This window comes from Rutidosis leptorrhynchoides, chromosome 2 (genome assembly GCF_046630445.1).
Source record: "Rutidosis leptorrhynchoides isolate AG116_Rl617_1_P2 chromosome 2, CSIRO_AGI_Rlap_v1, whole genome shotgun sequence".
Lineage (NCBI taxonomy): Eukaryota > Viridiplantae > Streptophyta > Magnoliopsida > Asterales > Asteraceae > Rutidosis > Rutidosis leptorrhynchoides.
Window position 1 is genome coordinate 332,621,695 of NC_092334.1, and position 144,179 is coordinate 332,765,873.

General features: G+C 33.4%; 2 protein-coding genes across 2 annotated transcripts; both read left to right on the forward strand.

Annotated features, from left to right (window-relative positions):
- The first annotated feature begins 17,778 nt into the window (after positions 1-17,778).
- On the forward strand, positions 17,779-75,762 carry LOC139888833 (uncharacterized). The gene is made up of 4 exons (XM_071871819.1): positions 17,779-17,980; positions 18,088-18,471; positions 18,590-18,748; positions 75,656-75,762. Exons 1-4 carry the CDS (start codon positions 17,779-17,781, stop codon positions 75,760-75,762), a joined length of 852 nt encoding a protein of 283 aa, XP_071727920.1.
- Positions 75,763-75,988: 226 nt separating this feature from the next.
- LOC139888834 (uncharacterized) lies at positions 75,989-94,603 on the forward strand. Its single transcript, XM_071871820.1, has 9 exons — positions 75,989-76,642; positions 76,724-77,629; positions 77,726-77,816; positions 90,673-91,458; positions 91,623-91,628; positions 91,737-91,844; positions 91,983-92,197; positions 92,586-92,671; positions 94,453-94,603. The coding sequence occupies exons 1-9, from the start codon at positions 75,989-75,991 to the stop codon at positions 94,601-94,603; spliced, it is 3,003 nt and encodes a 1,000-aa protein (XP_071727921.1).
- The last annotated feature ends 49,576 nt before the right edge of the window (positions 94,604-144,179 follow it).

The following is a 144,179-nucleotide window of genomic DNA, read 5'->3' on the forward strand; positions in this document are numbered from 1 at the left end:
GGATAATTCATTTAATTTTCCATTCGACCATTTAAACTATTTCCATTTATTTAGGGAAGTTACAGTTTTAATAATTAGTTGAAAAAAATTAGTAGCTCAAAATCATTATCACCATTTATATAAAATGAGAACATTCTCATTTGAATACACCTCTATATTATATATAGGAGCATTCAAATGAGAACATTCTTATTATAAAGTTCGGCGAGAACACTTCTAAACCACATGTTTTATTTTCCATAATTTTGCATTAAAACAAATACTAAAGGTCATTATTGTAAATTACACCAAAATATCAGTTTTATGATTTCCAGTTACTCTCACGTTTTACGTTGATTCGTAATATCAAAGCACTTCTTCAAATAACATGAACTGATGAACGTCAAGACAACATGAACGTGAAGAACCAAATCATCTTGTGACGCATCCCTACCAGAGCCGGACTTGGGGTAGGGCCGCAGGTGCGGTCGCATGGGCATCAAGTTAGCAAAGGGCATCAAATATGGCATTGGTTTTTTTTTCCTTATAAAAAACCAAGTTGCGGAGAATGAGTAACGAGATGAATGAGAATAACGAAGAAGGGAAAGGTGTAGTGACCTAGATTGATAAAATAGTACAAATATGTAATGCTTTTACATGTACCTTTTGAAACTATATGAATATTTTATGTAACAATCAATTGGTAATTGTGAAATGATGGAGACATCTAGTGACTTTCAAAACTTCACATATTTAGCTAAGTAAAAATTATCTATCTTTATATTTCTTTTTATCCTTCTATTTTGCTTCTTTGTTATATTAAACGAGCTACACAATTTTTCTATACAAATTTGATGTTTCGAGATTCTGTTAAATACAAGAATTATACGAAGTAGTTTTTATTTAGATAATTCTTGATTAATAGTAGTATTTTACTTATTGATACAATAAGTTCCGGTTATTAAGCCCTCTTAAATAAATTCTACAGAGTATGTAATAATTTAGTAAAAAGTTATATTATATTTTTGAAATCTAATCTTTTTCTAGTATCAAGTTACACTATTCCGACTAGAAAAGAACTTAGTTTTGAAATTAGAATTAATTTTTGAATATATCGATCTCAGATTTGACTTATAATATGAATTACCATTATCATTATGATTTTTAAATGTAATTTATCTCCTCAAACTGTTATACTATATAATGTACGGAGTATTTGTTAAGATATTAATGTGTGAATGAGCAATATAAACTAACTTTTCATACACTTCATGAAGTAAGTTTATGAATCTTAATAGGGCCATCTTATTGGCATCTGGCACCGGGCAACAAAACCCTCAAGATCGGCCCTGATCCCTACCAAATCATCTAGTGACGTCAAGACAACATGAACTTGAAGAACCAAATCATGAACGTCAAGAAACAAATGCTTGTTGATTATCAAATCATCTGTCCAACTAATATCAAACCATCTCTCAAAATCATAAAATTATTTACATTTGAAGAACCGACGACACCAACTATAGCAACATGAAGGTCAAAAATTATTTTCTCTCAATTTATCCAGTGACGCATCCCTACCATTCAAGGTGTATCCTCACCGTCACCGTAGATTCGTGGGTTATACATTGTCGGTTAATCGGTTAATTTCGTTGCATCCCGTTTTATTAGATTGCATCCCATTGTACTTCATCGCATCTCGTAGTTATCGGATTGCTCCACGTTTATCCGATTGCATCCTTTAATTATCCGATTGCATCCCATAAATATTTAAGTGCATTGTATATAACTATTGTTCAAAGAATTTTTTGAATGATGCTTCGGAGTTTCTATTCATTTACTATATTTCACCAGTGAATAAAAGGATGCGACAGATCAAATTACAGAGGACATATGAGAAACTTAGAAAATCAAGTGTCAAAAAAAATTAATGGTTGTTCTTGCATCTACGTTTCGCTTAAAATTACACAAGAAATTGGTGGTTCACTAATTTCACTATAGTAAGAGGATGCATCAATTATGAGTGCTTACATTGAAGTATTGAAAGAGTGATTAAATGAAATCAAAATGGTGGAGTAATTAAAATCTAAACGTTTACAGTGGCACCGAATTTAGTGTCCAAAATATAGTGGTTAGAGCTGTGGGAGTCAAGTATGTTTCCCACCGTTAAATCGTTTAACGCCGGCGACGTCAACATTTTTCCACTCCGTCCCAACATTAATTCGATGTTAAATCCAGCCGTTATGCCTTCACCGTTACCACCGCAACGCTGTGGTTTCTTTTTTGTCTTTTCTTTCTTTATTTTGCTGTTTTTATAATATTAAAAGTATTTAAATAATGAATTTAGCACCGAAATTTAACACTGAACAATTTTCCCTGTTTTAGCCTCAGTGTTAGATCCAGTGTTAAATTTAACACCGAGATTTAACACTGAACGATTCCTAGTGCTCTCAGTGACTTTCCATTTTGCACCCTCCATCCTCATCAGTTTGATAATTAATTATTCCTTTTAATAATTAATATCATAATTAATTAGTGGTCTAGAAGTGTTCTCACCAAATATATAAAATAAGAACGTTTTTATATAATGCACATGCACCTACCATATGCACCTATAATTTGGAAAAAAAATCGAAATACTTTTCTCCCCCAAAATTTTTTTTTAGATTTTTTTCCCGAATTTTTTTAGATATTTTTTATGTGCAGATTGGGTTTTTTATTGTGCAAATTGACTTTTTTATTGTGCAGATTACCTTTTTATTGTGCAAATTGACTTTTTTTTTTGTGAAGATTGATTTTTTATTGTGAAGATTTACTTTTTAGTGCAGATTGAAAAGTTTTTTTTTTTTTTTTTTTTTTTTTTTTTTTTTTAAGATTGATTTTTTTCCCCTACAAACTGAAGCTCAATCTGCCCATAGATTGAAGCTCAATCTGCACATGGAGGTTTATTACCAACGGATGGTCGAAAACCCAGATTCGTACAGTTATACATATATGATACTTTAAATTAAACATATAATAGGAAAGAATCAATCAGGTAGGATTCGTCTAGTTCATATAGATTAACATCGAATAACCAATGTAGGAAATAAATAAATGAGAATATTAACATTGATATTTCTTATTTGTTCAATTTATAACAGTGGGAAAAACAAAACAAATGCTTCGTATTCACGCTATGAACTCGACAAGGATCTCATTCATCAAATAATGCTAGTTCTCGATGAACATAATCCTCTTTTCAAGATGTTTAGGGTGGCTCGTGACCGTTATAAAGAACAACCGGATATGCAGCTGAAAATTAAATTAATTGGTAGACGAACCAAAGATGGACGTAATTACAATCTGCCAATGGTAAACGAAGTTGCAGCACTTATTGTAGGTGATATCAATGTTTCTTCCTATGATGAAAGGGATATAATAATTGACAGTCGTATTGACGTCTTAAAAAGAATTTTTGAGCTTCACACCGAATATTTAGCTTTACAATATCCAATTCTGTTTATTTATGCGGAAGAAGGGTACATGACATAAATTCTTCATCGTGATGTCGATGAGCATTCCACAAGATTCAAAAAGAGGGTTAGTATGCGTGAATTCTTCGCATATAAAATTCAAGAACGTGTTTTACCCACACTTGTGCACTTGGGTCGTAAGTTGTATCAACAATTTGAAGTAGATGCTTACACTATGATTGAGGCCGAAAAAATCTCATACATAAGGAAAAATCAGGATATATTCTAAGAGCGGATACTTTCACCAACTTAATGAATGCATTGGCATTAGGTTCTGGGGAGAATAGTATGATGGGAAATAGGATAAAACTTCCTTCCTCATTCACGGGTAGTGCTAGATATATGATTGAGAATTATCGTGATGCTATGGCACTTTGTCGTGTATTTGGCTATCCCGACTTATTTTTAACTTTCACATGCAATCCAAAGTGGCCAAAAATCACAAGAGAATTGGAAGGCACTAGTTTTAAACTAGAAGACAAGCCATCTTTATGTGCAAGGATGTTTAAAATGAAGCTCGGCCAACTGATGAAAGATATAAGAAAAAAAAATATTTGGTATTGTTAAAGCAGGTGTGTCTGTTAGCTTTTAATTATTTTTCATATTTAAGATTTTGTTTAATGATTTTTTATAGGTAATGCGTACATACTATGTCAATAATGACTAATATACAAAAAACTTTAGATTATCACATAATATAAGACATGCTTATTAATAATTTGTTTCTTTATCTTTTAGAAGTCTATACCGTGGAATTTCAGAAACGTGGTTTGTCTCATGCCCATATATATTTGTTCCTTGATTGAAAGAAACAAAATGCCTCAACCAGAAGATGGATAAGTATATATGCGCTAAAATACCAGATGAAATCAACGAACCGGAACTTTATCAACTCGTGTCAGATTTAATGATACACGACCCTTGTGGTCAAATGAATCCATCGTACCTGTGCACTGATTGAGACAAAAAATGTACAAAAAGGTTTCCAAAACCTTTCTCAAATGTCACAAAATCTGGTGAAGAGGGTTATCCAATTTATAAAAGAAGGGATGATGGAAGAACGGTCAGAAAACAAGGTTACAATTTGGATAACAGAAGTGTGGTAGCATATAACTCTTACCTTCTAAAAAGGTACCAAGCTCATCTCAATGTTGAGTGGTTTAACCAAGTTACTTTAATTAGTTATCTGTTTAAATATATCAAAAAAAAGGTAATGATAGGATTACAGCGCAGCTCTGTGATCAAGAAACTGATGAAATTAAAGAATACTATGATTGTTGATATGTTTCATCTTGTGAGGCCATTTGGAGGATTTTAAAGTTCGATATCATCATTACCCCACAGTAATTGGACTACCTTTCCACTTGGAGGGACAACAGTAAATCATTTTTAATGAAGACGAAGTAATAGAAGACGTATTAGAAAAACCATCAGTCAATACGTCAATGTTTATCAAATGGATGAAGTGTAACATTTCCAACCAAGAAGCACGTGAGTTGACTTATGTTGAATTCCCGACAAAGTTCATTTGAAACAAAGATAATAGGATTTGGAGTAGGAGTAAAAATAACACCAGTGGAATTGGACGTATTGATCATTTGTCACCAGCGTCTGGAGATCTATTTTATCGTAGAATTCTACTCAACAAGGTTAAAGGTCCAACTTCCTATCAAGATATTTGGACGGTAAATGGTAACGTATTTGATAACTGCAGAGATGCTTGCTACGAATTAGGTTTTTTGGATGACGATAATGAGTATATAGACGGTATAAAAGAGGAATTTTTGGGGGGGGGGGTGTCATTTAATCAGAAATCTATTTGCATAATTACTGTTAGCTAACACTATGAGTCGACCAGAAGTTGTATTTGATAAAACATTTGAATTTTTGTCAATTGATCTCGTTCATACCCAAATAACAGGTAACGATATTTTAATTATATTATACTCAAATTGTCATATTTAGTGTATTAATAAATTAATTTTAATTAATTGCGGGAACACAAATTGGGATTGAACTTTTAAAAGATTTGACTTTACAAGAGATTGAAAAATTACTTCAACGCAATAGTAGTTCTGAAAGGACCCGTTCATATACCTTATAAATGATTCACAATAGTTGATTATATCGCGAGGTATTTGACCTCTATATGATACATTTTACAAACATTGCATTCGTTTTTAAAAGGCAAACTTTCATTACATCGAAAGTTGACGGCATGCATACCATTTCATAATATATTCAACTATAATTGACTTAATAATAATCTTGATAAACTCAACTACTCGAATGCAACGTCTTTTGAAATATGTCATGAATGACTCCAAGTAATATCTCTAATATGAGCAAATGCACAGCGGAAGATTTCTTTCATACCTGAGAATAAACATGCTTTAAAGTGTCAACCAAAAGGTTGGTGAGTTCATTAGTTTACCATAATCATTCATTTCCATAAATTTTAATAGACCACGAGATTTTTATTTCCATTTCTCATAAATATACATCTCATATCAGGCATTTCGCAAACTGCATAGAGATAAAAATTATTCATATGGTGAACACCTGTTAACCGACCTTAACAAGATGCATATAGAATATCCCCATCATTCCGGGACACCCATCGGACATGATAAAATTGAAGTACTAAAGCATTCCAAATTCCAGAATGGGGGTTGTTAGTTCCAGTAGATCTACCTTTAGGATTCGCGTCAATTAGGGGTCAGTTCCCTAATTCTTAGGCTACCAAGCTAAAAGGGGCATATTTGGTTTAATAATCCAGCCATAGAATGTAGTTTTAAGTACTTGTGTCTATTTCGTCAAACATTTATAATAGTAGCACATGTATTCTCAGTCCCAAAAATATATTGCAAAAGCATTTAAAAGGGGAGCAAATGAAACTCACCATACTGTATTTTGTAGTAAAAATACATATGACGACATTTAAAAAGTGTAGGGTTTGCCTTGGATTCACGAACCTATATCAATTGTATTTCTATTAAAACATATAATAGAAATATCTTAATTTCATTTATTAATATATACTACCTCCGTCTCATTCCAATAGGGCAGTATTCCATTTTGGGTTGTCCCATTCTGATAGTCCACTTCCATAAATAGAAAGGAAAGAAGATATTTCATTGGTAGATCTGGAGAGAGAAGATATTTATTTGGTGGAGAAATGAAGTTAGTAGGATTTCCTAAAACTGCGTGTTTTTTGTCTGTGGACTATTGGAATGAGACGGAGGGATTTATATAAAATTTGTAGTTATATAAGTTTATACTAGCTTCCATAAAAAAAACATATACTTTATTTTATATCTTAATTTATATGTTACATATATTTATTTTATATATGTATTTAAAGTGATTAATATTGTTATATTAATATCTATATATTTAGTATTACATAAAAAAATACTTAATTTGTTGTATATAAGTTTTTATATAAGTAATGTTAATATGATTTATATATAGTTATATGAAATATTAATATAATTATAGTATATGTAATAAGTATGTTTTATATACAAAATATTTCTTGGTTTAAAAATGATAGCTTTGATATTAATGATTTAGTACTAATAATAATAAAATAATAATAATAATAATAATAATAATAATAAATGATAATATTAATAATAATAATGATATTGTTAATAATGATACTTTTATTTAATAATAATAATAATAATAATAATAATAATATTAATGGCTACCAAAGTGATACTAATAGTAATAATACTTAATAAATATAATAATGTTAATAATAATAATAATAATAATAATAATAATAATAATAATAATAATAATAATAATAATAATAATAATATTTATAAAAATGATAGTAATAATAATATTAATGATAATAATAATGATACTTATAATAATAATAATAATAATAATAATAATAATAATAATAATAATAATAATAATAATAATAATAATAATAATAATAATAATAATAATAATAATAATAATAATAATAATAATAATAATAATAATGATTCTTATAATAATAATAGGAAAAGAAGACTACCTTTAAACAAACTAAAAAATAAATGCTTCAGTTTAGGTTCGAACTCGCGACCTCTTGCTCAACACCCACACCCTTAAACCACTCGTCCGTTCCATATTATCTGGTAAACTCTCAGACACAATTCATTTAAACCGAGATTCGAATTCTATGTCTAGTCCATCATCGGCCCAACATCATATTCAGCCCAACTGCACAAATTATTCATGGCCCAATCTGAAATGAAATCTCGGCCCACAACAATTAAAGGTATCCGGTCTTTTTCTTTCGTTTCTTTTAGCCGACACAAACACAAAAGCAAAAAAAAAATAAAAAATTACGCTTTCATCATAATCCTTTCACCGTAACACATCATCATCATATAATCATAATAATGCATCATCAATCATTCAGTCATCATCATTATCGAACCTATACATCACATAATCACCATCATCATCATTATCTTTATTCGTAACCATCATCTTCTTCACTTAGGTATTCGATTGAAACGGAAAAAGGAAAATTCTAAACGCAACAGCAGTTCAAGATGGGTTCAAGGGTGATGTTCGAATGGTGGTTGGACATGGTGATCTCCGACGGTTGCTATGTTGAAGATGGTGGTAGAAGAACAGAAAACGATGGGTTTAATGGTTGATTGGGTTAGATAAAATGATTGTTCTTGGACTGAAACAGAAACAGAAAGACTAAGTATAGTAGCACAAGTAATACGCAGGTGGTGTTGTGGTTGTTCCGGTTGTAATGGTGGTGATAGTTTGGAGTTCCGACCAGAAATAGAAAAACAGTGGGGGTGGCTTAAAATGGTTGTTTGAATTACAAAAAAAAAAAAAAAAAAATAAAGCAGCTGTGGTTTTGATGTTTGAATAGAAATAGAAATTTAGTAACAAGGTGGCAACTTGATGGTGGTTCAAACCCAGGAACAGTGATCGAAAAAAATTTGTTTCAATATGTATTTGGTTACAAGGTTGTGTCACCTAGTGGTGATGGTTTTAGAGTGATGGTGGGTGTGATTCAAAGGTGAGGTGGTGTTTGGATATCTTAAAACAGAAAAAACAATACTCGTTGCAGGTTGGTTCATCTTGGTGGCGGACGTTGGTGGTTGTGGGGTTGTAGCAGGGGGTTCAATCAAGGTGGAAGGAGATTTGCCGGCGGGTGTTTGAAAAGAAGAAGACCAAGGTGATTTACGATGGAGTGGTGCTCGATGGTGTTCGATTTCAAGAGAGAAGGTTGTGGTTGTTTGAAGATGAAAAGTGATGAGTATTCTTGATCAAAAATAGGAAATGGAAATTTGAGTTGCAGTTTTTGTGGTGTTATAGATTCAAGTAAACGGATATATATTATATTTATATGTATTATATATTCTAAATATTTTCTAGTGGATGTGAGGTCACAGAAGCAATAACATAATTAAATCATGCACACAGTATAGCCATCGGTTCAATTGTCATTTTATTACCGACAGTCTTCACGGACTGTGTATCGTGCGAAATCAGTGGCGGATAAAAGTGTTCAGAAAAATCCCATATTTTTAAATTAGCTATATTTATTTATTTTGGTCATTATGATATAAAATTCGATATTTAACTATTAAATAAAAATTACATTAATTATTCACCCCCCAATCCCAAGTAAAATATAAAAAAGTTTTAAAATTTAATAAATAGGCTAAATACATTTTTACTAAGCCTATAATTTATAAAACCCATTTTTGGATCACCGTTTTTTTTTAAAATCACATAAGTTCCTTTTTAACTCGTTTACTATCTATCGAATGACAATTGAGCGTTACCGTCGTTTATTAAATAACTTCAAAATCACAAAATATATATATATATATATATATATATATATATATATATATATATATATATATATATATATATATATATATATATATATATATATATATATACTCTTTAAATAATAATAATTATATATTATTATTATTTTTCAACAATTAAATCATATATTATTTCAAATAATATTTCAAATAAAATTATATATATCTATTTACGAATTAGTTGTTCGTGAATCGTTCGGGAGTAGTCAAAGGTCAAATGATATTATGAATACAGTTCAAACTTTTTGAGATTCAACCTTACAGACTTTGCTTATCGTGTCAGAATCATATAAAGATTAAGTTTAAATTTGGTCGGAAATTTTCGGGTCGTCACAGTACCTACCCGTTAAAGAAATTTCGTTCCGAAATTTGAGTGGAATCGTCATAGCTAACAATAAGAATGTTTTTATGACGAATATTAGTTGATAAATAGAATTTTATCAATATTGAGTAATATTGATAAAACGATTCGATTATATGAAGCGTACGAGTGAAGTTGTCACAAAAGATTGAGATAAAGATTTAACTTTTGACGTAGTCACTGTTGAATTCCGGAATTCAAGGGATTTAAAGAAAATCTTTGAAATCTAAAAGTGTTGATTCTGCGGCGAATAAGGAATATTAAGATCTCTATAATTAAATACGGTGATCTGTCTTGATTTCTTTATCAGATATTTTGCTATAAATTAACTTCTTCCATTTCATTACTTTTACCATTCCTATACTCAATTTCCAATTTCAAAAGATTGTGAAAATGCATAATCCAGTTCTGATCCTTGTCCTTATCCTAACTATCGCAATGATCGTTCTTCTTTTTCAACTCCCACCGGAAGAATATATTTATTTCTACTATGCTCTAGGGATTATTGTATTGATAATCCTCCCGTGTCTTTATATTGCTATACGCACTGATATCCACGGTTTGTAATTTCGGTGTTGTTGTTGGGCTTTGTATTTTCCCTTATCTTTCGGAGCTCTTTGCCTTTTTATTCTCTTCTTGACTCTAATTACAACAAGTAATGGTCCAGAATTCGTAGGTATGGAGTTTCGAATGAACTTAATGTTCTAAACAAGAAAGAACGTAATAGCATGATTTGATTTGTTAAATTATCAGAATCACTGAGAATAGAATTATCAAGAATATATTTTCTTGATATGTTCAGAAGTTAAGCAGAATGAAAGAGTTATGTAACATGGCACATGATGACGTTATGATCTGTGAATCGTCATGTCCCATTAGAAACTCAGCATGACTTACTGTAATATAATCACGTTGATCAAGTGTCATTATATTATACTAATTCATGCATCAATTTCTTTACATTTCTCCAGAATTCATTCATAAATTAAACTTAAATTTTACAGAAGTTTCCAATATAATGAAACACAGGAAGCACGAAGAGGTATATAATTTCGGACGAGAATATTTATGAAAATATCCTTAGAAATATCGAAGATATTTATGATGATATTTTGGAATTTCCAAGTTCGAAGGTTGATGAAGAAAAATTTTCCGCAAGATTTTAACATGACTTCGGAGCAAGATATTCTCTAAAGATTTCAACGGATCCAGAATTACCTGGATTCTTTAAATATAGGGTATGGTCCTTGTATTTGTCCTTGGTCTCCTTCATGGTCAGCTCAATCCGTTTTCCAGTTCCAACTTTTCTGAGCTTTTCCAACATACTATTCTTTATCATCAAACTTTCGACGATTAAGGTCGTTTACGGTTGCTTACAGTTTCTGCTGCTTCATTTAGCTTTTTCAAAATTCAATGTGTTAATTCGTAGGCTGAGTGCTTTTCAAAATTTCAGAATTGAAGATCGTAATTTTAGGAGATAAATGTTATATGTTTACATATAACTGTTGATGTAAAAATGCTACGAGATTCAAAATAATGATTGAAGCTTTTTGGTATGACAATTACCGTTAAAAGATGCAGATGAGTATATGATAAGGTTTTAATAAACAAGTATAATGGTTTTTCGAAGAGGTTTAAATCAAAGAGCAATGAAGTTGATAGTAAGTTTACTGCTAATGTGGTGGAATATAAACGGTTCTCCGGTAACGATGATGGAAGGTAAACTTATATATCAAGGTTATAATAATGGCTATTTCAAATGAAAGTCGAATATCTCTTGCTGAAGCTGTGACAAATTTGGCTACTTTGGAAAGGAATTGTACGGCTATGTTCGGTAATAACAACGCCAAAGGAGCTAACACAGATACGTGTTAAACGTTTACTCAGATTCCAAGTGTTTTTTTTCAGGTGCATAACTATATGCATCAATCTTTTCTTCCGTAGATGAAGTGCGGTTGGTTCATCCTCTCGATTGAGGTGTTTTCAAGAATCATGAAAGGTTTGAACGCAGATTGTAATCATCAAGATACAAATGAAGTTTAAGATGAAATCAAGTGGCAAACTTGAAGAAATGTTTAGTTTCATATGTTATAATCAATATTTTAATTCATTTTAATTGTCCAATATTGGTAGTCCACAGTTAGAAGTCCAATAATTCATATATAGTTTAATATATAATATTCGAATTAATTAATACGTATCGTGACCCGTGTACGTGACTCAGACTCGATCACAACTCAAAGTATATATATTATTATAGAATCAACTTCAACCCTGTATAGCTAACTCTATCATTATTGCATATAGAGTGTCTATGGTTATTACAAATAATATATATAGATGCGTCGATATGATATGTCAAAACCTTGTATACGTGTCCGGATATTTAAAGTGCGTAAAATAAATAACAGAAATTAAATGACGATAAATAAAATTGCGAGAATATAAATTGCGATAAATAAATTGCGATAAATTAAATTTAATCAGTTAGCTAGGAACAGTTAGCGTGGATTCTTAACAAAAATTTTCTCATAGTTAATTTGTTTGTTTCTAACAAATTTTATTTTGTCCAATGTTTTCTTCATTATGCCACTTGTTGGATTCTGATAAATAAAAATCCAAATATGAGATTTGGATGAAAATAGTTATTCTGCGGTGAACGAATACGTATATCGGTGGTTGTAAGTAGGATAGTAAATGACTATTGAATCAGATTCGAAGAATGTACAGTGTAACTTATTAATGTGAAATCTAAATATTTCTAGGGTATTACCTACCCGTTAAAATATTTTCATCATTAACGGTTTGTACAAAAGAATTTTAATTACAATCTTTAGGAAAATATACTTTCATATATATTTTCCTCAGATGTAATCATGGATTTAATGAGTTAATATGACATTAATCTCATTTGCTTTTCGGTTTGAGCTAGAATAAATAATCTCTAAGACTTTAGAGATTACATAATCGCCATGAAGAACGAAGATAATTGATGTAGAACGATACGTAGAACGATGATTATGCTCGAGGTATGTAATGAGACTTTAAGGCATGGATTATTGATGGTACTGGTGCTGTTATTGATGGTACTGTTGGTGTTGGTGATATTGCTGAAGCTGGTAATTTTTGCACCATATTCTCCAAATTTATTTCTCGAGCGCGAAGTTCGTTGACTTCTTCTATTACACCGGGATGATTGTCAGTTCAGACGAGCGGATGAATAAGATCTAGAATGGTGGATATTATGTAATCGTTGCGAGCCACTCTGGAAATAAGGGTGAAAATGGTGTTTCGAACAGGTTCGCCGGTAAGTGCTTCAGGTTCTTCACCAAGAGGTGAATTCGGTTGGTGGAAGGGATCGCCTTCTTCGCGTCTCCATTGATTAAGTCGACTATAAACCCATCAGATGAATTGGGGATGGCTGATTGGTTGATTCATTCTGGTGACGCTGCTTTCTTAGCTTAGGTGAATATCCAAGTCGGAATAGTTGTCGAAAGCCGAGGAGCTTGAACTAGTGACGAGTTCCATTTCGTATGAGTGAATAAAGGATTTTTCGATATGAAATGATTTTCGAATATTGGATGATATTATAACTACATAGAATATCTATATATATAGTACTAAAGATTTCGTAGATTACGGAGGAATTTACGGAATATGTCAGGCAAGTTTACCGTAACAGATGCGCTAAGATATGAATTATCATATATGCTAAAATATGAATCTTGTCTATACACTATTCATACAATCAATGCAGTAAGATGTGTCTAGACTAAGAATGATAAGCAAGTGATTTTCGACACAAAATGATAAGCAAAACTTTTGACATGCAGACACGGTCGAAGTCCAGACTCATTAATGCATCCTAACAACTACTAGTTAGACACACTAATGTAAGACCTGGTTCGCTAAGACCACCGCTCTGATACCAACTGAAAGGACCCGTTCATATACATTATAAACCATTCACAATAGTTGATTACATCGTGAGGTATTTGACCTCTATATGATACATTTTACAAACATTACATTCGTTTTTAAAAGGCAAACTTTCATTACATCAAAAGTTGACGGCATGCATACCATTTCATAATATATCCAACTATAATTGACTTAATAATAATCTTGATGAACTCAACGACTCGAATGCAACGTCTTTTGAAATATGTCATGAATGACTCCAAGTAATATCTCTAATATGAGCAAATGCATAGCGGAAGATTTCTTTCATACCAGAGAATAAACATGCTTTAAAGTGTTAACTAAAAGGTTGGTGAGTTCATTAGTTTATCATAATCATTCATTTCCATAAATTTTAATAGACCACAAGATTTTCATTTCCGTTTCTCATAAATATACATCTCATATCAAGCATTTCGCAAACTGCATAGAGATAAAAATAATTCATATGGTGAACACCTGGTAACCGACCTTAACAAGATGCATATAGAATATCCCCATCATTCCAGGACACCCATCGGACATGATAAAATCGAAGTACTAAAGCATTCCAAATTCCAGAATGGGGGTTGTTAGTTCCCGTAGATCTACCTTTAGGATTCGCGCCAATTAGGGGCCAGTTCCCTAATTCTTAGGCTACTAAGCTAAAAGGGGCATATTCGGTTTAATAATCTAGCCATAGAATGTAGTTTTAAGTACTTGTGTCTATTTTGTCAAACATTTATAAAAGTATCGCATGTATTCTCAGTCCCAAAAATATATTGCAAAAGCATTTAAAAAGGGAGCAAATGAAACTCACCATACTATATTTTGTAGTAAAAATACATATGACGACATTTAACAAGTGTAGGGTTTGCCTTGGATTCACGAACTTATATCAATTGTATTTCTATTAAAACATATAATAGAACTATCTTAATTTCATTTATTAATATATATCATTTATATAAAAATTGTAGTTATATAAGATTTATACTAGCTTCCATTTAAAAAACATATACTTTATTTTATATCTTAATTTATATGTTACATATATTTATTTTGTATATGTATTTAAAGTGATTAATATTGTTATATTAATATCTATATATTTAGTATTACATAAAAAAAATACTTAATTTGTTGTATATAAGTTTTTATATAAGTAATGTTAATATGATTTATATATAGTTATATGAAATATTAATATAATTATAGTATATGTAATAAGTATGTTTTATATACAAAATATTTCTTGGTTTAAAAATGATAGCTTTGATATTAATGATTTAGTAATAATAATAATAATAATAATAAAAAAAATGATAATATTAAAAATAATAATGATATTGTTAATAATGATAATTTTATTTAATAATAATAATAATAATAATAATAATAATAATAATAATAATAATAATAATAATAATAATAATACTAATGGTTACCAAAGTGATACTAATACTAATAATACTTAATAAATATAATAATGTTAATAATAAGAAGAAGAAGAAGAAGAATAATAATAATAATAATAATAATAATAATAATAATAATAATAATACTAAAAATGATAGTAATAATAATATTAATGATAATAATAATGATACTTATAATAATAATAATAATAATAATAATAATAATAATAATAATAATAATAATAATAATAATAATAATAATAATAATAATAATAATAATAATAATAATAATAATAATAATAATAATAATAATAATAATACTTATAATAATAATAGGAAAAGAAGACTACCTTTAAACAAACTAAAAAATAAATGCTTCATTCTAGGTTCGAACTCGCAACCTCTTGCTCAACACCCACACCCTTAAACCACTCGTCCGTTCCATATTATCTAGTAAATTCTCAGACACAATTCATTTAAAACGAGATTCGAATTCTATGTCTAGTCCATCATCGGCCCAACATCATATTCAGCCCAACTGCACAAATTATTCATGGCCCAATCTGAAATGAAATCTCGGCCCACAACAATTAAAGGTATCCGGTCTTTTTCTTCCGTTTCTTTTAGCCGACACAAACACAAAAGAAAAAAAAAAAATAAAAAATTACGCTTTTATCATAATCCTTTCACCGTAACACATCATCATCGTATAATCATCATAATGCATCATTAATCATTCAGTCATCATCATTATCGAACCTATACATCACATAATCACCATCATCATCATTATCTGTATTCGTAACCATCATCTTCTTCACTTAGGTATTCGATTGAAACTGAAAAAGGAAAAATCTAAACGCAGCAGCAGTTCAAGATGGGTTCAAGGGTGATGTTCGAATGGTGGTTGGACATGGTGATCTCCGACGGTTGCTATGATGAAGATGGTGGTAGAAGAACAGAAAACGATGGGTTTAATGGTTGATTGGGTTTGATAAAATGATTGTTCTTGGGCTGAAACAGAAACAGAAAGACTAAGTATAGTAGCACAAGTAATACGCAGGTGGTGTTGTGGTTGTTCCAATTGTAAGGGTGGTGATAGTTTGGAGTTCCGGCCAGAAATAGAAAAACAGTGGGGGTGGCTTAAAATGGTTGTTTGAATTACAAAAAAAAAAATAATAATAATAAAGCAGCTGTGGTTTTGATGTATGAATAGAAATAGAAATTTAGTAACAAGGTGGTAACTTGATGGTGGTTCAAACCCAGGAACAGTGATCAACAAAAATGGGTTTCAATATGTATTTGGTTACAAGGTGGTGTCGCCTAGTGGTGATGGTTTTAGAGTGATGGTGGGTGTGATTCAAAGGTGAGGTGGTGTTTGGATATCTTAAAACAGAAAAAAATACTCGTTGCAGGTTGGTTCATCTTGGTCGCAGACGTTGGTGGTTGTGGGGTTGTAGCAGGGGTTTCAATCAAGGTGGAAGGAGATTTACCGGTGGGTGTTTGAGAAGAAGAAGACCAAGGTGGTTTACGATGGAGTGGTGCTCGATGGTGTTCAATTTCAAAAGAGAAGGTTGTGGTTGTTTGAAGATGAAAGGTGATGAGTATTCTTGATCAAAAATAGGAAGTGGAAATTTGAGTTGCAGTTTTTGTGGTGTTATAGATTCAAGTAAACGGATATATATTATATTTATATGTATTATATATTCTAAATATTTGCTAGTGGATGTGAGGTCACAGAAGCAACAACATAATTAAATCATGCACACAGTATAGCCATCGGTTCAATTGTCATTTTATTACCGACAGTCTTCACGGACTGTGTATCGTGCGAAATCAGTGGCGGATAAAAGTGTTCAGAAAAATTCCATATTTTTAAATTAGCTATATTTATTTATTTTGGTCTTTATGATATAAAATTCGTTATTTAACTATTAAATAAAAATTACATTAATTATTCACTCCCAATCCCAAGTAAAATATAAAAAAGTTTTAAAATTTAATAAATAGCTCCTAAATACATTTTTACTAAGCCTATAATTTATAAAACCCATTTTTGGATCACCGTTTATTTTAAAATCACATAAGTTCTTTTTTAACTCGTTTACTATCTATCGAATGACAATTGAGCGTTACCGATGTTTATTAAATAACTTCGAAATCACAAAATATATATTCTATATACTTTATTTATATATATGTATATACTCTTTAAATAATAATTATTATATATTATTATTATTTTTCAACAATTAAATCATATATTATTTTAAATAATATTTCAAATAAAATTATATATATCTATTTACGAATTAGTTGTTTGTGAATCATTCGGGAGTAGTCAAAGGTCAAATGATATTATGAATACAGTTCAAACTTTTTGAGATTCAACCTTACAGACTTTTCTTATCGTGTTGGAATCATATAAAGATTAAGTTTAAATTTGGTCGGAAATTTCCGGGTCGTCACAAGTTCATTGAGAAGTTTTAGTTCAATGCCTTTCCCATCTTATAATACAAGGAATATTTCAGAAAACCATCTTATTATAGATGAGTTCTCCTACGACAAAAGTACACTTGCAAATGAACATTCAGATTTCATTACAAAGTTAACATCCAAACAAAAGGATGCATACTATCAAATAATAAAAGCAGTTGATCAGGGCAAATGAGCTGTGTCCGTTTTGTACGGTTATGGTGGTACTAGAAAAACCTTCCTTTTTGAAAACACTCTCAGCTGCATTACGCAGTAAAGGAGAAATCGTTTTAAATGTTGCGTCGAGTGGGATAGCAGTTTTGTTGTTATCTAGAGGTCGCATGGCTCATTCACGTTTTCACATACCCCTTCATCCTACAGATGAGTCATTTTGTACTATTACTCCAGACAGCAAATTGGGTGAGCTCATTAGGAGGGCAAAACTTATTATTTAGGATGAGGCCCCGATGGTTAACCGGATATACGTTGAAGCATTGATTGTTTTATGCGTGATATATGTCATCAAGGCAATCCTGATAGCATGGAAACTCCCTTTGGGGGTAAAATAGTTGTGTTTGGTGGTGATTTTAGACAAATATTACATGTTATTCAAAAAGGTAAAAGAGAAGATATAGTAGTTACATCTCTAAATTCTTCCTATTTGTGGGATCTTGTTATCGTTTTAAAACTTACAGTTAACATAAGATCATGTGGTATTCAAATGACTTTAACTTATGCCGATAATAGAAATTTCGCTCAATGGATACTAGACATAGGCAACGGTAATGTCGGTGAATCTGAAGACGGAGTTTTTGATATTGAAATTCCACAAGATCTTTTGATAACAGATGTGGATGATCCAACTGGTTCTATCATCTCAACTATTTATCCAGATTATCTTCTTAATCTTGGTAATCCATAATATTATCAGCAACGTGCAATTCTTGCTCCAACTCATGAAGTAGTTAATATCATTAATGATAGAATGATGCAATGTTTGGAAGGTGAAAAGGTCATATTTGAGCTCAGACAGTATATGTGCGTCACAGAGAGACGCTGACTTTAATATTGAACTATACACTACCGATTTCCTAAATAGTATTGAAGTTGGTGGCTTACCAAAGCACAATTTGAGGCTCAAAGTTGGTGTACCAGTTATGTTAATTCAAAATATTGATCAGGCAGGAGGTTTGTGTAATGGTACACGTTTACAAATTGTTCACTTAGGAAAAAAATCATCAAAGAAAAATTTTTAACTGGGTCAAACGTGGAGAAGATAGCAGATTTATCACCTATGTTTATCGTATCATCGGACAAGAGAATACCTTTCAGATTCCAAAGAAGACATTATCCATTATTGGTGTGCTTTGCAATGACAATCAATAAAAGTCAAGGACAATCACTATCACGTGTCGGTTTATTTCTTCCAAAATCGGTCTTTAGTCATAGAGAACTATACGTTGCACTATCCCGGGTTACTAATTGGAAAGGAATAAAGACATTAATCTTAGACAAGGATAACAAACTATCTAACACAACAAAAAATGTTGTATACAAAGAAGTCTTGCAATACTTATAGATTTAATTGAAGAAATGTTTTATGTAATTTTCATATGTAAGATATCTATGAACTATTCTATATGTTAAATGTTATTTTTTGTAAATATTTGAAGTATTTTTCATTTTTATGATATTCATCAAGTATAATATGTATTTTAAATATGTTTCATTCTTATCACATATAAGAAATGAAACATCCCAACCCGTATTTAACACGACATTTTTTTTTATAATAAACCAATAACGCGTCACTTCAATTGGTTATAAGAAGTCAACCATTTTATACGAGTGTTTAAAACATTCACAAGTTTAAGTTTACAACATAGGCACGGAGGCCCTTAATTAAAAGTGATACAGGTTCGACCTCAAAATGATAATTTTAAACCAAACGACACATGAGTATGGTTTGGGACTAAACTACCCAAAACAAAGGTAGTCTTCCAAAAGCTTCAACTAAGCAACCAACATGGGGACATCTAATGCCCGACAACCCCCTTCCCCTTCTCCATACTTGTACCTACAAAGTATACAACGAGAGGGGTAAGCATAACGCTTAGTGAATGCAATAATTATAAATATACATATATAACCTACTTACTTGCAATCACTTACATAAATTCCGCATGCATACTAGCAATATAATTAGTATACTGATATGGCCGAAACGGACGATTTTTATTCGCGCAGTGTCGTCAAGCCGCGGCTCGCCAGGATCAGCCACTCGTGGGAGGAAGGTACTGTTTTAAATTTATATTTAGCGGGGCCTAAATCTTACTACTCCTTATAAGTAAGGGAAGTATGACCTAGAGTCGTATTTTTGAGATATCAGTAGAATCGAACCTATATTTAAGCCTAAGATAGTTAGGGAGTAGTGAATATTTATTTTGGGGTTTTTCTAGTTTATAAGACAGATAAAGTAAATGCGATAAAATTTGTAATTCAGATAAGGTTAAAGTGAGTGCATGCTATGACTTCATCAGTTATTCTACTGAGATTATGGAATGCTAGCTCATGAATAGGCAGAGGCCTTGTATTCATTACACTGGTCCTAAACGCCCCTGTCATAAGACATGTTACTGGGTACTGCGTTAGGCTTGAAGATTCTGAATAGACAGCAACGTCCCTTACCCCCGACGCCCGTGCAGTCTGACCACAGGCATACACGTTCAGACAGCTCATCTAATTGAGCGACTCGGTTTGGTGACGTATTAACATTTTGAAATGGTCTAAACTTTCTTAAGCATAATAGAATAAATGGTTTACCATATCCGAGAGACGTGATGCATTTCAATGCTTTCGTTAATGATTGGTAAAAGATAGTTAGGCCCTTAAAAAGAGTTCAACCATAAAGAACACCATGGCCAAGTCAAGCTGACTTCCATGAACACGTTCGGTTATCCTAACGGTCCAATCCTTTATGTGTCTAAATAAACAGTTCCTTAATTAACTAAGAATCCCTCAAGCGGGGTGCAATGCTTGAGACCGCGTTATGGTGCAGTGTACTGGTCAACACTAATCGGGTTCCATGGCCTCACTTAGCAGAGGTACAGCTTACAACAACCGCTGTGCTTCAGCGTGCACGTACGAAGTTTATATGCTTGGTGACTACACTAGCATGGTCTAGGACCGACAATGTACTAAGGGTCTAGTCAGATGTTTCACTACGAAAGAGTCCTCATTCGGAATCCAGAGCTTGATAGACTTACTACAACCGGTGTGCCTCGGTCGATCTTACGTTGTATCTGATAGACTTCTCTTACCAAGGGGTGACACAGATAGTGTACTCTAAATCGGGGTTCACGACTTCCCAATAACGATGCCTATAACTACGTTCTATTAGTTGGAAAAGTGATTGAGTTTAAAGCATAATCGGAAAGCATTTCAACAGCATACACAGACCATAATATTATTTTGGCATTATAACTGCTTATATCATAGCATACACTAAAGATAACTACTCGCTAATCATGGCAACAATATCATAAAACATTATATAAGGTAAAGGATAGAAGTACCAGTAGATTAAACAAGTTCTGAATACAAAAATGACAACTTCAAGACTCCAGACCGCTCCTAATACAATCTTCAGCATTCTCCTTCGGGTACTAGGTTTCCCGCACGGAGTCGAAGGCCTTGAGAGTATGACTAATATTGTACAAGAGAGAGAAAGAAGTGAATTGAAGTGTGTGTTGGAATGAATGACAAAGAACCTTTAAAAAGACTAGGAATTTGCCAAAATACGGCTGGCAGGCCGTATGGCAGCCCGTTTGGTGGCCCGTATTTGGCAGGTCGTTTTCCTGGCAGCCCGTATAGCAGGCTGCTTGATGAGACGTATTTGGCAGGCAGTTTACATACTAGCAAGCTGTATGGTAGGCCGTTTGGCAGGCCGTTTTTGATGCTGGTCAGCCTTGATTCACTGGATCGTAACTTGATTTCTTGTCTTTCACCGTTTTCGCTCTAGAATCTTCGTTTTAGCTCCGATTCTCTTGATTCTTTTTGCACCGCCTTCGTAATTGCTTGTTCTTTAATTCTAACTGACAAAGTGGGTATTTTGCCGATAAAGTTCGAATCTTTGTTATTTTTGGGCCTTAATACCGGGGTGAAAACGTGACTTTTTAGCCGATATCAAATATCCCACACTTAGACTTTGCTTGTCCTCAAGCAAACTCTCATTCTCAAGAATCTTTTCGGCATTTCTTTTCTAATAGCCTAAGCGGTTTGCTTTTATTATAACAACAAAAGATAAGATGAGTCATCTATGTTAGGATTGAAATTATCTCTGTAAGCATGCGAGGAGGTTACATGACACATGCTAGCTTTCACGGGTCACTCGAATCACTCAAGTGTTTAGGGTTCCCTATAGATATAAGAAATGAATACACTCATAGCCAGTCATGCTGCACCCATCGTCATAGGCTTGATAAAGACTCAAATCTTTGCTGCTAATGCGAGAGCGGTAGTAATCTCAACTTTTATAGGTCATTTGTCAATGATGGGAAAGGAATTCTGAAATGGTAGTGAAGTTGGGGTGAGATAAAAGGGTAATGTGGTCTTTATACAAACTTTTATTTGGATAGATAGGAGTGCTGAAGTGTTTTGAGAAGCATTTTTGAACTTTTTCTTCATTTGATAATCATTTTCGGTCGAGTTCTCTTCGGCATTTCTTTTATTAAGTTCTGCTCCTTTTCTCAGAACTAATTTTTTTTTTTTTTTGGAGACTTCATCTCGAGAAACTTTTAGCCGGCAAACTTTTTCAAGACCTTTGCCATGATACTTGAGAGGTTTATAACATCGGTTTTTTGGAAGGAATCTCATTTTTGGGATTTTTCAAAGGTAATGTGGATGTGGTGGAGTAGAAGTAGTGGAGGAGCGGAAGGCTTATGTTTGACATATGGCTAGCTCTTTTGATTACAACCGAATCGCGTTTTGCTGCTTGGAGATGTAGATCTAAAGCAAGTTCTGATTCTGAGCACAGATATCGACACTCTCAACAGAAAATAGTGAAGAATTAAAGATGAATGTTGGTCGTTAATGGTGTATCCTATCGTATACACACATAAAAGGCATAATGGTTGCATAGAAGTAGCATCAGGAAGGCTGGAAACAACAGTTTTGTGAAGTTGTCCGTCTAGCGTTCTCCGCTGTACAGGCTGCTCCGTCATGCGTAAGCCCTGAAGGCCGCCTAGCGCGTAAGCCCTGGCCGGAGAATGCCACCTTCAGCGTAAATTTCGGATCACCAGTAACAGAACGTATCATCATCTGACACGTGTCCCCAAGCAATCTGGTGGATCTGACACTATAAATAGACCCCTTGGGTCGTCATTTTACACAGTTCAGATATTCTGATAACTTTGAGAGCTGAGACTTCACTTCTCTCTCTCTCTACTTTCTCTCACTAGAAGTCATTCGGCTAGCACTTTTATGCTCTACGGACGACAGATTGATTAAGCCACCCCACAAGTTTCTACACTTGTGAGCTGGGTCTGCAGGGATTATTTCCCGAGGGTAAAAATCAATCGGCAACACTCCGCCCTCCTAAAGCTAGATTACTTCTAGTATCTTGTTGGCACACTAAGCCTTACCTCATAAGGAATTAGGTGTTAACAGTCGTATTTGAGGTGCCTCACCATAATCAATTTAGGTCGATAATGCCTTAGTCATGCAATGCTCTATTAGAGATTTCAATCTAACAAGATTTCCACCTTACTTAAGCCTTATTTTTATTGATAAACGTTTCAGGTTTTCAAAAATACTCTTTCGAAAAGGGTTTCTTTTGCAAAAATTTTGAAATTTGGCTTAAGGACTTGGAATCTTCGTAATGGGTTATTATAATACAGCTGAAAGATTATACCAACATCCCACACTTAGACGAACATTGTCCTCAATGTTCCTAGTGTATCCCACACTTAGGAGTTTTGGGAGTATTTGTCTAGTGTTTTAATTGGGTGTTATCCCACACTTAGTGATAAGCTAGGATGTGGCATAGTTTGAATCTTGAGCTAGTAGCGAAAAGAAAGAAATATCCCTAGCAGATGCGGCTGGTTTCCAATCCTTGCGTCGTTATCGGCTCATTTGTCGTTCTTTATTCTTCTACTCTACTTTATTGCACAGGTTGCCTCCCAAGAAGCGCTTTTGTTTAAGGTCGTTGGCTCGATCGTAGTGATGCTTTAAAAAGCAAACATTCCTCGCTGATGGTTGTGATCTTGGTCTTCTCAAGGGAATGTGAGTCTTGGCGGAAAAATCCTAAGAAAGTGTCGGACCAATAGTGGTAGAAGATCCGGTACTTCTCTTGAAGATCTTCTGAACGATAAGTAGTGCGCAGTTTTGGCTCTTGATAAGTCTTGAAGTTCGATGAGGATATGATCCACAGCTCTGCTGGTTGACCCATGAATGTCAATCATAGAAGCAGTACTGGTGTTGATGATTTCTCTGATGGGGTGCTCATTTCGGAGGTCTTCAAACAATGTCAGAAACTGTATCTTTAGAATTTCGAAGTCTTCAGAATGGTGATCTCCACAGTAAGAGTCAGTAGCTTTGCACAGATTAGTTAATAGACAAAGCTGGAAAGAAGTGAACAGCAATCCTGATCCGAGTATTAATTTCACCGTCTTTGAGTATATCTCCCGACATCCAGCTTTAAATGTGAAACTAGGATCTGTGGATTCTTGGAAGATACGTGTTATCTGCTTAGTAACGTAGGTGGCAATGTTGACTCCATCTGGTTCAAGATGAGAGAACGGATTGTTTCTCCTTGCTTCTTTCATAACAACATCTCGTAGCTCTTTGATAATCAGATCGGCGTGGTGATCAATGGTTACGTAAATTACTAGCCTCTCTGGTGTGCTTTTGAAATTATCTCATTCCAAGAGAGCGAAAAAGCAGTGAATATCCTATATCATTTGCAAGTCGGAGTGATAAGTCGGGCATCCGGTGGAAAGATCCATATGCTTCTGGATGAGAGTCAGTAGTGCTCGTTGGTTTCGTGAGAACGGAAGTGCAGATCCGGCTAAGGTATTATAAACCATAGAGTAAATGATCTTCTGATCTCGACAGAATCTTGTCTCAAGAATAGTGCGAACCACTGAATTGTGCTCTCGTTGCCTTTCTTCGTGATAGATATGACTGTGAAGAGAATTAATAAAGTCTTGAATGCGTTCTTCTAGGATTTCAACATCATTGTCTTCTCGTCGAAGATAGATGTGGTGTTCTTCTCGGATAGCCATAATTCGTTCTGTTAAGCGTAGCGAAAAATCAATGGTTGATTTTCGGATGGCTTCGAGAATGTCTTCAAATTCATCGGTATCATTGATGAAGGTGATCATGTCTGCATGTGTGGATATAACCGAAATTCGATCTGAAGAAGTGTCTGGCTCCCCTTGATCTAGTTCGGTTGGAGAGTGTGAGTTATTCAGAATGTCTTCATGTTGGTCCCTTAATAACAACAGGAGTATTGTAGAGGGGGGGTGAATACAATTCATTTCTTAATTAACTAGTCAGTTAAACACGTTTAGTATTCTGTAGTAAATAAGATAGAGTCACAGGTAATTTTCAACGGTTATTCTTTATTGATTAAATCAGAAAGAATCACAACTATCCTTGGCGGAAATGATAGTTGGTTGATACAGATTACCTAGATTATAGCTAAGAGATAAACTAAAGCTATTACACGGTTTGGACTCTAACAGATAAACCCACACCACTAGTTTTTACAATAGTGGATACAACAATATATATAGTAGTTCTATTAACCGTGTAATTGATCTATTGTCCACTGGTACATAGGATGTCTGTACTTGAGGGGACAATTGTGTAAGGAGGCATGCTCCCTTTCTTTCCTCTTTAGTAGCTATTTGCAGGAACACCCCAATTAGGTTTGGCACCGCTATTTGATTAAACAAATAGAATGTTGTGTTCCCTAGGTGTTGACAACGGATAACTTATGTCTGCACATAAGTTAAACTTCTGCATTCCCATGCGGTCTTGTAAGGTCACTTGTCAGCCGCCGACGCGTGTCCTTCTCTATTCAACTTTGTCTTCGACTTCTGTTGAATAGTACATTTGATGTAGACCACTCAGGGAAACTTATCATGCTTGTAATGGATCATGGCTATCTTGTGTTGTATGCTGATATCCAGACTTACTGGTCCTTCATATGCTGAGTCACTTGATATTCTTGATTTGCTGGGTGCACATCCTGTGCTGATTCGAAGAATACATTTCTACCTTGTGCTGATAGACTAGGCAGCATACTAAACACTCGACACAGCTATATTAGATGACTATACATAAACAAACTTGTGCTGGCTGCACATAACACTTTAGTGCAAATAAATATTGTTTTGTCATAATTAAATCCTTAATTATTTTGGGGACTCAACAATCTCCCCCTATTTGATGATGACAAAACCTATGACTTGAAGAGAAAACACTAAAGCCAGCACTTAGGGACCTAGTGAGAGTAGACAGTAAATTCGTCCCTTTAAGTTTGTTTTGGGATCTTTTGCTGAGTTACATCAGATATATACAATAATTACAAGATAATTCGTAATGAAAAGTAAATTAGAAAAGATACAAGTTAAGCACATAGGAGACTATCTATCTTTATCCCTTTCTCTTTCTCTTTCTTCATCAGATAGCTCCTTTTGTTTAATCTTCCAGGCTTCAGGGAACAGGAGAGGTAATTCAGCAGGGTCATAAACAGGGATGAAAGGAGGTAGAACAATTCGGCTTCTCCCAGTTGGTCCTTCACCAGTAGGTTGCTTCCCTTTAGGCTTTTGAGCAAGAAATTCATCAACATCAACTACTGGTTCATTCCCAAACTTAGTTGCCTTCTTGAACAGCTGTTGGAGTTCAGTCTTAAGAGCACTCTTGATAGCACTCTCACCTTTACCAATGAAATACTCCAAGATTTCTATCCATTCACTGAATCCAAGAGTTCTTAAGTCATCAAAACTAATCCTTTCTTGAACATTGTTATCCCTGACAACATTGAAAGCCCTTTTTGTCCCTCTGTTTACCTTGATAATTCTGCAGGGATTAGATCTTCTATTCATCACATTACCATACCTGCTCTTATAATAAGTATCAGGAAACTCAATATTGTGATCAGGTACTACAGGAGCAGTGGTAGGTACTTTCTCAGCAGCTTCTATCTTATCAAAAACCTTATCCTGTTCTTTGACAATGGCTCTGGCTAGTTTGAGGGACTCAGCCTGTTGCTTTCTGTCAGTAGCCAATCTGTCTTTAATATCCTGAAGCCTTGATCGTTCAGCAAGTTCAGCATCAGCAGCTTCTCTGGCTTCCCTTTCAGCAGCTAAACCCAACAGATAATCATCATAAGAAATGTTCAGGGATCTTACTGCTTCAACCATCTTTCTACCCTCTTCAGTACTAAGGGTAGCACAATACTCCCTTATATCCATACCCAGCTGGAGAGCATCTTCAAAATGAATTCTTTCATCAGTAGTGGAGAGCCTGAGACCACTGTTATTCAAGTACACCCTAATGTCAATGCCATGGGTTAGTGCAGCAATATAGTGTGGCTGATCAAGAGGATGATGCAGCAGCCTGACTTGACGAATTCTTTCATTAAGCTCAATTTGTCTTTGTTCAAGCAGCTCTGGAACAGTGATCTGAAGTCTGTAGGCTTCTCTTTCATCTGGGTTCATTTTTCTGATGTTCGGCTCACCATGGGTTACTGAGTCACCTTCCCAAGTGATATGTTTGTCATGAACCCTTGGGGAAGATGGAGGATACATAGATGATTCATAGCTGCCAGATGAACTAACTGGATGCTGATTGACCCGGTTATCATGTGTTCTGTCAAAGTAAGCTTGAATCTGGGGAGGAAGAGGAGATAGAACAAATGTTTAGCCATCTCTTCCCCAGACTGTGAAGTCAGCAGGATCAACCGTTTCATCATCTACTTGTTTAGCACCCAGCTCAACCGACTTTGCTGGGTCTTCAACACTTGTACTACCCAGCAGCACACTTCTGGCTGGGTCTTCTATCATAGCACTCCTTGCTGTGTCTTCAATGCCAGCTGACTGATTAGTATCAGCTGGCTCAACCACTTCAGTACCTTCATCAGCTGCCTCGAATAGGGGGCTTTCCTCAGGGGCTGATTGTCCCTAGGAGCAGATTTCACCCTGTGTTTGTCAATAGGCCTGGGTTCAGCTGATGGTTCTTGTGTCGATACTGGTTGAATAGGAGGCAGGTAAGGAACAATAGCAAGATGCTCCCCCTGACTAATAACATCATCATCATCAAGGATGATTGTTTTTGTTGGCTGTGTTTGTTGTGTAGCTGGCTGAGCAGCAGATGCTGGTTGAGGAGTAGAGCTGGCTTCTAACATAGCATCAACCCATTTCATGAAAATATCAGCTCTAACTCCACCAGTTGACTCAGTAGAATCAAGGTAATCCTTCATCTCAGCAGGAGTCATGTTCCTGATTCTTTCTGCTCTCTGTGCATACAGCTTTGCCCTCTGTTTGTCGTATTTGACCATGAACTTGGCATTTCTTTTTCTTGCCTCTTTTCTGTGTTTATCAAAGGTAGTCAGGTCATCATCGATTGCCATTGCTTTTGGACTCAGCCATCTTCTGTGCATAATCTTACGACGTTTAAGTTCAGCAAAGGCCTCAAACTTGGCATTGAAGGCATCATCTAGTTCCTGATGTCGCTTTTGATGTCTCTCTAACTTCCTCTTCATTTTACGTTCAATAGATTGAGACAGCACAAAAGCTTCAGCTACAGCCATATCAGAAACATCACTGGGCTTACTGCCAGAACCAATATCATCCACTGGTGTGGCAGACACACTGGGTTGAGTACCACCAGTTGCCTGTGCACCACCAGCTTCAGTATGAGCGTTGCTGGGCTTAGGGCCAGTGTCTTGACCATCACCATCACCATCTCCATCTCTCCTGGGGTGTTTAGGAGCCTTTTTATGTTCATGCTCCCCCTCAGACTGTTTTCTCTTTTTAGATTTCTTTTTGGACTTTTTCTCCCCCTTTTTGTCATCAGCACGGGCAGTAGGGTGAATAGTAGGGGAGACAGTAGCATCAAGATCACTGTCTGACTGAGGAGCAGAGAAGGCAAAATTGTTCCACTCAGCAACCTCTGGAGTAAGATGGGCACCAGGATCCACACCAAATTGTCTTAGCAGAAGATTGGAGGATCTAACTTCATTCCTGGCTACACCCATAGCCATTTGTTCAACGATGGCTCGAACATCACCTTGCAAAGCAGCCATTCGTTGCATGTTTTCAACCATCTGAACATAGGCAGCAGCAGGAATCATGTTAGCCATTTGAGCTTCCTGCAATTCCAATCTCTCATGTAACACCCTGTTCTCCTCATTTAAGAAAGTATTTCTGCGGTTAGCATATATATATATATATATATATATATATATATATATATATATATATATATATATATATATATATATATATATATATATATATATATATATATATGCATCCAAATTAGCTTGGAGTCGGGTGATATTTTCACAGTACTCATTGTGAGAGATAATTCGCCTTTCAAGCTCCTCTTCATCTTCGTGGTGCTTTGTGATTGCTTCGACTGCCACATCAGCAAAAGCACACACCTACTGGAGTTTAAGATCAATAGGAGTTGTAACAGCCTCTCCAGCAGATCTGACAGCAGCAGAGACACTATCAACAATAGCTCTGCAAATAGTTTCCTCCAAATTTGGTATGATCCCTTGCAGTGTCTTATAGACAGCAAAGGTGGAAATATCAGCAACCTCATCTGCATTGAACTTTAAGTATGCAGAGGTTAAAGGTTGGTCAGCACCAGCTAACAGAGGAGTATCACCGTGGGGTGGTGGAGGTGGAAGGTCAGGAGCTGACTCATCACCATGATCACCATCGTTTTTACCTTCGCCCGAAGGCTTAGAACCACTGATATCCTTGTCAGCATTATTATCAGCATTGTCATCAATAAGATTCACTGGTTTGTCTTTGGAACCAGTCACGATATCATGAATGACTGGTTCGCCCTTACCAGTACCTTCATCAGTATCCCCATCAGAAGAAGATGATGAGGAAGAAGCTGAGGAAGAAGAAGGTACTGGCGAATCAGGGACATTTTGCATAACACACTTACCAGTAGTAGGATCGATGACAAACTTGAGAGGCCTCCATGTACCAGGAAATGGCGAAGCAGCTGGAGCCATACCAAAAACATGATAGTAAGGTTGTTCATTGATTTGCTCCAGCAGGGCTATCCTCTAATAAATTTCTTCTCTAGCTGGTCTATCAAGCTGAGATAATAGCTCAACCATCTCTTCACGAGGTAATCTACTGGCTGAGACTATTGCAGATTCAGGATCAATGGTCAGCTGATCGACCAGCATAGCAATCTTGGGAGAGATTGAAGCTCCCTTGAAAATGAAGTTAGGAACAACTTCATCTGGATCTGGTACCTGCACAACATATGGCTTTTTTTCCTCGGTAACAGGAGCCTTAGTCGAATCAGTAGTTATGTCAGCAAAGGTACCAGCATCCTTAACATCAGCAACCTGTGCACCAGTATCAGAAGGAAAAGTAGCACTAGTACCAGCATCCATAGCAGAATCAGATGGAAATTTAGCACTAGCACTAGCATCAGCTGTAACAATACCAGAATCAGAACCAGGAATTACAATAACATTAGCTGCATTCGGCTGAATGGTTTCAAACTCCATCTCAGCAGTTGGTTCAGTAGCAACCAAAATTGGACCAATAGGATGACGAACTGCAGATTCTGTAAGAACTTGACGTTCCATAGTAGAAGAATCAGAAGAATCAGCAGGCTCATCAGACATTAATGCAGAGTCCACTCTTGGCTCGGTGACAGGTTCATCAAGAAGAACATCCTTGACAATATTGTCAATAACCTTCTCAAGAACAGGAGGTTCTTCCATGATAACATCTTCCACATCATACTCAGTAGTGGAAGTAGTGGTACTGAGAGTTTGAGGAGGAACAGTAATAGCAGTAGTATCAGTATCCATCTCCTCAGTAACAACAGTTGGACCAGTACCAGCACCAGCATCAGCACCACCAGTAACAGAATCAGTGGCACCAACACCAGTAGCAGAGGCAGCAATATCACCAGTAGGAATAACAACATCTTTATTTTGCTCCCCCTCTTCCTGTTCATCTACCCTGCTAAGAACTGAAACAATAGAACAAGTTATGTTAGCAACTGTAGAACCAAATAAATTTGACTCAACAATTGCATCTGTTTTTGGTCTCTGGGGACAGACTTGTGATTTGGTCAGCCCTTCGAATGAGATAGAAGAAGGTGTCTGTAAGTACAGCGGTGACTCTGCTGACTCATTGGCAACACATGTTGACCCAGATAGTATAAGAGATCTGGCTGGTAATGATGTAGGAGTGTGACTCTTATCAGTATTCGAGTAACATACTGGCTGTGCAGTCACCTGAGCTGGTTCAACACGATGAAGACCCAGCTCAAGCCTGCTTTGGGGGTCAGTTATGTTCTCTGCTGGTTGTACTGTCAGCAGAGAGTATTGCATTAAGTTCATTTCAGAAAAATGTGGAAGTGCCTGGTTAGAAGAGTATGGGTTGCTACTCTTCTTGACACCTGTTTTAAAACCAGTCAGCTTGGGAGCCAGGGTTATACCTTTAACTCCCTCAACATTTTTCAAGTCAGCAGTTAAAAAATTTTCAATTAAGTTAGATTGTTCTGCTGTTTGGTCTAGAAACGCACCAGGTTCCATAGCTACATCCTTTGCAGGAGCAGCAGCTGAGACTGGTGCAATCTCCCCTGTGGTTTGCTTGGAGCCAGCTTTAGCACGCTTAGGTTTTCCTGTTACCAAGAAATAGATGAGCAACGGATTCCAACACTAGAATTGGGTAGTCAGTATATAAGACTAGGGCTGTTCTTTATGATCAGAGAGCACTAGATTCTAATACAACTACTGCTTTACCAGTATATGAGACGGTGGCTGTACTAGTTGAGGTAGCTGGCTGCTTCCTTCGCGTTGCTGGATTTCGCTGAGGACCCTCCCCCTCAGCTGGTGCAGAACCAGAGGCAGTCGATTAGGTGGCTCCACGACGAGCAGCAAGATACTCGTTCATTGCTGGTGTCAACTCAGCATATGGAGCAGCAGGTACATCCTTTGGCATGCCCCCTTGTTTTACTGGGACCTCAAATGATTGATCAGCAATTTGCTGATAAGCTTCACCCAGTTCACTTTCAAATACCAGGCTTAAGAATCGTGGAAATGGAATCAAGTTGGTTCTTACTCTAGCAGTCACCATTTCCCTTAGCCTCAAATAAATTTCAAGGGCGTAATCGATGTTCCTGTTGAACAACAACCCATGACCAAGCTTGAGCTCAAAATCTGAGCATTGGTCAAAGCTTCCTGACTTTTGACTCATGCACTGAGTCATCAACCCAAAGAAGTAGTACCACAGTGGTGGCATATGCTTTCTCAATGGTGTATGTGCCACTGGTCCAGCAAACCCAATGGTCTCCAACACCTCCCTTCTGAATTCATTACTAGTAGGTGAATCAACAAATGGTCCACCGGGCAATTGAAGAGCAAGTCTAATAGCTTCGACGGTGACAGAGCAATTTAGGGTTTCAGTCACCATGCCACGAATACATGGAACGTTGCCGGGAGTGGTGGCAACAGTGGCAGTATACCAAAATCGTGCCAAACAGGCAGCATAGAATCGGGAAGGTACACCGGTGATGGCTCTTGCCAGAGGTGATTGACGGATATATTCGATGAGGGCCTCATACCCTTTGTTAACCTTCGATTTGGGGATAGAGAGGGCATGTGCAGCATTGCCTCTAGATAGGCGAATCAGTGAGTGATTAGGTGCATTGGGAGCCCTAATCAGGTTGGGGTGGAGATTGAACAGTGGTCCTTGAACGACTTGTTCTTGAACCACCGGTTCCTCCAGTGCCGGTGCCGGTTGTGGGGCAGGTTGTGGTTGCTGTTGTGGTTCGACTGTTTGAGGTTGTTGTTGCTGTTGTTCCTCTTGCTGGCTTGCAGCACGTGGTGATTGTTGTTGTTGTTCTGCCATTGATGAATGTAGGATGAAGATTTGAAGATTGAAGATTGAAAAGATTTTGAGAGTAAAAGTGTGTGTGTTTTGAATAATGAATAACCGAAGGTTATTATGGAAGATGAAACACACTTTTATCCGTTGTGATTGGGTGAAAAAGTGCAGGAGAGAGAAAATTACTGTCATCTGCAGGCGCGTGGGCAGATGTGACAGACTGGCACGTTTTCAAGGGGACACAGACTGTTGACATGACATTTATACGGCTTAAACACTCATTCCTCCCATTCAGCATTAAATGCATCAGATTCCATTTCAAACAAATTGATTTAAAACCTCAAAAATAATTTTTGTATTAAATACAAAATACTTTTGTTACATTTAATATGTCATGAATTTAATTTAAATCATTGGAAGTAAATGAGTTTCCAGTTTTAAGGAATCATTAAATTTGGAGAGCTATTTATTATTTCATTAAAAACATTTAAGTAACCAAAATATAAAAGACCTTGCTGTGCTGGTTGTTTGACATGTAGGCAGTAAGTAAATAAATGTGACTTACTGGTTTGCCCTACACGTTGTAGAGCCAGCACACCAACAAAAGTTGTCTTTTATTTAAAGTTCAAGCATACCCAGCTCAGAGATGAGATAGTTAAAACGTTTCTCATCTAATGGCTTTGTAAATAGGTCTGCTAATTGCTGGTCTGTAGAAATAAAATGTAACTCAACATCACCCTTTTGAACATGATCCCTTATGAAATGATACCGAACATCGATGTGCTTAGTCCTTGAGTGCATCACAGGATTGTTGGTGATAGCAATTGCACTGGTGTTGTCACAGTAGATTGGAGTTTTTGTAACATGAACACCATAGTCCTTTAGCTGGCTTTGCATCCACAGTACTTGAGCAGTACAACTACCAGCAGAGACATATTCTGCCTCAGCAGTAGATGTGGACACAGTATTTTGCTTTTTGCTTGTCCAGCTGACTAGCCTACTACCCAGTAACTGGCAACCACCAGTAGTACTTTTCCTGTCTATTTTACACCCTGCAAAGTCAGCATCTGAATACCCAATTAGTTCAAAATCCTGGTCTTTGGGATACCAAAGACCACGTTTAGCAGTACCTTTTAGGTATCTGAATATTCTTTTTACTGCCAGCAAGTGTGACTCTTTAGGATCAGCTTGATATCTGGCACAGAGACATGTGGCGAACATAATATCTGGTCTGCTGGCTGTGAGATAAAGTAGGGATCCAATCATACCTCTATATTCAGTGATATTGACTGGTTCACCATTTGGATCAGCATCTATTTTAATGGATGCTGCCATTGGAGTCCCTATGTCTTTTAAACAGGTCAGACCAAATTTCTTTAACATATCTTTGATATATTTATCTTGACCTATAAATATTCCATCATCAAGTTGTTTGATCTGCAATCCTAAAAAGTATTGCAGATCTCTTTGTAAACTCATTTCATATGCCTTTGACATACGTTTTGAAAAATCTTGACAATGTTTTTCATTTTTAGAACCATAAATAATATCATCCACATATATCTGTACCAACAAGAGATCACCATCTATCTCTTTTGAGAATAGAGTGGTATCAATTGTTCCAACTTTAAAACCTATACCAGTGAGATACACATGAAGTGTCTCATACCATGCTCTTGGAGCCTGTTTAAGGCCATAAAGAGCTTTGTCTAACTTGTAGACATGGTCTGGATATTTACTGCTTACAAAACCAGGAGGCTGTTTGACATAAACTTCTTCTTGCAGCTTCCCATTCAGAAATGCAGATTTAACATCCATATGAAATACTCTAAAGTTCATCCTAGCAGCATATGCTAAGAACAATCTGATAGCTTCCATCCTAGCCACTGGTGCATAAGTTTCCCCATAATCCAATCCTTCTTCCTGTCTAAACCCTTGAGCAACCAATCTTGCTTTGTTTCTGATAACGACACCATCTTCATCCATCTTGTTTTTAAACACCCACTTAGTACCAATGATCTTCTTTGTCTTATCCTCAGGTTCAGGTACCAATGTCCACACTTTGTTCCTATCAAACTGAGTAATTTCTTCTTGCATTGAACCAACCCAGCTAGGATCTTGAAGTGCTTCCTCAGGACACGTGGGCTCAATGGTAGACACAAAATTAACATGCATACAAAAGTTGCTGGTTGCATGCCTCCGTGTTTTAACACCACTCGCAAGATTACCAATAATCTGCTCAATCGGATGCTCCCTTGTCCATTTGGTGTTATGAACAGGTGAGCTGGTTGTAGAACACACAGTATCTTGATCATCAGCTGGTTCAGATGAGTGAGCAGCAACAGAAGGTTGCTGATCAATATCAGTAGAATCAGTACCAGCTTGTGATCTCTCAGAACCAGCAGACCTAGGCTCAAGTTGCAGCACTTCAGTAGAGCCAGTAGGTCCACTTGGTTTAGACACAGATGGAACAGAATGTTCCATTTCATCATCAGAGAACCCAGCAGCATGGATTGGTGAGGGTTGTGCTGCTGGCTCTTCATCATCAAGAGGTTGCTGAGTAGGCTCTTCAAACAGTAACACTTCATCTTCACGATCAGTAGATGAAGCAGAGGCAGTTTCATCGAATGTAACATTAATGGATTCTTCAAAACAACCCTTTCTTTTGTTGTAGACCCTATATGCCTTTGACATGTTGGAATATCCAAAGAATATACCTTCATCAGCTTTAGCATCGAATTTGCCCAGCTGATCCCTATTATTTAGAATGTAACAGGGAGTGCCAAATACATGAAGAAATGAAATTGAGGGTCTTCTTCCTTTGAGAACTTCATAAGCAGTTTTCTGATGTCTTTTCACAATAAGAGATCTATTCTGGGTAAAACAGGCAGTATTCACAGCTTCTGCCCAGTAGGAATTCTTCAACCCAGACTCAGCCAACATAGATCTTGCTGCTTCAATGAGAGTTCTGTTTCTTCTTTCTGCAACACCATTTTGCTGAGGTGTTCTCACAGCAGAGAAATTTTGGGAAATACCTTTGTCAGCACAAAATTCTTCTAATGTAGCATTTCTGAATTCTGTACCATGATCACTTCTTAGTTGCTTCACCAGTTGCCCATTCAAAAGCTCCATTCTTTTGATAAAATTGATGATTTCATCAGCAGCTTCACTCTTTTGCCTCAAAAAGAACACCCAAGTGTATCTCGAGTATTCATCAACAATAACCAGTGTATACTTCTTCCCACTACAGCTGGCCACATTCACTGGACCAAATAGATCCATATGAAGTAAGTGAAATGGTTTCTCAACAGATGAGATTTGCTTTGATTTGAACGAGGCATGGTGATGTTTCCCCTTTTCACAACCAGGACACAATCTGTCCTTCACATAAGACATTGTGGGTAGCCCAGACACCAAACTTCTACTGGATAATTTGTGAATATCTTTGAAGTTGAGATGTGAGAGTCTCTTGTGCCATAACCACTTCAGGTTGTCTGCTGCCTTCGAATAGAAACAAGTATCAGTTGTTGTGACTGCTGTGTTCATGTCAATTTGATACATGTTTTCATGACGTTTTGCAGTCAGCAGTGGCTTCCCTGTCTTATCAAAAATAGTACCAATTTTCTTTCTGAATTGGACTATCTTATTCTTGCTTGTCAGTTGGCTTATGCTGAGTAAGTTATGTTTAAGCCCAACTACATATGCAACATTTGAGAACGTGACATTCCCATTTGTCAAAGTACCAAAACCCTTTGTGTAACCCAACGAATTATCTCCATACGAAACAACTGGACCATCCTTTTCCTGATAGTCCATCAGCAGGGACTTACTTCCGGTCATATGTCTCGAACAACCACTATCGAGATACCTGATTTGCTTGTTTTGAATGCCCTGCACAATAGCTTAGAGATTAGTTCTTTTTGGGAACCCATCCAAGGATGGGTTCTGAAGGAGTCACCTTTGATGACTTCTTCTTTTCTACTGGCTTGCTAGAAGAAGCAGCAGATGGGGTTTGGGTTTGAGTACACTGGTTAGCCAAGTGAGCTTTGCTGCCACATTTGTAGCATTTTCTCACTTTTGGCTTTTGTGGCTGGTCATGCACAGATCTAATAGGGGCAGTAAGATTGGGTCGACTTTTGGTTACTGCCTCAATTAGCTGGTCAAGCTTGACTGTCATTATCTCAGTGATAGACAGCTCATCAGTCGAGTCAATTTTTGCTTTTCCCTTATGGGCAGCTTTCCTTTTGGAACCAGTACCATGACCATGGCGAACTGTCTTTCCTTTATCATTTGACAAGTTAGCGTGGGAAGTTGCTGGCTTGTCTTCTGATGCTGATGAACCAGTAGGTATCTTAACTGCTGCCTTAGATTTGCCAGTATTTCGTTTCACTGGCTTGTCTGCAGCTACTGGGTGACCAGTAGATTGGTCATCAGCTGGCTTAGCACTGGTAGAACTCGAACACGAAGGGGAATCAGTTGGTTTAACTTTTCTCAAATTGTTTTCAGTGATTTCCCTTTTAATACGTCTTTCTTTCAGAGTCATGTAGTAGATGCTTGAGGGGTCAGTAGTCTCATCAATTGAGTTACTTGCTTCTCTTGCTCTAACTTCATCCTCCAAAATTTCTTTCATGGCAGGTGGTGGGGACACAGTAGGTCTAACAAATTTGTTTGTCACAACCTTTTTACCTTCAACTATCTTGGCAAAAGTATTTGGCAAGACAGCTTCAGGATCAGTTTCAAGAATCGAGTTCATGAAAGTAACTTCTGCAATAGCAGCAGCAGCAGCATAGTCACCAGCAAAGAAGGCTTGAACTTGGACAGGCACCTGCTCATTAACACATTTAGCTGTGCGTTGAGTAGATGTGCACCATGAAGCAACAACTCTTTTGAGATTGTCCAGCTGGGTCTTGACTTCTGCTGCCTCAACGTGAAGAGTTTCTAAAGCAAAGTTTTGTTTTTCAAGTTTGGAAATTGTATCTTTTAAGATCTTAATTTCATCATTTTTGCCTTTGAGTTTTTCATTTAAAGATTTGTTACTAGATTTCAAACTCTCTTCATGTTTGCAGCTTCTGCATAAGTCAATTCTTAGGTAGTCAAACATTTCAGCTTTTTCATCATCAGTATAAGTTCGAAAATTATCAACCTTATACATCATTTCAGTTTTCCATTGAGGAGAATCTCTGTTTTGATCAGCTTCCCTCATATCAGCCAAAACGTACTACCACCATCATCCTCATCAGACTCCTCGACCTCTTTGGCCATCAAACACAGCTTTTTACCAGTAGCGTAACCAGCACCATCATCATCAGTATCACTATCAGAAGATGAAGACGTGCTGGCTTCATCCCAGTCATGATGTTCAGCAACTAGAACCTTTTCTGGCTGTTTACCCTTCTTGTCAGTCTTTGCACTTTCCTTCATCTGAGCTTTCATAGCTTTGTACTTGTTTTTGTACTTATCAGCTTTTGAGAAAGAGTTAGCATGTGACGTGGAAGGTTTCTTGGACATGCATTCAGCAGCAAAATGTCCAACCTTCCCACAATTAAAGCACTCAGATTTAGGACCCTTGACTGACTTGCTGTTGTACCTAGCACTTGGCTTTTTGCTCCCTTTGTATGACTTGCTGGTTCTACTACGATTGAACCTTTTGAACTGCCTAGCCAGCAGAGCCATACCTTCAGCAAACCCTTCTACATCACTTTCATCAGTACTGCTTTCTTCAGACCCAGTACCACTTTCCTCAACACTATCAGCTGACTCATGTTCTGCCAGTAACTTTTGAACCAGTAAAGCTTTTTGAGCTTTCTTCCATTTAGCAGCAGCAATAAGAGCAGTATCATCATTTTTAGATGATTTTGAAGTGGTGGGGGCAGACCTAAAGTTTTCTTTCATGTTAAGTTCAAACTTGGCTTCTGCCTTCTCATGATTCCAAAGGGAACTGTAGAGAGAAGACAGGTTAAAGTTCTTTAGGGTCTGTGTGGTTCTTAATGGGTCAGTAACAGGTCTCCATTTACATGGCAGTGCATCAATGAATTTGTTCACTTGTTCAAATTCAGTGTAGGTCACATTTAAAATGATCAGGTCTGCTATCAAAGAGTTAAACCTAATGAAGATTTGCTTAAGGGTTTCATTCTTATAGGCAAAGAACATTTCATATTCTCTTTTAAGAGCAATCATCCTGTTCTGCCTAACTTCTCCCATACCCTCATAGGTGACATCTAGGTAGTCAAGCATAAGCTTAGCATTTTCTTTTCCCTTGATCAGTTTGAACAGTGGGTTAGGCAAAGTTATGGCTAACAGGGTTCTGATTTTAGGGTCAAGACCAACTCGACATTTATCCTCATCATCCCATCTAGAGGGAGTGAGAATAACCTCTCTGCCAGGGATGGCAGGAGTGTCAGCTGTTGCTGGTGCACTACCAACTGTCTCAGTGGGAACAAAAGGGCCATCTTTGGCAATTCCAGGCATGAGTGGATCCACAGACTCAAGATGGAGCATGAACCTTGCCTTCCAGGTGATAAGGCTAAAAAGGAACATATATTTCATAGCAAAATCCCCCAAGAAAGACAAGATTTTAGTTGCAATTATTCCATTTTCAAGTAATATTCGTTTATATTAAATAAGTGCGAAGACAAAAGGCCAAAACGACGAATTGAAGACACAAAGGTCCAAAAAGCTCAAAAGTACAAGATACAATCAAAAAGGTTCAAATTATTGATGAAGAACGTCTAAAAATGACAAGAGTACAAGTTACAAAACGCAAAGTACACGATATAAAATTGTACGAAAGGGCGTTCGAAAATCCGGAACCGAGGCATGAACCAACTTTCAGCGCTCGACGCAACGGTGTAAAAATTACGAGTCAACTATGCACAAGAATAAAATATAATATTTAAATAATTCATAATAAGAATAATATTAAATAATAAAAAGTTGTTAATTGAGCATAGTTCAGGGGTCATAAGTGAAAATTCAATTTCTAAATTCGCCTATAAAAGGCTTTGTAATCGTAATGTAAAAACACACATTTTTCTATCTTTTTCTTATTTATCAATATCAATTATCAATATCTATATTCTATATCTCTATCATAATGTTAACTTAATAAGATATAACAATAATCTTAATTTTAATTTTAAATTATGATAATAATAAGATTTATGATAGAGATCGTTTGAGTGTGTAAGTCGAAATTCTGTCCGTGTAACGCTACGCTATTTTTAATCATTGTAAGTTATGTTCAACCTTTTTACATTAATGTATCGTAACTAAGTTATTATTATGCTTATTTGAGCCGAAGTAATCGTGATGTTGGGCTAAAATATTAAGAAGGGGTTATTGAACTTTGGACCATAATTAAGGTTTGGGCAAAAGACCGACACTTGTGGAAATTGAACTATTGACTATTAATAGATTGGGGGTATTGTCTAATTGAGTGACAACTCATTGGAGTCTGTCGAACCTATCTTCAAATTAATTAACCTAATAATTAATAATGATTATGGTTGTCCTATTTAGTGATGTTCATATGGAATCTGTTATAATCATTTAATTAATCAATTGGGTTGGGTAATTGATTATTCATTCTGATCAAGTGGATGAATTAATATTCATATTCATAAACTAATTAAAACAGGGGTGGATTACATACAGTGATAACTGGTGTAATTGTTGACAGAAGTGATAACTGCGTCACAGTTTAAATCCTTAATCAGTTGGAATATTTGACTTCGGGTATAAGGGTAATTTGACGAGGATACTCGCACTTTATTTTTATGACCGATGGACTATTATGGACAAAAACCAGATAGACGTATCAAATAAACCAGGACAAAGGACAATTAACCCATGGTAATAAATTAAAATCAACACGTCAAACATCATGATTACGGAAGTTTAAATAAGCATAATTCTTTTATTATATTTCTCATCGTATCTTTATTTACTGTCATTTTATTACTCGCAATTTTATTTACTGTCATTTTATTTATTGTCATTATTTTACGCACTTTAATTATCGTCATTTATCTTTACGCTTAAAATATAGAATCGACAAACCGGTCATTAAACGGTAAAACCCCCCTTTTATAATAATATTACTACTTATATAATTATATATATTTTGTATAAATATAGTTAAAAATATAGTAAGTATCACCAGCTCCCTGTGGAACGAACCGGACTTACTAAAAACTACACTACTCTACGATTAGGTACACTGCCTATAGTGTTGTAGCAAGGTTTAGGTATATCCCATCCGTAAATTAATAAAACTTGTGTCATATTTTGTAGTATTTTGTATTAAAAATAATACTATTTCGTACCTTCACGCTACATCATCAAGTTTTTGGCGCCGCTGCCGGGGAGCGCTAAAACGCTATATTTTTAATTATAATAATAATTTAATAAATATAATAATATAATAATATTGAAATAAAATATAATAATATAATAATATTTTAGAATATATTTTGAATCGTAAAAGATTTAAAAAGTCGTATTTATTAAATACTTCAGGGGTATATTATGTAACTTGTAATTAATAATTTCTATCATGTCGCTTTCATGTGAATAGTAAATTAATTAATTTCTTTTCATTTACTATTCATGAATAGTAAATGAATTAAAAAAAAAAGTTTTGAAAAAAAATAATAATTATAAAAAAAGTATTAATTTGTAAAAAAAAATTCGTTTTTAAAAAAAAAAAAAAAATTGTAAAAAAAAAAACGTTTTTTTTAAGAAAAAAAAATCGTTTTTTAAAAAAAAAAAAAAAAAAATTTAAAAAAAAAATAATAAATAATAATATTTTTTTTTTTAAGTTTTATTACCTTTAGATTTTTAGACTATAGTTACAATTTTTAGTATTAAGTTTAGTTTTGCCATAGTTATTTTTATTTCTAGAATTTTTAGGCTTTGCCGTAAAATCCCTTAAGTGCTTATTCCTTAGACTAAGATTTAGGTGCTTTAGAATTTTGCGACGCCGTTTTTCGCGCTACTTTCTTATTTTTATTTTTCGACGCCTATTTTTCGACCTTTTATTTTTCGACATTTTTCGACGCGCAATCTATTTCTTTCTTATTTCTCGCCATTCTAGTTTTTAGGACTTAGAATTTTTTCTACTTCTTCTCTAAATTTCTTAAAATTACGAAAATTTATTTTAAGTGGTTAAATTGATAGACATCAAAATTTTCTGGTTCGTAGTAATAGTTGGATTTGTACGTGGACCGGGTTATTGGAGCCAAACAGTACTCAATTATATTGAGACCAAACGAATCCTGCCCCTCTGCTGCATCTTTTGGCTATTCGAAACGTGGGCAAAATCAGAAAAGTCTATTGATTGGATAACTTATTATAATTTTTCTTTCTTTTTAAAAACTAATAGGATATTCAGTGAATGCACCGAGCAAGACGTTCACCACCTTTTGTACGTTCACCACCTGTAACTAGATCAAGACATTTAGCAAATATAACCGCCGTTGATTTTTCTTTAGAATCGTCATCCAGTCGACCAAGTACTTCAGTTCAAATTTCCGATAATCCATTTTTTGAACCCAACCTCACAATTGAGAATCCAGAGAATATTCAGGAACGGTTCGTAGATCCTGAACCACTAAACTTTCCTCCGGAGCCACCAATCATTCAAACAGAGATTGTTGAGGAACGAACCATTAAATCAGAATCATCTAGTGATACCGATTCAACGAATTCAATTATGGAAGTAACGGAACCTCTAAGTATGGAAGATCGAATGAGAGCCACACGCACGGGCCAAGGTCACGCCATTATTAAGCCAGAAGTTAATGCGCCAGATTATGAAATCAAAGGACAAATTCTACACATGGTAACTAACCAAAGCCAATTCAGTGGTGCACCGAATGAAGATCCTAACGAACACCTTCGTACGTTTAAAAGAATTTGTACACTATTCAAAATCCGAGAAGTGGAAGATGAGCAGATCTATCTCATGTTGTTTCCCTGGACTTTAAAGGGAGAAGCCAAAGATTGGTTAGAATCGTTACCTGAAGGGGCGATTGACACATGGGATGTTTTAGTTGAAAAATTTCTTAAACAATTCTTTCCGGCATCCAAAGCCGTGAGACTTCAAGGAGAAATTGTTACGTTCGCGCAAAAGCCAAATGAAACTCTATATGAGGCGTGGACAAGATTCGGAAGGATGTTGAGAGGATGTCCTCAACACGGTCTAGATACTTTTCAAATAGTGCAAATCTTCTATAAAGGCGTAGACATCGCTACAAGAAAAGACATCGACATAACAGCTGGTGGTTCCATCATGAAGAAAACCGCAACTGAAGCTTACAAAATTATTGATAATACAGCCTCCCACTCTCATGAGTGGCACCAAGAAAAAGATATCTTTCGATCATCTAAAGCGGCTAGAGCTGATTCTAGCCATGACTTTGATTCCGTTTCCGCAAAAATAGATGCTTTCGAAAGACGAATGGAAAAGATGAATAAAGATATTCACGCAATACGAATCAGTTGTGAGCTATGCGGTGGACCACACTTATTGAAAGATTGTCACATTGAACCAACATTGGAACAACGAGAGAATGTTTCCTATATGAACCAAAGGCCTGGAAATAATTATCAAAATAATTTTCAACCGCCAAAGCTAAACTTCAATCGAAATCAAAATATTCTTTACAATCCAAAAGGACCCGAAAATAACTGGTATAACCAACAAGGTCCGAATAACCAACCAACTCAAAACAACACTTTCAATCAACAAAGACCTGGCTTATATAAACCACAACAACAAACCGAAGAGGAAAAGTCAAATATGGAAGACGTGGTATTCAAGCTAGTTGAATCTCAAACACAATTTATTGAAACTCAAACCCAAACGAACGAGAGGTTTGATCAGTCATTAAGAACTCAACAAGCTTCCATTTTGAATCTAGAAAAACACGTAGGTACTCTTGCTAGCTTAATGAGTGAGAGGGAACAAAGAAAGCTACCGAGTAATACTGAAGCAAATCCTCGGAATGAGAATGTTAACATGGTTTCAACAAATTCTGAAAAACCAGCTCCGGAAGATGGGAAGGTTTTAGATGAGAATAAAAATGAAGAAGTTACATCACCACCACCAACCGAGTATGTAAAGCCAGTGGTGGCACCATACAAACCACCCATCCCGTTTCCAAGAAAAGGAGTTGAGTACGAGCAAGTAATAGGTAATAAAGTTTGTGATACCTCTGGAAAGAAGAAGAAGAAAAAGAATAAGAAAGTGCAAGAAACAAAATCCGTAGAAGTAAACCCGGTGAATACAGTTCCACCAAAACCTCCACCTAGAGTAGGTGATCCGGGTGAATTTATTGTTCCTTGTCTACTTAGTGATTGTGTTATGTATGATGCACTAGCAGATTTAGGTGCAAGTGTGAGTGTTATGCCTCTTTCCTTATATAAGAGATTAGGTGTAGGTGAGTTAACTCCAACGGATATGAGTGTTCAACTCTTTGATCAAACCATTAAGCACCCAGTTGGAATTGCTGACAACCTACCCATTCAAGTAGGTAATTTAACCTTTCTAGTCGAATTCATTGTCATTGACATAGAAGAGGACCCAAACGTTCCTCTAATTTTAGGTCGACCATTCTTAGCGTCCACCGGGGCGTTATTTGATGTAAGAAATGGTAGAATGACACTTAGTAATGATGAAAAATCGATCACCTTTATGATTCGAAAGTCTAAATCTCCACCAACCAAAACCGTTGAACCAACAAAAACGATTGGTAAGAACCATATTGTTTTACCAACTCCAACGGTAATACTTAGCAATAATAAAATGCCTAAGTGTGGGGAAAATGAAGTAACACCTAATGATGACCTGATAACAAAGAACCCCGTTGTTGATACGAAATTAAATGATCCCGTTATTAATAGTTCAATGAAGAAACTTATTAAACGGATTCGCGATGCTAGAACCAAGGGGAACTTTAAGTTATGTAACCGGTTAGTATCCAATCTATCACCTAAAGAAAAGGAGAAACTAGTTGAAATTGTGGATATTACACAGGAATCCGACCAATGGCTTAAAGCAAAAGTCACATATATGCAAGTTGATTATGGACCAAGAGAAATTAACGATGAAGTTAATCACAATTTTGACACCACGGCTACCTAAGTGTGGGGAGATTCAAATGTTCTAAAAAGAAAATGCTATCTAGAGTTAGTTGTTCTGTTCTCATGTAGTTCCGAGAATGGAACCCGATTGGTCTTTTCCGCTAGCAGACACTAAAGAACTAGTTTTCTCCCACCATTCTGAATTTTTATTTTTTAGGTTTTAATTAATATGCCTTTTAAATTTAAGTTTTGTGTGATTTTAAAAACAAAATTTACTTTATTTCATTAAGTTTAAAAAATTGATTTCTAAAATTCGTCGTGAGTTGAAGACTAGGCCGTTGAGCCGAAATTACTTTACCCGAGGGCGGGGCGAAAAATTTTGTTATCATTATTTTTAATTTTATTGATCTAAAGTATGCCAAAAAGATATTAGACTTTATAAATTTTTGAACGTGGGGTAATATACCCAACTTCAAAAATATGTATATATATGTTTGTATTTTATATTATGTACAAAACAGGGTAGAACAACGCACTTTCAAAGACTAACATTAAGTTCAGCAATAGCTACTGATTTTGACGACAAGAAGCAAAATATCAAATGTGATGTAAAATAATATGCTTACAAAATGGGTATTTTTAATCACTTTTCTACGCTAATCACCCTCATGAATTTAAATTATAGTCTGATTTCATGCAAATGAGGGCATTGCATGATCTTAAGTGTGGGGAAGGGTTATAAATTCTCTCAGGTTTATACTTGGTTTATTTGCCAAATTTTGTGAAAATTTGAAAAATTTTCAACTAAATGAACTCAAAATCATGTTTATACATATTTATGAACGATGAAAACTAGGTGTTAATACCGAAATTATCGTTACCTCGGAAAGGACATAAATTGAGAAACGACCTAAAATGCTTGAATTCATTTAAAATGGAATAAAGGAGAATAAAAAGGCAAAGAAAGAAACTAAGTGTGGGGAGAATGTACCAAGTTATTCAATTAAAAACTATCTATCACATATTTTTGTACAAGATTATTGCAGGTACTTTTGTTTTGGATGATACTAATCAGTTTTACCCGATTTACTATAATACTTTTGAAAGAAAGATGGATCTACACGATGAATCAATTCCATCATTAAAAGGAAGTAAAGTCTTCCGAAAAAGAAACGCGCTTCTTGATTTAGGTCATGAAGTTGTCGTCCAGACCAGCTGTAGGTTGACGAAAAACCTAGAAAAGTCATCACTAAAATCAGCAGGAAATCCACGGACCTCAGCATCAAACAGGGTCGCCAAGTGGTCAGACTTATCCTAACCATGAGAGGGTCTGTCTTGTAAAATGGGGAGGGCACCGTGCAAATTAGCTTGATAAGACTAATGAATCAGATCCCCAGAAAGGATAATCTCCTTAAAGATTAAAAATCAGCTTTTAAGACTGATATTACTCAATCCTAGAGATTGACCTTAAAGATTGAGAATTCAAACTCATGGAATTCGATGATATCTAAACTCGAGCTTGAACGAGAAAATATTTTGATCAAAATTACAAACCGATTTGTTTTCTGAAAACCCATTTTCAATGCGTTCATTACCATTGAACGTAAAATCCTAGGAATTCACCTGGAATTCATTAGGTCACCTGAACCAAATCGGGTGTCAACCGTAAGAACGGTGGTTGCATAGCATGGTCGGAGACAGGACCTTGTGCCAGACCGAAAAATCATAGGATGATCTTTACTATCGCTCCTACCAAGGATAGTTCTAGCATCCGACACGTTAAAAGACCATAATCATCTGCATGTCACGGGACATTGCCTTAACAGTTTCTTGTTCATCGCTTTCCTTTACAACCGGACGGTAGTTTGCCGAAAGGTAATATACGGAACAAGTAAACTGGATGTGTGCTTTTCGATACCAGGATAGCAATGGATTACACGAACCTAAATGTTTTTAGCCAAAATATTGATCCACAAATATATTTTGCAACACCGATGGTGGGTCAAATCAGAAAACTTGTCTAGGGTAAAATCTAGCTTGAATTTTTAAAAGATCAAATGTTTTCATAAAGATCCAATTTCCTAAAGGATCTACATTTTTATAGTCATGTGGGACTGTAAACCGCCTTTCAAATGTGCACTTTGCTTTGGAAACCGAAAGTAAATCGGCTATTTGATTGCAAGTGTCGTTGACCTAAACCCAAGGCAACTGTGGATGACACACCCACCTTTAACCATATCGTTACTATCATTGTTTATACCGCTCTATCAAAATCACTGATGTACAAAGTGTGAAGAATAAAGAAGTGATTCGTGTGATGTATTATATTATTTCAAGATTGTATTGCTTGAGGACAAGCAACGCTCAAGTGTGGGGATATTGATAAGGCTAAAAAGGAACATATATTTCATAGCAAAATCCCCCAAGAAAGACAAGATTTTAGTTGCAATTGTTCCATTTTCAAGTAATATTCGTTTATATTAAATAAGTGCGAAGACAAAAGGCCAAAACGACGAATTGAAGACACAAAGGTCCAAAAAGCTCAAAAGTACAAGATACAATCAAAAAGGTTCAAATTATTGATGAAGAACGTCTAAAAATGACAAGAGTACAAGTTACAAAACGCAAAGTACACGATATAAAATTGTACGAAAGGGCGTTCGAAAATCCGGAACCGAGGCATGAACCAACTTTCAGCGCTCGACGCAACGGTGTAAAAATTACGAGTCAACTATGCACAAGAATAAAATATAATATTTAAATAATTCATAATAAGAATAATATTAAATAATAAAAAGTTGTTAATTGAGCATAGTTCAGGGGTCATAAGTGAAAATTCAATTTCTAAATTCGCCTATAAAAGGCTTTGTAATCGTAATGTAAAAACACACCTTTTTCTATCTTTTTCTTATTTATCAATATCAATTATCAATATCTATATTCTATATCTCTATCATAATGTTAACTTAATAAGATATAACAATAATCTTAATTTTAATTTTAAATTATGATAATAATAAGATTTATGATAGAGATCGTTTGAGTGTGTAAGTCGAAATTCTGTCCATGTAACGCTACGCTATTTTTAATCATTGTAAGTTATGTTCAACCTTTTTACATTAATGTATCGTAACTAAGTTATTATTATGCTTATTTGAGCCGAAGTAATCGTGATGTTGGGCTAAAATATTAAGAAGGGGTTATTGAACTTTGGACCATAATTAAGGTTTGGGCAAAAGACCGACACTTGTGGAAATTGAACTATTGACTATTAATAGATGGGGGGTATTGTCTAATTGAGTGACAACTCATTGGAGTCTGTCGAACCTATCTTCAAATTAATTAACCTAATAATTAATAATGATTATGGTTGTCCTATTTAGTGATGTTCATATGGAATCTGTTATAATCATTTAATTAATCAATTGGGTTGGGTAATTGATTATTCATTCTGATCAAGTGGATGAATTAATATTCATATTCATAAACTAATTAAAACAGGGGTGGATTACATACAGTGATAACTGGTGTAATTGTTGACAGAAGTGATAACTGCGTCACAGTTTAAATCCTTAATCAGTTGGAATATTTGACTTCGGGTATAAGGGTAATTTGACGAGGATACTCGCACTTTATTTTTATGACCGATGGACTATTATGGACAAAAACCAGATAGACGTATCAAATAAACCAGGACAAAGGACAATTAACCCATGGTAATAAATTAAAATCAACACGTCAAACATCATGATTACGGAAGTTTAAATAAGCATAATTCTTTTATTATATTTCTCATCGTATCTTTATTTACTGTCATTTTATTACTCGCAATTTTATTTACTGTCATTTTATTTATTGTCATTATTTTACGCACTTTAATTATCGTCATTTATCTTTACGCTTAAAATATAGAATCGACAAACCGGTCATTAAACGGTAAAACCCCCCTTTTATAATAATATTACTACTTATATAATTATATATATTTTGTATAAATATAGTTAAAAATATAGTAAGTATCACCAGCTCCCTGTGGAACGAACCGGACTTACTAAAAACTACACTACTCTACGATTAGGTACACTGCCTATAGTGTTGTAGCAAGGTTTAGGTATATCCCATCCGTAAATTAATAAAACTTGTGTCATATTTTGTAGTATTTTGTATTAAAAATAATACTATTTCGTACCTTCACGCTACATCATCACCAGGTTTCATACTCATCTTCATCAAACTTAGGTGGTCTGTGAGACGAGCCATTCTCAAGGTAAGCTGAGTTTGAATACGAAGCCATAAGAGAATTCAGATCCAAGATATTAATTATCAAGACTGATGCTCTGATACCAGTTATTGGTCCCTTAATAACAACAGGAGTATTGTAGAAGAGGGGTGAATACAATTCGTTTCTTAATTAACTAGTCAGTTAAACACGTTTAGTATTCTGTAGTAAATAAGATAGAGTCACAGGTAATTTTCAACGGTTATTCTTTATTGATTAAATCAGAAAGAATCACAACTATCCTTGGCGGAAATGATAGTTGGTTGATACAGATTACCTAGATTATAGCTAAGAGATAAACTAAAGCTATTACACAGTTTGGACTCTAACAGATAAACCCACACCACTAGTTTTTACAATAGTGGATACAACAATATATATAGTAGTTCTATTAACCGTGTAATTGATCTATTGTCCACTGGTACATAGGATGTCTGTACTTGAGGGGACAATTGTGTAAGGAGGCGTGCTCCCTTTCTTTCCTCTTTAGTAGCTATTTGCAGGAACACCCCAATTCGGTTTGGCACCGCTATTTGATTAAACAAATAGAATGTTGTGTTCCCTAGGTGTTGACAACGGATAACTTATGTCTGCACATAAGTTAAACTTCTGCATTCCCATGCGGTCTTGTAAGGTCACTTGTCAGCCGCCGACGCGTGTCCTTCTCTGTTCAACTTTGTCTTCGACTTCTGTTGAATAGTACATTTGATGTAGACCACTCAGGGAAACTTATCATGCTTGTAATGGAGCATGGCTGTCTTGTGTTGTATGCTGATATCCAGACTTACTGGTCCTTCATATGCTGAGTCACTTGATATTCTTGATTTGCTGGGTGCACATCCTGTGCTGATTCGAAGAATACATTTCTACCTTGTGCTGATAGACTAGGCAGCATACTAAACACTCGACACAGCTATATTAGCTGACTATACATAAACAAACTTGTGCTGGCTGCACATAACACTTTAGTGCAAATAAATATTGTTTTGTCATAATTAAATCCTTAATTATTTTGGGGACTCAACACTTCATGTTGCTCTACCTCGTCATCATCGGTGTATTATTCTTCTGAGGATGCGTCAGATGAACGGGTTTCTTCATTATTCTGATTCTCCACTTTGATACTTGCAGGATCGATTTCTGTATCCTTAACCTCAGCCTTATAGGTCTTCTTCTTGAAGCGAATGATTAAACTGTGATCTTCCATCTCAAGCCTCATTACTTCTTCATGACGCTCAATGCTTGGAGCGAGTATTGTCGCAGTTTCTTTTATGTCTTCCATTTCCTCTTCATCTTCATATTCCTCCTCTTCCTCTATTTCTTCGCTGGGATCCTCTTCTTCCATTTCTGGGTCGTCTGCAGACTGTGATTCGACACCCATCTCGATATCATTGGCTGGTGGTGAAAACTCGTCATCGAAAGTGATCCGTCTGGTGGAAATAGAAAACATCTCTGCCTGTCCAGAAAGATCGGTTGGTCGGTCAATTTTGACGGTAACGCTATCCCCATGTGATCGTAAGATCAAGGTTTGATTGTACACATTAATGACAGTCGTAGCCGTATTCATGAAAGGTCTTCCTAACACCACTGGTGTGTGTAGGTCTTCCTTAATGTCCATCACTACGAAATCCGTAGGATACAAGAATTTGTCGACTTTCACCAAGATGTTCTCAACTATGCCCTTAGGATATCGAATTTGTGATCGGCAAGTTGGATTGTCATTTTGGTTGGTGATAAGTCTCCTAACTCTAATCTCTTATAGAGAGAGTAGGGGATTAGGTTGATACTTGCTCCTAAATCTACTAGCGCATGAATGGTTCCAGATTGGTAGATTGAACATGGAAAAACGAATCGGCCCGTATCTCCTAATTTTGGTGGTAAAGAGTTTCTGAGTAATGCAGAGCATTCTTCACTCAGTGGAATTTTGTTAGAGTCTGGTATCCTCTCCTTTGTAGAAAGAAGCCTTCGGATGTATCTCTTCTGGTTGGGAACTTTGGACATAGTGTCCAGGAATCTTCCATCAAGTTTGAAGGAATCAAGCTTGGATGGTTCTTCTTGTAGCCTTCCAGGATAAGGTATGCAAACTGGAGTTTCAGGGGTCAGCTTCTGAGTATATGTCGATTTGTTCTTGAGCCTAGTTGACCTTCTCCAAGGTTCTTCCTCTGAGATTACGGAGTCCATTTGCTTTGCTTCTTCTATGTGGGGATTTTGGATAGTATTACTTGGCAATCTTCCCTGCGGTGGGGTTTCAAGGCGTTGTGATAACTGTTCGAGCTGCGTTTCTAAACTTTTCAGCAGAGCCAATTGATTTCTCATTAGTATCTCCATCTGATCTTGTCTGGCTACAGTTCTCTGATTTAACTATTGTTGCCCTTGAATGAACTGAGTTAACTGATCATCAGCTCCGAGAGTGGGGTTAGTTGCTTTTGTAATCTGGGTGGTAGGGGATTTTTCCTCAACTGGGGGACTAGTGAGTGGAAGTGGTTGATCGTAGGTCAGTTGAGATTGTTGGGCTGGATAAGGTGGATAGCGATAGCGAAAAGGTTGATTGCTTCGCTGAAATTGATTAACCCTAGGTGGTTGATTGAATCCGGGGTTTGGTGGACGAGCTGGGTATTGGACGTAACAGACTGAACCGTCAGGGTTTTTGTACTCAACTTGATATTCTTCAGTAGGTTGCGGGTTGGTACAATTAACACAAGCCTGAGCTTGGTTAACCTGCTGCGGCTGCGTCTTCAGTTCTTCAAATTGTTAAGCAAGAGATTCCATCTTATCCGTGAGGGATTTGATGGCCTCCGTTTGATTGTTAAGTGCAGATAGTGGGGCAGATGATGAAGTTGTTTCACCACTGTTCCAGTCATAATGATGCATTGTCATGTTCTCGAGCAATTCCCATGCTTCGTCTGCGGTTTGGTTCATCAGATTCCATTGAGCTGCTGCATCGATCGTCGTCCTATGATTTACCGTAAGACCATTGTAGAAGGTACAGATTTGGGCTGACCGTTCTAGCTGGTGATTAGGGCATTTCTTTAGCAGGGTTTTGAATCGCTCCAATGCAGTGTAAAGAGATTCATCATAACTTTGTTTGAAGTTAATGATGTCATTCTTCAGTTTGGTTTGTTTAGAAGGAATGAAATATTTGGTTAGGAATTTAGTAGCCATATCCGTCCATGACGTGATGGAATCTTTTTCTAGTCCTTCGAACCAAGTTTGAGCATGATGAGTGAGAGAATAGGGGAAAAAGTATATCCGGACTATATCTTGTCCTATCCCTAGCTGTTTGTAGGAGTTCGAAAGAGATATGAATTTTTATCAAGGTGAGAATTAGGATCGTCATTCGGTAATCCATGAAACTGACAGCTATTCTGGATGAGTTGGATGATGTGATGTTTTAACTCGAACGAGTGTCCTTGAATCTCTGGAAATCTGATTGGTCCTCCTCGACCTTCAATCGAGGGTTTGGTATTTTCTGCTAAAGTAACACGTAACGCCATTCGATTTCTGATTCGTGCTTCCTTGCGTGCTTTAGGGATTATTGCGTCTGGATCAGGTACGAAGAACAACAGCCCTGGTCTAGATCGGGTTTGGGTCATACACTAGGTATGCCTTTTTTGTTTTTAATTTTTCGCAAATAGGCTAAATTCTAAAGTATTCTAAAGTAAGCTAAACTAATCTAAGGTAATCTAAGTCTAAGGTAATCTATTTCTAAGGTAATCTAATTTAATCTAATTTTAATCTAAGGTAATCTAAGGTAATCTAATGTAATCTAATTTAATTAACTAACTATCCTACGGTGGAATATATTTTTGGTCCTGGCTACTAATTCATTGGTATTTCGGTAACAGAGCTCTGCACGAACTATTCAACAAACCAAGTGGCCAGGCCGACTACGGAGAGGTAGGATCCTTTTGGTCCCAATATAATTGTCGACTGTTCGGAAAATCCAATAACCAAGTCCGTGTATAATTGTCTTTCTTAGACACCACTAAATGCTTGTGAATATATATATATATATATATATATATATATATATATATATATATATATATATATATATATATATATATATATATATATATATATATATATATATATATATATATTAAACAACGAAACAAAAAGGAAACGACATACATATACCACCCCGCCCCATCTTGCTTGACAATCTTCGTACATCGCTTGTTTGGCACGATTTGAACCCGTAACAATGGTAGCTAGTCATTGTTACGCGATCACGCCACGTTAACTTACTAGTACAACGTCTATCTCGCTTGATGATTACAAACACAACACAAAATAATTAGCGCAAGGTTAGTTCACATAAACCTAGGCGCCTAACCAATCCCGGTCTGACCCGTCTCCTACAAGTCCCGCATAAAACTCATACACAATAAAGTCTAAGTCTAGACACTTATCTCAAGTCACCTAAATCCCTTAAACCATGCTCTGATACCACTTGAAACATCCAAACCCGTATTTAACACGACAAATTTTTTTTTATAATAAACCAATAACGCGTCACTTCAATTGGTTATAAGAAGTCAACCATTTCATACGAACGTTTAAAACATTCACAAGTTTAAGTTTACAACATAGGCACGGAGGCCCTTAATTAAAAGTGATACAGGTTCGACCTCAAAATGATAGTTTTAAACCAAACGACACATGAGCATGGTTTGGGGCTAAACTACCCAAAACAAAGGTCGTCTTCCAAAAGCTTCAACTAAGCAACCAACATGGGGACATCTAATGCCCGAAAACCCCCTTCCCCTTCTCCATACTTGTACCTAAAAAGTAAACAACGAGAGGGGTAAGCATAACGCTTAGTGAATGCAATAATTATACACATACATATATAATCTACTTACTTGCAATCACTTACATAAATTCCGCATGCATACAAGCAATATAATTAGCATACCATTACAAAGTATAACGCTAAATTTCCAATAACACAAGCTAGTATATCCTTAGCATATAACACGAACAATATAGCATGCTACACTACAACTCACAATATATTTTGATGTTCAAAACATCCATTAGTATTCAAGATCTCAAGGCTAGCCCAACGAATGGTATCGTCAACATCGAACTTAATTCCCATCCGTCCTAATAAATGTGGTATCGTCAACATCGAACTTAAACCCACATATGAGGTATCGTCTACATCGAACTTAAACCCTCATCGAATGAATTAATGTATTATCGTCAACATCGAACTTAAACCCACATATGAGGTATCGTCAACATCGAACTTAAACCCTCAACAAATGTCACTACAATAGTGGTATGGCTTCGTCAACATCGAACTTTAAATCCATACATGAGGTATCGTCAACATCGAACTTTAACCCTCATCAAAATAAACAATATACTCTAGGATATGGTATCGTCAACATCGAACTTTAACCCATACCCCACAAGTAATTAAATCATATACATACATATATAATTATTCCACTCAAATTAACACGTCGGTGATGATTAATTACTCCCGTAAGCTTCAAACCGAAGTACCTAATACATTAAGTACCCAATCAACATACAAACTAGTGGAACTAACCACCAACACTTAACTCTTGAGCATTTAATGACCCAAATGCATTAAATAACCTATTTACACCAAAACCGCCCATTTAAGGCCAAGACTCATCATTAATCCCTAAAAGCTAGTGATTAAAGTCTACTAACACAAACTTAGGATATTTCATACCCATCTTGCCCAACTAGGTCAACTATCACCCATTTGACCCATTTAACATTTAGACTCACAAAATTGGTCAAACTTGCACCCATTAATGACCTTTCAACATTACACAAGTGTATTAGTGATCTAACAACACAATTAACACTTACAAACCTCAACTTACATGACCAAACCCTAGATTATAACCATTAGGGTTTCCTTTCATCAATTTAACCCAAACTTACCCAATTAACCCCCAAATGGGTCTTACAAGTCTCAAATGAAACAAACCCTAGCCATAAATCAAATTAAACTCAAAACACGGAGTTAGAACTTACCAACACTATTGATAGTTAAAGCTAAAGGGTATAAAATACTATTAAATTTTACAAGGAAATACTATTAAATAAGATACAATTTTACACAAGATATTTATTTATTTAGAGAATGGATATACTTAAACCTTGCTACAACACTTATAGGCAGTGTACCTAATCGTACAGTAGTGTAGTTTTTAGTAAGTCCGGTTCGTTCCACAGGGAATCTTTTTCACAAAGCTTAACGCTATATTAGTTTTATTTTATAAAAATACAAATATATATATAAGTAATATTATTATTATAAAGGGGGGTTTTTACCGTTTAATGACCGGTTTGTCGATTTTAAAACTTTAGTCGCAGTTAAAACCAAATGTAAAATATTAAATAAATAAAAGACTTAATTTAAAGCGTAAAGTAAATAGCGATAATGAAATTGCGATAAATAAAAGTGCGATAAAATAAACTTGCGATAATTAAAAAGTACGATAATTAAAAGTGCAATTAAATACAATAACAATAAATAAAAGTGCGATAATTAGAAATGCAATTAAATATAAAATAAAGGAAATTAAATATGAAATAAAAGAATTATGCTTATTTAAACTTCCGTAATCATGATGTTTGACGTGTTGATTTTAGTTTTATGCCCATGGGTTAATTGTCCTTTGTCCTGGATTATTTAATATGTCCGTCTGATTTTTGTCCATAACAGTCCATCAGTCATAAATATAAAGTGCGAGTGTCCTCGTCAAATTATCCTTATACCCGAAGTTAAATATTCCAAATAATTGGAGACTTAAACTGTAACAAGATTTTAATACTTTGTTTAATAATTACACCAGGTTATCGACTGCGTGTAACCCAAGGTTTTAATATTTTGTTAACAATTATGCCAAGTGTCCTTGTACATAATTTCACCCCTGTTTTAATAATTCTAGTGGCTATTAATCCATTCCCATGTCCGGTTAAATGAACGATTACTCGTACTTATAAATACCCCGCCCATCGTGTACGATTGAGTGTATATGGTTATTTATAGGGATGTCCAATTGTAAATCTTTATATTAAAATTAACAAACTATCATTTAGTTAAACAAATATAAAGCCAATTAATAGCCCATAGTCTAATTTCCACAAGTGCCGTTCTTTTGTCCAAACCCCAATTATGGTACAAAGCCTAATTACCCAATTTTAGTAATTAGCCCAACATCATGATTACTTCGGATTAAATAAGCATAATAATAACTTAGCTACGAGACATTAATGTAAAAAGGTTAAACATAACTTACAATGATTAAAAATAGCGTAGCGTTACACGGACAGAATTTCGACTTACACCCTTACAACATTCGCTAACATACCCTTATTATTAGAATTATAATTAAAATTAAAACTAAAATTAAAATATATATATATATATATATATATATATATATATATATATATATATATATATATATATATATATATATATATATATATATATATATATATATATATATATAGAGAAAGAGAGATTTTAGGATATTTTTACGATCAGAATTCGCTGGCTTTTATAGGAATTTTCGTCCAGGGGGACTCCGCGAGTCGCGTAATTTTTTGCCTTCAAAATCCGCAACTCGCGGAGTTTGAAATTACAGCTCACCCAGCTTTGGCTCTTTGTTTGCCGACGATTTATAAATATATTATAATATATATATTAATTTTAAGAATTAATTATATATTATATTATATTTATATACATAGTTAACTTGTAATTTTTAGTCCGTTGCGTCGAGCGTTGAGAGTTGACTCTGGTCCCGGTTCCGGATTTTTGAACGTCCTTGTGTACAATTTAATATCTTGTACTTTGCGTTTTGAATCTTGTACTCTTGTAATTTTGAGACGTTTCTTATCGATAATTGGAACCTCTTTGATTGTCTTTTGTACTTTTGAGCTTTTTGGTCGTTTGCGTCTTCAATTCGTCGAATCTGTCTTTTGTCTTCATCTTTTTATTATTTAAACGAGAATCACTTGTAAATAGGACAATTGAAACTAAAAGCTTGTCTTTCTTGAGGAATAATGCTATGAAATATATGTTCATTTTTAGCATTATCAAATATTCCCACACTTGAGCGTTGCTTGTCCTGAAGCAATATAGTCTTGAAATACTAGAATCACTTTTTTATTCTTCACACTTTGTACATCAGTGATTTCTTTACGGCGGTATAAACAATGGTAGTAACGATGTGGTTAAAGTCTCACATGACTATAAAATTTAGATCCATTAAGGAAATTGGATCTTTATGAAAACATTTGATCTTTTGAAAATTAAATCTAGTTTTTTACCCTAGATAAGTTTTCCGGAATAACCCTTCACCGGTGTTTGCAAAATATTTTTATGGGTTGTGTGGGTTTCAGATTTGAAAATTTTAGCTCAACACTTGTGGTTTTGTGTTACCCACTTGCTAACCTTGTATTAAGAAAGCAACACGTCCAGTTCACTTGTCCCGTATATTACCTTCCGATAAACTACTGTCCGGTTGTAAAGGAAAGCGTTGAACAAGCAACTGTTAAGGCAATGTCCCCTGACATGCTTTTAATTATGGTCTATAACGTGTCGGACGCAATTATTATCCTTGGTAGGAGCAATAGTAAAGCTCACCCTTATAATTTTTTCGGTCTGGCACAAGGTCTTGTCTTTGGCCATGCTATGCAACCACCGTTCTTACGGTTGACACCTGATTTGGTTCAGATGACCTAATGAATTCCAGGTGAATTCCTAGGATTTTACGTTCAATGGTAATGAACGCATTGAAAATAGGGTTTTCAGAAAACAAATCGGTTTGTAATTTTATCAAAATATTTTCTCGTTCAAGCTCGAGTTTAGATATCATTGAATTCCATGAGTTTGAATTCTCAATCTTTAAGGTCAATCTCAAGGATTGAGATTTAAAAGTTGATTTTTAATTTTTAAGGAGATTATCCTTTCCGGGGATCTGATTCATTAGTCTTATCAAGCTAATTTGCACGGTGCCCCCCCCATTGTACGAGATAAATCCTTCTCATGGTTAGGATAAATCTGACCACTTGGCGACCCTGTTTGATGCTGAGGTCCGTGGATTTCCTGCTGATTTTAGAGATGACTTTTCTAGATTTTTCATCAACCTACAGCTGGTCTGAACGACAACTTCCTGACCTAAATCAAGAAGCGCGTTTCTTTTTTGAAAGACTTTACTTCCTTTTAACGATGGAATTGATTCATCGTGTAGATCCATCTCTTCTTTTCTTTCATCCGGTAAAACAGTTTAGTTTAGTCCAAAGCAAAAGTATTTTCAGTTATTTGTTACAGAAATATGTGACATATGTTTAAAATATCTTGGTAAATTTTCCCACACTTGGCTTTTATTTTCCTTTTTATTGTCCTCTATTCCATTTTAAATTAATTTTAACATTTTGGTTTGTTTCTCAATTTATGTCCTTTCTGAGGTAACAATAATTTCGGTGTTAAAACCTAGTTTTATCGTTCATAAATATGTATAAACATGATTTTGAGTTCATTTAATTGAAAATTTTGAAAATTTTTACTAGAATTGGGTAGTCAGTATATAAGACTAGTGCTGTTCTTTATTATCAGAGAGCACTAGATTCTAATACAACTACTACTTTACTAGTATTTCTAATGGTAACCAAGTGTATAAAGTAAAAATTTTAAAATCCGAAAGAATTTAACCCCTTCTCACACTTAAGATCTTGCAATGCCCTCATTTGCAAGAAATCATTTGTTCATTCCGTCTTGTTGTTATATCACATTTATTTTGCATCTTGTCGTCAAAATTAGTTGCTTTTGCTGAACTTAATGCCAGTCTTTGAAAATGCGTTGTTTTACCCTGTTGTGTACATATGATAAACTGCAAACATATATACATATTTTTGAAGTTTGGTATATTACCCCACATTCAAACATTATTAAAATCTAAAAATAAAAATTTGTAAATTATAAAAACTAATACAATTCCAACATAAGTATTAAATGTATCAACATTACAAATTATAAAATAAATAAAACTAAGTAGACTAAGGATGATACTGATACCAGTAGGGGTTCCATGCATAACCATATGTGTTATAAAATGCTTCGGCTGGGTTATACGTAGGATACGGTGGTTGGATCTCTATAGACCAGGGAGGAAATACGGGCGATGGAGTAGGAATATAGTTTCTACCTACATGTTGGCAATGAGCTATGATTTGGTTTTGATGAACTTGCCAATCTTCAAATGCTCGATGTCTAGCATTTTCATACTCTTGTGAAGCTATAAACCTTTGCATTTCTGTCATTTCATTTCCTCCTCCCACATTACCTGGCTGTTGGTTTCTCTCAACCTGTGGATGTCTACCATGGTATTGTACTGCGGCGTTATTTCGCCTCTTCAAAACCTTCGCACCATGGTATACATTTAAACCTATTGTATCGCGGGGTTCTGGTTCTTCGACTAATAATCCCCCCGACTTATATCCACACCGAGATATTCAGCAATCAAAGTAATAAATATACCACCTCCTATTATGCTATGCGGTCTCATCCCCCTAACCATAGCTGATAAATAATAACCCACACAATAAGGTATACTTACAGCGCTTTGTGGGTCTCGAATACACATGTGGTAAAACAAATCATGTTCATTTACCTTTTCCTTATTCTTACCTCGTTGTGTAATCGAATTGGCTAAAAACCTATGAATTACTCTTAACTCTGCTCTATCTATATCCAAATAAGAGTAATTTCCCCCTTTAAATCAGTGATGGCTAGTCATTTGACTCCATACACCATGCGTATCAAAATTTTCATCAATTTTCCTACCGTTCAATATCAACCCTCTACAATCGGCAGATGCTAACTCCTCAGGCGTATATATACGTAATGCCTGAGCCATGTCTAGTAGAGACATGTGGCGCATTGAACCTCCTAACAAAAATCTAATAAAAGATCGATCGGTTAAACTAGCTACCGGATCATTTATTTCTATACTACACAATAATTCTTCACACCATACTTTATATACAGGTCTACGCATGTTGAATAAACGTACCCAATCGTTAAAAGTAGAATTACCATACCTCTGTGTAAGTAATTCTCTAATTGGCCCGGCCAATTCTACAGCTTCTAATGGTCCCCATTCTATTACCCTAGGTACTTCAACAGCTTTAGAATGAAGAGTATGCAAGCCCCTTTGGTATTTTGGATAATCTATCCAACGTCTGTCAAATCTCAAGTTCGGGTGCAACTCTTCCAAGTGCATATCTGAAAATATCATAACTGGATGAGGTATATCTTGTTTATAATAGCTATCAACATCCTGTTGTTCCGCATTCTCAGGAGGAGCATTGCGAGCTTGGGATGAAGATTCACCCCTTTCAGTCTGCAAAACACATCAAACACAATTTTTGTGCATCCAAATATGCATTAGTGTCAGCAAAATCATCAATCAAAATAATTACAATGACTTGTTCAATTTATATCAAACTTAAGCTCATTTTCATATTTTTATCAAATCTACACTTTTTCAAATAAGCATATACGAAAATGTTCGCCAAGTTCATAAGCATTTAACTCAAATAACATGTCAAAATAATCATTACTAGCAATTAAACAAGTTTCAAATGGCATTATCTCTTAAAAATCAAGTTCATGAATTTCACACTTGAAAAAGTCCACTTTAATTCTCAAAATCATGTTTAGGCTCAAAGTTTGGATCATTTAACTACCTAAACATGTTACACTACTTAATTTAGCAACAATTCATGACAAAAATCGACCATAACCTGTTTATATCAAAAGCCCCAAATTGCTCAAGAACACAAACCCTAGATTACTCAAAATTTGAAGTTTAAGGCTTCTAATCATGTTAAATAGCATCAATCTAGGTTATATAAGCATAATACACAAGCAATTTAAGCATAATTACACTAAAAAGTATCAAAATCGAATTGGGAAAAAAATTGCTCAAGAACACCAATTTTCGGATTAAATGGTGTAAGGTGTAGAAATTTACCGTTTTTCTTGAGTAATTCCTTGATAGCATCCTTCTCAACATGATTTTAGTAAAAGATTTTATGAAAAACGGTCAAAAATTGCGAATTTGGGGTGTGTTTTTCGGTATTCTCGGGTGTATTTTCGCAGTTTGGAGTGTGGTTGTGGGTGGGCTGATCTGTTTCTTTACGTTTTATTTTTTTTTGGGTTTTTGGTCCTCCGCGAGTCGCGGTATTTGGACCTTACAAACTCCGCAACTCGCGGCATTTTTTTTTATTTTATAAAACCTTATACTTTATAAAACTTATAATTAATTAAATTTCAAAAATTTGTTTTTCCTTTAGGAGCGAGGGTGTTTCGGATCGATGTCCTAGTCCGTCCCTCGACAAAATTTTAAAATTTGTCAATTCAAAGCGTGGTTTTAAAAGTAAAGATTTTTGGGTTTTTTTAATGTTTTTGGCATACTTTAGTTTAATAAGATTAAAAATAATGATAATAAAAGTTCTCGTCCCTCCCTCGGGTAAAGCAATTTCGGTTCAAAGACCTAGTCTTCAACTTACGACGAATTTTAAAAATCATATTTTTAACTTAACGAAATAAAGTAAATTTTTGTTTTTAAATTCACACCAAACTTAAATTTAAAATGCATAAAATTAAAAATTCACAGCAAACTTAATTAAAAATTCATATTATAAATTCACACCAAACTTATATTTAATTTTGTTGTTATACATACAAACTTATATTAAAATTATTAAAATTTTTCAAATATTGACAAACTTAAATATATTGATCTTACAAAGTTCACAATATTAATTTAAGATTTATATATTAATTTTAAAAACATGGTAAAAATAAAATTAAAAATCTTTTTGGCTTTTAACCCACTTTAATCAATCAAATATTATCAAAAATATGCGCCCCTCTTTTCGGTAAAGTAATTTCGGTTCCATGTCCTAATTTAACTCATGACGAATTTTTGAAATATTTTGGGTTGATTGATTAAAGACATTTATACCTTAAGAATAAACGTTAAATTTCGCAGTGATGTAATAAATTTTTGTATGATATCAATAATTTCGGTCGCCAAACCTAATTTTATTCAATACCAATTTAATACTTTATAGCGAACAATTTAGCGTTTATTATCAAAAGGTTAAAAATGAAAATAAAAAAAAATAAAAACTGTACAGACTTACCTGTGAGATAGTATTCTTAGTGATATGATCTATCCCACTCATAAGATAGTCGGTTTAATTGGTTTTCCATAGCTACAAAGGCGTAACCTCGAGCATTCAGTGTTTTTTCTTCTAAACATATGAACGGTCCGTATCTGCATAAAGTAACAAATTCGGTGTTTGAATAGGTTTGATTATTTGAACATTTACCTCCATGTGACCATTTTCCGCATTTGTGACATCTTTCTAGGTGTCGTGCTCTTCTTTTCGCTGCAGATTTTGATTTTCCTTTACCAAATTGTAACTTATTATCTTCGCATCTGGATTCTTTTCTTACTCCGTCCAATCTTTCTCTGATTACTGATACTATTTCACTCGGAAGTGTGTCATTATTACGTTTAGTGATCAAAGCGTGTAGCATTAGACCATGGTTTAGTTCACAGGCAGTCTTCATTTCGTAAAAACCTAAAAAAAATAAAAATTCATAATGGGGGGAGAAGACTAGTTCTTTAGGGTCTGCTAGGGAAGGACCATTCGGGTTCCATTTTCGAGAACTACACGAAAACAGAAAATCTAACTCTAACAGAAATACATATTATCCTTTAAAAGACTTGATTCTCCCCACACTTAGTTAGCTGTGGTATCAAAATTGTGATTAACTTCATTGTCAACTTCCATTGGACTATCTATGTAATGTTTAACTCTGTGACCATTAACCTTAAATTCAATCCCATTTGAATTTATTAATTCTATCGTTCTTTATGGGAAAACTCTTTTGACTATGAATGGTCCAGACCATCTTGATTTCAATTTTCCAGGAAATAGCTTGAATCGTGAATTGAAAAGAAGAACTCTGTCTCCTTCTTTAAATTCTTTTGAACTTCTGATTCTTTTATCATGCCATTTCTTCGTTCTTTCTTTATAGATTAATGAATTTTCGTATGCTTCATGTCTTAATTCTTCTAATTCATTTAGTTGACTTAATCGTAGATATCCAGCTTCATGTAAATCAAGATTACATGTCTTCAAAGCCCAAAATGCTTTGTGTTCAATTTCTACTGGAAGATGACATGTTTTTCCGTAGACGAGTTTAAAAGGTGTGGTTCCAATTGGAGTTTTGTAGGCTGTTCTAAAAGCCCAGAGTGCATCCTCCAATTTAATGGACCATTCCTTCGGATTTGATCCTACGGTTTTTTCTAGAATACGTTTTAAAGCTCGGTTGGTATTTTCAACTTGTCCACTTGTTTGTGGATGATATGCGGTGGAGATTTTTTGAGTTACTCCATATCTTTTGAGAACTTTCTCAAGTTGATTATTACAGAAATGAGTACCCCGATCACTTATTAAAGCTTTCGGTGTTCCAAACCTTGCAAAAAGACGTTTTAAAAAGTTGACTACAACTCGTGCATCGTTAGTTGGAAGAGCTTGTGCTTCCGCCCATTTAGATACATAATCAATGGCTACGAGAATATAGAGATTATTATGAGATTTTGGAAATGGACCCATAAAGTTAATACCCCAAATGTCAAATACTTCACATACTTGAATGACATTTTGTGGCATTTCATCACGTTGACTTATTTTTCCGGCTCTTTGACATGCATCACAGGATTTGCAAAGAAGGTGTGCGTCTTTGTAAATTGTAGGCCAATAGAATCCAGCATCATAAACTTTTCTTGCTGTTAGTCGAGGCCCATAATGCCCTCCTGTTGGTCCTGTGTGACAATGGTCTAAAATTTTACTAGCTTCATCTCCGAATACACATCGGCGTATTATTCCATTGGGACAACTTTTAAACAAATATGGATCTTCCCAGAAATAGTGTTTTATATCACTGAAGAATTTCTTTCGTTTTTGGTACGATAATCCTTTTTCAAGGAATCCACATACTAAGTAGTTTGCATAGTCTGCAAACCATGGAATTTCAGTATAATCTATCTTCAATAGATATTCATCAGAAAAGTTGTCTTGTATGGCCGATTCATTTAGAACTTCTAATTCTGGATTTTCAAGACGAGAAAGATGATCAGCGGCGAGATTTTCTGCTCCTCTTTTATCTCGGATTTCAATATCGAACTCTTGTAAGAGTAAGATCCAACGGATTAATCTTGGTTTGGTATCTTGTTTCGAAAAAAGGTATCTAAGAGCAGAATGGTCGGTATAGACCACCGTTTTTGCTAGAACGAGATATGAACGAAATTTGTCAAAAGCAAAGACAATAGCAAGGAGTTCTTTTTCAGTAGTTGTATAGTTCGTTTGTGCTCCTTGTAACGTCTTACTAGCATAATATATAGGTTAAAATCGTTTTTCAATCCTTTGTCCTAAAACGGCTCCCATTGCAAAATCACTTGCATCGCACATTAGTTCAAACGATAGATTCCAATTTGGTGTTATCATGATCGGCGCATTAGTAAGTTTCTCTTTAAGAATATTAAAAGATTTGATACATTCATCTGAAAAGATGAATGGAGCATCCTTTTCTAGGAGTTTATTCATAGGAGTGGCAATTTTAGAAAAATCTTTTATGAAACGTCGGTAAAAACCGGCATGCCCTAGAAAACTCCTAACTCCTCTAACATTGGTGGGATGTGGAAGTTTAGCAATTACATCTACTTTAGCTCGATCCACTTCAATTCCTTCTTTTGAAATTTTATGTCCAAGAACGATGCCTTCTTTAACCATGAAATGGCATTTCTCCCAATTAAGTACTAGATTTGATTGTTCGCATCTAATCAGCATTCGTTCAAGATTAGCTAGACATGATTTAAATGTATCACCGAAGACTGAAAAGTCATCCATGAAAACTTCCATGCATTCTTCTATCATGTCGTGAAAAATCGCCATCATACACCTTTGAAAGGTTGCAGGGGCGTTGCAAAGTCCAAATGGCATGCGTTTGTAAGCAAAAGTACCATAAGGGCACGTGAATGTGGTTTTCTCTTGATCTTCGGGTGCTATTGAAATTTGAAAATATCCGGAAAATCCATCAAGAAAACAATAGTAACTATTTCTGGCTAATCTTTCCAACATTTGATCAATAAAAGGTAAGGGAAAGTGATCTTTTCTGGTGGCGTCATTTAATTTTCTATAATCAATACATACACGCCATCCTGTTACAGTCCTAGTAGGAATAAGCTCATTTTTCTCATTTGTGATAACAGTCATGCCACCCTTCTTAGGCACGCATTGAACTGGGCTTACCCATGGACTATCAGAAATTGGATAAATTAGACCTGCATCTAGCAGTTTAATAATTTCTTTTTAACAACATCTTGCATATTATGATTTAGTCTTCGTTGGCGTTGCACATACGTTTTATGACCTTCTTCCATAAGGATTTTATGTGTGCAATACGAAGGACTTATTCCTTTAATATCATGAATCTTCCATGCAATGGCTGGTTTATGAGCTTTTAACACAGAAATGAGTTGTGATTTCTCATTTTCAGTAAGAGAAGACGATATTATTACAGGTAATTCAGATTCACCATGTAAATAAGCGTATTCCAAATGGTTTGGAAGTGGCTTTAACTCTAATTTCGGTGGTTCTTCTATCGATGATTTATATCGATATCTGTCTTCTTCTTTTAGTATTTGAATTTCTTCTGTTGTTGGTTCATATCCATTAGCTATTAGTGTAGCTAACATTTCAGCTTCATCAATTGGTTCATTACCTTCTCCTAAAGATCATTCTCCTGTTCCTTGTAATTCTGGAAATTCTTCTAACAATTCTGCATGTGAATCTATAGTTTGAATATAATAACATGTATCATCTGCAGATTGCAGTTGTTGCATTGCTCTATCAACTGAAAAGGTAACACTCTCGTCCTCTATACTTAGGGTCAATTTCTTACCGAACACGTCTATCATTGCTTTAGCCGTGTTTAAGAATGGTCTTCCTAATATGAGAGGAACTTGAGAATCTTCTTCCATGTCCAGAACAACAAAATCTACTGGAAATACTAAAGTACCAACTTTAACTAGCATGTTCTCCATTATCCCTCTAGGATATTTTATTGATCGATCGGCTAGTGGTATACTTATTCTTGTTGGTTTCAATTCTCCAAGGTCTAGTTTAGTGTATAGTAAATACGGCATTAAATTTATACTAGCACCTAAGTCTGCCAATGCTTCTATTGAACTAAGACTACCCAGAAAACATGGAATTGTGAAACTTCCTGGATCAGATAGTTTTTCTGGTATCTTATTCAACAGCACTGCTGAACAATTAGCATTCATAGTAACGGCCGAGAGTTCTTCCATTTTCTTTATATTTGAGATTAGATCTTTCAAGAATTTAGCATATCTAGGCATTCCTGAAATCACATCAATGAAAGGAAGATTTACATTTATCTTTTAAACATATCCAAGAATTTGGATTGCTCGGCTTCAAGTTTCTCTTTCTTCATTTTACTCGGGTAAGGAAGTGGTGGTTGGTATGGTTTAACATAAGGTTTAGCCTTAACTGTGTTATCTTCATTAACCTTTTCAACTACCGGTTCTTTTTCCTTATCTTGATCAGGTTGTGGTTCTTGTGGAGTAGGAATAGCTTCATCAGAAGTTACAGGTATTTCAGGTGGTTTAAGTGTTGTACCACTTCATGTGGTAATGGCTTTAGCTATTTCATTCCGGGGGTTTGCATTTGTATCACTAGGTAAACTTCCCGGTTTTCTTTCACCTATTAACCTTGCTAGGTTACTTACTTCTTATTCCAAGTTTTAAATAGAAGCTTGTTGATTTCTAAATGCTTGAGCATTTTGTTCATTAGTTTGTTTTTGAGATGTGAAAAACTGCATTTGAGTTTCAACTAGCTTCGTCATCATATCTTCTAAATTCGGCTTTTTATCATCGGTTTGTGGTGGTTTGTTTTGAAAATTAGGTCTTTGCTGATTGTAAGTATTATTGGATACTTGTTGATTGCTAGGACCTTGTTGGTTGTTGTATGGAATATTTCGATTATAATTCTGGTTTTGATTGTAGATCGGTCTTGGCGGTTGATAATTATTCTGATAATTATTTCCAGGCCTTTGGTTTAGATATGAAACATTCTCTCTTTGTTCCATTGTTAGTTCAATACTAAGACAATCTTTTGTCAAATGTGGTCCTCCACACTGCTCACAACTAATTCGTATTGAGTGAATATCCTTAGTCATCTTTTCCATTCGTCTCTCGACAGCATCTATCTTTGCGGAAATGGAATCTAAGTCATGGCTAGAATCGGCTCTAGCTGCTTTAGATGATCTAACGATATCTTTTTCTTGGTGCCACTCATGTGAGTGGGAAGCAGTGTTATCAATAATTTTATAAGCATCAGTTTCGGTTTTCTTCATAATAGAACCACCAGCTGCTATATCGATGTCTTTCCTTGTAGTGATGTCGCATCCTTGGTAGAATATTTGTACTATTTGACAGGTGTCTAAACCATGTTGCGGATATCCTCTTAATAACTTTCCAAATCTTGTCCATGCCTCATATAGAGTTTCATTTAGCTTCTGTGTGAACGTAACAATTTCTCCTTGAAGTCTTACGGCTTTAGATGCCGGAAAAAATTGTTTAAGAAATTTTTCAACTAAAACGTCCCATGTATCGATCGCCCCTTCAGGTAACGATTCCAACCAATCTTTGGCTTCTCCCTTTAAAGTCCAGGGAAATAACATGAGATATATCTGTTCATCCTCAACTTCTCTTATTTTAAATAGAGTGCAGATCCTATTAAAGGTACGAAGATGTTCATTTGGATCTTCCTTCGGCGCACCACTAAATTGGCATTGATTAGTCGCCATGTGTAGAATTTGTCATTTGATTTCATAATCTGGCGCATTAATGTCTGGATGAGTAATTACGTGACCTTGGCCAGTGCGTTTAGCTCTCATTCGGTCTTCCATACTTAAAGGTTCCAGATTCTCCATAATTGAATTTGTTGAATCCGAATCACTAGAGGGTTCTGATTTAATGGTTCGTTCCTCAACAATCTCTGTTTGAATGATTGGTGGTTCCGGAGGAAAATTTAATGGTTCAGGATCTATGAATCGTCCCTGAATATTCTCCGGATTCTCAATTGTGAGGTCGGGTTCAAAAAATGGATTATCGGAAATTTGAATTGGAGTACTTGGTCGACTGAATGACGATTCTAAAGAAAAATCAACGGCGGTAATATTTGCTAAATGTCTTGATCTAGTTACAGGTGGTGAACGTACAAAAGGTGGTGAACGTCTTGCTCGGTGCATTCACTGAATATCCTATTAGTTTTTAAAAGGAAAGAAAAATTATATAAGTTATCCAATTAATAGACTTTTCTGATTTTGCCCACGTTTCGAATAGCCAAAAGATGCAGCAGAGGGGCAGGATTCGTTTGGTCTCAATATAATTGAGGACTGTTTGGCTCCAATAACCCGGTCCACGTACAAATCCAACTATTACTACGAACCAGAAAATTTTGATGTCTATCAATTTAACCACTTAAAATAAATTTTCGTAATTTTAAGAAATTTAGATAAGAAGTAGAATAAAAATCTATGTCCTAAAACTAGAATAGCGAGAAATAAGAAAGAAAAATAGTGCGTCGAAAAAGGTCGAAAAATAAAAGGCGTCGAAAAATACGAAAGAAAAAAATGACTTTAAAACTTAAAAACACTCGACTAACCCAACCTTATTACTACCACTAACTTAAAATTATAATCGCAAATTGAGATTACTAATTGGAATGATAATTGATACATAGGTAAAAGGTGTCTAAAAATATTAAAGCTTACAAGTAAAACTATATCCCAAATGGCAATAACTTAAAAAAAAAACACTAAAATTTAAAAAGGCGTCGCAAAATTCTAAAGCACCTAGATCTTAGTCTAAAGAAAAAGCACTTAAGGGATTTTACGACAAAGCCTAAAAATCTATAAATAAAAATAACTATGGCAAAAATTAAGTTTAAAACTAAAAACTAGCGAAAAACACAAAAGTTACGATAAAAACAAATAAAAAGGGACAAAATATAAAAATATACTAAAGGTTGTAAAAAAAATACAATTTTTTATAAAATATTATTTTTATATTATTTATTTTATAAAACTATTAATTTTTATATATTAATAAAACTAAATAAACTTAATATTACAAATTAAATAAATAAAACTAAATTAATTAAAATTAATTAACTAATCAAACCCTAATTAGGTTTTAAAATTAATAATAATAATAATTATCCCGTAATTAATGCTGTTAGGGTTCCTGTGTGGCCCGTGTCAGACGGCTCCGTGAGTCGCGGTTGGTCCAGTTTAATAACTCCGCGAGTCGCGGAGGGTTCAGGCTCAGATGAGATGCAGGTCAAAATTCAACAGGTCAGTTTTATTTATATTTTATTTATTTATTTTTCTGTTTTAAATAAAATATATTTATATAAATTTAATAAAACTTATATTTTAAAACCTAAAATAAAAATAGAAATATTTTATAATTTTATAAATAAAACTCTTAAAACTAGATTTATAAATGTTTTTTTCTCGGTTTTTGATTTTATGTTTTAAATAAAAACAAAATATTTAAATAAAACTTATATTTTTATAAAATAAAAATAAAGAAACTTTATAAAACTTAAATATTTAACAAATTCTTAAAAATATTTATATTTTTGTTTTTCTTTTTATATTTTCGAATATATAAAACGTATTTTTATAAAAACGTATTTTTATAGAAGTAAACTAAAAATAAAAATCTTTTGGTATTTTGTTTTTTTATATATATTAGCCTTGCGCTTTCGGCGTTTAAGTTCCCCGGCAGCGTCGCCAAAATACTTGATAGTTAAAGCTAAGGGGTATAAAATACTATTAAATTTTACAAGGAAATACTATTAAATACTATACAATTTTACACAAGATATTTATTTATTTAGAGAATGGATATACTTAAACCTTGCTACAACACTTATAGGCAGTGTACCTAATCGTACAGTAGTGTAGTTTTTAGTAAGTCCGGTTCGTTCCACAGGGAATCTTTTTCACAAAGCTTAACGCTATATTAGTTTTATTTTATAAAAATACAAATATATATATAAGTAATATTATTATTATAAAGGGGGGTTTTTACCGTTTAATGACCGGTTTGTCGATTTTAAAACTTTAGTTGCAGTTAAAACCAAATGTAAAATATTAAATAAATAAAAGACTTAATTTAAAGCGTAAAGTAAATAACGATAATGAAATTGCGATAAATAAAAGTGCGATAAAATAAACTTGCGATAATTAAAAAGTACGATAATTAAAAGTGCAATTAAATACAATAACAATAAATAAAAGTGCAATAATTAGAAATGCAATTAAATATAAAATAAAGGAAATTAAATATGAAATAAAAGAATTATGCTTATTTAAACTTCCGTAATCATGATGTTTGACGTGTTGATTTTAGTTTTATGCCCATGGGTTAATTGTCCTTTGTCCTGGATTATTTAATATGTCCGTCTGATTTTTGTCCATAACAGTCCATCAGTCATAAATATAAAGTGCGAGTGTCCTCGTCAAATTATCCTTATACCCGAAGTTAAATATTCCAACTAATTGGGGACTTCAACTGTAACAAGATTTTAATACTTTGTTTAATAATTACACTAGGTTATCGACTGCATGTAACCCAAGGTTTTAATACTTTGTTAACAATTATGCCAAGTGTCCTTGTACATAATTTCACCCCTGTTTTAATAATTCTAGTGGCTATTAATTCATTCCCGTGTCTGGTTAAATGAACGATTACTCGTACTTATAAATACCCCGCCCATCGTGTCCGATTGAGTGTATATGGTTATTTATAGGGACGTCCAATTGTAAATCTTTATATTAAAATTAACAAACTATCATTTAGTTAAACAAATATAAAGCCCATTAATAGCCCATAGTCTAATTTCCACAAGTATCGTTCTTTTGTCCAAACCCCAATTATGGTACAAAGCCTAATTACCCAATTTTAGTAATTAGCCCAACATCATGATTACTTCGGATTAAATAAGCATAATAATAACTTAGCTACGAGACATTAATGTAAAAAGGTTGAACATAACTTACAATGATTAAAAATAGCGTAGCGTTACACGGACAGAATTTCAACTTACACCCTTACAACATTCGCTAACATACCCTTATTATTAGAATTATAATTAAAATTAAAATTAAATATATATATATATATATATATATATATATATATATATATATATATATATATATATATATATATATATATATATATATATATATATATTACGTTTACATATAGAGAAAGAGAGATTTTAGGATATTTTTACGATCAGAATTCGCTGGCTTTTATAGGAATTTTCGTCCAGGGGGACTCCGCGAGTTGCGGAATTTTTTGCCTTCAAACTCCGCAACTCGCGGAGTTTGAAATTACATCTCACCCAGCTTTGGCTCTTTGTTTGCCAATGATTTGTAAATATATTATAATATATATATTAATTTTAAGAATTAATTATATATTATATTATATTTATATACATAGTTAACTTGTAATTTTTAGTCCGTTGCGTCGAGCGTTGAGAGTTGACTCTGGTCCCGGTTCCAGATTTTCGAACGTCCTTGCGTACAATTTAATATCTTGTACTTTGCGTTTTGAATCTTGTACTCTTGTAATTTTGAGACGTTTCTTATCGATAATTGGAACCTCTTTGATTGTCTTTTGTACTTTTGAGCTTTTTGGTCGTTTGCGTCTTCAATTCGTCGAATCTGTCTTTTGTCTTCATCTTTTTATTATTTAAACGAGAATCACTTGTAAATAGGACAATTGCAACTAAAAGCTTGTCTTTCTTGAGGAATAATGCTATGAAATATATGTTCGTTTTTAGCATTATCAACTATCACAACGTAGCTAGAGACGTAGGGAACAACTTTAAAACTTGAGTTCGGGTGAGATTTGGTCTCCTTCTTCCCCAAGTGAGCTTTCTCTCACTAAAACCTTTACTCTCTCTCTAAAATTGAAAGTGGTGAAGTTGAAAGAGTGTTTAATGAGTTAGGATAAGCTTGAATCAGCTTTTGAGTCTCCAAAACCGGCCACAAGTGAAAAGACTATAACACCCCCAAAAGATGCCACTTAAAATGGCTAAAATTGACATTACATTAACATTTGTCGCATTTCGCGACACTTCGTCGCGTTTCGCCACACCAGGACGTGATAAACAACTCTGAAACGTGACAAAAGGGGCAGAAATCAAGTATCAGAAGTTGTCGCATTTCAACCATGTTTGTCATGGAACGCGACACACCAGAACGCGATAAACTGCACTCAAACTCGACAGTTTACCTGATGTACTCTAATTTCACTTTTAAAACATCCCAAAGTCAAATGTGGTCAAGTAAATTTGTCCAAAAGATCAAATACCTATTCTTAGACTCCGTATGATGCCTCGAGCATCATGTTTAGAAAAACGGGGTGTTAGAAGAAACATAATCAATTTTTTAATGTTATTCTATTAATATTATACATACGCAATCTTTGCAATAATATTAAAATCGTCGTGCAACGCACGGGCTCCTTACCTAATATATATATATATATATATATATATATATATATATATATATATATATATATATATATATAGTGATTTAATTATGAGGGAAGCACTCTTTTGGGGGGTAGTGGGGGGAAGTAAAAAATTTTCATTTTTTTTTTAAATTGTTTTTTCCAGGCATCAAGATGAATGTTATTATTTTGGTGGGGAAACGCTAGGAGAAATAAATGATAACATTTATTGCAACGAATGTTTCGCTTCTGAGTTTGTTTTTTAGGGTTTGAAAATTAGGGTTTTGAAATTAAGGGTTAAAAATTAGGGTTTAACTATTAGGGTTTAGAAATTAGGATTTTGGGTTTAGAAATTAGGGTTTATAAATTAGGGTTTAGATTGATTTTTTAACACGAATAGTTTAGAGTTTAGGGTTTAGGGTTTTGGCTTAAGGGACTAAACCCAAAACCCTAAACCCTAAGCCCTAAACCCTAAACTATAAATCGGGCAAGATCTTGAAAAAAACTTCACATATGATGGAAAAAGAATGCCCGAAGAATAACATTCAGGAATAACATTACGCATGCTACATGTTATTATTATTTTTCGAGCGTTTTCCGCCAAAATAATAACATTTATAAAAAAGTGTTTTTTTAAATGTTCATATTTTTGTGTACTCTTAATGTTGGAAAAAAACTTTCAAAAAAATGAATATATATATATATATATATATATATATATATATATATATATATATATATATATATATATATATATATATATATATATACACACACACACACACACTAGATTAATTAGCCCGTGCGATGCACGGGAACTCATCCGCAAAAAACATAATGAATTTTAAAAGTTGAATATGAATTAATGATACTTTAACGGATAGTATCACAAGTATTGATGTTGTTGCATTAGAAAAGTAAAAAAGAATAAACATAACAATACTTGAAAAACAATTGTTCATTAATTTATTCAAAAAACAACTAAAATTTAAGGATTGTTTAAACATGTAAAAGATGAAATGCACGCTCTTTAAAGTGGTAAGTAAACAAACATTTTGTGCCAGGCTTTAGTCGACTTTCTATTCGAAAACGGCTAAATCCATAAGACACACAGAGGTTTGGTTTTTTCTTCGACTTCTCTTGTTTCAACCTCAATTTGTATTTGCGTTTTGCCAAATTAAAGCAAGAAACTCTTTTACCACTATGAAGGCCCGGAAGTAACATCAGTTTGTTTAGAAGACGCTGAAAAAAACAAAAAACATGTATCTATTTAGTATAATGTAAAAGGTTGAAATGAATTCAATTAATTTACAACATAATTGTATAGTAGTAAATTTTTTTAAAAACAAATGAGTTATTTTAAAGATTGGTTTATAAATTTAAATGTATAGTATAGTTTACTTACCAACAGATTACCGCGCGGTATGAAAATCTCGAAATCTCATGAAAAAATTTCTTTTTGCAAGAAATGTGGGCTATTCATTACATCCAGTGTAGGATTTAATATGCAAGTATTTTCAACACCATATTTGTTATATATTAGCATCTCGATATTAAGATCATCAATTGCATAAAAAATGATACAATCTCCATATTTTAAGTTGAGATCCTTAATTAACTCTGGCCATCCTACACGTATGATCAACTTGTCTTCTACGGATGATATGCCTAACCTTTTTTTTATAAGATCCATTATAGTGAATGACCACGTTATCTTTGGGCCTCGACCTTCCTTTGTATACACATAAACATTTCCTTCTAACTTTCTGAAACTGAAACAATATTAAGTTGTTGCTAATGAATTTACAAATATAATAAAATACCATTATCCTGTAATGTAATCTTAATGCAGTTAATAAAAAAACATATGAAATATTAAAAAAAAAAAATTAAGAATTTAAGTTACTAATGTTGAAAGTATTAAAATAAAAGATTTAATATTTTAGAAATTCCATACCAATTTGTGATGATTAGCAACTCATAGTTTCCTTTATCGAAAATAGTATAGCACATTGTATTAGATTCTCGAACATGTAGATCATTTATTATCTTTGAAAAGTGATAAATTATTTTATGTTAACAATCTTATTCTTGTTATTTTTCCTTTTTACTTTGTTTATTTTATGCTTTTGTAGTTAACTATCAAGTTGGATGATCTTGGATGGCTGGTGATAAATCTAAAGAAACTTAAGGACTGGAATGGAACATATGGAATTACTTGGTACTCAAGGATTGTAGCTGACCATTCAAGAGGGACTAAACTTGTCATTATTAATTTATATATAGCAATGTTTTTAGGGTTGCAGTAGATCGATTCATTCATTCAATTATTTTCTGTATTTTTGCTTTATCTCAACTTGGAGTGATCATCAGTTATGATCTTGTAATTTTGGTTTCTAGTTTGATTGAATCATAACAATCTTCTTCTTATTAAGAAGATTGCAATTTATGTATTGTTTTTTGGGTGATTCGTTTGAAGTACAAATCACTGTTATTGTGATTTGTTTATTCTGGTGTTTGATTCATGTTACTTTTCATGGTATCAGGGCGGATCGATCTCTGATTGATTACTGGTGTTTTGATCAACTGGTTGTTGATTGATTTGTGGTGTTCTTCTGAAAACCCTAATTTTAGAAAATTAGGGTTAGGGTTTGTTCTTCTTGTTCGTGCTTGCAGATTTGGTTTTTGATTGTCTTTCGCTGCTTCTTCTTCATTGCTTCTCTGTGTTTCTTCGTCAGATTAGAGTTTTCACTCTAATAGGGGAGTCTCGTGTTTATTCATGTTTTATATTATCCTGACCAGATCTCTACGCCCAACTCTTGATCTAGATCCTAGAGATCTATGAATACCTGATCAAGCGTAGATTGATCTTGACCAATTTATCTGTAAATCATCTCTACAGGTTGCCTGGCTAGTAGCCAGTCGATTGGGGGTTTGTTTCTTTTCCTTACAGGTGTCCAAACCGTGGATTTGTTGTGGTTTTCTGTGCTATTAGTTATCTTTTTGTAATTTCTTGTGTGTTTACTTGCTATTTGCTTTCTTGTATACTTATTTGTACTATTATTTCCGTGTTTTTAACATGGCTGGTGATGATGATGTTAGTAGTTCTGTTACTTTAGTTCATAAACTAGATTTTGGTGATCCTTTATATTTGCATGCTAGTGATACTACAGGAACTGCTCTTGTGTCAATTAAGTTGAAAGGAACTGAAAATTATAGTGTTTGAAGCAGAGCTATGCTTCTTGCTTTAAACACTAAAAACAAAAAGGGTTTTATTGATGGAACTTGTAAGAGATCAGATTATGAGAAAGATGATGTTTTAGCTAATCAATGGCATAGATGTAATTCTATTATTTTAACTTGGATTTTGACATCTATTTCAGATGAATTATATCTTAGACAAATTTTTTCTAACAGTTCTGTTACTGTGTGGCAAAAACTTAAGGAAACTTATGATAAAATTGATGGTTCAATCACTTTTAATTTACATAAGCAGATTAATTCTTTAACACAAGGAGGTTGCAGTGTATCTGAGTATTACCATAAGTTGAATACTTTGTGGAAGCAATATGATGCTTTTATTAAATTACCTGCTTGTGTTTGTGCTGCTAATGCTGATTTTGTGAATCATACTAATGTCATGAAGCTTATGCAGTTTCTTATGGGACTTGATGAGGTTTATCAGCCTATAAGAAGTAATCTTCTTATGACTGATCCTCTTCCCAGTGTTAAAACTGCCTTTGCTGTTATATCAAGGGAAGAGTCCCATAGAAATTTTGCTTCTCATCCAACTGGAACTAAAGTTCAAAATTCTGCTTTTGTTGCTAAAATTCAACCTAATACTTTTAACAATAATAACACTAATACTAATAAAAAAAACTTGATATGGGTAGGGGTTTAAATGCTAATTATAAATGTACCAAATGTGGCATGATTGGACATACTGTGGATTGGTATTTTGAAGTTATAGGTTATCCTCCTGGATACATTAGAAAACCTAAGTTTACTGCAAAATAATAATAACTGTGTTTCTGAAAAATCTAATGAGTCTGCTAGTAGTTCACCTTTTACAGTCGAACAGATTTCAAAGTTGATGAGTCTCATTAATGATAAAGATAATGGTGCTACAACTTCTATGAATTCCAACATGTCAGGTATATTTTGGAATAATAGTAGTAAATTTAATTCAAACTTTGAAATTTTTTTTTGTAACAACATGTTTTTAAAAAATGAAAATCGTAAAAATAATTGGATTATTGATTCTGGTGCAAACCAACATATGGTATGCAATGATGATGAACTTTTTGCTAGTGTTGATGTGTCCAATATGAATATTAGTGTTAGTCATCCTAATGGTACTCATGCAAAAATTGTTAAGGTTGGAAATATTAAAATCAATGATTTTATAACTCTTTTTAACGTTTTATACATTCCTGAATATTGTGTTAATCTTTTATCTGTCAATAAGTTAACTAAGAGTGATAAATTTTTTGTTGGTTTTAATGAGACAAATTGCTTTATTCAGGATTTTGTGATAAACGAAGTTGTGGGGATTGGTGATGAACATGATGGTTTATACATGTTTAAGAAATATGTGTTAGGTATTAGTAATAATTCTTCTTCATGCACTATGAAACTTTGGCATTCTAGATTAGGTCATCCTGCAAGTCAAGTTTTGAACATTTTAAGTGATAGTTTGAAATTTACTAATCATAATAATACTGAACCTTGTGATATTTGTCATCAAGCCAAACAAACAAGAGAACCTTTTCCTTTAAGTGAACATAATAGTTTAAAACTTGGAGATCTGTTAAATCTTGACTTGTGGGGACCCTATAAAGTTGCAAGTAAAGAGGGGTACAAATATTTTCTTACAGTAGTTGATGATTATATTAGAGCTGTGTAGATTTTCTTAATTAAAACCAAAGATGAAGTGTTTGAAAATTTTGTGACATTACATTCTATTTTTAAGAATCAGTTTAATGCTAATGTTAAAGTTATTAGAAGTGACAATGGAACTGAATTTGTTAACACTAGAATGAATGTTTTTTGTAACTCTAATGGTATAACTCATCAAACTACTATTGCATATACCCTGTCATACCCCGTCCTAATCCATCTGGACGAAGTCACCAACATCTGGTCCCATTGCGATGATCGACTCCAATTAATGTCTTTAAAATGAGCAAATGCACAGTGAAAGATTTCTTTCATACTTGAGAATAAACATGCTTTCAAGTGTCAACTCAAAGGTTGGTGAGTTCATAAGTTTATCATAAAATAATAAAATTAATCATTTTGATAGACCACAAGAGTTAAATGCTGCATGGTGCAAATGGGCCCGAATCCTATACCCACCTGTAATGTACATGCGATATCTTTTAAATACAGTACACCTTTCTTGTGTACACAACCATTTTCATAAATCTTAGTAACCGCACACATATCTCGTGTACAAAATATAATACACATAACCTGTGTATAAAAATCATTCTCTCGATACATAACATTCATATCAATTGGTGGCAAATATCATGTCCACATAATTCAATGGTGGCAATTATCATGTCCACATAATTCAATGGTGGCAATTATCATTTCCACATAATTCAATAATAATCCGCAGAACTTCTGTCTGCATAATAATTCATTCGAGGAATGTTTTGCTTGTGTCTATATCGTCAATTATTTATAAAAGCATTTCATGTATTCGCAGTTCAAAATGTATTTCGAAAGCATTTAATAAAGAAGTTGTAAAAATAGCGCATGTATTCTCAGTCCCAAAAATGTAAAGAGTAAAAAGGAGTAATTAAATTCACTATTCAATATTTTGTAGTAAAAATATTCATACGACGATATTGAACAATGCAGGGTTGGCCTCGGATTCACGAACCTATATCATTTATATATATATTAACACACATAATCGTAATTGAATAAATATATTTATTATTTTTAATAATATACTTGTTAAATTATTTGTTATATAGATATAGATATATTTATTTTATATATTTTATTTAACTAGTGTTTATCTTTCATTATAACATATTAATAATAATAATTTATATTAGGGTTTATATATGAAAAATATATATGTACCTATTAATTGATATATTTTATATATAGCTTAGTTACTATCTTGTTAATAATAAAATCATAGTTTTATGTGATATTAATATTCTTATAATGTATTTTTATATAAAAATATCTATTGGTAGTAATACTAATAATTATAACTATGAATATAATAATTTTACTACTAATGATAATGATAATAATAATAATAATAATAATAATAATAATAATAATAATAATAATAATAATAATAATAATAATAATAATAATAATAATAATAATAATAATAATAATAATAATAATAATAATAATAATAATAATAAAGATAATAAAAATAATACTTAAAAATAATAACGATTAATTTTTATGACTTTTACTTAGCATCCATATTTATCATGTCCACTTAATAATAACGTTGTTTTAAATAATTAATATCTTAATTATAGAATTAAGCGTAATCACATTCATATTACACTTATATATACATAAACGTTTTCATAAGCGCAACAAGTTTATATCTATCCTTATATTATTCATGATCTTTACTCATAATACATAATCATAACCATATTTACTTTCATCTTAATAGTTCTAAATATATATTTTCTTTTACATCATATTAGTTAATAATAATAATAATAATAATAATAATAATAATAATAATAATAATAATAATAATAATAATAATAATAATAATAATAAAATATAATGCTACCTTTAAAAACAGGATTTAAAAACAAAACGCCATCGCCCGGGCTGGAACCCACGACCTCTTGATTAAACCAAACACACTTAACCATCCCTCCACTCCTCTATTTCTGTTATAATTATCTCCTAAATTCCTTTTAACCCTTAACTGTTTTCATTTTCATAATCTAATCATCATCATAATTCTATCAACATAATCGAACATTAACAATATTATTCCACAATCACAATCATCATAATACCAGTGGGTTTCGGCCCAACTTGAAATTAATACGGCCCAACATCTGAAGTAACATTATCCACGGCCCGATTTGAAAAGGAACATGGCAGCCCTTTTAACAAATAAGAAACCCACAAGATTGAGTTTGTGTCTGTTTTACTCGATTAGGATCAACACATCCGCCACATCTCTTCCTTCATCATCATCTTTAAAACATCACGGTTATCATCATTTATCCCGTCACTTTTTCTTTTATCATCGTCTGTAATAGTTGTGGTGGTAGTTTTGACGTTTATAAAAAAATGAAACAGAAACACCGAGGTTGCAGGTGGCTTTTCGAAGGTTGTTCAATGGTGGCGGTTCAAATGGGTCTTGTTGGTTGTTGGTTTGACTCGAACAGAAATAACAAGTTACAGGGTTAGTTGTAATGTTTAGTGGTGGTTATCGATGGTGTGGTTTTAAGACGAAACAAGAACCAAGAATCAAAACAGTAACGGTAATAGTGCATGTTGGTGTTCTTTTAAAAAAAGAGAACAGAAGGATATAAGTGTAGCAGTTTAATTCGAGTAAAAATACAGCAGTAGTAGTAAAATCTTCAATGATTTTAGGTCTGTTTCGAAAGGCTGTAATTACAGCAACAACCTAGCCTCTATAGAGGTGCTTTAAGTGGTTGTAGGGTTGATCTCAACCTGGAAATAGAAATAGAAACAGCTGAGCTCGAGAAGGAGTTCACAAGATGAACATAGTGATGGTTGTCTCGTTGACCATAGTAGGAGTAGAAAGGTAGAAGTAGCAGTAGTTTAAAAGACCGAAGGTAATTCGATGGTGTTCTTGGTGATAGTCGAAACAGAGAATCGTAGGTGATTAAATGGAGGTGGTTGATGTGGGTGTTGATTGTGGATTTTAATTTAAGAGATAGAGTTAGTGGTGAAGGTGGCCGGCTAAACTTAGCAGCAGTCACGAAAAAATAAGAGACCATAGGTGTTGGGTTGGTGGTTTATGGTTATAACCGAAAGTAGTAGCACTCAAACGGCAGTAGTTGTGATCAAATTAAATGTTGGTTGTTTTGGTGAAAGTTGTAAGGTGATAATGGGTTTAATAAAATGGGTTTCCTTGGATTAAAGTAGAAATAGAAAAACGAGTAATAATCGTAGGTGATAATGGTTGTGGTCTAGTGGTGCTATTAAACGATCAATGAAAGATTTGAAAGTGATGGTGTTGGCTGCTTGATCGAAGGAGAAAAAGAGAAGTACAAGACTGATAGTTGATAATTAAATGGGTGTGGTGATATCTTTACACATATGTGTGTATTTAAATGATAGTGGAGAAATTGGAAGGTGAATGAGAAAAGGAAAAAGAAACAGACACGAAAACTTAGGTGGATTTTGTTAATTTGTGGTGATTGGTTGTAGTTTTTATCATATGCATCATCATATGTATCGTGTATTGTATATATTAGATACAGAAGAGAGTGATTAGATAGACGATAGTTCAGCGTAACAGAAAGAAGATCAATAATGTTTAATAATAATATAATAATAATTATAATATAATTTAAATATAAAACGTGTAAATTGATAGCCGTCGTTTACTATTTCATTTACGGACTGAAATTCGTGCTTCGTTGATAAATCAGTGGCGGATAAAAGTCTTCGAAAAAAAATCCCAAAGATTTAATTTAATTATATTTATTTATTTTGGTCATTATGGTATAAAATTCAGTCACTAATTTAATAAATAAAAAATACATCGACTGTCCCTCTCATTTATGGGTAAAATATAAAAAGTGTTAAAATTTAATAATTAGATCCTAAATATACTTTTAATAAGCCTATAACTTATATAACTCATTTTCGGATCACCTTTTATCTTAAAATAATATAAGTTCGAATTAAACTTCTCTAAATAATAATCGAAACATCCAACGAGTATTACAATCATTAAATATTTATTTTTAAGATACTTTTATTTATATATATAGATATGTTTTAAATAATAATAATTATCATATTTTGTTTTATTTTACATAGATAAATTTTAGTAACAACAACATACAATATTTAAAATTATATTTCTAATTATATATATATATATATATATATATATATATATATATATATATATATATATATATATATATATATATATATGTATATATATATATATACACATATCAAGTTACAATTAATTGTTCGTGAATCGTCAGAACTGGTCAAAGGTCAAATGATTTCATGAAACAGTTCAAAAATTTTGAGACTCGGTTTAATAGACTTTGCTTATCGAGGCAAAACTATATAAAGATTAAGTTTAAATTTGGTCGGAAATCCCAGGGTCATCACAGTACCTACCCGTTAAATAAATTTCGTCCCGAAATTTGATAGAGATGGTCATGGCTGACAATAAGTATGTTTTTATGACGATTATGAGTTGATAAATTGAGTCTTATCAACATTGAGTAATATTGATAAAATAATTCGATTACTCGAAACGTAGAGTGAAGCTATCACAAAAGAATGAAATGAGGAATTTAAGATTCTTCTTACTTTTGACATAGTCACGTTTGAATTCCGGAATTTAAGAGATTTAAAAGAAAATCTTGGAATTCTATAAGATCTGATTCTTCGGGATTTATGGAAATTAAGATCTCTATAATTAAATGCGATTATCTGTCTTGATTGCATTGTCTGATATTTCCATTAATAATTAAACTTTTTCCGTTCCATTATTTTCACCATTTCCATACTTTCTTTCTCTTCTCGACCGTAAGTTGAGCGAATATTGGTCCAGAATTCGTAGATATGAATATCGAGATGAACATAACTAGTGTTTTTTTTTAAAAAAATTGCAATAGTACGATCTTGATTAGTTAAATTACCAGAATTCAAGAGAAAGGATAAAACAATCATGAAGATATATTCTTGATATGTTTGGAGATTAGATAGAGTATAAGAGTCGTGTAACATGGCACATGATGACGTTATAATCTGCGAATCATCACGTTCCATTAGAAACTCAGCATGACTTACTGTAATATAATCACATTGATCAAGTGTCATTATATCATACAAACTCATGCATCAATTTCCAACACTACTTCAAAATCATTCATGATTCAAATTCTAATTTTTCGGAATTTTAGAAACTAAAACAGTTTCTTTTAAGATATAACACAGATAGAGCTGAGAGATAATTAATATAGGATGAGAATATTTATGAAGATATCTTCAGAAATATTGAGGATATTAATAATGAAAGATGTGATAATATCTTAGAATTTCTGAATCAAATTGTGATGAAGAAATTCATTCACGATGATTTAGAGCGATTAAGGAGCAAGGTATTCGTTAAAGATTTCATCAGAAACAGAATCGTCAGGATTCTTTTATGTACAAGTTTAGTCCTTGTTCAGAGTCTCTTTCATGATTTGCTCAATTCATTTTTCAGTATCAAAATCTTTGAGCTTTTCCAACACTCCATTCTTTATTATCAAACTTTTGACTGTTAAGGCAGTCCTCAGTTTTCACTGCTTCATCAGCTTTTTCAAAACTCAGGAAACTGATTTATAAGCTAAAGTGCATTTCAGAAATTCAGAATTGAAATTCGTAAATCCAGGAGATAGAAGTTATATATATATATATATATATATATATATATATATATATATATATATATATATATATATATAAATTGTTGTCGTAGAATCACTGAGAATTTCGAGATTATCGATTGATGCCTTCCGGTATTTGGTATGGTAATTATCGTTACAAGATACCGATGAGTTCATGATAAGACTTCAATAGATAAATATATTGAGTTCATGATAAGTCTTCAATAGATAAATATATTGATTTGTCGTAGAGATTTAAGCCAAGGAGCAACGAGGTTGCTGGTACGTCTGCTGGTAATATAGTGGAATATAAAAGATTCCCCGGTAACAATAAAAGAGCACGCATATATATCAAAGTTATAATAAGGTTGTTTTGAATGAAAAGTAGAAGTTGACTTGCTGGAGCTGTGACAAAATTGGCTACTTTGAAGAGGGATTGTAAAGTTATTTTCGGTAATAACAACGCCAAAGGAGCTAGCACAGATACGTGTTAAACGTTTACTCAGGTTCCGAGTGTTTTAAGTGCATAACTATATGCATCAATCTTTTCTTCCGTAGATGAAGTGCGGTTGGTTCATCCTCTCGATTGAGGTGTTTTCAAGAATTATGAAATGTTTAAATGCAGATTGTAACTCTCAAAATACCAATGAGGTTTAAGATGAAATCAAGTGGCAAACTTGAAGAGATGTTTAGTTTCATATGTTAAAATCATTATTTTAATTCATTTTAATTGTCCAATGTTATTAGTCCACAGTCGACAGTCCAATAATTCATATATAGTTTAATATATAATATTCAAATTAATTAATACGTATCGTGACCCGTGTACATGTCTCAGACTCGATCACAACTCAAACTATATATATTATTGTAGAATCAACCTCAACCCTGTATAGCTAACTCCAGCATTACTGCATATAGAGTGTCTATGATTATTCCAAATAATATATATAGATGCGTCGATATGATATGTCAAAACCTTGTATACGTGTCCCGATATTTAAAGTGCGTAAAATAAATAACAAAAATTAAATGACGATAAATAAAATTGCGAGAATTAAAATTGCGATAAATAAAATGTGATAAATAAATTGTGATAAATAAAAGGTAATACGGAATTAACAGTTAGCTAGGAACAATTAGCTAGGAACAGTTAGCGTGGATTCTTAACAAAATTTCTCATAGTTAATTTGTTTGTTTCTAACAAATTTTATTTTGTCCAATGTTTTCTTCATTATGCCAATTGTTGGATTCTGATAGGTCAAAATCCAAATATGAAATTGAATGAAAATGGTTATTCGGCGGTGAACGGATACATATATCTGTGGATGTAAGTAGGATAGTAAATGACTGTTGAATCAGATTCGAAGAATGTACAATGTAACTTATTATTGTGAAATCTAAATATTCCTCAGGTATTACCTACCCGTTAAAATATTTTCACCGTTAACAGTTTGTACGAAAGAATTTTTAATTACAATCTTTATGAAAACATATATACATATATATTTTCTTCAGATGTAATCATGGATTTAATGAGTTAATATGATATTAAACTCATTTGATTTACCGTTAGAACAAGAATATTTAATCTCTAAAACATTAGAGATTACATAATCGTCATGTCGAACGAAGATAAATGATGTAGAACGTCATGTAGAACGATGATTATTCTCGAGTTACAGAATGAGATGTTGAGACATGTGATGTTGAAACTTGGGTTGTTGGTGGTACTAGTGATGTTGCTGAAGCTGGTAAGTTTTGCACCATATTTTCCAAATTGATTACTCAAGCGCGAAGTTCGTTGACTTCTTGTATTACTCCGGGATGATTGTCGGTTTAGACGAGCGGATGAATAAGATTCAGAATTTTGAGATAGTATATAATAGTGGCGAGATATTCAAGAAATGAGGATGAAAATGGTGTTGCGGATAGGTTCGCCGGTAAGTGCTTCAGGTTCTTCACCAAGAGGTGAATTCGGTTGATGGAAAGGATCGCCTTCTTCTCGTCTCCATTGTTTAAGTCGACTACGAACTCATCAGATGAAATGGGGATGGATGATTGGTTTATTCATTCTGATGACACTGCTTTCGGGGCTTAGGTGAAACTCCATATCGGAATAGCTGTCGGAATCCGAGGAATGCGAACTGGTTGAGGGATTCATCTCGTACGATCAGATGAAGGATTTTTCAATAATAAATAGGTTATAGGATGTAGATTAGTACCCTGCAATACATAATTTACATATGCATATGTAATACAAAAATCTCATAAGTTACGGAGGAATCTACGAAAGCTGTCAGGCAAAGTCTACAGTAATAGATACGTTAAGATATGAATTTTTGTCTGTACACTATTCATGCAGTCCAGGCAGTAAGATATGTCTAGATTAAGAATGATAAGCAAGTTATTTCCTAACAATGATAAGCAGGTAATTTTTGACACGAAATGATAAGCAAAACTTTTGACATGCAGACACGGTCGAAGTCCAGACTCACTAATGCATCTAAACAACTATCAGTTAGACACACTAATGCAAGACCTGGTTCACTAAGACCACCGCTCTGATACCACATGTCATACCCCGTCCTAATCCATCTGGATAAAGTCACCAACATCTGGTCCCATTGCGATGATCGACTCCAAATAATGTCTTTAAAATGAGCAAATGCACAACGGAAGATTTCTTTCATACCTGAGAATAAACATGCTTTCAAGTGTCAACCAAAAGGTTGGTGAGTTCATAAGTTTATCATAAAATAATAAAATTCATCATTTTGATAGACCACAAGAGTTAAATGCTGCATGGTACAAATGGGCCCGAATCCTATACCCACCTGTAATGTACATGCGATATCTTTTAAATACAGTACACCTTTCTCGTGTACAGAACCATTTTCATAAATCTTAGTAACCGCACACATATCTCGTGTACAAAATATAATACACATAACATGTGTATAAAAATCATTCTCTCGATACATAATATTCATATCAATTGGTGGCAATTATCATGTCCACATAATTCAATGGTGGCAATTATCATGTCTACATAATTCAATGGTGGCAATTATCATTTCCACATAATTCAATAATAATCCGCAGAACTTCTATCTGCATAATAATTCATTCGAGGAATGTTTTGCTTGTGTCTATCTCGCCAAACATTTATAAAAGCATTTCATGTATTCGCAGTTCAAAATGTATTTCGAAAGCATTTAATAAAGAAGTTGTAAAAATAGCGCATGTATTCTCAGTCCCAAAAATGTAAAGAGTAAAAGGGAGCAAATGAAACTCACTATTCAATATTTTGTTGTAAAAATATTCATACGACGATATTGAACAATGCAGGGTTGGCCTCGGATTCACGAACCTATATCATTTGTATATATATTAACACACATAATCGTAATTGAATAAATATATTTATTATTTTTAATAATATACTTGTTAAATTATTTGTTATATAGATATATTTATTTTATATATTTTATTTAACTAGTGTTTATCTTTCATTATAACATATTAATAATAATAATTTATATTAGGGTTTATATATGATAAAATATATATGTACCTATTAATTGATATATTTTATATATAGCTTAGTTACTATCTTGTTAATAATAAAATCATAGTGTTATGTGATATTAATATTCTTATAATGTATTTTTATATAAAATATCTATTGGTAGTAATACTAATAATTATAACTATGAATATAACAATTTTACTACTAATGATAATAATGATAATAATAATAATAATAATAATAATAATAATAATAATAAAGATAATAAAAATAATACTTAAAAATAATAACGATTAATTTTTATGATTTTTACTTAGCATCCATATTTATCATGTCCACTTAATAATAACGTTGTTTTAAATACTTAATATCTTAATTATAGAATTAAGCGTAATCACATTCATATTACACTTATATATACATAAACGTTTTCATAAGCGCAACAAGTTTATATCTATCCTTATATTATTAATGATCTTTACTCATAATACATAATCATAACCATATTTACTTTCATCTTAATAGTTCTAAATCTATATTTTCTTTTACATCATATTAGTTAATAATAATGATAATAATAATAATAATAATAATAATAATAATAATAATAATAATAATAATAATAATAATAATAATAATAATAATAATAATAATAATAATAATAATAATAATAATAATAATAATAAAATATAATGCTACCTTTAAAAACAGGATTTAAAAACAAAATGCCATCGCCCGGGCTCGAACCTACGACCTCTTGATTAAACCAAACACACTTAACCATCCCTTCACTCCTCCATTTCTGTTATAATTATCTCCTAAATTTCTTTAACCCTTAACTATTTTCATTTTCATAATCTAATCATCATCATAATTCTATCAACATAATCAAACATTAACAATATTATTCCACAATCACGATCATCATAATACCAGTGGGTTTCGGCCCAACTTGAAATTAATACGGCCCAACATCTGAAGTAACATTATCCACGGCCCGATTTGAAAAGGAACATGGCAGCCCTTTTAACAAATAAGAAACCCACAAGATTGAGTTTGTGTCTGTTTTACTCGATTAGGATCAACACATCTGCCACATCTCTTCCTTCATCATCATCTTTAAAACATCACGGTTATCATCATTTATCCCGTCACTTTTTCTTTTATCATCGTCTGTAATAGTTGTGGTGGTAGTTTTGACGTTTATAAAAGAATGAAACAGAAACACCGAGGTTGCAGGTGGCTTTTCGAAGGTTGTTCAATGGTGGCGGTTCAAATGGGTCTTGTTGGTTGTTGGTTTGACTCGAACAGAAATAACAAGTTACAGGGTTAGTTGTAATGTTTAGTGGTGGTTATCGATGGTGTGGTTTTAAGACGAAACAAGAACAAGGAATCAAAACAGTAACGGTAATAGTGCAGGTTGGTGTTCGTTTCACAAAAGAGAACAGAAGGATATAAGTGTAGCAGTTTAATTCGAGTAAAAATACAGCAGTAGTAGTAAAATCTTCAATGAGTTTTAGGTCTGTTTCGAAAGGCTGAAATTACAGCAACAACCTAGCCTCTATAGAGGTGCTTCAAGTGGTTATATGGTTGATCTCAACCTGGAAATAGAAATAGAAACAGCTGAGCTCGAGAAGGAGTTCGCAAGATGAACATAGTGATGGTTGTCTCGTCGACCATAGTAGGAGTAGAAAGGTAGAAGTAGCAGTAGTTTAAAAGACCGAAGGTAATTCGATGGTGTTCTTGGTGATAGTCAAAACAGAGAATCGTAGGTGATTAAATGGAGGTGGTTGATGTGGGTGTTGATGGTTGATTTTAATTTAAGAGATAGAGATAGTGGTGAAGGTGGCCGGCTAAACTTAGCAGCAGTCATGAAAAAATAAGAGACCAAAGGTGTTGGGTTGGTGGTTTATGGTTATAACCGAAAGTAGTAGCACTCAAACGGCAGTAGCTGTGATCAAATTAAATGTTGGTTGTTTTGGTGAAAGTTGTAAGGTGATAATGGGTTTGATAAAATGGGTGTCCTTGGATTAAAGTAGAAATAGAAAAACGAGTAATAATCGTAGGTGATAATGGTTGTGGTCTAGTGGTGCTATTAAACGATCAATGAAAGATTTGAAAGTGATGGTGTTGGTTGCTTGATCGAAGGAGAAAAAGAGAAGTACAAGACTGATAGTTGATAATTAAATGGGTGTGGTGATATCTCTACACATATGTGTGTATTTAAATTATAGTGGAGAAATTGGAAGGTGAATGAGAAAAGGAAAAAAGAAACAGACAAGAAAACTTAGGTGGGTTTTGTTAATTTGTGGTGATTGGTTGTAGTTTTTATCATATGCATCATCATATGTATCGTGTATTGTATATATTAGATAAAGAAGAGAGTGATTAGATAGATGATAGTTCAGTGTAACAAAAAGAAGATCAATAATGTTTAATAATAATATAATAATAATTATAATATAATTTAAATATAAAACGTGTAAATTGATAGACGTTGTTTACTATTTCATTTACGGACTGAAATTCGTGCTTCGTTAGTATATCAGTGGCGGATAAAAGTCTTCGAAAAAAAAATCCCAAAGATTTAATTTAATTATATTTATTTATTTTGGTCATTATGGTATAAAATTCAGTCATTAATTTAATAAATAAAAAATACATCGACTGTCCCTCTCATTTATGGGTAAAATATAAAAAGTGTTAAAATTTAATAATTAGATCCTAAATATACTTTTAATAAGCCTATAACTTATATAACTCATTTTCGAATCACCTTTTATTTTAAAATAATATAAGTTCGAATTAAACTTCTCTAAATAATAATCGAAACGTCCAACGAGTATTACAATCATTAAATATTTATTTTTAATATACTTTTATTTATATATATAGATATGTTTTAAATAATAATAATTATAATATTTTTTTTTATTTTACATAGACAAATTTAGGTAACAACAACATACAATATTTAAAATTATATTTCTAATTATTATTTATATATATATGTATATATATATACACATATCAAGTTACAATTAATTGTTCGTGAATCGTCGGAACTGGTCGAAGGTCAAATGATTTCATGAAACAGTTCAAAAATTTTGAGACTCGGTTTAATAGACTTTGCTTATCTTGTCAAAACTATATAAAGATTAAGTTTAAATTTGGTCGGAAATTCCCGGGTCATCACATACCCGTCAACAAAATGGTGTGGCTGAAAGGAAACATAGAATCTGCTAAATGTAGCTAGAAGTCTTATGTTTCATCAGGGGATACCTCTTTATATGTGGACTGAATGTGTGCTTATTGCTTGGTATTTGATTAACAAATTACCATCTTCTGTCCTTTCTGGGAGGTTTCCTTTTGAGTTAGTGTGTCAACATAAACCTAATCTCTCTCATTTAAGGGTTTTTAGTTGTCTCTGTTTCTCTAATTTTTTAAATAATCATGATAAGTTTAGCTCTAGAGCTGAAAAATGTGTTTTTATTGGTTATTCTTCTGAGAAAAAAGGTTATAAACTTTTGAGCCTTGAGTCAAAAAGTGTGTTTTATTCTAGAGATGTTAAGTTTTATAAAACTATTTTTCCTTTTAAACAAAAAGATTATACTATTGTGTCTGCAAATGATATTAATCATTTAAATTTCTTTAATCAAGTGTTTGTTGAGAGTCAAAATACCAATACCCAAAGTCTCAATGATTAAGGGATAGAAACTGAAATTAGTGATGGCACAAAGTGTAATTCTTCTAGTGACACTATTTGTGAAACAGAGGATAATGCTCGTGATGTAACACATGATGATATTGCTAGTGATGATACTAGCTCTCCTGAGGGCAATGTTCAAAATCAAACCAATATAAATGTTGATAATCAAACTAATTTAGGGGAGACTTCCGAGTCAAGAAGATCTAGTAGACCTACTAGGATTCCTACTAAATTTAATGATTATGTGTTAAATTCAAATGCTAAATATGATATTAACAAGGTCATATGTTATGCTAATCTTAGCAGTGAAAATTTGAATTTTGTTTCTAATATGAATAAAAGTGTTGAACCAACTTGTTATTCTGAAGCATGTCTTGATAAAAATTGGGTTAAAGCTATGAATTCTGAAATTGATGCTTTAATGAGAAACAATACATGGGTTATGGTTGATCTTCCTGAAAGGAGAAAGGCTATTGGGTCAAAATGGATTTATAAAATTAAACTTAAAGCTAGTGGTGAAATTGATAGGTATAAGGCTAGATTAGTTGCCAAGGGTTTTAGTCAAAGAGAGGGTCTTGATTATGATGAGACTTTCTCTCCTATTGTTAAGATGATTACTGTGAGATGTCTTATTACTCTTGCTGTTAATAATGACTGGCCAATCTATCAACCTGATGTTAATAATGCTTTTTTATATGGTGAAATTGTTGAAGATGTTTATATGAAACCACCTGAAGGATATTTTTCTAATTGTGGAAATAAAGTTTGCAAACTTGTTAAATCTTTATATGGTCTTAAACAAGCTCCTAGAAAATGGAATAAAAATTTAACTAAAGTTTTATTAGATAATGGTTTTGTGTGGAAAGTGTTAATGACTACTCTCTTTATACTAAAACTGATGGTGATATTTTTCTTGCATTGCTTGTTTATGTTGATGATATTCTTGTTACTGGTAAAAATATAAGTGAAATAAAAAAATTTAAAACTTATCTGAGTAATAACTTTATGGTTAAAGATTTAGGTAAGTTGAAATATTTTTTAGGGATTGAAGTTTTGAATGTTGATAATGGTTTGTGTTTAAGTCAAAGAAAATATTGTGTTTAATTATTAAATAAATTTGGGCTTTTAGGAAGTAAACCTGTTTCTGTTCCTATTGAACAAAATTTTTCTTGTAATACTGAGGCTAAAGACAGTAATAGAGCTATTGAAAATATTACTCAGTATCAAAAACTTGTTGGTAAACTGAATTACTAAACCATGACAAGACCTTACATTTCTTTTAATGTGCATTGCTTAAGTCAGTTTATGCATAAACCTTTAGAATCACATTTCAAGCTTGCACTTCATGTTTTGAGATATTTGAAACTTTCTCCAGGAAAGGGATTTACTTTTGTCAAATCAAAAAATTTTGATTTAAAAGTGTTTGCTGATGTAGACAGGGCAAAATCTATGTTTCAGTCTAAAGCTATTAATGGTTACTGTGTTTTTATAGGTGATTCGTTAATTGCTTGGAAAAGTAAAAAACAAAATGTTGTAGCAAGATCTTCTGTTGAATCTGAATATAGGTGTATGAGTAATGCTACAACTGAGGTTATGTGGGTTATGTGAGTTCTTAAAGATCTCAAAGTTAAGTTTTCTACTCCTACACCTTTATTCTGTGATAATAATTCTGCTATTCAGATGGCTAATAACCCTGTGTTTCATGAGAGAACCAAGCATCTAGAGGTTGATGTTCACTTTATCAGAGAAAAAAAATAAGTTTTGGTATCATTAAAAACTTTAAATTGATTCTGAAAATCAGCTAGCTGGTATTTTTACAAAATGTCTGAGTGTCAAAAAACATAGATATTTCTGTCATCTGTTGGGTTTTGTTGATTTATTCCAGAATAAGATTGAAGGGGGTGATGAATTATTTTATGTTAACAATCTTATTCTTGTTATTTTTCCTTTTTACTTTGTTTATTTTATGCTTTTGTAGTTAACTATCAAGTTGGATGATCTTAGATGGCTGGTGATAAATCTAAAGAAACTTAAGGACTGGAATGGAACATATGAAATTACTTGGTGCTCAGGGATTGTAGCTGACCATTCAAGAGGGACTAAACTTGTCATTATTAATATATATATATATATATATATATATATATATATATATATATATATATATATATATATATATATATATATATATATATATATATATATATATATATATATATATATATATATATATATATAGCAATGTTTTTAGGGTTACAGTAGATCGATTCATTCATTCTATTGTTTTCTGTGTTTTTGCTTTCTCTCGACTTGGAGTGATCATCAGTTATGATCTTGTAATTTTGGTTTCTAGTTTGATTGAATCATAACAATCTTCTTCTTATTAAGAAGATTGCAATTTCTGTATTGTTTTTTGGGTGATTCGTTTGAAGTACAAATCACTGTTATTGTGATTTGTTTATTCTGGTGTTTGATTCATGTTACTTTTCAAAAAGCCTTCACTTAGAAATAAGGATTGATCATGTAGTCAAAAACCTACTTCTGCAGCATATCCATCTAGGGTGTGGATCCAAACGTTATGTGTAGGCATTGGCGCATCATAATAGACTTCGAACCACTTAGCTGGCAGAGGCTGTAAAAATTAGTAAAGTTATTGTTGTTGTAATGAATATGTTTTATAAAAATAAAGTAACAAACTGTTAATATTGAAGAATCGCAATACCACTTTTTGTTGATTTGGACTGTCAATTATATGGATGAAAGAAGGTGGACGCATCTGCGAATACAATGCAGACATTAAATAGCTTCTGAATTTATATTTAGACACAATAATATATGCGTATGATATAAGGATATACTAATAAAAATACTTAGGTGAGTACAATACATTTATGAAAAGAAACATAATAAAGTTGAATATGTTAATAAGAAAAAACATTTTAAAATTTTTAAACAGAAAGACAAAGGTGAAACTATTCAAATGTTTTATGTAGAGACATCAATTTGAAGACAATCTACAATTTGCAGATGATCGAATCCACAACCAATTGTCCATTTCCTTTCAATGCAATTTATGAAAGACATTTATTTCGTTGGTGTCACAAGAAAATAATTGTTTTTAGGATGAAAACTATTTAAGTAATTTAATGTTGATTGAATCTCAAAAAATATTGAAATATGTTGATTCAAACTATTCAAGTAATTGAATGTTGATTGAAAATCAGACAGTACTGAATCATATGTATTATTAACTTACATGGTGGATGATCAAACCAAAATCGTATAGTATGAATAGATTTCGGGTTTGAGTGCTTGATTTGGGAAAAAGGGTAGATCGAATGTTTTAACTCCAATAATTGTGCGAACCCCGATTTGGAATCTGGATTCCAAGGGCGTAAAACAATCGATTGAATTAACCTTATTCGATCGAAATCGAATAAGTTAATATCTTAGTGTGAATTGGCTCCGATGGTGATCGGAGTGCTGATCAGAATTAAGCTAATGACTGGATATTTATAGATGGTGATCTTGGGCAGAGTACAATACATTTATGCTATCATAATTGATTTGGGCAGAGTAACATTAATGCATCCACTGTTGTGTGATTGGTGATCTTGCTCACATATTTATAGATGTTTAGGAGGGAATGGTGACATGGCACATGTCCCTTTCGTGGTTATAACGAGCTTTCCTAATTCCGAGGGGTGACGTGGCACCTGTCCTTTTCATGGGAATAACATATCCTAACAAACTTTCCTATATTCGCGGGTTGACGTGGCATGCAACTTGCTCGCATGCTCGCTCCGGGATGAGGTGTATGTTCTTGGACGGTGCACTTCATCCAGGATGGCATGTTCGACCCGGGAAGGTGGCCATATGTCAGTTTGGAATGCTGAACCAGGAGATGGTGATGGTGCCGGCAGCATGTTGGTCTGGCTAAGGCATCACGGTGCTTTCGGTCTATCAGGGAAGATCTTGCCTCCTATTTATTCCTAGTGTTTCTTCACGGTTACAATCATTATGACTAGCTATGTGATGCCAGTTACGTGTGTGTCATTCGGGCTAGGCTTCTATATACGTTCTCGACTAGCCGTTTATCCGGCGTGGTAGAGTTGCCGAGATGATTGTCAGGAAGGGATCCCTCCTCAAGGATGGACCATGTCGGGAAAGGTCCAAGCTGGTTGCTATGTATTATTGTCGTTTTTGAGACGGATCATTATGTGTATCATTAAGTCCCCCCAGTTTGGTGAGGTCGGCTGGGACAGTTGCGTCGCCAAACTTAAATTAATATGACCCACACACGTGACTTGACGTGCAATTAATGCGCGTTGCATGCTGTCTTAATCATAGTACATCTCGTGTTCCAACGCACCTTTTTGAGTTTCGAGGTGCCCGCATAGGATGTTTGCCTATATAAAGGAGCATTTTTCTCTATTTGAGTCTTTCTACCTTCGAAGTCATTGCCCTGCATAATACAGAAACAATTTTCTTATTTTCTTTAATTTGAATTATAACGACCCGTCCTAATCCATCTGGACGAATACATTATATTTAGTTACATCGCGAGGTACTTGACCTCTATATGATACATTTTACAAACATTGCATTCCTTTTAAAAGACAAACTTTCATTTCATTGAAAGTTGACGGCATGCATACCATTTCATAATGTATCCAACTATAATTGACTTAGTTATAATCTTGATGAACTCGACGACTCGAATGCAACGTATTTTTGAAATATGTCATGAATAACTCCAAGTAATATCTCTAATATGAGCAAATGCACAGCGAAAGATTTCTTTAATACCTGAGAATAAACATGCTTTCAAGTGTCAACCAAAAGGTTGGTGAATTCATTAGTTTATCATAATCATTCATTTTCATCATTTTAATAGACCACAAGATTTCATTTTCATAAACAATCATACACTCGCAAGTGTATAAAAATCATTCGTATGATGAACACCTGGTAACCGATATTAACATAATGCATATAGAATATCCCCCGTATACTCGCAAGTATGCCATATATTGGCAATCGCAATCACCATGTAATCGAAGTACTAAAGCATTCCAAATTTCAGAATAGGTTTTGTTAAGCCCATAGATCTATCTTTAGGATTCGCGTCAATTAGGGGCCATTTCCCTAATTCTTAGGCTACCAAACTTGAAGGGGAGATATTCGATCTTATAATCCAACCATAGAATGTAGTTTTGAGTACTTGTGTCTATTTCATCAAACATTTATAAAAGCAGCGCATGTATTCTCAGTCCCAAAAATATATATTACAAAAGCATTTAAAAAGGGAGCAAATGAAACACACTATACTGTATTTCGTAGCAATTATGCATATGATGTCACTGAACAAGTGTAGGGTTGGCCTCGGATTCACGAACCTATATCATTTATATATATATATTAACACACATAATTGATATTGAACAAATTTATGTATTATTCTTAGTGATATAATTATTATATTTAATAATTTATAGTTTTCCTTAATAATTTAGTTAGATATATTTACTTTATTTATTTTAGATAGATAATTATTAGTTATTATAAAAATACTAATAGATTTATGTTATATGTATTAAATATATTTTGATATAATCAATATTTATTTGTTATAATAGTAATAATTGGAATAATATTAATAATAATGATACCTATAATAATAATAATAATGATAATGATAATACTAATAATAATGTTAATATTGATAAAAATAATAATAATAATAATAATAAAATATATAAAATTTTAAATAATGATAGTAATAATAGTAATAATAATAATAATATAAATGTTTATTTTAAAAAAATGAAAATTTTAATAAAGATAACAACTTTACAAAAAATAAATTAAGTTTTAATAAAAATTACAGTTTTAATAAAAATGATAACGTTGATGATTGTAGTTATAATGCTACTTTTAATAGAAATGATAATAATAATAATAATAATTCTAATAAAAATGATAATTTTTGTAAAAGTGATAATAATTCTTAATAATAATAATATTTATTAATGATAATCATATTGATAATAGTAATGGTATTATCGACAATAATATTTATGTTGATCATAATAATAATAATGATAGTCATATAAAAAAAATGATAGTAATCCTAATACTAATGATAATAATAATCATGTTATTAGTATTAAGTAAAATAACAATTAATCATAATAACAACAATAATAATAACAACAACAACAACAACAATAATAATAATAATAATAATAATAATAATAATAATAATAATAATAATAATAATAATAATAATAATAATAGTAATAATAATAATAATAATAATAATAATAATAATAATAATAATAATAATAATAATAATAATAATAATAATAATAATAATAATAATAATAATAATAATAATAATAATAATAATAATAATAATGAAACTACCTTAGGTTATCAAGCTTTAAAAAAAAATAACGCGCTAGCCATGGCTCGAACCCGTGACCTCTCGAAACTTATGAACACACTTAACCATTACTCCAACTGTGCTTTCATGAATCAACTCCTAATTTAATCTATATAACCCTTGACATTTCAGTTTCCTATCTTCTTCATGGAACTAGACTTGTTCCGGCCCAAGAGACTAAAACACTTCGGCCCAAGAGCCATTTACGGCCCAACATCAATAATCCATTTGAATTGACCCAATAGTCCAAGTGATAAATGTTTGGGTCTGATCGAGCTTTAACAGGAAATAAGGGTTAGCCGGTTGTGGTGTAATCGAACGGGTTCATCAAATATGCTCGTTATTATTGACTATCATCATCATCTTGTCATCATCCATTATCACCGTACATCATCACTTTCATCCTTCACGTCCATCATCATCATAATCCTGCTCACCATTATCGCGTAACATCATCATCATCATCATCTTTGATTTATCATCATAATCGTATATCATCATCCTTCCCACATCATAGCAGAGTCATCATCATTACATCATCATGTATCGCCCTCAACACTGTAACATCATCGCAGTAATCATCGTCTTCATCGTGTAACAACGTCATCTATCTCACACTATTCGTCATCTTTTTAAATAGGTTTCGTTGTTCTTGGGTTTTTAGCCGTAGAAACAGTAAACAGAATATAATGAGTAGCGTGGCAGTTTGAGGGTGATTGTGGTTTGATGGTGGTGTAAAAATAGACGTGAAGCAGCAGCGGAGTTGGTGGTTCGTGGTAGTTGTGATTGATCATGAAACAGAAAATATTAACGAGAGAGAGAATGAGAGAGAAAGAAAAATGAAGTCACGGTGGTGGTTTGTGGTGATTCTAGGTGGTCACCGGTGATAGTCTGTGTAGTGACCCGAACTTTTCCATGTTTATATATATTCATTGATATTGATATTTACATAATTAAATGTTTCCAACATGTTAAGCAATCAAACTTGTTAAGACTTGATTAATTGAAATAGGTTTCATATAGACAATTGACCACCCAAGTTGACCGGTGATTCACGAACGTTAAAACTTGTAAAAACTATATGATGACATATATATGGTTATATATATAGTTAACATGATATTATGATAAGTAAACATATCATTAAGTATATTAACAATGAACTACATATGTAAAAACAAGACTACTAACTTAATGGTTTTGAAACGAGACATATATGTAACGATTATCGTTGTAACGACATTTAATGTATATATATCATATTAAGAGATATTCGTACATCATAATATCATGATAATATAGTAATTTAAAATCTCTTTTGATACTATAAACATTGGGTTAACAACATTTAACAAGATCGTTAACCTAAAGGTTTCAAAACAACATTTACATGTAACGACTAACGATGACTTAACGACTCAGTTAAAATGTATATACATGTAGTGTTTTAATATGTATTCATACACTTTTGAAAGACTTCAAGACACTTATCAAAATACTTCTTCTTAACAAAAATGCTTACAATTACATCCTCGTTCAGTTTCATCAACAATTCTACTCGTATGCACCCGTATTCATACTCGTACAATACACAGCTTTTAGATGTATGTACTATTGGTATATACACTCCAATGATCAGCTCTTAGCAGCCCATGTGAGTCACCTAACACATGTGGGAACCATCATTTGGCAACTAGCATGAAATATCTCATAAAATTACAAAAATATGAGTAATCATTCATGACTTATTTACATGAAAACAAAATTACATATCCTTTATATCTAATCCATACACCAACGACCAAAAACACCTACAAACACTTTCATTCTTCAATTTTCTTCATCTAATTGATCTCTCTCAAGTTCTATCTTCAAGTTCTAAGTGTTCTTCATAAATTCCAAAAGTTCTAGTTTCATAAAATCAAGAATACTTTCAAGTTTGCTAGCTCACTTCCAATCTTGTAAGGTGATCATCCAACCTCAAGAAATCTTTGTTTCTTACAGTAGGTTATCATTCTAATACAAGGTAATAATCATATTCAAACTTTGATTCAATTTCTATAACTATAACAATCTTATTTCAAGTGATGATCTTACTTGAACTTGTTTTCGTGTCATGATTCTGCTTCAAGAACTTCGAGCCATCCAAGGATCCATTGAAGCTAGATCCATTTTTGTATTTTCCAGTAGGTTTATACAAGGAACTTAAGGTAGTAATGATGTTCATAACATCATTCGATTCATACATATAAAGCTATCTTATTCGAAGGTTTAAACTTGTAATCACTAGAACATAGTTTAGTTAATTCTAAACTTGTTCGCAAACAAAAGTTAATCCTTCTAACTTGACTTTTAAAATAAACTAAACACATGTTCTATATCTATATGATATGCTAACTTAATGATTTAAAACCTGGAAACACGAAAAACACCGTAAAACCGGATTTATGCCGTCGTAGTAACACCGCGGGCTGTTTTGGGTTAGTTAATTAAAAACTATGATAAACTTTGATTTAAAAGTTGTTATTATGAGAAAATGATTTTTATTATGAACATAAAACTATATCCAAAAATTATGGTTAAACTCAAAGTGGAAGTATGTTTTCTAAAATGGTCATCTAGACGTCGTTCTTTCGACTGAAATGACTACCTTTACAAAAACGACTTGTAACTTATTTTTCCGACTATAAACCTATACTTTTTCTGTTTAGATTCATAAAATAGAGTTCAATATGAAACCATAGCAATTTGATTCACTCAAAACGGATTTAAAATGAAGAAGTTATGGGTAAAACAAGATTGGATAATTTTTCTCATTTTAGCTACGTGAAAATTGGTAACAAATCTATTCCAACCATAACTTAATCAACTTGTATTGTATATTATGTAATCTTGAGATACCATAGACACGTATACAATGTTTCGACATATCATGTCGACACATCTATATATATTTCGGAACAACCATAGACACTCTATATGTGAATGTTGGAGTTAGCTATACAGGGTTGAGGTTGATTCCAAAATATATATAGTTTGAGTTGTGATCAATACTGAGATACGTATACACTGGGTCGTGGATTGATTCAAGATAATATTTATCGATTTATTTCTGTACATCTAACTGTGGACAACTAGTTGTAGGTTACTAACGAGGACAGCTGACTTAATAAACTTAAAACATCAAAATATATTAAAAGTGTTGTAAATATATTTTGAACATACTTTGATATATATGTATATATTGTTATAGGTTCGTGAATCAACTAGTGGCCAAGTCTTACTTCCCGACGAAGTAAAAATCTGTGAAAGTGAGTTATAGTCCCACTTTTAAAATCTAATATTTTTGGGATGAGAATACATGCAGATTTTATAAATGATTTACAAAATAGACACAAGTACGTGAAACTACATTCTATGGTTGAATTATTGAAATCGAATATGCCCCTTTTTATTAAGTCTGGTAATCTAAGAATTAGGGAACAGACACCCTAATTGACGCGAATCCTAAAGATAGATCTATTGGGCTTAACAAACCCCATCCAAAGTACCGGATGCTTTAGTACTTCGAAATTTATATCATATCCGAAGGGTGTCCCGGAATGATGGGGATATTCTTATATATGCATCTTGTTAATGTCGGTTACCAGGTGTTCACCATATGAATGATTTTTATCTCTATGTATGGGATGTGTATTGAAATATGAAATCTTGTGGTCTATTATTATGATTTGATATATATAGGTTAAACCTATAACTCACTAACATTTTTGTTGACGTTTTAAGCATGTTTATTCTCAGGTGATTATTAAGAGCTTCCGCTGTCGCATACTTAAATAAGGACGAGATTTGGAGTCCATGCTTGTATGATATTGTGTAAAAACTGCATTCAAGAAACTTATTTTGTTGTAACATATTTGTATTGTAAACCATTATGTAATGGTCGTGTGTAAACAGGATATTTTAGATTATCATTATTTGATAATCTACGTAAAGCTTTTTAAACCTTTATTGATGAAATAAAGGTTATAGTTTATTTTAAAATGAATGCAGTCTTTGAAAAACGTCTCATATAGAGGTCAAAACCTCGCAACGAAATCAATTAATATGGAACGTTTTTAATCAATAAGAACGGGACATTTCAGTTGGTATCCGAGCGTTGGTCTTAGAGAACCAGAATTTTGCATTAGTGTGTCTTATCGAGTTTGTTAGGATGCATTAGTGAGTCTGGACTTCGACCGTGTTTACTTGAAAAATGATTGCTTAACAAATTTTGTTGGAAACTATATATTTTTAACATGTGAATATTATGTGATATATTAATCTCTTAAAGCGTTTGATATTATGTGATAGATGTCTACCTCTAGAACAAGTCCCATTGACTCACCTAATAATAATGAAGAGTCAAATGTAAATTGGAATGATTCGTGGACTGATTCACAAGTTCCCGAAGAGGAACCGGAAGAAGAGTCGGAACCGGAAGAAGAATCGGAACCGGAAGAAGAATCGGAACCGGATGAAGAAATAGAACCGGTGGGGGAAATAATAAAACGGTTAAGTAAAAGAAAATCCTCAACCAACCGACCAAGGTTAATTATGGTCAATGGTGTTTCCGCCAAGGAAGCAAAATATTGGGAGGATTACCAATTCTCCGATGAATCGGATTCCGACGAGAATTCCGATGATGTTATAGAAATTACCCCAACTGAATTTAAAAAGGAAAAAGAAAATAATAAGGGAAAGGGCATAAAAATAGAGAAATCTAATTCCAACCCCGATGAACTTTATATGTATCGTCAACCCCCGAAGTCCTTAAGTTGTAACAATGACCCGGGAACCTCTAAACCACCAGGTTTTTCTAAACCAATGTGGAAAACGACGACTCGTATTAGGGGAACATCATATATCCCTAGAAACTTGGCAAAACGAACCAAAACCGAAGAAGAAGAAACAAGCGAGTCGGAATAAGATAGTTGTATTCGTGTGGTGTAATATATGTAATATAGTGTGCTTATGCTTTATGATATATGTAAAAATTGCTTGTATTAATAAGTATTTTTTTTATGAATCTAACTCTTGTCTATTTTACAGTATAAAAACACAAAATGGATAGACAACCCAATATTTTAAGAGACCTACCCGGAGACATGATTCGAAGAACGTTCCAAGAATGCCTTGGTTTATAAAAGGCTTTCGTTCGAAAGATGGGGGATATCACATTGGGAAATCCATAAGTTACGATGTGTTTACTTTGACGCATATATTGCGGGGAACCCAAATGCTATTTTACGCAATGGGTTAAGAAATTATTTTGACTCAGTATATCCGAATATTGGACTTCGTGATTTAGAAAAAGCGGCTAACATTCAACATAAAGAAGCATGTTATGCTTACGGATTAGTAATGTTCACTTCTCACCAAAGTGAGAACAAGAACATCGGGCTACAACTATTAAACAAAACGTTCCCACAAGTGACGGAGTCGGTAATTGGGGTAAGAAATGAGGTTTTTAGATTGTTACGGGACAGTTGGACATTACGTAACCCTCGCCCCTTTGACGACGTTACAACACGCTGTCTTATCAACGGCCATAACGGTTATGTTCCACAAGACCAAGGATGGGAAGTAATCCTAGTAAAACCAGAATGCATGACTTGTTTCTGGACGTATGAATTACGTGTCTTTATTGCCTTTGCTGAACGACTTGTGTACTAGCTAGAATTATCTTCACAACCATCTTGTATCAAATTTATTGTGTGCTATATTTCACGCTATATGTAAAATAAGCGGTATTGTAAGTTTGTAAAATATTGTGTAAAAGTTTGAACGCGAAATATTATTATAATCAGTTTTTCATATAGAATTGTAGTAGTTGAATTGTATATTAGCTACTAAGTATGAACTTAACGGGTAGGTACTACCCGAATTTAAACTTATAAAACGCTAATATGAAGAAAAAGCTTTTATAAATGAGTTCATATTATGCTACGAAATACTATTAACTACTCTTAATATTCTGTATGATTAACTTGTTCCATTTGACTATTTTGAAGGAAATGGCACCGACTACTCGACACACCGTGAATATGAATGAAGAGGAATTCCGTACTTTTCTAGCTTCAAACATAGCCGCAGTACAGGCTGCGCTACATACCAACAATAACCTTGGATCTAGCAGTACAGGAAATCGTGTAGGATGCACCTACAAAGAATTCACTGCCTGCAAACCTTTGGAATTTGATGGAACCGAAGGACCGATCGGATTGAAACGGTGGACCGAGAAGGTCGAATCGGTGTTTGCCATAAGTAAGTGTACTGAAGAGGACAAAGTAAAGTATGCTACGCATACCTTCACAGGTTCTGCGTTAACATGGTGGAATACCTATCTAGAGCAAGTGGGACAAGACGATGCGTACGCACTACCGTGGTCAGCATTCAAGCACTTGATGAACGAGAAATACCGTCCCAGAACCGAGGTCAATAAGCTCAAGACAGAACTTAGAGGGTTACGAACCCAAGGATTTGATATTACCACGTACGAAAGACGATTCACAGAATTGTGCCTATTGTGTCCTGGAGCATTCGAAGATGAGGAAGAGAAGATCGACGCGTTTGTGAAAGGATTACCGGAAAGAATCCAAGAAGATATAAGTTCACACGAGCCCGCCTCCATACAACAGGCATGTAGAATGGCTCACAAACTAGTGAACCAGATTGAAGAAAGAATTAAAGAACAGACTGCTGAAGAGGCCAATGTGAAGCAAGTCAAAAGAAAGTGGGAGAAAAACGGTGATAAGAATCACCAATACAACAACAACAGCAATTACAACAATAATCGCAGCAATTATCCCAACAATCGCAACATCAATCGCAACTACAACAAACGGCCCAACAACAACAACAACAACAACAACAACAACAACAACAGCAACTACAACAATCATCCCAACAACAATAATAACCACAATAACAACAACAATCAGAAGCAGCTATGCCAAAGGTGTGAAAAGTATCACTCGGGGTTCTGCACCAAATTTTGCAACAAGTGTAAAAGAAATGGTCATAGCGCGGCGAAGTGTGAGGTCTACGGACCAGGGGTTAATAGAACGAAAGGAACAAATGGTGTCGGAACGAGTAATGGCGGAGCAAGTAGTGTCGGAGCAAGTTATGCCAATGTAGTTTGTTATAAATGTGGAAAACCGGGCCACATTATTAGAAATTGCCCGAACCAGGAGAACACGAATGGACAAGGCCGCGGAAGAGTTTTCAATATTAATGCGGCAGAGGCACAGGAAGACCCGGAGCTTGTTACGGGTACGTTTCTTATTGACAATAAATCTGCTTACGTTTTATTTGATTCGGGTGCGGATAGAAGCTATATGAGTAGAGATTTTTGTGCTAAATTAAGTTGTCCATTGACGCCTTTGGATAGTAAATTTTTACTTGAATTAGCAAATGGTAAATTAATTTCAGCAGATAATATATGTCGGAATCGAGAAATTAAACTGGTTAGCGAAACATTTAAGATTGATTTGATACCAGTAGAGTTAGGGAGTTTTGATGTGATAATCGGTATGGACTGGTTGAAAGAAGTGAAAGCAGAGATCGTTTGTTACAAAAATGCAATTCGCATTATACGAGAAAAAGGAAAACCCTTAATGGTGTACGGAGAAAAGGGCAACACGAAGCTACATCTTATTAGTAATTTGAAGGCACAAAAACTAATAAGAAAAGGTTGCTATGCTGTTCTAGCACACGTCGAGAAAATACAAACTGAAGAAAAGAGCATCAATGATGTTCCCATTGCAAAAGAATTTCCCGATGTATTTCCGAAAGAATTACCGGGATTACCCCCACATCGATCCGTTGAATTTCAAATAGATCTTATACCAGGAGCTGCACCAATAGCTCGTGCTCCTTACAGACTCGCACCCAGCGAGATGAAAGAACTGCAAAGCCAATTACAAGAACTTTTAGAGCGTGGTTTCATTCGACCAAGCACATCACCGTGGGGAGCTCCTGTTTTGTTTGTCAAGAAGAAAGATGGTACATTCAGGTTGTGTATCGACTACCGAGAGTTGAACAAACTTACCATCAAGAACCGCTACCCACTACCGAGAATCGACGACTTATTTGATCAACTACAAGGCTCGTCTGTTTATTCAAAGATTGACTTACGTTCCGGGTATCATCAAATGCGGGTGAAAGAAGATGATATTCCAAAGACTGCTTTCAGAACACGTTACGGTCATTACGAGTTTATGGTCATGCCATTTGGTTTAACTAATGCACCAGCTGTGTTCATGGACCTTATGAACCGAGTGTGTGGACCATACCTTGACAAGTTTGTCATTGTTTTCATTGATGACATACTTATTTACTCAAAGAATGACCAAGAACACGGTGAACATTTGAGAAAGGTGTTAGAAGTATTGAGGAAGGAAGAATTGTACGCTAAGTTTTCAAAGTGTGTATTTTGGTTGGAAGAAGTTCAATTCCTCGGTCACATAGTGAACAAAGAAGGTATTAAGGTGGATCGGGCAAAGATAGAAACTGTTGAAAAGTGGGAAACCCCGAAAACTCCGAAACACATACGCCAGTTTTTAGGACTAGCTGGTTACTACAGAAAGTTCATCCAAGACTTTTCCAGAATAGCAAAACCCTTGACTGCATTAACGCATAAAGGGAAGAAATTTGAATGGAATGATGAACAAGAGAAAGCGTTTCAGTTATTGAAGAAAAAGCTAACTACGGCACCTATATTGTCATTGCCTGAAGGGAATGATGATTTTGTGATTTATTGTGACGCATCAAAGCAAGGTCTCGGTTGTGTATTAATGCAACGAACGAAGGTGATTGCTTATGCGTCTAGACAATTGAAGATTCACGAGCAAAATTATACGACGCATGTTTTGGAATTAGGCGCGGTTGTTTTTGCATTAAAGACTTGGAGGCACTACTTATATGGGGTCAAAAGTATTATATATACCGACCACAAAAGTCTTCAACACATATTTAATCAGAAACAACTGAATATGAGGCAGCGTAGGTGGATTGAACTGTTGAATGATTACAACTTTGAGATTCGTTACCACCCGGGGAAGGCAAATGTGGTAGCCGATGCCTTGAGCAGAAAGGACAGAGAACCCATTCGAGTAAAATGTATGAATATAATGATTCATAATAACCTTACTACTCAAATAAAGGAGGCGCAACAAGAAGTTTTAAAAGAAGGAAATTTAAAGGATGAAATACCCAAAGGATCGGAGCAGCATCTTAATATTCGGGAAGACGGAACCCGGTATAGGGCTGAAAGGATTTGGGTACCAAAATTTGGAGATATGAGAGAAATGGTACTTAGAGAAGCTCATAAAACCAGATACTCAATACATCCTGGAACGGGGAAGATGTACAAGGATCTCAAGAAACATTTTTGGTGGCCGGGTATGAAAGCCGATGTTGCTAAATACGTAGGAGAATGTTTGACGTGTTCTAAGGTCAAAGCTAAGCATCAGAAACCATCAGGTCTACTTCAACAACCCGAAATCCCAGAATGGAAATGGGAAAACATTACCATGGATTTCATCACTAAATTGCCAAGGACTGCAAGTGGTTTTGATACTATTTGGGTAATAGTTGATCGTCTCACCAAATCAGCACACTTCCTGCCAATAAGAGAAGATGACAAGATGGAGAAGTTAGCACGACTGTATTTGAAGGAAGTCGTCTCCAGACATGGAATACCAATCTCTATTATCTCTGATAGGGATGGCAGATTTATTTCAAGATTCTGGCAGACATTACAGCAAGCATTAGGAACTCGTCTAGACATGAGTACTGCCTATCATCCACAAACTAATGGGCAGAGCGAAAGGACGATACAAACGCTTGAAGACATGCTACGAGCATGTGTTATTGATTTCGGAAACAGTTGGGATCGACATCTACCGTTAGCAGAATTTTCCTACAACAACAGCTACCATTCAAGCATTGAGATGGCGCCGTTTGAAGCACTTTATGGTAGAAAGTGCAGGTCTCCGATTTGTTGGAGTGAAGTGGGGGATAGACAGATTACGGGTCCGGAGATTATATAAGAAACTACCGAGAAGATCATCCAAATTCAACAACGGTTGAAAACCGCCCAAAGTCGACAAAAGAGCTACGCTGACATTAAAAGAAAAGATATAGAATTTGAAATTGGAGAGATGGTCATGCTTAAAGTTGCACCTTGGAAAGGCGTTGTTCGATTTGGTAAACGAGGGAAATTAAATCCAAGGTATATTGGACCATTCAAGATTATTGATCGTGTCGGACCAGTAGCCTACCGACTTGAGTTACCTCAACAACTCGCGGCTGTACATAACACTTTCCACGTCTCGAATTTGAAGAAATGTTTTGCTAAAGAAGATCTCACTATTCCATTAGATGAAATCCAAATCAACGAAAAACTCCAATTCATCGAAGAACCCATCGAAATAATGGATCGTGAGGTTAAAAGACTTAAGCAAAACAAGATACCAATTGTTAAGGTTCGATGGAATGCTCGTAGAGGACCCGAGTTCACCTGGGAGCGTGAAGATCAGATGAAGAAGAAATACCCGCATCTATTTCCAGAAGATTCGTCAACACCTTCAACAGCTTAAAATTTCGGGACGAAATTTATTTAACGGGTAGGTACTGTAGTGACCCGAACTTTTCCATGTTTATATATATTCATTGAGATTGATATTTACATAATTAAATGTTTCCAACATGTTAAGCAATCAAACTTGTTAAGACTTGATTAATTGAAATAGGTTTCATATAGACAATTGACCACCCAAGTTGACCGGTGATTCACGAACGTTAAAACTTGTAAAAACTATATGATGACATATATATGGTTATATATATAGTTAACATGATATTATTATAAGTAAACATATCATTAAGTATATTAACAATGAACTACATATGTAAAAACAAGACTACTAACTTAATGGTTTTGAAACGAGACATATATGTAACGATTATCGTTGTAACAACATTTAATGTATATATCATATTAAGAGATATTCGTACATCATAATATCATGATAATATAATAATTTAAAATCTCTTTTGATACTATAAACATTGGGTTAACAACATTTAACAAGATCGTTAACCTAAAGGTTTCAAAACAACATTTACATGTAACGACTAACGATGACTTAACGACTCAGTTAAAATGTATATACATGTAGTGTTTTAATATGTATTCATACACTTTTGAAAGACTTCAAGACACTTATCAAAATACTTCTACTTAACAAAAATGCTTACAATTACATCCTCGTTCAGTTTCATCAACAATTCTACTCGTATGCACCCGTATTCGTACTCGTACAATACACAGCTTTTAGATGTATGTACTATTGGTATATACACTCCAATGATCAGCTCTTAGCAGCCCATGTGAGTCACCTAACACATGTGGGAACCATCATTTGGCAACTAGCATGAAATATCTCATAAAATTACAAAAATATGAGTAATCATTCATGACTTATTTACATGAAAACAAAATTACATATCCTTTATATCTAATCCATACACCAACGACCAAAAACACCTACAAACACTTTCATTCTTCAATTTTCTTCATCTAATTGATCTCTCTCAAGTTCTATCTTCAAGTTCTAAGTGTTCTTCATAAATTCCAAAAGTTCTAGTTTCATAAAATCAAGAATACTTTCAAGTTTGCTAGCTCACTTCCAATCTTGTAAGGTGATCATCCAACCTCAAGAAATCTTTGTTTCTTACAGTAGGTTATCATTCTAATACAAGGTAATAATCATATTCAAACTTTGGTTCAATTTCTATAACTATAACAATCTTATTTCAAGTGATGATCTTACTTGAACTTGTTTTCGTGTCATGATTCTGCTTCAAGAACTTCGAGCCATCCAAGGATCCATTGAAGCTAGATCCATTTTTCTCTTTTCCAGTAGGTTTATCCAAGGAACTTAAGGTAGTAATGATGTTCATAACATCATTCGATTCATACATATAAAGCTATCTTATTCGAAGGTTTAAACTTGTAATCACTAGAACATAGTTTAGTTAATTCTAAACTTGTTCGCAAACAAAAGTTAATCCTTCTAACTTGACTTTTAAAATAAACTAAACACATGTTCTATATCTATATGATATGCTAACTTAATGATTTAAAACCTGGAAACACGAAAAACACCGTAAAATCGGATTTACGCCGTCGTAGTAACACCGCGGGCTGTTTTGGGTTAGTTAATTAAAAACTATGATAAACTTTGATTTAAAAGTTGTTATTCTGAGAAAATGATTTTTATTATGAACATAAAACTATATCCAAAAATTATGGTTAAACTCAAAGTGGAAGTATGTTTTCTAAAATGGTCATCTAGACGTCGTTCTTTCGACTGAAATGACTACCTTTACAAAAACGACTTGTAACTTATTTTTCTGACAATAAACCTATACTTTTTCTGTTTAGATTCATAAAATAGAGTTCAATATGAAACCATAGCAATTTGATTCACTCAAAACGGATTTAAAATGAAGAAGTTATGGGTAAAACAAGATTGGATAATTTTTCTCATTTTAGCTACGTGAAAATTGGTAACAAATCTATTGCAACCATAACTTAATCAACTTGTATTGTATATTATGTTATCTTGAGATACCATAGACACGTATACAATGTTTTGACCTATCATGTCGACACATCTATATATATTTCGGAACAACCATAGACACTCTATATGTGAATGTTGGAGTTAGCTATACAGGGTTGAGGTTGATTCCAAAATATATATAGTTTGAGTTGTGATCAATACTGAGATACGTATACACTGGGTCGTGGATTGATTCAAGATAATATTTATCGATTTATTTCTGTACATCTAACTGTGGACAACTAGTTGTAGGTTACTAACGAGGACAGCTGACTTAATAAACTTAAAACAGCAAAATATATTAAAAGTGTTGTAAATATATTTTGAACATACTTTGATATATATGTATATATTGTTATAGGTTCGTGAATCAACCAGTGGCCAAGTCTTACTTCCCGACGAAGTAAAAATCTGTGAAAGTGAGTTATAGTCCCACTTTTAAAATCTAATATTTTTGGGATGAGAATACATGCAGGTTTTATAAATGATTTACAAAATAGACACAAGTACGTGAAACTACATTCTATGGTTGAATTATTGAAATCGAATATGCCCCTTTTTATTAAGTCTGGTAATCTAAGAATTAGGGAACAGACACCCTAATTGACGCGAATCCTAAAGATAGATCTATTGGGCTTAACAAACCCCATCCAAAGTACCGGATGCTTTAGTACTTCGAAATTTATATCATATCCGAAGGGTGTCCCGGAATGATGGGGATATTCTTATATATGAATCTTGTTAATGTCGGTTACCAGGTGTTCACTATATGAATGATTTTTATCTCTATGTATGGGATGTGTATTGAAATATGAAATCTTGTGGTCTATTATTATGATTTGATATATATAGGTTAAACCTATAACTCACCAACATTTTTGTTGACGTTTTAAGCATGTTTATTCTCAGGTGATTATTAAGAGCTTCCGCTGTCGCATACTTAAATAAGGACGAGATTTAGTGTCCATGCTTGTATGATATTGTGTAAAAATTGCATTCAAGAAACTTATTTTGTTGTAACATATTTGTATTGTAAACCATTATGTAATGGTCGTGTGTAAACAGGATATTTTAGATTATCATTATTTGATAATCTACGTAAAGCTTTTTAAACCTTTATTGATGAAATAAAGGTTATGGTTTATTTTAAAATGAATGCAGTCTTTGAAAAACGTCTCATATAGAGGTCAAAACCTCGCAACGAAATCAATTAATATGGAACGTTTTTAATCAATAAGAACGGGACATTTCAGTCTGGTGGTGGTGTTTGCCGTAACTTAAACAGAACACACCAGAGCACCATGGTTGGTGTTGGTGTTTGATTTATTACAGGTTCAAGCAAGATTGGAATTGATAAATAAGGAGATATGGTGAAGTAGAGAACTCGATTGGGTTTTTGATTAACCTGATGATCGAAGGTGGTGGAAAGTGGTCATAATTGAGTTATATATCTCAATGCAAGTGTGTATGTATATTTATGTGTTCTGCATATGTATATATATATATATGTATATATATATATATATATATATATATATATATATATATATATATATATATATATATATATATATATATATATATATATATATATATATATATATATATATATAGTTCTTTTGTGTGTGTGTGATTATATGCTAATAATCAAAGAATAATATCAATAATATAACAAAAGGGGTTTTGGTGGAAGTTGATGTAATTATTCCTATCAATAAATAGGAAGGAGTAAAAGATATTATTATGATCATTTGTTTATAGTGGGCATACATACTAATTGAATAAGAAGATAGATATTATAGATGATGTGTGATGGTGACTTCTAGTAGTGTGGTTCGGTTTGATTTTTGTGATTAAACAAAAATGAAATTGTTTAGAAATGGTGACAGTTGTTTGTTGGTATCATTCAATAAAAACAAGTGGGAGATGGTAGTGGGAATGATGAATTAGCATGGGCATATCAATATGTATGTGTATGTTAGTATATAAATATATATAGAGTTAGATAAAGTATAAATCATAAACATTAAGTCTTGTTAAATAATTCAAATTCATAGTAATATGATTCATAATGCAGATTATCACGGATGTTAACTATTACCTACCGACAATTTAACAAGAAAAAGCTATTATACGACAAGTGATAAAATAGGGTGGGCTCCTTGGGGTTGGTCGACGCACAGAAGAAAAAAAAATTGAGTTTGTTGTTTTAGAGCGTCATATTTTAGTTGAAGGAATTAATTCAAGAGGATCACAACAAAAATAAAAGGATTAGTTGGAGACTTCAATTTATGGGCGAAGAATAGAAGGCTTACCAGTCTATGTTCCATCATATTTTTTTTTAGGTCTACTTTTAATTCATAAAATAAAAACCGGATATTATATCGTGCCCTGTAAATAATTAGTGGCGAATAAAAGTGTTCAGAAAAATCCCATATTTTTAAATTAGTTATATTTATTTATTTTGGTCATTATGGTACAAAATTCAATTATTAATTTGTTAAGTAAAAATTACATCAACTATCCCTCTCCTATCTGGGTAAAATATAAAAAGTTCTAAAATTTAACAAACAGCTCCTAAATACATTTTTAGTAAGCCTAAAATTTATAGAACTCATTTTCGAATCACCTGTTTATTTTAAAATCACATAAGTTCGTTTTATCTTGTTTACTATCAATTGAATGACAAATAAGTGCTACTATCGTTTACTATATTAATTCAAAATCAATTATATATTCAATGTACTTTATTTATATATCTAGATTCATTATAAGTTATAAAAAATATCATATATTACTTTATTTTACATAATTAATTCTAATAACTAAATAATATAATATTTCAAATTATATTTTGAATTTATATATATATATATATATATATATATATATATATATATATATATATATATATATATATATATATATATATTTAAATATATATGTATCTATTTACAAATATTTGTTCGTGAATCGTCAAGAGTGGTCGAGGTTAAATGCATTCATGAAAACAGTTCAAAAATTTTGAGACGCAACATAACGGACTTTACTTATCATATCAGAATTATGAAATCGTATCGTGAGTTTGGTTCAAAATTAGTCGAAATTTTCCGGGTCGTCACAGTACCTACCCGTTAAAGAAATTACGTCCCGAAATTTGATCGAGGTCGTCATGGTTAACAATAAAAATATTTCCATGACGAAAATGAGTTAATAAATAGAGTTTTATCATTATTGATTAATATAGATAAAACGATTCGATTATGTGATGCGTACGAGTGAAGCTGTCACAAAATATTGAGATAGAGATTTAACTTTTGACATAGTCACGGTGGATCTCCGGAATTCAAGGAATGAAAATCTTCGAAATCTCTATAAGATTTGATTAAAGAATTTATGATCAACTTTAATTAAATGTTGTATCCTGCCTCGATTTCTCTATCTGATATTTTCACTATAAATTTACCTCTTCCGTTCCAATATTTTCACCACTCCTTTATTTTCTTCCTAAATTCATACTTTCAAAACATCCATTAATATGCTCAATCCAGTTCTGATCCTTGATATTTTTCTGACTATCGTATCTGTCATTCTTCTTTTTCACCTCCCACCAGAGGAATCTATTTACTTCTACTATTACCTTGGGGTTATAATGTTCTTAATTCTCTCGTGCCTTTATGTTGCTATACGCATTGATATACACGGTTTGTAATTTCTGTGTTGTTATTGGGCTTTATATTTTACCCTATATTTCGTAGTTCCATGCTCTTGTTTCTTCTTCCCAACTTTAAGTCAAGCGAATAATGGTCCAGAATTCGTAGGTATGAAGTTTCGAATGATTGTAATACATTTTGCAGAAAGGAAAGGTAATAGCACGATTTGATTTGTCGAATTACCAGAATCCCTGAGGATAGAACTATCAAGAATATATTTTCTTGATATGTTCAGAAGTTAATTAGAATGAAAAAGTTATGTCACATGGCACATGATGACGGTATGATCTGTGAACCATCATCTTGTTCCACTAGAAATTCATCATGACTTACTGTAATATAATCACGTTGGCCAAGTGTCATTATATTATACTAATTCATGCTCAAATTCTTAACACTTCTCCAGAATTCATTCGTAATTTATATTTAAATTTTATAGAAGTTTCCAATATAATGGAATACAGAAAGCACGAAGAGGTATATAATTTCGGACGAGAATATTTATGAAAATATCCTCAGAAATATCGAAGATATTTATATTTTGGAATTTCAAAGTTCGAAGGTTGATGAAGAAAAATTTTTCGCAAGATTTTAACATGAGTACGGAGGAAGATATTCTCTAACGATTTCATCGGATCCAGAATTATCTGGGTTCTTTGAATATAGGGTTTGGTCCTTGTATTTGTCCTTGATATCCTTCATGGTTTGCTCAATCCGTTTTTCGGTACCAAATTTTCTATTGAGCGTTCCCAACACTCCATTCTTTATTATCGAACTCTTGGCCATTTTGACCATCTACAATTTTGCTGTTTCCTCTGCATTTAATGCAGCCATATCCGAATCATTGGTTATCAATCCGAGGTTGTTTCAAGAGAATTGTGTTTTTAGATGATTAAACGCTGATTGTAATTGTCAAGATACAAAGGATGTTTAAGATGAAATCAAGTGGCAAACTTGAAGAAATGTTTAGTTTCATATGTTATAATCAATATTTTAATACGTTGTAATTATCTAATGTTAGTAATCCAATGTTAGTAGTCCAACAGTCCGATATATAATCTTAAAATTTTAAATATTTAAGATTAGAATATGATGAAGAAATTTTACGTAATTAATTAATTGGTTACTAATCAATTTTATTTTGTCCATTATTTTCTTCATTATGTCACTTGTCAAATCTTGACTTGGATTCTGACCAGTCACAATCCGAATATGAAATTGAATTTGAATGAAAATGGTTATTCTACGATGAACGGATACGTATATCTGTGGAGTTGAATAGGATAGATAACGATTGTTGAATTGGAATTGAAAAATGTACCGTGTAATATATTAATGTGAAATCTAAATATTTCTCGGGTATTACCTACCCGTTAAAATATTTTCACCATTAACGATTTGTACAAAGAATTACAATCTTTAGGTAAATATACATACATATATATTTTCTTCAGATGTAATCATGGATTTAATGAGTCAATATGATATTAAACTCATTTGATTTATCGTTAGAACAAGAATATATAATCTTTTAGACTTTAGAGATTACATAATCGCCATGTAGAACGAAGATAATCGATGTAGATTGATATGTAAAATAAAGATGAAGTAGATAGAACGATAGGTAGAACGAATATTATGCTTGTGGTACAGATGGTGATGTCGAGGCTGATGATGTGGATATTGCTGTCGGTGGTATAAATGTTGTTGGTGCTGAGGTTGGTGTAATAATTATAGCTTGTAAATCACGCACCATTCTTGTCAGGGTTTCTATCCTACCCTCTATCATTTCTATCCACCCACTCATCTGATTTGATAGATCTTGATTATCAATTCGAAGTTCCCTAAATTCTTCTAATATTCCTCTTTGATTGTTATTCAGAAGTAGAGGTTGAATATTTTCTGATATTGCAGTAATGCGACCTTCGAGGCGGAATATTTTGGCAAGAAGGGTGAAAACAGTGTTGCGCATAGGTTCACCGGTGAGTACATCATTTTCTCCAATGTTACGAGGTAAGTTTGGTTCACGGTAGGGTTCGCCTTCTTCATTTCTCCATCGAGTGAGTAAGTCTCAGACCCACCCCCATCTCCTCTAGAAAGAGAAATAGCTAAATGGTTGAGGTACTTCTGGTTCATTGACTTCAGAGTCTACTTCAATATACATCTCGAAATCGCTTTCGGAACTAATGGAATCCAAGCTAGATGTAGGATCCATCTTACACAATTAGTTAGAAGATTTTTAATATGAAATGATTTTCGGATATCGGATGATCTTCTAATTATATAGAATATCTATACATAATTCAAAGGATCACGTGAATTACGGAGGGAATTAAGGAATGTGTTAGATAAAGTTTAATATGATGGGATATGAATTTGTCTGTACACCATCTATGCAATAATTGCAATAAGACGTGTCGAAACTGAAAATGATATGCAGATATTTTCTGACAATAAATGATAAGTAAAACTTTTGACATGCAGACACGGTCGAAGTCCAGACTCATTAATGCATCTTAATATCTATCAGTTTGACACACTAATTGTAGTGACCCGAACTTTTCCATGTTTATATATATTAATTGAGATTGATATTTACATGATTAAATGTTTCCAACAAGTTAAGCAATCAAACTTGTTAAGACTTGATTAATTGAAATATGTTTCATATAGACAATTAACCACCCAAGTTGACCGGCGATTTACGAATGTTAAAACTTGCAAAAACGACATGACGATATATATATATGGATATACATATGGTTAACATGAGATTATGATAAGTAAGTATCTCCATAAGTATATTAACAATAAGTTATATACATATAAACAAGACTACTAACTTAAGGATTTCGAAACGAGACATATATGTAACGATTATCGTTGTAACGACATTTAAATGTATATATATCATATTAAGATATATTAATATATCATAATATCATGATAATATAATAATTTAACATCTCATTAGATATAATAAACAATGTGTTAACAACATTAATTGAGATCGTTAACTTAAAGGTTTCAAAACAACACTTACATGTAACGACTAACGATGACTTAACGACTCAGTTAAAATGTATATACATGTAGTGTTTTAATATGTATTTATACACTTTTGAAAGACTTCAATACACTTATCAAAATACTTCTACTTAACAAAAATGCTTACAATTACATCCTCGTTCAGTTTCATCAACAATTCTACTCGTATGCACCCGTATTCGTACTCGTACAATACATAGCTTTTAGATGTATGTACTATTGGTATATACACTCCAATGATCAGCTCTTAGCAGCCCATGTGAGTCACCTAACACATGTGGGAACCATCATTTGGCAACTAGCATGAAATATCTCATAAAATTACAAAAATATGAGTAATCATTCATGACTTATTTACATGAAAATAAAATTACATATCCTTTATATCTAATCCATACACCAACGACCAAAAACACCTACAAACACTTTCATTCTTCAATTTTCTTCATCTAATTGATCTCTCTCAAGTTCTATCTTCAAGTTCTAAGTGTTCTTCATATATTCTACAAGTTCTAGTTACATAAAAATCAAGAATACTTTCAAGTTTGCTAGCTCACTTCCAATCTTGTAAGGTGATCATCCAACCTCAAGAAATCTTTGTTTCTTACAGTAGGTTATCATTCTAATACAAGGTAATAATCATATTCAAACTTTGGTTCAATTTCTATAACTATAACAATCTTATTTCAAGTGATGATCTTACTTGAACTTGTTTTCGTGTCATGATTCTGCTTCAAGAACTTCGAGCCATCCAAGGATCCGTTGAAGCTAAATCTATTTTTCTCTTTTCCAGTAGGTTTATCCAAGGAACTTAAGGTAGTAATGATGTTCATAACATCATTCGATTCATACATATAAAGCTATCTTATTCGAAGGTTTAAACTTGTAATCACTAGAACATAGTTTAGTTAATTCTAAACTTGTTCGCAAACAAAAGTTAATCCTTCTAACTTGACTTTTAAAATCAACTAAACACATGTTCTATATCTATATGATATGCTAACTTAATGATTTAAAACCTGGAAACACGAAAAACACCGTAAAACCGGATTTACGCCGTCGTAGTAACACCGCGGGCTGTTTTGGGTTAGTTAATTAAAAACTATGATAAACTTTGATTTAAAAGTTGTTATTCTGAGAAAATGATTTTTATTATGAACATGAAACTATATCCAAAAATTATGGTTAAACTCAAAGTGGAAGTATGTTTTCTAAAATGGTCATCTAGACGTCGTTCTTTCGACTGAAATGACTACCTTTACAAAAACGACTTGTAACTTATTTTTCCGACTATAAACCTATACATTTTCTGTTTAGATTCATAAAATAGAGTTCAATATGAAACTATAGCAATTTGATTCACTCAAAACGGATTTAAAATGAAGAAGTTATGGGTAAAACAAGATTGGATAATTTTTCTCATTTTAGCTACGTGAAAATTGGTAACAAATCTATTCCAACCATAACTTAATCAACTTGTATTGTATATTATGTAATCTTGAGATACCATAGACACGTATACAATGTTTCGACCTATCATGTCGACACATCTATATATATTTCGGAACAACCATAGACACTCTATATGTGAATGTTGGAGTTAGCTATACAGGGTTGAGGTTGATTCCAAAATATATATAGTTTGAGTTGTGATCAATACTGAGATACGTATACACTGGGTCGTGGATTGATTCAAGATAATATTTATCGATTTATTTCTGTACATCTAACTGTGGACAACTAGTTGTAGGTTACTAACGAGGACAGCTGACTTAATAAACTTAAAACATCAAAATATATTAAAAGTGTTGTAAATATATTTTGAACATACTTTGATATATATGTATATATTGTTATAGGTTCGTGAATCAACCAGTGGCCAAGTCTTACTTCCCGACGAAGTAAAAATCTGTGAAAGTGAGTTATAGTCCCACTTTTAAAATCTAATATTTTTGGGATGAGAATACATGCAGGTTTTATAAATGATTTACAAAATAGACACAAGTACGTGAAACTACATTATATGGTTGAATTATCGAAATCGAATATGCCCCTTTTTATTAAGTCTGGTAATCTAAGAATTAGGGAACAGACACCCTAATTGACGCGAATCCTAAAGATAGATCTATTGGGCCTAACAAACCCCATCCAAAGTACCGGATGCTTTAGTACTTCGAAATTTATATCATATCCGAAGGGTGTCCCGGAATGATGGGGATATTCTTATATATGCATCTTGTTAATGTCGGTTACCAGGTGTTCACCATATGAATGATTTTTATCTCTATGTATGGGATGTGTATTGAAATATGAAATCTTGTGGTCTATTATTATGATTTGATATATATAGGTTAAACCTATAACTCACCAACATTTTTGTTGACGTTTTAAGCATGTTTATTCTCAGGTGATTATTAAGAGCTTCCGCTGTCGCATACTTAAATAAGGACGAGATTTGGAGTCCATGCTTGTATGATATTGTGTAAAAACTGCATTCAAGAAACTTATTTTGTTGTAACATATTTGTATTGTAAACCATTATGTAATGGTCGTGTGTAAACAGGATATTTTAGATTATCATTATTTGATAATCTACGTAAAGCTTTTTAAAACCTTTATCTATGAAATAAAGGTTATGGTTTGTTTTAAAAATGAATGCAGTCTTTGAAAAACGTCTCATATAGAGGTCAAAACCTCGCAACGAAATCAATTAATATGGAACGTTTCTAATCAATAAGAACGGGACATTTCAGTTGGTATCAGAGCGTTGGTCTTAGAGAACCAGAATTTTGCATTAGTGTGTCTTATCTAGTTTGTTAGGATGCATTAGTGAGTCTGGACTTCGACCGTGTTTACTTGAAAAATGATTGCTTAACAAATTTTGTTGGAAACTATATATTTTTAACATGTGAATATTATGTGATATATTAATCTCTTAACGCGTTTGATATTATGTGATAGATGTCTACCTCTAGAACAAGTCCCATTGACTCACCTAATAATAATGAAGAGTCAAATGTAAATTGGAATGATTCGTGAACTGATTCACAAAGTTCCCGAAGAGGAACCGGAAGAAGAGTCGAAACCGGAAGAAGAATCGGAACCGGAAGAAGAATCGGAACCGGATGAAGAAATAGAACCGGTGGGGAAAATAATAAAACGGTTAAGTAAAAGAAAATCCTCAACCAACCGACCAAGGTTAATTATGGTCAATGGTGTTTCCGCCAAGGAAGCAAAATATTGGGAGGATTACCAATTCTCCGATGAATCGGATTCCGACGAGAATTCCGATGATGTTATAGAAATTACCCCAACTGAATTTAAAAAGGCAAAAGAAAATAATAAGAGAAAGGGCATAAAAATAGAGAAATCTAATTCCAACCCCGATGAACTTTATATGTATCGTCAACCCCCGAAGTCCTTAAGTTGTAACAATGACCCGGGAACCTCTAAACCACCAGGTTTTTTCTAAACCAATGTGGATAACGACGGCTCGTATTAGGGGAACATCATATATCCCTAGAAACTTGGCAAAACGAACCAAAACCGAAGAAGAAGAAACAAGCGAGTCGGAATAATATAGTTGTATTCGTGTGGTGTAATATAAGTAATATAGTGTGCATATGCTTTATGATATATGTAAAAATTGCTTGTATTAATAAGTATTTTTTTTTATGAATCTAACTCTTGTGTATTTTACAGTATAAAAACACAAAATGGATAGACAACCCAATATTTTAAGAGACCTACCCGGAGACATGATTGATGAAATCTTGTCTAGAGTCGGTCAGAATTCTTCGGCACAACTATTTAAGGCGAGATCAGTTTGTAAGACATTCGAAGAACGTTCCAAGAATGCCTTGGTTTATAAAAGGCTTTCGTTCGAAAGATGGGGGATATCACATTGGGAAATCCATAAGTTACGATGTGTTTACTTTGATGCATATATTGCGGGGAACCCAAATGCTATTTTACGCAATGGGTTAAGAAATTATTTTGACTCAATATATCCGAATATTGGACTTCGTGATTTAGAAAAAGCGGCTAACATGCAACATAAAGAAGCATGTTATGCTTACGGATTAGTAATGTTCGCTTCTCACCAAAGTGAGAACAAGAACATCGGGCTACAACTATTAAACAAAACGTTCCCACAAGTGACGGAGTCGGTAATTGGGGTAAGAAATGAGGTTTTTAGATTGTTACGGGACTATTGGACATTATGTAACCCTCGTCCCTTTGACAACGTTACAACACGTTGTCTTATTAACGGCCATAACGGTTATGTTCCTCAAGACCAAGGATGGGAAGTAATCCTAGTAAAACCAGAATGCATGACTTGTTTCTGGACGTATGAATTACGTGTCTTTATTGCCTTTGCTGAACGACTTGTGTACTAGCTAGAATTATCTTCACAACCATCTTGTATCAAATTTATTGTGTGCTATATTTCATGCTATATGTAAAATAAGCGGTATTGTAAGTTTGTAAAATATTGTGTAAAAGTTTGAACGCGAAATATTATTATAATCAGTTTTTCATATAGAATTGTAGTAGTTGAATTGTATATTAGCTACTAAGTATGAACTTAACGGGTAGGTACTACCCGAATTTAAACTTATAAAACGCTAATATGAAGAAAAAGCTTTTATAAATGAGTTCATATTATGCTACGAAATACTATTAACTACTCTTAATATTCTGTATGATTAACTTGTTCCATTTGACTATTTTGAAGGAAATGGCACCGACTACTCGACACACCGTGAATATGAATGAAGAGGAATTCCGTACTATTCTAGCTTCAAACATAGCCGCAGTACAGGCTGCGCTACATACCAACAATAACCTTGGATCTAGCAGTACAGGAAATCGTGTAGGATGCACCTACAAAAAATTCACTGCCTGCAAACCTTTGGAATTTGATGGAACCGAAGGACCGATCGGATTGAAACGGTGGACCGAGAAGGTCGAATCGGTGTTTGCCATAAGTAAGTGTACTGAAGAGGACAAAGTGAAGTACGCTACGCATACCTTCACAGGTTCTGCGTTAACATGGTGGAATACCTATCTAGAGCAAGTGGGACAAGATGATGCTTATGCATTACCGTGGTCAGCATTCAAGCACTTGATGAACGAGAAGTACCATCCCAGAACCGAGGTCAATAAGCTCAAGACAGAACTTAGAGGGTTACGAACCCAAGGATTTGATATTACCACGTACGAAAGACGATTCACAGAATTGTGCCTATTGTGTCCGGGAGCGTTCGAAGATGAGGAAGAGAAGATCGACGCGTTTGTGAAAGGATTACCGGAAAGAATCCAAGAAGATATAAGTTCACACAAGCCCGCCTCCATACAACAGGCATGTAGAATGGCTCACAAACTAGTGAACCAGATTGAGGAAAGAATTAAAGAACAGACGGCTGAAGAGGCCAATGTGAAGCAAGTCAAAAGAAAGTGGGAGGAAAACGGTGATAAGAATCACCAATACAACAACAACAGCAATTACAACAATAATCGCAATAATTATCCCAACAATCGCAACATCAATCGCAACTACAACAAACGGCCCAACAACAACAACAACAACAACAACAGCAACTACAACAATCATCCCAACAACAATAACAACCGCAACAACAACAACAATCAGAAGCAGCTATGCCAAAGGTGTGAAAAGTATCACTCGGGGTTCTGCACCAAATTTTGCAACAAGTGTAAAAGAAATGGTCATAGCGCGGCGAAGTGTGAGGTCTATGGACCAGGGGTTAACAGAACGAAAGGAACAAATGGTGTCGGAACGAGTAATGGTGGAGCAAGTAGTGTCGGAGCAAGTTATGCCAATGTAGTTTGTTATAAATGTGGAAAACCGGGCCACATTATTAGAAATTGCCCGAACCAGGAGAACACGAATGGACAAGGCCGTGGAAGAGTTTTCAATATTAATGCGGCAGAGGCACAGGAAGACCCGGAGCTTGTTACGGGTACGTTTCTTATTGACAATAAATCTGCTTACGTTTTATTTGATTCGGGTGCGGATAGAAGCTATATGAGTAGAGATTTTTGTGCTAAATTAAGTTGTCCATTGACGCCTTTGGATAGTAAATTTTTACTCGAATTAGCAAATGGTAAATTAATTTCAGCAGATAATATATGCCGGAATCGAGAAATTAAACTGGTTAGCGAAACATTTAAGATTGACTTGATACCAGTAGAGTTAGGGAGTTTTGATGTGATAATCGGTATGGAGTGGTTGAAAGAAGTGAAAGCAGAGATCGTTTGTTACAAAAATGCAATTCGCATTATACGAGAAAAAGGAAAACCCTTAATGGTGTACGGAGAAAAGGGCAACACGAAGCTACATCTTATTAGTAATTTGAAGGCACAAAAACTAATAAGAAAAGGTTGCTATGCTGTTCTAGCACACGTCGAGAAAGTACAAACTGAAGAAAAGAGCATCAATGATGTTCCCATCGCAAAAGAATTTCCCGATGTATTTCCGAAAGAATTACCGGGACTACCTCCACATCGATCTGTTGAATTTCAAATAGATCTTGTACCAGGAGCTGCACCAATAGCTCGTGCTCCTTATAGACTCGCACCCAGCGAGATGAAAGAACTGCAAAGCCAACTGCAAGAACTATTAGAACGTGGTTTCATTCGACCAAGCACATCACCGTGGGGAGCTCCTGTTTTGTTTGTCAAGAAGAAAGATGGTACATTCAGGTTGTGTATCGACTACCGAGAGTTGAACAAACTTACCATCAAGAACCGCTACCCACTACCGAGAATCGACGACTTATTTGATCAACTACAAGGCTCGTCTATTTATTCAAAGATTGACTTACGTTCTGGGTATCATCAAATGCGGGTGAAAGAAGATGATATTCCAAAGACTGCTTTCAGAACACGTTACGGTCATTACGAGTTTATGGTCATGCCGTTTGGTTTAACTAATGCACCAGCTGTGTTCATGGACCTTATGAACCCAGTGTGTGGGCCATATCTTGACAAGTTTGTCATTGTTTTCATCGATGACATACTTATTTACTCAAAGAATGATCAAGAGCACGAAGAACATTTGAGAAAAGTGCTAGAAGTATTGAGGAAAGAAAAACTGTACGCTAAGTTTTCAAAGTGTGCATTTTGGTTGGAAGAAGTTCAATTCCTCGGTCACATAGTGAACAAAGAAGGTATCCAGGTGGACCCGGCAAAGATCGAAACCGTTGAAAAGTGGGAAACCCCAAAAACTCCGAAGCATATACGTCAATTTTTAGGATTGGCTGGTTACTACAGAAGATTCATCCAAGATTTCTCCAAAATAGCAAAACCCTTGACTGCATTAACGCATAAAGGGAAGAAATTTGAATGGAAGGATGAACAAGAGAAGGCGTTTCAATTATTGAAAAAAAAGCTAACTACGGCACCTATATTGTCATTGCCTGAAGGGAATGATGATTTTGTGATTTATTGTGACGCATCAAAGCAAGGTCTCGGTTGTGTATTAATGCAACGAACGAAGGTGATTGCTTATGCTTCTAGACAATTGAAGATTCACGAGCAAAATTATACGACGCATGATTTAGAATTAGGCGCGGTTGTTTTTGCATTAAAGACTTGGAGGCACTACTTATATGGGGTCAAAAGTATTATATATACCGACCACAAAAGTCTTCAACACATATTTAATCAGAAACAACTGAATATGAGGTAGCGTAGGTGGATTGAATTATTGAATGATTATGACTTTGAGATTCGTTACCACCCGAAAAAGGCAAATGTGGTAGCCGACGCCTTGAGCAGAAAGGACAGAGAACCCATTCGAGTAAAATCTATGAATATAATGATTCACGCTAACCTTACTACTCAAATAAAGGAGGCGCAACAAGGAGTTTTAAAAGAGGGAAATTTAAAGGATGAAATACCCAAAGGATCGGAGAAGCATCTTAATATTCGAGAAGACGGAACCCGGTATAGGGCTGAAAGAATTTGGGTACCAAAATTTGGAGATATGAGAGAAATGGTACTTAGAGAAGCTCATAAAACCAGATACTCAATACATCCTGGAACGGGGAAGATGTACAAGGATCTTAAGAAACATTTTTGGTGGCCAGGTATGAAAGCCGATATTGCTAAATATGTAGGAGAATGTTTGACGTGTTCTAAGGTCAAAGCTGAACATCAGAAACCATCAGGTCTACTACAACAACCTGAAATCCCGGAATGGAAATGGGAAAACATTACCATGGATTTCATCACTAAATTGCCAAGGACTGCAAGTGGTTTTGATACTATTTGGGTAATAGTTGATCGTCTCACCAAATCAGCACACTTCCTGCCAATAAGAGAAGATGACAAGATGGAGAAGTTAGCACGACTGTATTTGAAGGAAGTCGTCTCCAGACATGGTATACCAATCTCTATTATCTCTGATAGGGATGGCAGATTTATTTCAAGATTCTGGCAGACATTACAGCAAGCATTAGGAACTCGTCTAGACATGAGTACTGCTTATCATCCACAAACTGATGGGTAGAGCGAAAGGACGATACAAACGCTTGAAGACATGCTACGAGCATGTGTTATTGATTTCGGAAACAGTTGGGATTGACATCTACCGTTAGCAGAATTTTCCTACAACAACAGCTACCATTCAAGCATTGAGATGGCGCCGTTTGAAGCACTTTATGGTAGAAAGTGCAGGTCTCTGATTTGTTGGAGTGAAGTGGGGGATAGATAGATTACGGGTCCGGAGATTATACAAGAAACTACCGAGAAGATCATCCAAATTCAACAACGGTTGAAAATCGCCCAAAGTCGACAAAAGAGCTACGCTGACATTAAAAGAAAAGATATAGAATTTGAAATTGGAGAGATGGTCATGCTTAAAGTTGCACCTTGGAAAGGCGTTGTTTGATTTGGTAAATGAAGGAAATTAAATCCAAGGTATATTGGACCATTCAAGATTATTGATCGTGTCGGACCAGTAGCTTACCGACTTGAGTTACCTCAACAACTCGCGGCTGTACATAACACTTTCCACGTCTCGAATTTGAAGAAATATTTTGCTAAAGAAGATCTCACTATTCCGTTAGATGAAATCCAAATCAACGAAAAACTCCAATTCATCGAAGAACCCGTCGAAATAATGGATCGTGAGGTTAAAAGACTTAAGCAAAACAAGATACCAATTGTTAAGGTTCGATGGAATGCTCGTAGAGGACCCGAGTTCACCTGGGAGCGTGAAGATCAGATGAAGAAGAAATACCCGCATCTATTTCCAGAAGATTCGTCAACACCTTCAACAGCTTAAAATTTCGGGACGAAATTTATTTAACGGGTAGGTACTGTAGTGACCCGAACTTTTCCATGTTTATATATATTAATTGAGATTGATATTTACATGATTAAATGTTTCTAACATGTTAAGCAATCAAACTTGTTAAGACTTGATTAATTGAAATATGTTTCATATAGACAATTAACCACCCAAGTTGACCGGCGATTCACGAACGTTAAAACTTGTAAAAACGACATGACGATATATATATATATATATATATATATATATATGGATATACATATGGTTAACATGAGATTATGATAATTAAGTATCTCCATAAGTATATTAACAATAAGTTATATACATATAAACAAGACTACTAACTTAAGGATTTCGAAACGAGACATATATGTAACGATTATCGTTGTAATGACATTTAAATGTATATATATCATATTAAGATATATTAATATATCATAATATCATGATAATATAATAATTTAACATCTCATTAGATATAATAAACAATGGGTTAACAACATTAATTGAGATCGTTAACTTAAAGGTTTCAAAACAACACTTACATGTAACGACTAACGATGACTTAACGACTCAGTTAAAATGTATATACATGTAGTGTTTTAATATGTATTTATACACTTTTGAAAGACTTCAATACACTTATCAAAATACTTCTACTTAACAAAAATTCTTACAATTACATCCTCGTTCAGTTTCATCAACAATTCTACTCGTATGCACCCGTATTCGTACTCGTACAATACACAGCTTTTAGATGTATGTACTATTGGTATATACACTCCAATGATCAGCTCTTAGCAGCCCATGTGAGTCACCTAACACATGTGGGAACCATCATTTGGCAACTAGCATGAAATATCTCATAAAATTACAAAAATATGAGTAATCATTCATGACTTATTTACATGAAAACAAAATTACATATCCTTTATATCTAATCCATACACCAACGACCAAAAACACCTACAAACACTTTCATTCTTCAATTTTCTTCATCTAATTGATCTCTCTCAAGTTCTATCTTCAAGTTCTAAGTGTTCTTCATATATTCTACAAGTTCTAGTTACATAAAAATCAAGAATACTTTCAAGTTTGCTAGCTCACTTCCAATCTTGTAAGGTGATCATCCAACCTCAAGAAATCTTTGTTTCTTACAGTAGGTTATCATTCTAATACAAGGTAATAATCATATTCAAACTTTGGTTCAATTTCTATAACTATAACAATCTTATTTCAAGTGATGATCTTACTTGAACTTGTTTTCGTGTCATGATTCTGCTTCAAGAACTTCGAGCCATCCAAGGATCCGTTGAAGCTAAATCCATTTTTCTCTTTTCCAGTAGGTTTATCCAAGGAACTTAAGGTAGTAATGATGTTCATAACATCATTCGATTCATACATATAAAGCTATCTTATTAGAAGGTTTAAACTTGTAATCACTAGAACATAGTTTAGTTAATTCTAAACTTGTTCGCAAACAAAAGTTAATCCTTTTAACTTGACTTTTAAAATCAACTAAACACATGTTCTATATCTATATGATATTCTAACTTAATGATTTAAAACCTGGAAACACGAAAAACACCGTAAAACCGGATTTACGCCGTCGTAGTAACACCGCGGGCTGTTTTGGGTTAGTTAATTAAAAACTATGATAAACTTTGATTTAAAAGTTGTTATTCTGAGAAAATGATTTTTATTATGAACATGAAACTATATCCAAAAATTATGGTTAAACTCAAAGTGGAAGTATGTTTTCTAAAATGGTCATCTAGACGTCGTTCTTTCGACTGAAATGACTACCTTTACAAAAACGACTTGTAACTTATTTTTCCGACTATAAACCTATACATTTTCTGTTTAGATTCATAAAATTGAGTTCAATATGAAACCATAGCAATTTGATTCACTCAAAACGGATTTAAAATGAAGAAGTTATGGGTAAAACAAGATTGGATAATTTTTCTCATTTTAGCTACGTGAAAATTGGTAACAAATCTATTCCAACCATAACTTAATCAACTTGTATTGTATATTATGTAATCTTGAGATACCATAGACACGTATACAATGTTTCGACCTATCATGTCGACACATCTATATATATTTCGGAACAACCATAGACACTCTATATGTGAATGTTGGAGTTAGCTATACAGGGTTGAGGTTGATTCCAAAATATATATAGTTTGAGTTGTGATCAATACTGAGATACGTATACACTGGGTCGTGGATTGATTCAAGATAATATTTATCGATTTATTTCTGTACATCTAACTGTGGACAACTAGTTGTAGGTTACTAACGAGGACAGCTGACTTAATAAACTTAAAACATCAAAATATATTAAAAGTGTTGAAAATATATTTTGAACATACTTTGATATATATGTATATATTGTTATAGGTTCGTGAATCAACCAGTGGCCAAGTCTTACTTCCCGACGAAGTAAAAATCTGTGAAAGTGAGTTATAGTCCCACTTTTAAAATCTAATATTTTTGGGATGAGAATACATGCAGGTTTTATAAATGATTTACAAAATAGACACAAGTACGTGAAACTACATTCTATGGTTGAATTATCGAAATCGAATATGCCCCTTTTTATTAAGTCTGGTAATCTAAGAATTAGGGAACAGACACCCTAATTGACGCGAATCCTAAAGATAGATCTATCGGGCCCAACAAGCCCCATCCAAAGTACCGGATGCTTTAGTACTTCGAAATTTACATCATATCCGAAGGGTGTCCCGGAATGATGGGGATATTCTTATATATGCATCTTGTTAATGTCGGTTACCAGGTGTTCACCATATGAATGATTTTTATCTCTATGTATGGGATGTGTATTGAAATATGAAATCTTGTGGTCTATTATTATGATTTGATATATATAGGTTAAACCTATAACTCACCAACATTTTTGTTGACGTTTTAAGCATGTTTATTCTCAGGTGATTATTAAGAGCTTCCGCTGTCGCATACTTAAATAAGGACGATATTTGGAGTCCATGCTTGTATGATATTGTGTAAAAACTGCATTCAAGAAACTTATTTTGTTGTAACATATTTGTATTGTAAACCATTATGTAATGGTCGTGTGTAAACATGATATTTTAGATTATCATTATTTGATAATCTACGTAAAGCTTTTTAAAACCTTTATCTATGAAATAAAGGTTATGGTTTGTTTTAAAAATGAATGCAGTCTTTGAAAAACGTCTCATATAGAGGTCAAAACCTCGCAACGAAATCAATTAATATGGAACGTTTTTAATCAATAAGAACGGGACATTTCACTAATGCAAGACCTGGTTCGCTAAGACCACTGCTCTGATACCACCTATAACGACCCGTCCTAATCCATCTGGACGAATACATTACATTTGGTTACATCGCGAGGTACTCGACCTCTATATGATACATTTTACAAACATTGCATTCGTTTTTAAAAGACAAACTTTCATTTCATCGAAAGTTGACGGCATGCATATCATTTCATAATATATCCAACTATAATTGACTTAGTTATAATCTTGATGAACTCGACGACTCGAATACAGCGTCTTTTTGAAATATGTCATGAATGACTCCAAGTAATATCTCTAATATGCGCAAATGTACAGCGGAAGATTTCTTTAATACCTGAGAATAAACATGCTTTCAAGTGTCAACCAAAAGGTTGATGAGTTCATTAGTTTATCATAATAATTCATTTTCATCATTTTAATAGACCACAAGATTTCATTTTCATAAACAATCATACACTCGCAATTGTATAAAAATCATTCGTATGATGAACACCTGGTAACCGACATTAACATAATGCATATAGAATATCCCCCGCATACTCGCAAGTATGCCATATATTGGCAATCGCAATCACCATGTAATCGAAGTACTAAAGCATTCCAAATTCCAGAATGGGGTTTGTTAAGCCCATAGATCTATCTTTAGGATTTGCGTCAATTAGGGGTCATTTCCCTAATTCTTAGGCTACCAGACTTGAAGGGGCGATATTTGGTCTAATAATCCAACCATAGAATGTAGTTTTGAGTACTTGTGTCTATTTTGTCAAACATTTATAAAAGCAGCGCATGTATTCTCAGTCTCAAAAATATATATTGCAAAAGCATTTAAAAAAGGAGCAAATGAAACTCACTATACTGTATTTTATAGCAATTATGCATATGACGTCACTGAACAAGTGTAGGGTTGGCCTCGGATTCACGAACCTATATCATTTGTATATATATATTAACACACATAATTGATATTGAACTAATTTATGTATTATTCTTAGTGATGTAATTATTATATTTAATAATTTATAGGTTTCCTTAATAATTTAGTTAGATATATTTACTTTATATTTTTTAGATAGATTATTATTATTTTTTATAAAAATACTAATAGAGTTATGTTATATTTATTAAATATATTTTGATATAATCAATATTTATTTGTTATAATAGTAATAATTGGAATAATATTAATAATAATGATACCTATAATAATAATAATAATAATAATAATAATAATAATAATAATAATAATACTAATAATAATGTTAATATTGATAAAAATAATAATAATAATAATAATAATAATAAAATATATAAAAATTTTAATAAAGATAATAATAATAGTAATAATAATAATAATATAAATGTTTATTTTAAAAAAATGAAAATTTTAATAAAGATAACAACTTTACAAAAAAAAAAATTTAAGTTTTAATAAAAATTACAGTTTTAATAAAAATGATAACTTTGATGATTGTAGTTATAATGCTACTTTTAATAGAAATGATAATAATAATAATAATAATTCTAATAAAAATGATATTTTTTGTAAAAGTGATAATAATGATAATAATTCTTAATAATAACAATATTTATTAATCATAATCATATTGATAATAGTAATGGTATTATCGACAATAATATTTATGTTAATCATAATAATAATAATAATGATACTCATATAAAAAATGATAGTAATCCTAATACTAATGATAATAACAATCATGTTGTTAGTATTAAGGAAAATAACGATTAATCATAATAACAACAACAACAACAACAACAACAACAATAATAATAATAATAATAATAATAATAATAATAATAATAATAATAATAATAATAATAATAATAATAATAATAATAATAATAATAATAATAATAATAATAATAATGATAATAATAATAATAATAATGAAACTACCTTAGGTTATCAAGCTTTAAAAAAAATAACGCGCTAGCCATGGCTCGAACCCATGACCTCTCGAAACTTATCAACACACTTAACCATTACTCCAACTGTGCTTTCTTGAATTAACTCCTAATTTAATGTATATAACCCTTGACATTTCGGTTTCCTATCTTCTTCATAGAACTAGACTTGTTCCGGCCCAAGAGCCATTTACGGCCCAACATCAATAATCCATTTGAATTTGACCCAATAGTCCAAGTGATAAATGGTTGGGTCTGATCGAGCTTTAACAGGAAATAAGGGTTAGCTGGTTGTGGTGTAATCGAACGGGTTTATCAAATATGATCGTTATTATTGACTATCATCATCATCTTGTCATCATCCATCATCACCGTACACCATCACTTTCATCCTTCACGTCCATAATCATCATAATCCTGCTCACCATTATCGTGTAACATCATCATCATCTTTGATTTATCATCATAATCATGTATCATAATCCTTCCCACATCATAGCCGAGTCGTCATCATTACATCATCATGTATCGCCCTCAACACGGTAACATCATCGCAGTAATCATCATCTTCATCGTGTAACAACGTCATCTATCTCACAATATTCATCATCTTTTTAAATGGGTTTCGTAGTTCTTGGGTTTTTGGCCGTAGAAACAGTAAACAGAATATAATGAGTAGCGTAGCGGTTTTATGAGGGTGATTGTGGTTTGATGGTGGTGTAAAAACAGACATGAAGCAGCAGCGGAGTTGGTGGTTCGTGGTAGTTGTGATTGATCATGAAACAGAAAATATTAACGAGAGAGAGAGAGAATGAGAGAGAAATAAAAATGGAGTCACGGTGGTGGTTGGTGGTGGTTCTAGGTGGTTACCGGTGATAGTCTGGCGGTGGTGTTTCCTGTAACTTAAACAGAACACACCGGAGCACTATGTTTGGTGTTGGTGTTTGATTCATTACAGGTTCAAGCAAGATTGGAATTGATAAATAAGGAGATATGGTGTAGTAGAGAACTCGATTGGGTTTTTGATTAATCTGATGATCGAAGGTGGTGGAAAGTGGTTACAATTGAGTTATATATCTCAATGCAAGTATGTATATTTATGTGTTCTGCATATGTATGTATGTATGTGTGTGTGTATATATATATATATATATATATATATATATATATATATATATATATATATATATATATATATATATATATATATATATATATATATATATATATATATATTGTTCTTTTGTGTGTGTGATTATATGCTAATAATCAAATAATAATATCGATAATATAACAAAAGGGTTTTTGGTGGAAGTTGATGTAATTATTCCTATTAATAAATAGGAAGGAGTAAAAGATATTATTATGATCATTTGTTTATAGTGGGCATACATACTAATTGAATAAGAAGATAGATATTATAGATGATGTGTGATGGTGACTTCTAGTAGTGGGGTTCGATTTGATTTTTGTGATTAAACAAAAATGAAATTGTTTCGAAATGGTGACAGTTGTTTGTTGGTATCATTCAATAAAAACAAGTGGGAGATGGTAGTGGGAATGATGAATTTGCATGGGCATATCAATATGTATGTGTATGTTAGTATATAAATATATATAGAGTTAGATAAAGTATCAATCATAAACAGTGAGTCTTGTTAAATAATTCAAATTCATAATAATATGATTCATAATGCAGATTATCACGGATGTTAACTATTACCTACCGACACTTTAACAAGAAAAAGCTAGTATACAACAAGTGATAAAATAGGGTGGGCCTTTTGGGGTTGGTCGACGCACAGAAGAAAAAAAAATTAGTTTGTTGTTTTAGAGTGTCATATTTTAGTTGAAGGAATTAATTCAAGAGGATCACAACAAAAATAAAAGGATTGGTTGGAGACTTCAATTTATGGGCGAAGAACAGAAGGCTTGCCAGTCTATGTTCCATCATTTTTTTTAAGGTCTACTTTTAATTCATAAAATAAAAACCGGATATTATATCGTGCCCCGTAAATAATTAGTGGCGAATAAAATGTTCAGAAAAATCTCATATTTTTAAATTAGCTATATTTATTTATATTAGTCATTATGGTATAAAATTCAATTATTAATTTGTTAAGTAAAAATTACATCAACTATCCCTCTCCTATCTGGGTAAAATATAAAAAGTTCTAAAATTTAACAAACAGCTCCTAAATACATTTTTAGTAAGACTAAAATTTATAGAACTCATTTTCGAATCACCTATTTACTTTAAAATCACATAAGTTCATTTTATCTTGTTTACTATCAATTGAATGACAAATGAGTGCTACTGTCATTTACTAAATAAATTCGAAATCAATTATATATATTCAATGTACTTTATTAATATATCTAGATTCATTATAAGTTATAATTAATATCATATCATATATTACTTTATTTTACATAATTAATTCTAATAAATAAATAATATAATATTTCAAATTATATTTCGAATTAATATATATATTTATATTTTTAAATATATATGTATCTATTTACAAATAGTTGTTCGTGAATCATCAAAAGTGGTCGAGGTTAAATGCATTCATGAAAACAGTTCAAAAATTTTGAGATGCAACATAACGGACTTTACTTATCATATCAGAATTATGAAATCGTATCGTGAGTTTGGTTCAAAATTAGTCAAAATTTTCCGGGTCGTCACATGAATCTCTTGTTTTCTTCTTCGTTCAGTATGGCTCCCAGATCTAATGTTCTTCATGACGTGTTACATGCACCTAGTAACGTCGATGAATCCTATCTTGATAGGATTTGTTATTTATGCCCTCAGCTGCGAGGCTTGGGGTTAGTGATTCCAAGGTCTCAACAGCGAGCTTGTGGGCCCCCGCCCAATCATTGCGCAATCTATTTGAGACCCTTTGAGGTCTCAAATTTGAGATACCCATTTACTCGCTTCTTCGTGAAGGTTTTAAATTTCTACGTCCTTAGCGTTGCTCGCTTGCATCCGAATGGGGTTCGTGCGATCGTGCTGTTTGAAATGTACTTTAATGGTTTTAGGCATGGGCCTGAGCTTGAATATTTTCAGAAGCATTTTTCAATTATCACCCTATCGCAAAGGGTGGTACACGTTTACTGATGAAATTGATTTCCTTGGGGAGGCACCAGCGGTTGCAGAGAATTGGGTGCAATCATTCGTTTTTGCCAAGTGTTCTGACTTTTCGTTGAGGAATGCATAGTCCTATCTGTTTAGGTCGGTGATTGTGAAGTCGTCGAGGCAGCTTTTTGAGCTGGGCGAATCAATGGTTGATCAGTTGAGGGGCCTGAGGATTCCGCAGCAATCTTACGATGAGCAGGTGTTGGTAATGGCTAATGTTAGCAACAACTGGACCCATTCTGATAGGATTCCCGTCGCCCGCAAAGGGGGGAGAGGTATTTATCCGTGTGACTTCTTCCATCCTTTTTTCGTAATCATGATTTAAATGACGATTTATAATTCGTGCAGAGTTAACTGTTTCGGAGGTTCTGAGAGCGGTGAGCCTGGATGGCATGGTCTTTACCGACAAAGTGATTGAGGGTACGACTCCGGCGTCTTCCAGCCGTCATAGGGTGCCGCCCCCTAAAGACTTAGAATCTTCTAATGGCGGTTCCTCGGAGGGTGGGATTGAGTCGGCATCTACCAGGCGTCGGATTGAGCCGGCTGTGGCAGCTGAAGGTACACGTTTGTCTTGAACTTGTTTCAACTTTCCTAACAATGTCTTGTGCTGATTATATTGTTTTGTTTCGTGATTGCATAGGTAATGTTGGTGTGAATTCTGCGGGGGCACAGGCATCTGCCCGTACGGTTCCATTGTTGGAGGGGGCTGCCCCCCGGGAGGGACTTGAGCCGGTTGTGCGGGAGAGTCGGGTGGCTGAGGAGGGGTCAGCTACTGAAAGGGTTTCGGTCCAAGGGAATCGTCCCGGGAAAGAACCTGCGGTGGAGGCCTCGAATGCTCGCCCCCGGCTGACGACAAATTCTGGGCAAAATGTTTATGTTCTACCTGACTGTAATATTGGGCATTTCCGTGATCTTCTTCGATGTGATGCTTCAGACTACCCGGTGTTTAGGGAGTACCTTGACTTTATTACTTTTTTGGCTCTGAAAGAGGATTTTAAATCGACCCGTCCTAATCCATCCGGACAAAGTCCATATCGATTACAAACGATTCACAATAGTTGGTTACATCGCGAGGTACTTGACCTCTATATGATACAATTTTTCAAATACTGCATTCGTTTTTAAAAGACAAACTTTCATTACATCAAAAGTTGACGGCATGCATATCATTTCATAATATATCCAACTATAATTGACTTAGTAATAATCTTGATGAACTCGACGACTCGAATGCAACGTCTTTTGAAATATTTCATGAATGACTCCATGTAATATCTCTAAAATGAGCAAATGCACAGCAGAAGATTTCTTTCGTACCTGAGAATAAACATTCTTTAAAGTGTCAACCAAAAGATTGGTGAGTTCATTAATTTAACATAAATAATCATTTCCATCATTTTAATAGACCACAAGATTTTCATTTCCAGTTCTCATAAATATACGTCCCATGCATAGAGATAAAAATAATCATTCATATGGATTGAACACCTGGTAACCGACATTAACAAGATGCATATAAGAATATCCCCTATCATTCCGAGAAATCCTTCAGACATGATATAAACAACATCGAAGTACTAAAGCATCCGGTACTTTGGATGGAGTTCGTTAGGCCCAATAGATCTATCTTTAGGATTCGCGTCAATTAGTAGATCGGTTTACTAATTCTTAGGTTACCAAGCAAAAAGGGGCATATTCGGCTTCGATCATTCACCCATATAATGTAGTTTGAATTACTTGTGTCTATTTCGTAAAACATTTATAAAAATTGCGCATGTATTCTCAGACCAAAAATATAAAGGGTAAAAAGGCAAATGAAACTCACCATACTGTATTTTGTAGTAAAAATACATAGAACGAAATTTAACAACTGAACAATGCAGGGTTGGTCTCGGATTCACGAACCTATATCATTTGTATATTTATTAATATATAATCGTAATCGAACAAATACTTATATTGTTATTAGTGATATATCATATATATATATATATATATATATATATATATATATATATATATATATATATATATATATATATATATATATATATATATATATATATATATTTTATTATTTAATTAAATGTATTCATTTTAAATAAAAATATTAATATAGTTAAGTTAAATATACTTTTATATGATTATCATTTGTTTATTGAAATTAGTAATTATAATAATACTAAAATAATATTTGTAGTGGTAAAAATGATAATATTGATAATACTTAATATTACTAATAAAAATAGTAATATTAATAATTCTATTAGTGATAATAATAATGATATTAATAATAGTAGTTATAAAAATATTAATTTTACTGTTACTGATAGATATGATTAAGGATGTTAATATTTATATAATAATACTCATTAATAAAAATACTTAAAATGATACTGATAATAATATAATTGTAGTGATAAGAATGATAATAATAATAATAATAACGATTATAATACTTGTAATTATGATAATAATAGTAATAATAGTAATAATACTTATAGTATTAGGAATAATAATACTAATAATGATAATAATAATTAAAATCATAATAATAATAATGATAATTTTATTATAAATCATAGTAATGATATTAGTAATAATATTAACATAATAATAATAATAATAATACTAAATTATAATACTTAAAATTGATAATAGTTAGTAATAACAATATTAATATTAATTATAATTACAATAATTATAATATTAATAATAAATGGAAAATAACAATAATAATAATTATAAGATTAATAATAATAACAATAATAATAAAAATAAAAAATTTTGGTGTAGTAAACTACCTTCTAATGCCCACTAAAAAATTTTTGCACCAAACAGGGATCGAACCCAAGACCCCCCAGTTACTCGTCAACACCTTAAACCACTCCTCCGTCTTCTTTCTTTCTGTGATATCTCCTAACTAAATCTATTTAACTTGCACATTTTCTGTTATCTATTTCTCCTTCTTCTTCATTATCAATATCCAATTTACCAGACCAGGGTTCAATTCAAACTAGTACCATTTTACACAATTAGTTTTAGGACACAGAACTATTAGAGATTGATTATTGATTATGTTAATTAAAACAACATGTAAATTTAATTAAAAAGCTGTTAAATAAAAAAAAGACTCGTTTGAACTCAAAATCAAAATCAAGTTTAGAGGCTGTTATAGATCACGATCACAACATGAAAAATGTTACAAATCCCTCCTAGAAACTATAGGAACCATTAATTTAAACGGAACTATCAAAACAGTTACTAATTTTGTGATGAACACATCGGTTGACTTTTTCAATTTAAACTTTGACTCCAAAATTCGACCTCGTTATTAAAAATTGAAAGCTAAGATTTTCCAGATAGTTTAAATGAAAGTTTTCTAACAAAACTGCATTATTAAATTTTAAAATAAAACTCAAATTCTTTGATTTGACAAAATTATTGAAGAACAGAAGTAAACGACTTTGTTCCTATTCTTTTCTTATTTAATTCTACAGATTGAAGCTGTAAATTGATAGTTGGTAGTGCCGATGTAAAAGAGAATGGTTTAATACACAACCTTGCTTAATGACTTGTTTTGTAGCTGAATGTAATTGACAACATCAATTTAATCAGAAAAAAATAAATAAATAAAAAGGGATTGTGACATACAACTGATTTTGGTTGTTTCTATGGAGTTGAAATCGACTGATAGCAATATTAGAGACAGGAAACAAGATCAGCTACAGCTTGGATTGAGATATGCAACGGAATTTGATTCCTAAAGCTCTTTACGTACGATTTTTATATAAATTTTATTAATAATTAATAATTATAGTTATATTAATAAAAATCCAAATAACAATATTAATAATAATAATATTATTAATAATAAAAGTAATAATAAGTCTCAATAATATTAATTTTAATGAATTTGATAATAATTGTATTATTAATGATAATTATAATAATAATAATAATAATAATAATAATAATATTAATATTGATAATAATATTTATATATATATATCAATTTCATATTTATTTTTAACATAATAATATTTAATAATAGTAATGATAAACATAATAATAAGAATTATAATTTTTAAAGATAATAATAACTAACAATTTATTTAAATCATAACTAATTTATAATTTCAATCTTTCTCATAAAAATATTTATAATAAAAATTTTTATTATGATAACCCTAAAACTATTAGAATTTATTAATTACAATTGTAACAATAATAATAATATAATTAATACTAGTATTGATATTAGTATCATTAATAATAATGAAAGTAATCATAATAATATTATGATACTATATCCTTAATTTGTGATTATATCTAATCTAATATATTAATATTTCATGTTATTAATTATATAATAATGAATAATTACATAATATCTATACTTTTATGTATCCCAATATACATCTAATAATTTTGTATAGAATTCATATATATCTATACATAGATTTATTTTAATAACAACTTCCTTATCTTGTATTTTATTTTACATATTGATTTCTAATGATTAAATTATATTTTATTAATCCAAGTTAATACATGTACACTTATATTTATATTTATATATATTTATATATTTATTTTTAACAATTGTTTGTGAATTGTCGGAATTAATCACAGGGTAAATGAATTCATGTAAACAGTTCCAAGAATTTTGAGACTCAACTTTACAGACTTTGCTTATCGTATCGAAATCATATAAAGATTAAGTTTAAATTTGCTCGGAAATTTCCGGGTCGTCACAGTACCTACCCGTTAAAGAAATTTCGTCCCGAAATTTGAGTGAGGTCGTCATAGCTAACAATTAAAATGTTGTCATGACGAATATGAGTTGATAAATAGAGTTTTATCATTATTGATTAATATAGATAGAACAATTCGATTTAGTGAAACATACGAGTGAAGCTATCACAAAAAGGGTGAAATGAGTAAATAGGAATTCGTCTTAACTTTTGACGTAGTCACGATTGAATTTAGAAAGTAAGGTGCGTCTTAACTTTTGACGTTGTCTTTGTTGAATTCCGGAATTTAAGGGATTTAAAGAAAATCTTCGAAATCTAAAAGATTTGGTTCTTCGGCGAGTAAGGAAATTAAGATCTCTATAATTAAATACGGTGATCTACCTAGATTACTCTGTCTGGTATTTCCATTATAAATTAAACTCTTCCGTCCCATTATTCTCGTCATTCATATACTTTCTTTCTTAGTTCATACATCCAAAAGATTGTGAAAATGCTTAATTCAGTTCTAATCCTTGATATTTTCCTAATTTTCATTTCTGTCATCCTTCTTTCAATCTTCCACCAGAAAAATCTGTTTACTTCTACTATTATCTTGGGGTGATACTATTCTTAATTATACCGTATTTTTATATTGCTGTTCATATTAATATCCATGGTTTGTAATTTCTGAGTTGTTGTTTAGCTTTATATTTTCTCTTATATTTTTGGAGTTCTTTGCCTTTTTATTCTCTTCTCGACCTCTAGTAAAGCAAGTAATGGTCCAGAATTCGTAAGTATGGAGTTTCGAATGAGCTTCATGTTCTAAACGAGAAAGAACGTAATAGCACGATTTGATTTGTCAAATTACCAGAATCACTGAGAATAGAACTATCAAGAATATATTTTCTTGATATGTTCAGAAGTTAATCAGAATGAAAGAGTTATGTAACATGACACATGATGACGTTATAATCTGTGAATCATCATGTTCCATTTAGAAACTCAGCATGACTTACTGTAATATAATCACGTTGATCAAGTGTCATTATATTATACTAACTCATTCATCAGTTCCCAACATTACTTCAATAACATTCATATTTTAAGCTCGAAAGTTTATAGAATATAGAAACTAGCAGTTTCTGTATGATGTAACACTGATAGCACGAAGAGATTAATGATTTCAGATAAGAACAGTTATGAAAATATCTTCAGAAATATGGAAGATATTTATAATGAAAGATACGATGATATCTTGGAATTTCTAATATCGAAGGATGGTGAATAAAATTTGTCCGCAAGAGTTTGGAGTCAGAAGCAAGGTATTCACTAAAGATTTCATCAGAAACAGAATCATCAGGATTCTTAATGTACAAGTTTAGTCCTTGTGATTTGTTCAGAGACTCCTTCGTAGTTTGCTCAATCAGTTTTTCAGTTTCAAATTTTTTCTGAGCTTTGCCAACATACAATTCTTTATCATCAACTTTTGGCTGTTGAGGTCGTTTACAGTTTTTGTTGCTTCATTCAACTTTTCAAAATTCAGAGTATTAATTCGCAGACTGGGTGCTTTTCAGAATTTCAGAATGGAAGATCGTAGTTCTAAGAGATAAATGTTATATGGATACATATAACTGTTGTTTGGAAACGTTGCGAGACTCACAATACAGATTTGTTGATTTCTGGTAATTGGTATGGCAATTCTTGTTACAAGATGCGGATGAGTATATGATGAGACTTCAATAGATAAATATAGGGATTTGTCGGAGAGATTTAAACCAAGGAGCGACGAGATTGCTGGTACATCTGCTGGTAATATGGTGGAATATAAAAAGTTCCCCGGTAACAATAAAAGAGAATGCATATATATCGAGGCTATAATAAGGTTATTTTCGAACGAAAAGTCGAGGTTGACTTGTTGGAGCTGTGACAAAATTGGCTAATTTGGAAAGAGATTGTAAAGTTGTTTCCGGTAATAACAACGCCAAAGGAGCCAGCACAGATACGTGTTAAATGTTTATTCAGTTTTCGAGAGTTTTTCAGGTGCATAACTATATCCATCAATCTTTTCTTCCGTAGATGAAGTGTGGTTGGTTCATTCTCTCGATTGAGGTGTTTTCAAGAATCATAAAAGGTTTGAACGCGGATTGTAATAGTCAAGATACAAATGAGGTTTAAGATGAAATTAAGTGGCAAACTTGAAGAATTGTTTAGTTTCATATGTTATAATCAATATTTTAATTCATTTTAATTGTCTAATGTTGGTAGTCCACAGTTAGCAGTCCATCGTTACTAATTCAATAATTCATATATAGTTTATAATATTCGAATTAATTAATACGTATCGTGACCCGTGTACATGTCTCAGACTCGATCACAACTCAAAGTATATATATTATTATAGAATCAACCTCAACCCTGTATAGAGAACTCGATCATTACTGCATATAGAGTGTCTATGGTTATTCCAAATAATATATATAGATGCGTCGATATGATATGTCAAAACCTTGTATACGTGTCCCGATATTTAAAGTGCGTAAAATAAATAGCAGGAATTAAATGACGATAAATAAAGTGCGTAAAGTAAATAACAGAAATTAAATGATAATAAATAAAATTGCGAGAATAAAATTGCGATAAAATGAATTGCAATAATTAAAATGTAATAAGGAGTTAGCAGTTAGCTAGGAACAGTTAGCTAGGATTTTGTTAGCGTGGATTCTTAGCAAAATTTCTCATAGTTAATTTGTTTGTTTCTAACAAATTTTATTTGTTTGTCCAATGTTTTCTTCATTATGTCACTTTTTGGATTCTGGTAAGTCAAAATTCAAATATGAAATTGAATGAAAATGGTTATTCTGTGGTGAACGAATACGTATGTCTGTGGATGTAAGTAGGATAGTAAATGATCGTTGAATCAAATTCGAAGAATGTACAGTGTAACTTATTAATGTGGAATCTAAATATTCCTAGGGTATTACCTACCCGTTAAAATATTTTCACCATTAACAGTTTGTACAATAAAACTTTTAATTACAATCTTTATGAAAACATATATACATATATATTTTCTTCAGACGTAATCATGGATTTAATGAGTCAATGTGATATTAAACTCATCAGATTTACGGCTAGAACTAGAGTACATAATCTCTAAAATATTAGAGATTACATAATCGCCATGAAGGACGAAGATAGTTAATGTAAAATGATTCGTAGAACGATGATTATGCATTGAGGTATAGATTGCGAGGTTGAGACATATGATGATGTTGTTGTTGTTGGTACTGGTTATGCTACTGGTGCTGCTGATGGTGGTACTGTTGTTATCGGTGCTACAAGTGTTGTTGGTGCTGAGGTTGGTGATGATGTTGATGTAGTAAGTATAGCTTGTAGATCACGCACCATTCTTGTCAGGGTTTCTATCCTACCCTCTATCATTTCTATCTATCCACTCATCTGATTCGATAGATCTTGATTTTCAATTCGAAGTTCCCTAACTTCTTCTAATATTCCCCTTCGATTGGTATTTGGAAGTAGAGGTTGAATATTTTCTGAGATTGCAGTAATGCGACCTTCGAGGTGGAAAACTTTAGCAAGAAGGGTGAATACAGTGTTGCGCATAGGTTCACCAGTGAGTACATCGTTTCCTCCGATGTTAGGAGGTAAGTTTGGTTCGCGGTAGGGCTCGCCTTCTTCATTTCTCCATCGACTGAGTAAGTGTTGGACCCAGCCCCATCTCCTCCAGAAAGAAAAATAGCTAAACGGTAGAGACACTTCGGGTTCATTGACTTCAGAGTCTACTTCATTACGCATCTCAAAATTGCTTCCGGAACTAATGGAATCCAAGCTAGGTGTAGGATCCATCTCTTATGATCAGTTAGAGGATTTTCGATATGAAATGATTTTTGGTTATCGGATGATATTCTAATTACATAGAATACCTGTCTATAGTACAGAAGATCCTGTAAATTACAGGGGGAATTAAGGAAACATGTCAGATAAAGTCTACAGTAACAGATACGATAGGATATGGATTAGCAGATACGCTAAGATATGAATTTGTCTATACACTAATCATGCAATCAATGCAGTAAGATATGTCTAGACTAAGAATGATAAGCAGATAATTTCCTAAGGATGATAAGCAGATGATTTCTGACTAGAAATGATAAGCAAAACTTTTGACATGCAGACACGGTCGAAGTCCAGTCCCACTAATGCATCTAAACAACTATCAGTGAGGCACACTAATGCAAGACCTGGTTCGCTAAGACCACCGCTCTGATACAAACTAAAGCGACCCGTCGTAATCTATCTGGACGAAGCCCATATCGATTACAAACGATTCACAATAGTTGGTTACATCGCGAGGTACTTGACCTCTATATGATACAATTTTACAAACACTGCATTCGTTTTTAAAAGACAAACTTTCATTACATCGAAAGTTGACGGCATGCATATCATTTCATAATATATCCAACTATAATTGACTTAGTAATAATCTTGATGAACTCGACGACTCGAATGCAACGTCTTTTGAAATATTTCATGAATGACTCCAAGTAATATCTCTAAAATGAGCAAATGCACAGCGGAAGATTTCTTTCGTACCTGAGAATAAACATTCTTTAAAGTGTCAACCAAAAGGTTGGTGAGTTCATTAGTTTAACATAAATAATCATTTCCATCATTTTAATAGACCACAAGATTTTCATTTCCAGTTCTCATAAATATACGTCCCATGCATAGAGACAAAAATAATCATTCATATGGATTGAACACCTGGTAACCGACATTAACAAGATGCATATAAGAATATCCCCTATCATTCTGGGAAATCCTTTAGACATGATATAAAGAACATCGAAGTACTAAAGCATCTGGTACTTTGGATGGGGTTCGTTAGGCCCAATAAATCTATCTTTAGGATTCGCGTCAATTAGTAGATCGGTTTACTAATTCTTAGGTTACCAAGCAAAAAGAGGCATATTCGACTACGATCATTCACCCATATAATGTAGTTTCAATTACTTGTGTCTATTTCGTAAAACATTTATAAAAATTGCACATGTATTCTCAGCCCAAAAATATAAAGGGTAAAAAGGCAAATGAAACTCACTATACTGTATTTTGTAGTAAAAATACATAGAACGACATTTAACAACTGAATAATGCAGGGTTGGCCTCGGATTCACGAACCTATATCATTTGTATATTTATTAATATATAATCGTAAT

What these genes read in the sequence shown, in the direction of transcription:
- LOC139888834 (XM_071871820.1), top strand. Translation starts at nt 75,989, where the DNA reads ATGCTTCTTGCTTTAAACACTAAAAACAAAAAGGGTTTTATTGATGGA. An exon ending in TCAGTATCAAAAACTTGTTG is followed by an intron (nt 91,845 to 91,982) that starts GTAAACTGAATT and finishes AACTTTCTCCAG; the next exon opens with GAAAGGGATTTACTTTTGTC. An exon ending in TGAGTAATGCTACAACTGAG is followed by an intron (nt 92,198 to 92,585) that starts GTTATGTGGGTT and finishes ATGCTTTTGTAG; the next exon opens with TTAACTATCAAGTTGGATGA.
- LOC139888833 (XM_071871819.1), top strand. Translation starts at nt 17,779, where the DNA reads ATGGTGGTACTAGAAAAACCTTCCTTTTTGAAAACACTCTCAGCTGCA. An exon ending in AGATTATCTTCTTAATCTTG is followed by an intron (nt 18,472 to 18,589) that starts GTAATCCATAAT and finishes ATTTGAGCTCAG; the next exon opens with ACAGTATATGTGCGTCACAG. An exon ending in AAATATTGATCAGGCAGGAG is followed by an intron (nt 18,749 to 75,655) that starts GTTTGTGTAATG and finishes TCATCTCTACAG; the next exon opens with GTTGCCTGGCTAGTAGCCAG.